The sequence below is a fragment of the Mesocricetus auratus genome, unplaced genomic scaffold, assembly GCF_017639785.1.
Source record: "Mesocricetus auratus isolate SY011 unplaced genomic scaffold, BCM_Maur_2.0 Super-Scaffold_100676, whole genome shotgun sequence".
In the NCBI taxonomy this organism is placed as follows: Eukaryota; Metazoa; Chordata; class Mammalia; order Rodentia; family Cricetidae; genus Mesocricetus; species Mesocricetus auratus.
Genome location: NW_024429266.1, coordinates 52122281 through 52266459, shown reverse-complemented (window position 1 = coordinate 52266459; position 144179 = coordinate 52122281). Strand labels below are relative to the sequence as shown.

Here is a 144179-nt window from a genome sequence, read left to right as displayed (position 1 = left end):
GTGCACATCAGGCAAATCTTAGAAGATAGGATATGTGTGAACATGCCCAGAACTAATATTTATTGCCAGTTGTTTTAAATTTAGCTATTCTAATGGGTGTGAAGTTTCTGTCAATGTTGTTTTAATTTGCTTTCCTTGTAACTAATATTGTAACAGCTACCAGACACTTAGCAACCTAGCAGTCTCTTTTTGTATGTTTCTAGATCTTTTGGCTCCTTATGGGATATTTATTTTTGGAATTAATCCCTTTGGAGATATTTTCATTATGTGTGTGTTTTATTTTTCTGATGATGAATTTAAGACCCTATTAAAATACGTCTTTGTTTTACATCTCTTTTTCAAATGTTTGAGAACCTTTTGGAATCAGAGCATGTAGCATCATACCTGGCCTCATTTTATTTTTAAAGATTTTTTCAGTTGAATATAGACTCTATCTTATAGACTATGAAGGTTTTATTTCTGTAAAATTAATACTTTGAAATTTAAGTCAAAGTGTGAAAGGGCTTAGGAAAGTATTTGGAGATCCGATCTTTAGGAGTAACCAGATGATGATAATGGAGCGCTTGTGAGATCAGCAGTCATATAATGGAAGGGTGGAGAACTGATTTACCCTCTCCTCTCCATGTGAGAACTCAAGGAGCAGTTGGCCTACAATATGGAGGAGACTTCACCATGCTTCAACCGTGCCAGCACCTTAATTGCTAATCTCCAGCTTCTAGAACTGGGGGAAACCAATGGCTAAGGTCATTTGGTCTATGGTGTTCGTTATAGTAGCCAAGTTTCTTTCTCACTTTCTTACCCCTTTTCCAGTCAGTTTTCCTTCCTTCTTTATCTTTATCCTTCTTTCTTGTAAGTGGATGTCTCATTGCTTTTATATCTTACATTTGTCTAATAAGATCTCAGAAGTCGTTTTATCAGGATTCATTTGAGTAGGCTACCCTTGTCTGAATTCTCCCAAGACTTACTTTATATGTATTACATTTAAAAACTTGATTGTAGTGTACCTAGATGAAACTTTTCTAATTTTGACAGTTTGGAGTTTATTGAATTTCCTGAATCAGTGCGTTTATTTTTAAACTGAATTTGGGAAATTTTTGACTAATTTTCTTCAAGTCCTTTAATTCATTCTCATGTCTCTATCCTCACCTTTTGAGATTACATTTGCATGTTTACTAGATGACTTGACATTTCATATACCATCTGTGTTCTTAGGATTTTTTAAAAATCTTTTCTTTCTCATGCTCTTTTAGTTTGAATTTTCAATTCAAGTATTCAAATGTCCTCATGATTTCTTCAAGTAACCAATCAGATTCTAAGACCATTCAATGACAGTTAGATTTCAAACCTTAGAATCGTACTGTTTTATCATTTGTGGCTCTCATATTTCTCTCTCTTCCCCTCTCTCTCTATATATATATCTGCAAATTGGATACATTGTATATTAGTCACTTATTTGCTGCTACCTTAATGGAGAAAAAGTTTATTCGTTTCAAATTTATAAGAATTCCAGTTCTTCTTGTCCTAATGTGGAACAGCAAACACAGAATAAAATCTCAACAAGAGGGAGTTACATATATTTTTCCAAGACCCACTCTTCATGACCAACACCTACCAGCCAGGTCTACCTCTTAAAGATTATTCAGATTTCCCAAAGTGCCTTCAACTGGGGAACAAGTATCAAACATGATCCTATGGTGGCCACTCCAGATTTCAGACACAATCCATGTTTATTATAGAAGTGCTAATTCTGTTAATCTAATTACCTGTTGATTTACTTGTAGCTATATTTTTCCTTGACTCTGGATCACATTGTTCTGAAATGTGCATGCTTGGTTATGAAATAAAGTAAAGATTTACACATTCACTTTGATATTTATTTCATAAGTATATGCAAGTCTCTGTCTCTGGCTGGGGTTCAAGATAAGGGTAGGATCTACTGTAAACTCTTAAAAGCCTGAACATAAGTTCCAGTTGCATTAGGCTCAATGACTGGCCCAGACTGCACTCTTTCAGTAGTTTTGAACAAGATAGTACTTGAGTTGTGCAACAGTTTTTGCTATTTCTCTTTTTATTCATTTCTAATTTCAACCTCAGTAGGTTTCTACAACCCAAGTATAGATAACAAGTTCAAACAGGGAAAGACTAGCCTGGAGACAGGGTGATTAACGGTTGGGCTATTATGTTGGTTAGGATAGCAGTAATGAGACACTGAACTAAGAGGCTGAGGAGCAAAATGGAGATGAGTCATACTCTGGAAGCCAGATTGCCTGCATTCATATTCATAACCACAGGCAGCATGCATGAAAGGGTACTATTGCCTCTCTGTGCTTTTAGGATAATAGTAGGGTTGCTTCTCGTAGGGTTATTAGGAGAATAGCATGAGGTAATATTTTTTTTTGGTCTTTGGTTTTTAGTTTTTCAAGACAGAGTTTTTCTGTGTGTGTAGCCCCAGCTGTTCTGGAACTCAATGTGTAGAACAGGCTGGCCTCAAACTCACAGAGTTCCATTTGCCTCTCCCTCTTGAGTACTGGGATTAAAGGTATGCACCACCACCATCTGGCTAGGTATTATTCTTTAAATAATTTCTGCTATGATATATTTGGTAAATCAGCTTAAGAATAATGAATCAATCAGAGTGAAGTATAGAGAGCCAACTCCCTAAGCCTGACGTCGCAACATGCCTTCTCCAGTGGTCCGTCCGTTAGCACAGTCTATGCACCAAAGACAGTTCTTTTCTCCCTTACAGAAAGAACACTGCGGAGCTTTCCCCAAGATCTGACCACATCCCTGTCTTTTAATATCCTGGGAAGTGCGCAGATACTGCACTTATAACTGAGGGAAGCATTCAAATCAACTTTAATACGGTCGAGGGAAGGAAGGGTGCAACTTCAAATCAAGTCCCACTCACACTTTAGAAAAGACAGAGCCATGAGACCTAAAGAGAAAGATGTTTCCAGTAAAATGCTCCAGACTAAAACAAGCAAAGGAGTAGACAGTGGAGGTATCTGGTGATTGACCAGTCTAATGACTGTGACAGAAGCCCAGCTCTGCCCCAGCCTGGATCTGCCCACTGGCGGCCCTGACCTCCCAAAGTCAGGTGGGACTCTGACACGAAAAACTAGTGTACCCTCGAGAGAGCAGCCCTTTTTACCAGTCACCCCACCAGCTCACCCAGGGTCTGCAGAGTGCTGTGAGGCTGTCCCCACGGCAATCTCTCCCCTCGCACACCGCCTGCCAAGTCACTTTCACACTGGTGGCAGCACCATTGACCTTGGCTTACATGAGCACAGCAAAGGGCATTTGCATGCGTGTCCTTCATTCATACAGGTACCTCCTAGTGAGCAGCACATACGTGTGAATTAATCACTGTCCTCCCTCACAAGACAAGCTGAATCTTCCAGAGTTTTGGTTGTGTTGAAAAAAATTACTTTGCACTAGGGATAATGTCAGAAGGGCAACAGAGGGCAGAAAAGATGAAGAATGAGCACTAATACACACTCCGTACATCTAAAAGAGCAGGCTTGAAGCAGTCTGTCTTCTTTCCAAAGGCCCTTGTCCTAGTCACTGAAAAGTAAATCAGTAAAACATTCTATAGCCAAGCTACATTGCCTTCAAGAACACAAGATACCTCAAATTCTTGGCTTCCAAATACCACTCTATCAAAAGAAGAAAGGAGGGACGACAAAGGATAACTCAACAATTGACCATGCCTAGCGATCAGTTTGCCCACTTCCTTCTCCTCGTGGGAACACGCCTTGGGCGAGTATCCAAGCCTGATAGTAAGAGCCCGTCTATGCTGTAGTTCTTACCTGTGATGCTGTTCATTACCAGAGCACAAGAACTGCCTGCTGCCTTTATCTCATAAGTTGGGGTTTTATTTGAAAACTGACAAGTGGAAGATGCTAGAGGAAAACTATTTTGACCTTAAACATTGTTTTGTGTTTTTGTTTTTTTTTCTTGTGTTTGGTTTAAGAATTAGAAAAGAAACTGATTTCTTTATCTAGGCAAAATTAAGTCACTCATCATTCTTTCCAAATTCCAAAGAAATGTTGACAAGGACATCTCCCAGCTGATACTGGAGTTTTCCATTGTATAATTTAAAGTATGGGAGCTGATTCTTAGGTGGGTCAGTTGTCCCAGAAAGAGTTGAATAGTATGTTGGGAATTACTGTGCTGGTTTACGTAAATTTCTGTTGCTTGATAAGGTGTTTCAGTGCTTATCATTAGTTGTGCAATGTCGTTGTAGTCTTTGAGTTTATGGAGTAACTTAAATGCAATTTCCTTTGTTTTGTTGTCTAAGATAGTTATTTATCTTACTCTTTATGGTATTCAAGGGAACTATTTTGTTGCTATGCATTGGTGATTTATGCCAATTTTATTATTTATTTAGAAAAATAGTACCTTTGTAATGACTTACTTGGTGGCAATATATTTTGCTGCTAAAAATAAAGAGAATATGACAGAAAAAAAGAATAATGAATCAATAGGTGGGAAAGGATGAAGTCAATTTAGAACTGATAGTGTTGACTCTTCAACTATGGTTGTGATTTTAAATTTTCTGGCTTACTGTGTGTCTTATGATGCTACGATGCAAAAAAGAAAACAGGGTATCTATCTTTAGGAGAAATAAATAGTGTCAGCAAATGTACTGTTTTGATCTTTTTGCTTCCATTGAAGTAAATTCTATAAACTAGGATTGTAGAAACTCGATGTGAAAATAATCGACATAACAAGATCCACAGGAGCTGGGTAGCAGAAAGCCCCATGTGGGCAGCGTCTTGGCTTGGTCTGTCTGAGTTAACAGAGGAGTGATGTTTATGCTGCACACAGCAGGATCTGGGCCACATGTTAAAGTGTACTGTTAAATTCTGGGCTCCACATGAAGTCGGGTATTTATGCTGTGGATTATAGCCAGGGAAAAGTGACAAAGATGGTGAAGAAATGATTACAGTGGTATGTGTTAAACACTGAAGTAGTCCTGGAAACAGCTCATCTATAGGTCATTTCATATAGTGCCTTGGCCATCCCATTTTCACCTTAGCACAGCTTGTATTGTAGTCTAGTTGATTGCTTTCACGTCTGCCTCTTGTAGTATACTATCGAATCCCTCTTACCAGCTAGGCATCACAATAGGCACTTTTGCACAAATTGTATTGTTCAGTTCCCACAGCAATTATGTGGAAAGAATAATGAATAAGTCATCATGCGAAGGACTTTTGTCTGAGTGTACAAATACAAGACATATGATACCATAGAACTGATGTTGGCAAAGCCACCTGAAAATAATAGGTCACATGGCCTTCATAAGTTACAAATCTAGAGACACAATTGCAGCAAAAGAAAGTTGCATCATTTCAGAGGCATTGGAAAAGGAAGTGGTGTACAGAGCTACCAGCATTACCTTCAGCTATTGTTGCACCATCTAACAAAGTCACCATTGTGATCTGATGGGGGTATCCTGTTTTTAGCCCAATGCTATACAATTTCCAGTTTTCTCAGTACATCATTTCCATATTTACTATACAGCCTTCTAATATCTTGTAAGTTTATATCCACATGAAAAGCACTAATAATGAACTTGCTACTTTTCTTGCCTGCTTGATAATAAATCTTTTCCTAGAACAATCAAGAAGATGGCTTCTGATTAAGTGGTGGCCTCCCTCTAGCTTGAAGACAGGAGAACATAGCATATGGTCATTATATGTCTTTGTGTGTGAAGGGATTCCTTACAGTGAATCAGCGAGCTAGCATTCTGATGTCTGGGCACATCTTTTGTATATGTTTTAGCACTCATGAATCAGTCTGTCAGGAGTTGAGTCCCTTTTAATACAGCAGGAATTAATTTGAGGGTATTTTAAGTAATAGTCCAACATGTGTCTTTAGAATGAGTGATTCCTTTAAAACTCTTTTTTTGGCTAAATATCAATTACTTGGCTATCTATCTATCTATCTATCATCTATGTATGTACGTATTCATATGCATATATGTATCTATAAATCATCTATCATGTATCAATCATCTATCACCTATCTATCTCTATATATCTATCAATCAATCATTTATCTTAGCTATTTATCTATATTTCTATCTACCAACCATCTGTCTGTGAAAAGTGTTTAATTAACTCTGATAGCAATAAAAAAGGTATTATAGATAAAATGGAAACCAAAGGTCAAATCTATGTTCTTTGGGAACAGTGACTAGATAGTAGGTCACAGTTGGCCAATAGGCTGCAGTTTTCCAATGCCTGGTTAAGACTATTACTGTCTGGAGAAAAGATAATGAGTAACTAAGGCATCATGGTTAAATCATTTATGTCGGCAACAGAAACATGGTGGAACAGGAGTCAATTACAGGCTTAAGAGTACTGTGGCAGGTTTGTATATGTAGATTGCAAGACAGTCATTCTATGGATCTTCTTTGGTGCAGTCATGTCAAGCCAGCACAGTTGTTTGACAAAGATCCAGCAAAGTTGAACTGCATGATTACCATTGTGCCAATTTGGGTTTTGATCTACACGTATTGCACATTTAGGAGACTTTAAATATTTGTACAACTTGGGGATATTGGATTTATGGAAATTTTCTAATGACTCATCTGTGTCTTCTCCCAGGACTACTAAGATTCTAAGCTTTCCCAGAAAAGTCCTGAGCATTCTACCTCTCCTGCTTTTAGGGAGATATCCTTATCTACCTGAAGTCTTCCTTATGCCTTGGGAGTTGTAACAGAGTTAAAGAAGTGACAAGTCTTCCCATGATGCTATGAGACATTCTTGAAACATCTGGCCTGTACTTACTCAGGAACAAGATAATCAAAACAAAATAAACTCAAAAGATCAAACAAGATTTGGTGGGAAGTTGGCAACAGATCAGATTACAAATTTCTGTTTTTTCATTTTTTTCGAGACAGGGTTTCTTTGTGTAGCTTTGGAGCCTGTTCTGGAACTCACTCTGTAGAACAGACTGTCCCTAACTCATAGAGATCCACCTGCCTCTGCCTAGTGATGGGATTAAAGGCATGTGTCACCACCACGGGGCTACCTACTATACACTCAATCGACTACACGGCATATACAGCAACAAAGTTAGATTAGTTGAAGTTACGTCTTTCCTATACAGGGACTTACATTGATGGACAAAGAATGATGTGGAAAGATGGTAAAAAGAATGAGGTGTCAGGACCTCCCTTTCTTAAAAATGTTATCTCTTGCAGAGCCACTATGGTGTCATATGACCAAGGGATAAAGAAAGGCCAGGATCAGACATATAAATAAATTCTATAATGATAAAATATATTGTATTATGCCAGAATTTGAATAATAACTACAGCAGCTTTGGCTTGAAGATTTCTCTTGGATACTTTGACCATTGAGAGTTAATAATACACTGTTTGGGACATGGCAATCTCCCTGAGTTGGCTTGGGGATTTTCTTTCTATCTAGTGTCCTTGAAGCCACAAGAACTACCAGCCTGAGAACAGACTGTCATATGCCTCTAGATTGTTAAAAACTGTGTTATGAGGTTGATGAGTAAAAATGATTATAAAAGATAACTCTGTTTATTAATTATGACTAAACTTGAGGGAAAATGATTGTAAAGGATAACTCTGCTCTGCCATAGTTCATCAATAATGACTAAACTTATGACCCCAGATATGCAAGAGAAAATGTTAAACACATGTCCAGAAACAAAAATTATATGGTTCATGTTTTTGAACATAAAGGGTATCTTGCATATGATCCAGTTTTTTCTTTTCCTGCTTTCCAGATATTAAAAGGGAACCAGCTTTGCTTTATCATGCCCCTTTATCATCATGGACCTACAATGAATGGCAGTAAGCCTACATGGACTGAAACTCCTGAAAAGATGGGCCCAAATAAACCTGTCTCCTTTTAAGTTGTTTCTCTCAGGTATTTTATTGCAGTGTCAAGAAGCTAAATTAAGCAGAGATCATGGGTTTCGGCAAGCCCAAGACTAATATAGCAATACTTAGTTACTTAGACATAGTGCTGCACTGACTACAAATTGAAAGAATGGACAGAAAGATGCTTGGAGTTTTGACCTTCAGAAGTTTTCATATTCAGAAGGTGATTACAGCTTGCCTTTTCTGTGATTATCTGTGAGCCTTTCCTCTTAGAATCACTGGTATTCACTGGGATTAAGCACAAATTAGTCTTTGTAGGAGTGATAAAGTTATGCATGTATTTAACAACAAAGACATCCTAACATGAGGCTGCTATGAATGCTGTCACTGCTAAAGGTGTGACCTGGCTATGATATAGATAGCATTCAACCCTTTCTATGGGTATTTTTTACAAGAAAAGCAAGACATCAAATGGATTGGGTACCCAGAACCATGCAAGAAACAGCATTTCCTTTTTGAAACAAGAATTTCTGGAGGCTTGTGAGAGGGCTCAGTTGGAAAAGTGTCTACTGTGCAAGTATGAGGATTAAGATCAGACATATAACACCCATGTGCACATCTGTAACCTTGGTGTGTGTGTGTGTGTGTGTGTGTGGCTGTTGGTAGAGATAGGCAGATCCATAAAGCTGGCTGGCCAGCAAAATTGATGCACCAGGTTCACTGAGATATCCAGTTTCACAAAATAAGGAGGGGACTGGAAAGATATCTCAGCAGGGGTAGAGGTAGTTGTGCTTAAGCTTGTCCTGAGTCAAATTTTTCCATCCCGTGTGGTGGCAGGAGAGACCTGGTTCCTTAGAATTATCCTTTTCACACACAAACACTGTAACATTCACGCCCCTGTACGCACACACACACACACACACACACACACACACACACACACGGGGGGGTGTGGAATGATCAAGGAAGATACCTGATGTTGACCTGTGGCTCCTTCATGCACACATGCACACACTCATAGTAACACATACATATATTCCCCATAAAGGTAACTGTCCCCTAAATCATTCTGAACATAGAAGTTATAGAAGTTTCCTTCCTTCCTTCCTCCCTCCCTCCCTCCCTCCCTCCCTCCCTCCCTCCCTCCCTCCCTCCCTCCCTCCCTCTCTCCCTCTCTCTCTCCTTCCCTTCCTTCCTCCCCCTTCCTCCTCTTTCTTCTTTTAGTGATGGTATACTTTATTAGGCATTTTGGAATTGTGATAAATTCCACAAGAAAGTTACCTAGAAGCTCTTGATATAGTTGAAAGATGATAAAAATAATTAAATGCTCATTTACAAAGGATGATCATTTTAAATTCTAAATATTTATTTTAAATTTCTTATGAATTAAATTATTTTTCATTTCTTCAGATAGTATACTCTATTATATACATACTATACTTATATATTTTGCATGTATGTTTTCCTTTTATTGAAAATGTTTTCTTTAATGATGTTTCCTGATTATAGTTTTCCCTCCGTCTACTCTTTCCAGTTTCTTCCCATCTCTCCTTTCCTCCAGATCCACTCCCTTTGTCTCTCATTAGATCAGAACAGGCTTATAAGAGATAACAACCAAACATGACAAATAAAACATAATTTGATGTAGACAGCTACCACATCAAAGTTGGACACAGCAACCCAACAGGAGGAAGAGTCCAGAGAACAGGCACAAGAGTCAGAGACCCACTCAGTCTCACACTCAGGAGCCCCATAAAAATATTAAGCAGACGATTTGGTGTAGACCTGTGTAGGCCCTGTGCATGCTACTTAAGTCTCTGTGAGCTCATATGCACCTTGTTTAGTTGACTCAAAGGACTGTGTTCTTCTGGTGTCCTCTATCCCCTCTGTCTCTTAAAGTCTTTCCACCTCTTCTGAGGGATTCCCTGAGCTCTGAGAGAAGGTATTTGAAGGACACCTCCAATTTAGATTCTCTTTCTCTGCTGCTGGAGAAAGTCTCTTTGATTATAACTGAACAAGGCACTTTTTATGAATATAGCAGAATATCATTAGGGATCACTTTGTTGGGTTTAACTTTGTTGTTGTTTTTTTTTTAGTCCAGAAGTGTTTAGTTTTACCCTATATTTCTGGGCTATGTAGTCTCTTGTTTTGGTTACCCAAACATTGCCAGGTGTGGTCTCCTTCTTGTTGAGTGGGCCTTAAATCATACATTGGTTGGTTACCCCCACACTTTCTGTGCCACTATTGCCATAACCTATTTTTCAGGCAGGGCAGATTGTAGATCACAGGTTTTGTGTCTGGGTTGGTATTCACGCTTCTCTTTCAGGAGCTTGCAGAGTACATTCTTGCACTAAAGATACTAGAACATGGGGGAGAAGGTTCTATGTAGGCACCAGCTCAACTTCTTTATGCCCAATGAATTGTGTTTGGGTAGTTCTCAGCAATAGAGTCCTACTGTCAGTTTTCAGAGAGCAGCCTTTTATCATATGGGTTGTCTAGGGGATTTCTATGGGACTCGCTTGGCCAACAACTCAACTGAATGCACCCTAATCCCACCACTGGAAGTCTCACCTGGCTACAAGAGATAGCCAGATGAGACTCTGTATCCCTCATTATTAGGAGTCCTCATTAAGATCACCATCATAGATTTCAGGAAGTTTCCATTGCCCAAGTTTCCAGATCACCCTCCAAATGCTCCCCAATTCTGCCAACTCTCCCCATACTCTCTCCCTCTACACTATCTCTCCCTACCTGTCCCCCCGATCTTGTCTCCACCCTCCTCTAGTTCACCCATAAAATCTATTCTACTTTCTCTTCCCAGAGAGATCCCTGAGTCCCCCTAGGATCCTCCTTTTATACTTAACATCCCTGGGCCTACAGATTATAGCTTGGTTATCATTTAATTAAAGTCTAATCTTCCCTTATAACTGAATACATATCACATTTATCTTTCTGGGTCTGGGTTACATACTCAGGGTAATTTTTTCTACTTCTATCCATTTGCCTGTAAATTTCATGATGCCATTTTTTAAAAAAAACTGTCATGTAATAACTCCATTGTATAAATGTACCACATTTTCTTTATCCATTTTTCCATTGAGGGACATCTACTTTTTTTCTAGTTTCTGACTATTATGAATATAGCTGCAGTGAACATGGTTCAGAAAGTGTCCTTGTGGTAGGATGGAGAGTCCTTTGAGCATATGTCAAGAGTGATATAGCTGGGCCTGGAGGTAGATTGATTCCCAGCTTTCTGAGGAACCACTATGATGTAGAATAATCCTTCTGTACACTGTGAAAGCGTGCTGCTTTCATTGTTAATAAAAAAGTGATTGGCTAGTAGCTAGGCAGGATTTTAGGGGCAGAGAAAATGCTGGGAATAAGAAGGGCAGAATCTGAGGAGTATTGAGCCAGATGTGGAAAAAGCAACACAGGAAGTTCATAGATGAGGTAAATGAGCTTTAGGGCAGCACGTGTAATAATAGAAATGGGTTAATTTAAATTGTAAGAGCAGGCTGGAGACAAGCCTAAACTGACAGCTGAGCATTTGTAATTAATAAGTCTCTGTACATTTATTATTGGGAGATGGTGGTCCTGAAAAAAAACTCTGCCTACACCACCACATTAATTTCCATAGTGGCTGCACAAGTTTGTGCTTCCACCAACAATGGAGGTAAGTTCCCCTTGCTCTATATCCTTGTCAGCATGAGCTGTCACTTGTGCTATGCAATCTCAAAGTAGTTTTGATTTGCATTTCCCTGATGGGTAAGGATGGTGGATACTTTCTAAGTGTTTCCCTCTATTTTAGATTCCTCTGTTGAAAATTCTGTTCAGACCTGTACCCCATTTTTAAATTGTATTTATTATTTTATTCCTGGGGTTGTCAGTGATTCCAATTCACAGAAATCACTTAGAAAAAAAGGTTTAAAAACTGGTCTGGAAAAGATAATTTGCAGAATTCCATTCCCAATATCAGATTGTGTTATAGTGAATTCCATGCCAGATTGCAATAGGTAGAAAACTAGAAAAAGCTGTGCTTGCAGCCACTCAGAATGCATATGCATTCTCCTGTATTTATTCAGATTGCTGAATGGCAACACCTTCCTTATGCATCTTCTTAATAAGACTTGAGAATCTATGAGGCAGTCTCTTCTAGAAATGACTGCATAAGCAACACCAGAACAATGGCACTATCCATGAACATATTAACATGGAAGTGGGAAAATTTTATGGGTTGAAGTCCTACCTCAGACAAAGAACTACAGACAAACTAATGACTGGTGAGAGGAGAAGTTATTGTTACACATTTATAACAACAATAATGAAAGGAGAAAGAGGCTATCAACTTGAGAGAAGTGGGGACATGGAGTGGTTAGAGAGCGAAAAGAAGGAGGGTGAGGTAATTCTATTTTAATTAAAAAAAAGAATTTCCTAAATGGCCAGGGAGATGGCTCAATTGCTAAAGTGTTGCAATATAATCATGTGGACCTGAGTTCTATTCCAACACTTACATAAAAAGCAAACATGAGAGAGTGTACTTGCAATATTAGCACTGGGGAAGGGAAACAAGAAAATCCACAGGGCTCACTGGTGAGCCAGCTGAGCTCAGTTGGTGACTACTAGGCCATTAAGAGACCCTATCTCAAAACGAGGTGGACAGTTTGTGAGAAATCACACCCAAGATGATAACTGATTTCACACACACACACACACACACACACACACACACACACACACACACACACACACACACACATACACACACCATATGCAATCTTCTGGAATTTGGGAGATGGCTCAATGAGTAAAGTTCTTGCTTCACAAGCATGAGGACCAGATCTTGGATCTTGGTTTGAAAATTTTTAAAATGTTACTTTCCCAACCATTATTCCTGCTTTATGCTATAAAATGCATTTTAAGATCAAGCCATTTGGTCCATAAATTCAAGAATAGCTAAGTTATTTTTTAGAATGTTTTCTTTTCTAAAAATCAAGTAGTTTACTGTATGTTTATGTGTTTTTGAAGTGCTGGAGTTAGGATCATTCCTGATTTTGACTTTTTATTTTGCTTTTGGCTTAGGTTAGGTTTTGTGTCTGATGGCTTTATGTGTGCAAAAACAAAGGAAGGAGCAAATATTTCTGCTAAAAAGAAGTTGTTATGGGAACATTCCTTGGCACCGATATCTTCAGAAGTCTGAATTTTCAGACTCTGAAAACAGTGTGGCATTTAAGTAGAAAAATGCATACAAGCTTTTACTGATCGTTAAAATTAGTAACAGAAAACACAGTTTTGGAATTGATCTCAAGGGGCTTAGCATGAACTTGAACTAGGAAAGATACCAGGGAATGTTGGTTTAGGCCCAAGCGACATCTTGTAGGTTAATAAATATTCCCTCTTCTTCAAATGTTTCCTCCCAAATTTAAGCACTCAACTACATAAAATTGCATTTGTGTATGCTGCTTGACATGAAACATGTGCAAACACACACCCCTATTTCATAATGCTCCTCCACATGCTTTAGGATTCACAAGCACCAATCTTAAGAAAGAAGCAAGAAGTCTCAAGTAATTTTCCCTTCGTGGCTTACACTGGAAACCCCTGCTTCTTTCTCCCATCACAGGGCCTTAGCAAATTCATGTGACAGGGTTTATTCTCGAGGGCACCTCTCCCTGCTTCTCCGTAGTGTGACAGACAATTAATATGAGGAAAATCAGCTTCAAGTGTAAAAAACCAATGGCTTGACCAAGGCCAGACTAGTCTGCAGTGAACTGGGTTAAAACTTTAAGAAAGAAGAGACAAAGCTGTGACTGTTCTGTACCCCCATGTCTTTTTCCTAGTTCTCCTGGATCACTGAGATCATATTCTGTGTCTCAGAGTATCTGTGGAAACACATGAGTTACATTTCCCTTTTAGTTCTTTAAAACAAAACAAAACAAATCCCTTCCCCTCAGTCCCCTTTTTTGAGATTGAAACCACATATATAATCCAGGCTGGCCTAGAATTCAACCTCTAGATTGTAGTTGTACATGTATGTATGTAAGTATGTATGTATGCATACATGCATTTATGTATGTCTGTATATATAATATATATGTCCCAATTCCTTTAATTTTATGATTGCTGTTAGATCTTTAAAATATTTCAAAAATATGTATTGAGTTTTTTCTCACTTAGACTTTAAAGGTATAATAGTGAATGAATTTGTCTACTTTTTTTACAGTTATATTAAAGTATCTAAGGCAGGATAACTTTATAAAGAATAAGATCTACTGCATTCACAGTTCTGGAGGTTCAAGCTATGGTACCATCACTGGCCCAGCTCTGGGGAGGGCCCCTTAGCAGATGTTCCTAATGTGTTGAGAAAGCATGTGGGACTAAGATACAACCATAGAGCAGGAATCCAGGGAGGATGATCTCCCACTCTCCCTCCTGAGGACATCCCTCTAACTGACCTAAGAATTTTCCAGCAGGCTCCTTTTTAAACAGACTCATGTTTCAATACTGTCATACTGGAAACGAGACTCTCTGCACATGAATCATTGGGGGACATACTCAAATCATTACAAACCAAAGCTATTAGTAAAATGCACTGAAGAGGGATGTCAGAGTCAGGGATGCAGACTGAGTCTTTTCCATGAGGCTACTTGGGATGCAGCACTGATTTTATTGTATTCAAGTGAAAACCCATGTAACCCATGCAATCACATATCTCTCTGCCGAAAGAGGAGTTCAAGGAGAGAGACAAACACATTCATGGCCATGTATTAGGAACATAGCTGGTCTGTTTAAGAAACAAAACAGAGTTCATTCTGTAAGAGGAGGGGTCAGAAATGCATCAGAGACAGACAACATAGGACAATGTAGGTTATGATAGATAACTTGCATTATACTCTGCATTAAATTAGAAGCCACTATAAGGCTGGGAGGTTCTGAACTGAAATTATTTGACTTATGTTTAAATACATCACAAGGTAAAAGCAAGGAGACCACTTAGGATAATATGAAATTATGTAAACAAGGAAAGGTGTGGTGTCCTAAGTCAAAGAATCTGTCAAATTTTGGAAATGATATCCACAGTTGGGGATTAAGTGACCCCCAACTTAATGACCTCTTGCATTTCAGGTAATCTCCCACCCAGTGAGATACACTCCCCAGTCTTCTTCTTTATGTTTTACTTTGAGACAGCATCTCACTTAGTTGCTCATACCAGACTCAAATTTTCTCTTTTACCCATGCTTAAATTAAACTTATGATCATCCTGCCTTTGTGTTTCCAGTGACTGGGATTGCAAGCCTGTGCCACCATATGTGGATATATTTTGAGAGTCACAAATCATTACTTGACACTGAATGATAGCAATGAGAATATGTCCAAGGATTTCTGCTTGAGAAACCAGCAGAGTCCAGATGCCCTTTCCTGGAATCAGAGGAGGGCAAGGTCTATAGCTAAGAGACTTGCTGTGAGGTGATGGGTCTCACACCCTTTCAAAATATTCTGCTCACAGGAATATTTTAACATGCAGCTACTACTAAGATCATTTTGCAAGGTTCATGCCATGGTGAATATACTCTGGGTTTGGGGCTTGTTTTTGACATGCACAGTAGTTTCCCTGACTGCAGCACCAGCCAGAATACTGGCACAGGCACAATAGAGAAGCACTGCAGCATCTTCACCTGGCATCATCAATCTCCAGGACATGGAAATTGCTGTTGAGTGTGCATGGCAGCTAATTCCAGCAAGAATTCCAAATGCAATAATTCAAGGGGGGATCATTTTATTTTCTCCACTTCAAATTAACAACAGTTATCTGAGTCTACATGATTGTCTAAAGAAAATAAATGAGTAATAAAGAAAGGTATAATGCTAGGAACAGGAGGCAGTATGATATGTGACGGTGTCATCAGCCTCCTGTCATCACAGAAACAGTTAACCTGTAAAGACAAAAGATGTGCCAGATGTGGTAGTGCATGCTTGGAAGGCTGAAGCAGGATGATCACAGATTTGGGGCTGCTCTCAATCATGTGTCAAGTGTAAGGTCTCTCTGGGGTGAATCAAAACAGAATAGAAACATAAAATGATAAATAAAGAGATTTCATTTTGAAACCAACAGTTGAGCAAACTGTTCACCCCAGGATTAGTCACTCTCCCATTGACCCAAAGACCTACCACCACTAGTTCACCTCCTAAAGGTCCCTCCATGAATCAATGGTGTCATCTTAGGGACCAAAGCTTTGACACATGGTCCTTTGAGGTATATTCATCAACTAAATTATAGCATTCTTTCCCTGGTCCCTCTTACAAAGAAGAATGGATTTATTCCATCTCTCATAACACTCTTTCTTAACTAATTCAACATTGCTCTAAGGTCCAAAGTCCCCTCTGAGACTCCAGGCAAACTCAGCTGTGGTCCCTATTAAAAAATTAAGGCTACATATTTATAAAATATAATGATGGGGCAGACAAGGGACAGGCATTCTTATTCATAAAGGGAGGGCTAGGCATCCAAAACCCAAATCCATCAAGATGAACTTTTACCCTGACTCTTCACATCTGTCATCAAGGGAGCAGTGTGGTAGCATGCAGGCTCCCAAGGGCTGCGGCTACCTTACTCCTGTGAATTGACTGACTGTAGCCATCATGGCCGCTCTCTGCCTGTGCCTTTCTCTGGTGAGTGCTTCCCGTTGTTGGCATGTATTTTCCATGGCTTTCATTGCAGCTTCTGCTTCACTCCTCTAGCTCCTTTGGGTAACTCCTCATGCTCCTTTGAAAGCCCAGTGGAAGCTTCTGTGACCCTATAATGCTTAAGTTCTGAATGTTAAACAAGAGCCACATAGCGCACACTGAGGCTGTGGCTGCCGGGGCTGTGCCTGGGCCTCTTGACCACAGCTTCAGTAGTGGGGTGCTTTGTCAATAGACAATGCGTGAATGGATACTGAGCCTGCTTTGCATGTTCACTGCCCTCTGCTTTTCTTCTCTGAAGTGTGTGACTTGGCAAGTCTTTAAATTTGAAGTTTGTATCTTTGCTCTGTGATAGCCATGGCCTTGCTGAGTTCAGAGAAGTCTCTCACATCTTTCCTAGTGTTCTGGTGTAAAGTGGTTGGCTTTTAAAACAGAACTAATGACTTCAACCTCCGTGGCTGAATCTTTATGCATATTTTTAAAAAAACTAAACTGCCAGAATTTCTCAGTGTGTGTGTTTGTACTTACATATGTGTGGATGTGTGTGTTTATATCAGTGTATGCAAATATTTGCATATGTCTCAGGAGTTCTGAATTAAGGTCCATGTCTTCCTGGATGAATCTCTAAATGTTAATTGATAGTTGGTTAAAACCAGACAGAAAAAAATTCTTATTTGCAACTAAAGAGGTTATGTAACAGTGAGATTAGTGTACTAACACAGATCAAAGCAGTCAGTATATTGTTACCTGACTTAGGAAAGTTAGTATTGGGCGAAGTAATTTGTTGCACTCTGCTGGGGCAGAAGGCTAAGGTATCAACATTCATGGAACAAGAGCTAGTGCTAAGCATCTGCTTGAAATAGAGAGGCAAAGACAATCATGACTCTTCAAATAGATCACTTGCCTCCTTTCCTTTATTCTTGCTGTGGGTCACAGATATGCTAAGTCTACAAGGCACCATATCATTGAGGAAAGGGAAGTTATTAGAAGGAGAAGACTCCTGGGAGGTGTGAGAACAGTGTTTCTGGGCTGCAGAGGATGGGAGGTGATGCCTCTCAGTGAGCATCTGTGCTTCCGCATCAAGGTGAGCATCTCGCTCTGCTCCTGCAGCTCAGTGAGCATCTGTGTTCTGGTACCAAGGTGATCATCTGGCCTGTCCTCCTAGGATCCTGGGATTCTTTACCAATACCCAGTGTCACAAACCGAGGGTGTGTTGAAAGTGAAATGAAAAGCAAGAATTCATTTGTCTTTGCATTCTCCCTTAAACTACAAAATCCAATATATATGTTTATGATGTATGTACCCAGTAGAAGAATAGTGTGGCATAGAGCTACTGACCTGTTTTCTGCTGTATTTTGGTATCATTTTGAATATTAATATTCAAATTTTATTCATATATACAGTCTTTGAATGAAAGATGTTTGATATCTGGGAACAAATGAATGAAATTCATACATGCTTTGAATCTGTGGAATCAAAAATCCTAACAGTAGAGAAATGATATTAATATAGATACATCTTATCTATTGAAATTTATGATAAAACCACTGATGTCAGTAAGTGAAATGGCAGCAGCCACAGCAGCATTTACTTAGCCAGTTTCAAGGCTACTTATGAAAATCTACCAGAAGGTCCTCTTGGTGAAAGTTTGTAAAGAAAATTATTCTTTACAAAAAGAATTCCTAATAAAAATGTATGCAAGGATGGGAGAAAGTTCATCCCATGAAGCCTAATTCCTACACAAAGAGCTACAGGCAACTACATAAGGGAGAGAGAGAGAGAGAGAGAGAGAGAGAGAGAGAGAGAGAGAGAGAGAGAGAGAGAGAGAGTGGTAAGAGCACAGCAATTGGTTATCCAAAATCAAATGATAAACACTAAAAACATAAATCCAATTAACATTGTACAAACTGACTAGGTTGTAGTTATATATTTAGGAATATATATTCATATATATAGTTATAAAATATTTAAAATCAATATATTATATGGATAAAATATATGAATGATATCAGATAAGTATATAAAGAATGAACCTGTTTCAAAAAACTAAAAATAACAAAAAATATAAAATAAAAGAAATAATTTAAAGTGTATGAGGAAAGTCAGCTTTGGCCATCGAAAGTCGAATGAACATGATTTAATGAGAAAAATTAGACTCGTTTTTTGAAAGTGGAGGAAAGAGTCATAAACAAAGCAATAGGGGCAATTTCTCAATCAAAAGTAAGCAATGTGCCTGAGACCAAGATGATGCCCTTAGCCTTTGCTGCTGCTCAGGGCTATGATGGTGTCCATGGCCCAGACAGTGGCAGAGCGCCTGTAAAATCTTTTTGCACACTGTGAAGATGTGTCTTTGCCAAGGTGCCTTTTGATTGATTTAAAAATGAGTTGCGTGGCCAGTAGCTAGGCAGGAAGAGGTTAGGTGGGCCTTTCCAGAGAGAGTGAGGAACTCAGATGAATCTAGGTATGGAAGAGATGCCGGAGTGAGACACTGAAGTCCAGTGTAATAGCATGGGCATTGCTTTATGTCCATACTTTTGTATGGATCCCAAAAGTTGGTAAGGTAAAGTCACTTAGATGTTCAGAAGTGAAGTTAGGGGTGCCAATCCACTGACAAATAAATGGAGAAAGGCTCATTTCTTCCTTGAATTTTAAGCACATTCTCTCTGGCTTCAGGATCTTGGATGAGTGTCTCCCAGCTACTGAAGTGTCAGAGGGAAACTGTGTGGTCGCTCATTTTTAGATATTCAGAATTTGCGGTAAAGATCTCTCCTGGAACTTAAAGCATGAAAGCCCCGGCCAGAAAGGAGTTCTATTTTCTTTAGTTTGGAAGGAATTTCAGGAGATTGAATTTCTAGAAATATTAGAAGTTAAGACATTTCAAAAGTGTCATGTGTTTTTTTTATGGGACTCCTTTATTCTTTTAATTACATAAAGCAATGCCCATGCTATTAGACTGGACTGTTCCCACCCACAAGGACCATAGTTTGGGTCACTTATTAGGTAGCCAATGGCTGTGAAAATACTCCTCTGACAGACCTGGCTAAAATAGTGATGGAATGATAGGAAGTTGCAATTTACAGGGAAAGTCTTTTCCAGCAAGCCCTCTGGGACAAGGCCACTCAGAACACTATCTGATAATCCATGAGACCAAATGAAAACAGTCCAACATGAAACATTGTAGTGCTCCTAATTTGAACTAAATGACAAAGGGCAGAGGGCAAACTGGATTTGTCTGAACTTGCCAACCTTTTAAGGAAGTAATCATTAAGGGAGAATGAGAGCTCAAGCTGGAAGATTAAATGAGACACAGTTGCCTCAAGTGAGTTCAAGCCTTCAGGCCCACTCAGGTCATAAGGCAGGGTCCTGGAGGAGAGTCCTAAGCCTACATCTGTCTCTGAGGAAATGCAGGCAGCTGCATACTTTCCTGAAGACAGGGAAAGGGCCAGTTATGTGCATCTTTCAAAAACACAGTAGGTTGAGGCTAAAAAATGACAAATCTGGGAAAGGTTAATGATTCTCAGACAATGACAAAATCAAATTCAGCAAAGCTTTGTGAGATCACAAAGCAAGAGCAAAGAGAAACCTCAGGGCTCAGTAAGCAGAGGTGGCACTGCAGGACCCAACTACTGCTCAGCCCGCCTCCTTACCCCCAGCCCCCACAGCCCTCCTCCCGCCTCTGCCCCTCATTCACCCTTCCGTGTTTTCCATCTTGAAGTGAACCCTGTCCTCCGACTCAAAATCTTGATTTTGACTTTGTCCTTCATTCTATGTAGCTACGTTCACTAACTAGAAAGACACTTAGAGGGGGGTAAGATCTAGGGTCATTTTGAAAATTGTGTTTTAAGACAACTTCCCATTCTATTGTTCCAGACTTCAAGGGAGGAGTTCTACATATTACAATTGAAAATGTTTTTAAGTCAAATGTAACTTGTCATTCCTCGTCATTCCCTCAACACTTCCCATGTTCCTACCTTCTTCCTCAAGTGTGATGCATCCCTTATTAAAAATTAATATTTTTATACACATGTCCTATATATGAAATATATTACAGACTGTAATACATTTTATATATTATATTCATATATGTGTTATATATATTATGTGTTTATAGTACATGAATAATTATGTACATATTATATGTAATGTATCTATTATATACATATATGTACATACATTATTATATATGTGCATGTATATTATGTAAAAAATATCACGAGTTGTAATATACTCTTTTACTAGTGCCTGTATGTATATGAATTCAGAGCTAACCACTTGGTATTTGATAACCAATTTAAGGGGCTGACCCCTAGGAAGATGGATTGCCCTCCTTCAGCAATCATTAGTTGCCTGTAGTCCTTTGTCTAGGGCAGGGTTCCTGTAAGAAATCCCTTTTCCATGTTAGCATGTCTTTGTTGTCATTGTCAGGTCTTGCTTAGACAGACATACTGTTAAGGTACCATGGGTGTAACTACTCTGTTATTTCTCATAGTAGACCTCCTGTTCCTCTGGCTCTTATAATCTGTCTGCCCCATGTTGAGCAGCCATGTTCCCTGAGCATTAGATGCAGGAGGCACGTTGTAAATGTATCCACTAGGTCCGGGGGGTAATATGATCTACATATTTACTACTTGTGCTTTTCCATAATGGCCTCTGTTTCCTGTAAAGAGAGGCTTCCTTGATTAAGGTTAAGAACTACACTTACCTGTGGGCATATTGGCAAGTATTTAGGATGCAGTTAGGAATTATTTTAAGCTAATACTTTGTTGTTGTTTGTTGAGATAGATTTGTGTTATATAACTCAGGCTTCCAAACCATACATGGTGGTTCTCCTGCCTCAGCCCCATTTGCTACCATGAGCCATCCTGTTCAGAAAAAAAGTTCTTTTTCAGACTATTTAAATCATTACAAGATAGTTAAAATTTTTTATTTTTTGTTTTTTCTTGAAATGAAAGGAGCAAATATCATCAACGTGTTTTTACAATAACTCTTCTAGCCTTTGAGGGCAAGAGTGATGTCTGTTTAGCCATTCTTGCCCACTTTTTTCTAAGTATTTGTAATCTTGCTTTTAATTCCCATTACTCTGATGAAAACTACTTTCTCAAAGGCCATTTAGACTTTATTGAGGAAATTTTGTGCTAGTCTCATCCTAAGTTTTGCCTTGACCTTTCTGTGACATGGCACAGTCTTTATAAAAATATTTTTGAATATTTTGCTTATTATTTTTATATGTATAAGATTAAAAGCATGCACCACCATCCCCAGCATGGAAACTTTCTTGAAATGTGATTGGTAGCAGCTGCTCATCCTACACTGTTATTTCAAGTTTTCATCTACAGAAGGGTGAGTGCTATGTCTGTGTTTTGGTTAATGGACATACATACCATAACTTGACAATTGCTGAATTTAACTCAGCCCTGATACTCACTTGTGCTCTAATTTTATACTTTGCCATGTGCTTGTTTTATGTATACACATGTGTTCTTATGTGTGCACATGTATATACAGATGCATGTGCCTGTATGTATATACATTTGGAAGCTAGAAGTAGATGTCAGATAGCTTCCACTATTGCTCTCGACTTGTATTATAGGTGTATGCCAGCATAACCAACATTTCCACATGAGTGCTGGAGATACAAACTTAGGTCCTCATGAGATTGAGACAAACACTGTACTAACTGAGCCACTTCCTGCCCCCAGCCTCTAATGTAATGACATTTAATTGGAAACTTCATATTTTTCCTTTAAGTTAACATGCTGAAATTTAATTTGTATCCATTTCTGTTTGTCCCTTATATTATTGTAAAAGAGGGTTCAAATTCATCAAGATTAGAGATGAAAAGGTAGACATTACAACAGACACAAATGAAATCTGGAGAATCACAAGGACATTAAAAATCTGCATTCCACCAAACTGAAAAAAAACAGGATGATATTTCTTAATATGTATGGCCTACCTAAGTTAAACTAATATGAAATAAAAATTTAAGTAATCCCATAACTCCTAGTGAAATAGAAAGTGTAATAAAGAATCTCCCAACTAAAATAAGTACAGGGTTCAATGCACTCAGAAGAGAATTCTACCAGGCTTTCCAAAAAGAGTTAGCATCAATACCCTCAAAGTATTCTGCAAAATAGAAACTGAAGGAACAGTTCCTAATCCTTTTATAAATTCACTTATTACTCCAACAGGAAAGCCACACAAAGACTCAACAAGGAAATTATATGGCAATTTCCCTTATGAACATAGATGCAAAATTTATCAGTAAACACTTGCAAACTGAGTCCAAGAACACAACACAAAGATTATCAACTTCTTCCCTAGAGATTCAGGAGTGGTACAACTTATGTTAAGCCAATAAGTATAACCTACCACATAATCATCTCATTAGATACAGAAAAGGCCTTTGATAAAATCCCTTCCTGATAAAAGTCCTAGAGGAACTAAGGATATGAGGTTCACATCTCAACTTAATAAAGGCCATACAGGAAACCTACATCCAACAGTATTCTAAACAGGGGGAACAAGACAAGAACATCCACTCTTTCCATACCTATCTAACACAGTGCTTAAAGTATTAGCTAGAGTGATAAAAATCTTTGAAGATGTCAAAAACATACAGTTAGGAAAAGAATAATTCAAAGTATATTTATTTTCAGATGATATGATTTTATGCATAAAACCTTTAAAGCCCCCAGAAGGGAACTTACAAGGTTGACAAATACTTCCAGTAAAGTAGCAGGATACAAAATCAACACACAAAATTAGTGACTTTCCTATATGCAAATAATGAGCATACACTGAGAAAGAAATTGGGGAAATGATACCTTTCACAATGGTTTTAAAAATGCTTCATACAGTAACCTTAACCAAACAAGTTGAAGACTTTACTTTAAGACATTGAAGAAAGAAACAGAAGATACCAGAAGATGGAAAGATAATCCATATTCTTGGATTAGGAATAATAATACTGAGAAAATGGCTATCCTACCAAAAAATTCACACAATTATTTATAGAAATTGAAAAAAATCTTAAATTTCATACAGAAACACAAAAAATGCAGATATGTAAAATAATCCTGAATAATAAAATAATGAACTTTGGGAGCTGTCACTGTACCAGATTTCAGGTTATACCACATACATGATATTTTGGCATTAAGAATAGACATGTTTATCAATGGAATAGAAAGGAAGACTAGGACATAACTCCACACACCTACAGATACCTGATTTTTGATAAAGAAGCCAAAAATACACACTGATGAAAATAATGCATTTTTACACAAAACTCAACTCTACATGGATAAAGACTCTGAATTTGACTAGAAGAGAAAGTAAGAAATACACTTGAACTCATTGGAACAGGAAAGGACTTTCTGAAAAGGACACTGATAGCAGAGAATAACACCAATAAATAATAAATGGAACATGATTCTAACAAACTCTGTAATGCAAAAGGCACCTTTATTCAGCTAAAGCAGCAGCCTATTTTTTTTACCACTTATATGTCTGATAGAGGATTAGTATCTAGGATATGGAAAGAATCTGAATCGTAAGAAAGCAAACTTTAAAAAAATAGGTATAGAATTAAACAGAGAATATTACAAATAATGCTGCTATGAACATAGTGGAACAGATGTCCTTGTTGTATGAATGGGCATCTTTTGGGTTATGCCAAAGAATGGAATTGCTGAGTCTTGTGGTGGTAAACTGATTTCTATTTTCCTGAGGAATCTCCATACTGATTTCCAAAGTGGCTGTATGAGTTGGCACTCCCACCATCAGTGAAGGAATGTTCCCATTTCTCCACATCCTCTCCAGCATAAAGTGTCATTGATGTTTTTGATTTTAGCCATTCTGACAGGTGTAAGATTGTACCCCAGAGTTGTTTTGATTTGCATTTCCCTGATGGCTAGAGATGTTGAGCACTTTCTTAAGTGTCTATTAACCATTTTAGATTTCTCTATTGAGAATTCTCTATTTAGTTCTGTACCCCACTTTTTAATTGGATCCTCTGGTGTTTTGGAGACTTGCTTCTTGAGTTCTTTGTAAATTTTGGAGATCACCCTCTGTCAGATGTGGAAATAGTGATATCTTTTCCCATTCTGTGGGCTGCCTTTTTGTCTTGTTGACTGTGTCTTTTGTCTTACAGAAGCTTCTCAGTTTCAAGGGTTCCATTTATTAATAGTCGATCTCAGTGTCTGTGCTAATGGTGTTATGTTCAGGAAGCAGTCTCCTGTACCAATTCATCCAAGGGTAACTCCCACTTTCTCTTTTAAGAGGTGAACACAAGAAAAAAATGATATCTAATGAAATAGTTAGTGTAAATCCTCACCAGACAAACTTCTTGAAGTAGACAGTAATTAACAAAATTTTCAGACAGTGAGAGACTTTGGATCACTCAGTCCCAAATAATATTTCTTTATAAAACCCCTCCTTGTGACACTCAGGTATCTATGCAGAAAAAGAGCCAGTGTTGGTAGATGACTCCAAGGAAACTGCATTTTCCAGCCACACCATAACTGATACTCCTATGAACACAGAGAGACTGTGACAGTATATACAATATCTACCCAAGTTCAAGTAAGGCAATAAATTTTGAAAACTTCACCTTTTTCCCATAAGCTGTATTTATCATTATGTCAGGAATGGGAAAAGAAACTAAGACAATTGCCCTAGACACTTTGGCTTTCTGCATTTACCATTTTACCCAATGATGATATCATAGTTCAACATTTAAGATCAATATTTAATTCTATCACACACAAAATTTGCTTTCATCTACATTTTTCTATACAAATCCCATTGCTTTCCTACTATGTTCTCACTATAAAATGGAGTCACCATATTCATGCATTGTATTTTATTCCTTTGTAAAATAGGGCTTTTAGGTGGTCATGAGAGTAGAACCTTCCTGAAAGTATCAGTGTCCTTGAAAGATACTCACTCAATACATCAACCACCTGATTACTCAGTGAGACAACACTTGTCTGAATCGGCTCACTGTGAAGCAAGACCTCATTTGTGACACTTTTGTCCCCCTAACTTGAATACTTTAAGTGCAGCTTAATGGGCTCTACTAGTATGATAATGGAAGACAGTGGGTGCTGAATATAATTTGATGAGCTGTGGAGGCCTGACTCACGGAGTTTCAGATGAGAAGAATTTTGTATGTTGCTTAGAAATTGTTCTTGTGATATTTTAGTGAAGAATGTGGCTGCTTTTTGCCCTTGTTCAAAAATCTACCTGAGGTAAAGTGAAGAGCTATGGATTAATTTCATTGGTAGAGGAAATCTCAAAACAGTCTAGTATTGACTTTGTCACGTGGTTATTAATGTTTGCTCCAGTGAAAATGTATTTTGAAGAGGAGCAAGCTGAGAAAGGAAAAATACAAAATGTACAATTTGAGGAGATAGGGAGCACCAAGAAATAGAGTAGAACTAAGTCATGTGTTCAAAAAGATAAACAGATTAACAAATGGAATAAAGGGAGAGGTGACCTCCTCAGGGTATGATTCTACTAAGCTATGTTTCTACTTTGTGAAAATGAATTAAAGAAAAGGTTAAAACCAGGTGGCGGTGGCACAAGCTAACCCCACCATGAGGGAGGCAGAGGCAAATGGATCACTATGAATTTAAGGCCAGCCTGGTCTACATATAAGTTCCAGAACAGCCAAGCTTAGGCAGTGAAGGAAGCAATCAAAAGCAGAAAGATGGTGAAGATGTAATTGAATGATGGGAGGCATAATCCAGCCCCAATTAATAGCGAAATTTGGCAGCTGTGACCACATGGTCCTGGCTTTAAGAATAGAAGAAAGGGGTTATTAAATATACCAACATGACTTAGGAAAGATGTTGAATCTAGGTATGGATTAGGAGTGTCTCTGAATGGAGGCCAGAGAGGCCATTGGTGATGCTTTGGAGATTAAGCCTAGATTGCCTTGGAGACCACAAGATTTTGGAGATGCCAGAGCTGTGGGATAACTTTTGAAGAAAGCTGCTAACATGGGATGGAACTACTCAACTAGAGAGAAGTGAGTTGCAGTCAACAAAGGTGAAAGAAGTTGGGGATCTGAAGAATGTTTTGACATCAGACATAGAAATGCAGAGTTTGGAGTTTGTCTAGCTGGTTTTTGGTCTTTCTTTGATAAAGTATTTCTTCACTATGCTCCCTTCCCTACATTTTGGAAAGATAATGTATATCTTGTGCCATGATATGTTGGAAATATGTGATCTGCTTTTTTTAATTTTGATTTTATAGGGGATTACAGTTAAGAGATTATATGAATCTCAGAAGAGACTTTTAACTTTGAACTTTTAACATTGCTCAGACTGTGATAGACTATGGTGACTTTTGAAGCTGGACTAAATGCTTTTTATATTATAATATTACAAGTTTATGGGGATCAGTAAGTGAATATGATAGATTGGATGTAGTTGGCTCCTATAAACTCATATGGAGTGACACTATAAGGAGGTATGCCTTTGTTGGATTAAGTGTGGTCTTGTTGGAAGAATTATGTCACTGTAGGGGTGAGCTTTAAGGTCTCCTAAGATCAAGATATGCTTAATGTCAGTATAATTCTTGTTGCCTTTAGATTAAGAATGTAGAATTCTGTTTTCTTTCTCAAGTACCATGTCTGCCTGCATACCACCATGTCCCATCATGATGATAATGAACTAACCATCAGAACTGCAATATTTTCCTTTATAAGAGTTGCCATGGTCATGGTGTCTCTTCACAGCAACTGAAACCCTAACTGAGACACTTAAACACCTGTACATGCTATTTATAGTTAGCTATTTTGAAGAAAGTCACTAGAAGGGGGAATCAGACCCAGGACCTGAGCCATGCTAGCCAAGGGCTTTGCTTGAGCTACAGTGCTAGCTCCCTAATGACATTATTGTTGTTATTATTATTATTGTCGTTGTTATTGTTATTATTAGTGTGTGTGCGTGCATGCACATGTGTGTGCATGTGCCATGGTGTGCATGTGGAAATCAGAAGATGACTTATAGCTGTTTTGTTTTTCTTCCACTATGTGGGTCTCAGGACAAAAACACAGGCTATTAAGAATGGTTGAAAGTGCTTTACTATCTGTACTAGCTCACCCTCCCAAAGCAAGGTATTTTATTATGTTTCAACAGGATAGCTTGTACAATCTCAGGGAAATTGTATATAGTTTCTCTACATAAAAGGGATAATTCTTCAAATTAATATTAGTTTAGCTAATGTGGTATTATCATTATGTATTTCATTTCTGTGTAGATTAATAATTCTCTGGAAACATTTCTATGAGTCTAATGTACTGACTAGCAGGATGCATGATGGAAAAACATCTAATTTAAAAAATACACTTTTTAAAATTCTGTCCTTTAGAGGTAGTTGTCAGTTTCACTTATTTTTGAATCATGTGTCATGCTCCTTTTTGCCATAACAATAAATAATAGCAGTCTATTTTGCAGCCCTTTAACAAAGATTGACTACTGTGACTAGTAAGTAGGGAGTAATGTCATTATGACAGAGAATACACATTCATCACTTACAATGTTCCCCAGCAGGGAAGTGCATATGTTCTAGCAGGGCACAGCCTCTGAGACAAGGCTGTCGGGTAGTGGGGGCTCAGCATGGAGCGCAGATATGATGGTGGTGGGAGAGCCTCCATATGCTTCCTCATTGTTCAACTAGACCAGATACCTTTTCAGGTGCATTTGGTTCCCAGCTCTGAGGATTCAGGGTTTTATTTCTTCCCCACCAACCTCTCTCATGTGCTACATTTAATGACCATCTTAAGGTATTTAACATGCTTTTTTTGTGTTAGAGATTATATTTAGGACCTTGTATACACAACATACAACATTTTTAAAAAACTATTCTTATAGTTTTTATGTGCTGTCTCTTCCCCTCCTCCCTCGTGTGTGGTATCTATGGCCTTGTGAGCGTTAATAATTAATGAACTCTTAAGTTACAGTTCTATAGCCTGTGCTTACATGTTTTTGTAACACTTATGTCAGTGATCTGGATAAAATGTTTCAGAGGGCTCTGTTTAACCTTGTTCTCCCTTACACAGAGTGCTTTTGGATGTGAGCTATTTGCAGGGTGTGACTTTTTAGATAGTCTATAGATTACACTAGCAGGATCATATGTTCTATATATGTAGTAGAACCAGTTAGCCAACAATTGTTCTTGGAGGAAGCTGTGAAATAATCGTTTTTTAAGTGAAGCTTTCACAGATTGAGGTTCCAAGAGAGCTGCTGGCAATGGAACTTGGCATCTTTATTTAGATCAAGCCCTGAGATGGGGAAATGATTATCTTTAAATAGAGACATTGTAACTGGAATACGGGTATTCTCCACATGAAACTTCATGGTTTCCTGACTCAGATTTAATGGCACACCCTGTGAAGTGTTGTGATGTCATCATCTTTCTGATATGCTTTATCCCACACTTATTTTCCCTTTATTTCGTAGTAACGCAATTATTTTTCTGTAGACAGGAAACAAGATATCTTCAAAATAATTCAAGATTCACATTGCAGTAAGTGATACTATTGGTAAAACACTGCTTCCTGGTAAGATCTAGTGGTCTGTATTATTTTCTGCATCCATGTTTTGTGTTCTTTATCTCTAACATTTGTCACTACATGTCTGGTTTCTAACATTGTGTAGTAGAATATTTTCTAGTGGCATCTTTTGAACAGTGTTAAGTACTGACATATTATATAAAATCTTTTCTTTCTTATTACATGTATTCTATCACCCTTTTATTTCCCATCTCCCTAAGACCTACTTTCCTCTTATGATTCCCTTTCTAGTTTCATGACCCCACCATATAAATACAAAGCCTATATATATGTATATATATATTAATATATTATATATATGTATGCATATATATATCTATATAATGAATATGTTATTTTGGAAAACATGTGAACTATTAGAGTTTGTGATTCCCCTCTTAGTAAATATAAACATGCTATTTGTTAAACTATAACAAATAATCATTTTATGTTTACTATATTACATATACCAAATGCTACATACTTAGCATACTATATATACATTGGTACATACGTGTGTTTGTGTGTGTGTGTTTAATTTTCAACCTAGGTGACACATATGAGAGAATCAAAGAGTATTTCCCTGTATCTTCCTTTTTTCTTAACATAATATTTCCAGTTACATCTATCCTTTCTGAGAACATTATGATTTCATTTTTCTCCTTTTATCCATTTTATTTAAGATAGATTCTTTTTTATACAACATATCTTGATTATAGTTCCCCCTTCTACTCCCTCTCTACTGGGAATACATACATACATACATACATGCACACATACATACACATACATACACACACACACACACACACACACATATATATATATATACATATATAATGAAGACATGTGAAGGCCCTTGCTTACTGCCTCAATGCCTCAATCTCTGTGAGTTCATATGAACTTTGCCAAGCTGATTTAGATGGCATTGTCATGGTATCTTCCAAACCCTCTAACTATTACAGTCTTTCTGCTTCCTCCTCCATGGGGTTCCCTGAGCTCTATTTGGATGGATTTGATGGAGAGATCCCATTTAGAACTTAGTGTTTCAAGATTTATCTCTGTCTCTCTGTCTCTCTCTCTTCTCTCTCTCTCTCTCTCTCTGTGTGTGTGTGTGTGTGTGTGTGTGTGTGTATGTGTGTGTGTGTGTAATGTAATGTTTGGCTGTGTGTCTCTGTATTTGTTCCCATTCACTGCAGGAAGTTCCTCTGATGATGGTTGAATAAGGCACTGATCTATGGGTCTAGCATTATGAGTCATTTTGTCATTTTATCACTATTTCTTAGTGACTGGTAGTATTTGGGTTTACCTAGATCTCTGGGATATCTAGTCTCTGATTCTTGGTCACCCAAGCAGTGTCAGGTATGGGTTCCAACTCAAGGATTGAGCCTTAAGTCAAAACAAACATTGGTTGTTTACTCCCACAAGCTTTGTGCCACTATTGACCTAGCATACATTGAAGGCAGGACAGCATTCTAGATAAAAAGTTTTGTGGCTGCGTTGGTGCATGTGTTTCTTGTTTCATTTTTCTTTATGGATGGATAAACTTTCAGTGTGTGTGTGTTTGTGTGTGTGTGTGTATGTGTGTGTATGTGTGTGTGTTTGTGTGTGTGTGTGTGACTTCTTGATCATTTCTTCTGATTAGCCAATTTTTTGGGTTTTTTTTTTTGCTTTTTGTTTTTTGTTTTTTTTTTTTTGTACGAGACAGAGTTTCTCTGTATTGTTTCGGAGGCTATCGGTCCAGCCTGGCCTCGAACGCACAAAGATCCGCCTGCCTCTGCCTCCCGAGTGCTGGGATTAAAGGCGTGCGCCACCACCGCCCGGCTTGTGTGCCACCACTGCCCGGCTCTGATTAGCCAATTTTAAGGCACACTTTAGATATTGTTAAGAAAAATTTATAGCAGACTTTCCTTACAGTTAGATTATCTCCACTGAGTGTTCCATCTTGGCATCTCCACTGAACACACAGGAATTTGAATAAACACATATTACTTATGGCACTGAGAATTGCAGTTCTTTCCAGTTCTGCTTCATTTATGAGAGTCATGCAGCCACATTTCCATTTAGTCATTTCTTCACTGGTAGTTCTTAGTTCAGCATCACATAGTCTCTCCCTATGATGTTCAACCCAGCATTTTGCCAAGAATATAAGTATACAGTTATGTTCTTTCTTCCTCTCTTCCTCCCTCTGTCTCTGCTCTCCCCCTGTGTGTGTCTCTAACTTCAGGGTGTCTCATTTATTTTCAGCCACCTTGGCATCCTTAAGCTGATATCTGAATGAATGAATGCTCTGATCTGTTACAGTTACCTCCTTTTGTAGTTTGGAAAGTATGGGAAATATTTTGTAGTTTGGAAAGTATGGGAAATATTAGGGTTTGTATTTTCCTTCTCTCTTAGAACTATAGACTTATGCTATTCAATGGACAATCATTTTATATTTAGTTCTAATTTGTAATTATCTCCCAGAAGACAGATCTTTTTTTGTTTTTTATATATGTTTTTATTTAAATTAGAAACATGAATGTTTCACATGTCAGTCCCAGCTCCCTCTCCCACTCCTCCTCCCTTGTCCCTCCACCAGCCCCCCAGCCCCCCACCCAATCTCCACATCATTCCCCAGGGAGGGTGAGGCCCTCCTTGGGGGGATCTCTAAAGTCTGTCATTTCATCCTGGGCAGGACCTAGGCCCTTCCCTATGTGTCCAGGTTGAGATACCATCCCTCTATTTGGAATGGGCTCCCAAAGCTCATTCATAAACCATGATAAACACTTATCTACTACCCAAGGCCCCAGTGATTTCTGTGACCTCCTTCCTGGCACTACATTCATGGAGTCTGGATCAGTCTCCTGTTGGCCTCTCAGCCATCAGTCTGGGATTCAAGAGCTCACCTTTATCTGGTCAGCTGTCTTTGTGGGTTTCATCATCATGGTCTTGACCCCTTTGCTCATCACTCCTTCCTCTCTGTCACTAGATTCCAGGAGTTCAGTTCAGTGTTTAGCTGTGGGTATCTGTCTCTGCTTCCATCAATCCCTGGATGAAGGTCCTAGAATGGCATATAGGGTAGTCATCAACCCTATCATCAAGGAGGGGCAATTAATGTAGCCTCTCCACTATTGCTTAGTTTGCCAGTTTGTGTTATCCTTGTAGATCTCTGGATATCTCACTAGTGCCAGCTGTCTCCTCAAATCTATAATGACTCGATCTATTATGGTATCTCTCATCCTTTTCTCCTCTATTCTTGCCTTGACTCAACCTTCCTGCTCCCCCATGCCTTCTTCTCCCCTCCTCTTCTCCCCCTCTCTTTTTCTTGGTTTCCTCTCCCCTCCCATGATGTTCCCAAGATCTCTCTGCTCAGGAGATCTTGCCTCATTCCACCTTCTCTGGGGTATCATGTATCTCTCTTGGAAACCTCCTTGTTTCCCAGACTCATTGGCACTGGGATTTTAGGCTGACACTCCTCTGATCCATATCTATGAGTGAGTACATACCATGTTTGTCTTTTTGTGTCTGGGTTACCTCACTCAGAATGATTTCCTCTAGTGCCATCCATTTGCCTGCAAATTTCAAGATTCCATTGTTTTTCTCCGCTGAGTAGTACCCATTGTGTACATGTACAACATTTTCTCTATCCACTCTTCAGTTGTGGGGCATCTAGGTTGCTTCCAATATCTAGCTATTACATACAATGCTGCTATGAACATAGTGGAACAGACATCCTTGTTGTGTGAATGGGCATCTTTTTAGTATTTACCTAAGCATGGAATTTCTGGGTCTTGTGGTAAACTCAGACCAATTTTCCTGAGGAATCTCCATACTGATTTCCATAGTGGCTCTACTAGTTGGCATTCCAACCAGTAGTGAAGGAGTATTCCCCTTTCTCCACATCCTCTCTAGCACAAATTGTCATTGGTGTTTTTGATTTTTGCCCATTCTGACAGGAGTAAGATGATATCTCAGAGTTGTTTTGATTTGCATTTCCCTAATGGTTAGTGATGTTGAGCACTTTCTTAAGTGGAAGACAGATCTTAAAACAGTTACTCAATCACAGCCAGAAGATGAAAGTTGAAGTTGTCTTTCCTGAAATATACACTTTTAATGACTTTTGGAATGCACAATATCCAATTAGGGAGTAACAAAGGCTATAGAACTATTCTAATGGATAACAATTTGTTAATACATATTTATAAGAAATAGAACAGTGGGAAAAATTATGCAAGAGTTTGGTGGTGAGATTTTTGTCTTCATTATCTTTGTTTTATAGATATTCAATAACCAATATTTATTTAATTTTCAATTCTAGGGTTAGTTGAAGATATTTGAAAAGTTGTGCTTAATATATAGTATAGTAGGGATTATCTCTCAGTCTTTGTATACAACTTACTTTTAATAAGTCTTGCTGAAATAGACTCAAATAAATTCTTCTTAACTTTAATTATGAGTCTAGGGCAGCTTTATCTATATGGCACATGTTAGCAGTATGATAACTGCTAATTTAAAACAATAATATTTAAAGTACTTGGAATTGAAAGTAACTTCATAAGATTGTCTGTGTCGATGTAGCTGTTTAATGAGATAAAGTAACTTGATAGAGTTCTGGTAGGTAACTAATGACTGAATGATGACTTTTCTTTCCCAAATAGTCAATACAGAGACTCAATAGTAATTATAAATGCTTGGCCATCAGCTCAGGCTTATTACTAACTAGCACTTTCAACTTAAATAACCAATAGTTCTTATCTAAGTTCTGCCACAAGGATCATGGCTTGGTACCCCATGATGTACACATCCTACTGCCTCTGAATCTGGCTTGAGACTCTTCTAAGTCTGCCCTCCTTCTTACCAGTCTCCTCCTTGTCTGGCTCCCCCACACAATCTCTTCCTGCCCAACTATAGGCCAGTCAACTCTTTATTGACTAATGGGAGTAATACATATTTACAGTGTACAAAAATTATTCCACAGTGGAGGACTGACTTCCTTAGTAGGGTTTTTTGATAATGCACCATGCTGTGTTTTGTTTGTGAGGTATACAACTGTCTTTAAGGTAACAATTCATTATCAAGTTCAACATTTAGGTATTCAATAGAATCAAGTCAATAGTGAAAACAAGAATAGATGCTAAAGATTATATAACTGGGAGCAAAATTAAGTTTTCTATTGAAGAGTGCAAACTGAGAAAACATTTGCGACTAAAACAAGCAGGGCACCTATTTATTTATAGAGTGCACTGTCTTTGCATGGAGTGTGGACAGAGTCTTACTGTATGGAAATTCTCATCTGTCATATTTGTAACAAATTAAATGACTCATTCCAGGATCAATTTAACATATTTACGGGAAAATGTCACCCATAGAATTTTCCAAAGTAAGTTAAACACCCGCAATATTATTTGCACTAATAACATGCTGAGTGAGTCTGGCCCTCAAATCTCACAAACTGTAAGCCATAGCTTGGCTCTGATGCAAATAAGACTTATTCCAAATAAACTAGGTCTTATTAAAAGCATCTGTATTTGCATATCTTGACAAACGTTTGGTACTTGTTGCAAGTCACTCATGAAGCTTCCTCATTCACCATGGCAAGGCTGGCCAGGTGTGGTTTTCCTCTGTTGGCCATGTTTCCCCTCCGCTATTCCTTCTTTTTCATTCAGAATGCCGGAAGATGTAGTCCTTAGAAGTAGGCTTTAATTAGACTTTATTTCTTCAAGGTACAATCAGAATTAGTTCCTTATCTTCATCTCAAATAATCTCAGTCTCCACAGAAAGCACAAGAGTCCTATTTTTCTGACCCAGAGTCTCACTTCCCAAGGCTCTATGAGTCAACTGATAGATGGACACAGTTGATAGGTTCATAGATTTAAGGAGGTTAAAACCTTGTCAGACTGGCGGGAATATAGAGCCTTTAATTTGGATACATAATAACTTGTATCATTGCAGTGGGACATTCTATTGTTGCTGCATTCTAAGTAGATCCAGGATAATTCTACTTCCGCCGGACTAGGCCTCCACCATGCCTCACTTGCAGCATTGCACTAACCTCCTTGGCATTCTTGTTTTCCCCCTGGATGCTATGCAGGATTTTCCACTGTAACACTTGGAATGACAGTTTAACAACTTAAGTCAGATCACATCAATCTAGGTTCTAAAACTTTTTGACGAATTCCCATCCCACTCAGTAAGTTCCAAAAATTCACAATTTCAGAAAGTCACAGTTTCAAAGCGCTTGCTGAAGCAATTGATCATTCCTCCTCTCTCCCCATCCTTCTTTGATCTGTGCTGCCTCATCCTGTTCTTCTACCATGTGCAGAGCCCTGCATTCACTGCTTCCCCTGCTTAGAATGCCCTTTATTACCTGAATTCCTGGTACCAGCATAATTTACTCCCTACTTCTTTGGGTCTCGGCTCAAATGTAACCTTAGCTGACGTATTCAATTCTTCTGGAAAAACTTGAATAAAAGAGAAGCCTCCTAGTCTGGGGGGGTCACTTTCTCTACTTTTGCCATATTTTTTTAGGCTACTAACATTCTAGATATTTATTGGTTTGGTCCTGATTTCATTCTCTTTTATATACTTTGCTCATTGTATGAAACAAAATGCCTAGAATATGACTTGGCATATAGTACATGCTCAGTAATGATTTTTGGATGATTTGATTTGTTCTTTATTATACTGGATTATACAAGGCCATTTCATGTAAGCGTAACCTCCATGCTCTCCTAGTCACATCTTTCTCACCCTTCCTTCTTCCCACCTCTTTCTTTGCTCCCTTAGACAGTTTTGCTTCTGCTTTCACATCATCTTAGGCTGAGAAAAGAAGTATTTAAAATGGCCAAATAGCTAATATTTGAAGGATAAGCAAGAGTTGGTGAAGCTGAATATTGCATATAGAGACACCAGAACAAGTAATAGAATGCAATAAAGCATCTCACTGGCTTTATTATGATAGGAACTTATAATACAGTCATCAGAATGGGCTAGACAAAAATGGCGATCTCATTGTGATAATGAAACTGAAACATTAATGTCATAGTACAGTATTGCAGTGGGTATGTCCCTAGATAATAGACAACTGTGTGGCTTGTTTATGTCTTTACAGCATGCTAATTGTTGCTACTTTAGAATGTACCTCTTCCACTTAAAAGACAGTTTACTGAAAAGCATTCTTCTGGGTTAAATTGGTGGTAGCCTCAGACAACCTAATATTTACTGAGCCTCTTGAGTGCATCAAGGACCCACAGTGAATGACTGGCATGTTATGTAGGTTTGTGTAGGTCTACTCTGTAATGTTCTCATAATGAGAAGATTGCCTTGAGTCACAATTCTCAAAATACTTTACTGTCATTATGTAACATGACTATAATTAGAAACATAAAACAAAATCAATACTGATGATCAAGTGGCCAATGTAGCTTGGTTTCTGGCCAGTTTATGTCTCCTCATTCTTGACTTCATCATCCTTTCGCTTCTTAGTTGCTGAGTTGGGTTTTTCAAGACTAGAGATTTAGGATAACTGATAGTCTAGAGTCATAAAATTTCCAGGGCTTTCAGAATACTGATCTAGGAGATATTCAGGATCCCCCTTACTTGCATACATCAAAATGTTGATGACATGCAGGGAATAGGCTCGCCTATGAATAGGTTAAAGAGCTGTCTTGAGATTTTGTTAACACTTTGACACACACTTGAAGCATGCCAATATTTTGAATTACAAACCAAGGCTTTCATTCTATTTTTTCTTCATGCTGTGTAACCATTTTGCAGTTCAAACACTAAGATGTTTAAGCTTATAATGCAACAAAAAGGAGTTTCACACAAAAGCAGCAGAAGACAAGAGTATTCCTACCTTTTGATTTCCTATAGCACAGCCCAGAAAGGAATTCAGAGCCCAAGTAACAGATTCAAAAAGCTTATAAAGAACTCAGCAGGGCTTCCTCAATAGAGAAACATTGTCCTTTCCTCGAATTTGAGTGAGGATTTCTTTGAAAGTAATCTAGTACTTTTTACACAGCGAAAGATATCATTTTACCCAGTCTGGAGTGCGGCAATTCTTAGGTGAGAAGCTGGAGTGCTGAAACCCTGTTGGCCTATGAGAAGAGGTCCCGAGCACTACCCTCCACCCTGATATAAATTCCAGGTGTAGCAAGAAACATAGCAAGCCTAAATGGATTAGCAAAGCCAGCTGTTCTAGAAAGTTGTTCCCACAGAAAGCGATGAGACAGAACAAGGTCAGACCTGTATATGCTCATGGATGATTTAGAGGTCAGAAAGGTCTTAATTTCATATAACTTCCATGGCTGGTGTTGGTTAGGGGCTTCCTTAAAATATTCATGTGCTTCAAATCTCATGATGAAACTCGATGGCTTGGGTGTTACTATTGGCCAGTGAGAAGTGGGAAGTCATTAGGCTCTACCTCATGAATGTGTCCATGCACTTTCTGTCAATGAGGCTGTACCTCATGAGTGTGTCCATGCACTTACTGTTAACGAGGCTTCACCCCATGAGTGTGTCAGTGCAGCAGATGAGTGTTACTGTGGAAATCAGTTCCTTAGGAAATGATGAGTTTTATTGCCTTTGTTTCCCTTTGCTATTTGGCACTGCGATCCCCTGTGATATTCATAACACAGCAAGAAGGCCTATTCCAAAATCAGCAATCTTAATAGTGAGTTTTCCAGTTCCAAAACTGTGAGCCAATGTACTTCTGTGCATTCTAAATGACCCCTCTTAGTGATTGTTACAGCAGCATGGCATGGACTAATACTGATACCTGGACGAACCTGAAAGGTCTAGGGTTAGAAATAGGCAATTCAGACTCCCAAGGATGTGCCAAAGGGTGTGAGAATGTCACCTGGATAAACATTCTTGAAAGTGAGGGTCATATCAGACCTCCTACCCTTAGAAGTGCTGATCTTGTGTGCAAGAACTTGGACTAAAATGGAAACAGGAGGCAAAATAAGAAGCAAGTTCTTAAATTCTGGGTTGATGGGCTCAAAATGCTACTTGCTGGATTCCCTAGTATGTACATGCACATCGCTACAAGTGAACATCTGAAAATTTATATAATCAGTCTGTGTGTTATAAGCCCAGAGGTGCTGTTGTCTCTTTTACTTCAGGATCGAATACAGCATAGCAGTAGATTTCCTAATCTTGACTGATTCAGTATACTATTAAACCTTCATTTTATGATCATAGTGATACTTAAGAAATGGTAATCCCAGCACTCGGGAGGCAGAGGCAGGCAGATCTCTGTGAGTTTGAGACCAGCCTGGTCTACAAGTGCTAGTTCTGGGACAGCCTCCAAAGCCACAGAGAAACCCTGTCTTGAACCCCACCAAAAATAGTATTACTTCTACAGGAGAAAGAAGTCTTAATTTGATGTAATTACAAAAACTGAAGAAAAATCTCTGCATCTAAGATAGAAGTTAAAGTGCTGAGTCAGAGCCTTGTCTGAGGTTTGAGAAGGATGTTTGAATAAATGAAGGTCATCAGAACACAGGCTTAGGCATGCTATCATTACTAACAATACTGCAGTTGAGCATTGATCTCAGGAAGCCAGCAGTGCCCATTCCCAGAACAGTTTTGATGAATGTCAGTCCCTGATGAGGCTGATTAATTTACCATGAAAAGGTCATTAAAGTAGCAATATGTAACGTCTCAGCAATCAAAGATGCTGTGGAACCCCAAATATGCAAGAGCAGCAGCTGAAACACAGTTGCTTCTTGCTGCAGGAAAAAGAATCGCCAGGCACAAAATACAGTTTGGGAAAAGTAAATGAGCAGGCTAGAGCCAGGGTCTCAGAGTCACTTGCTCAGAGTCTAATTCTGGGAACTCACTTGCTATGTTAAATATCTCCCATGAGAAGACCTGTGATAGGCCACTGGAGAGATTTGGAAGGGGTTTTCTAAGTATTTATGCAAAACAGTATGGAAATGCAGAAAAAAACTCAAATGAGTTTTATATGCTTTCTTGTGTGTTCTCAAGATGCCTTAATTTAAAGTAGCATTTATTCCCCAGGAGGTAACTTATTAACCAGCTGGAAACTCTGGCCCCTGTAATTGAGGGAAAGGAGACAGCCACATGAAAACTAGAAGGAATAAGAAGCTAGTGTGATGCTAATTCATGACCCGGCTACCTGGGAGCACTTTCTCAGAGTAGCTTGTTGAGTTGTCAGCATGTAAGAAGGCAGAGCACAAAGATCCAGAGTCTCAGGCCCCTTCTGTGTTTTCTCAGGCGGAGGATACAGTTTGGTGCTGAGATTCATTACACCTCTCACTCTTTCACTTGAAAAAAATGGAATTTAAAGTAGGCCATATGCTTAAATTCTCCAATTTATTGTTATGGGATAACAGAAAACAAAATTCTATGAGCATAGTTGAACAGATGTCCTTGTGGCATGAGTGTGCATCCTTTGGGTATATGCCTAAGAGTGGAACTGCTGGATCTTGAGGTAGATTGATTCCCATTTTCCTGAGAAACCGCCATACTGATTTCCAAAGTGGCTGTACAAGTTTGCACTCCCAGCAGCAATGGAGGAGTGTTCCCCTTTCTCCACATCCTCTCCAGCATAAATTGCCATTGGTGTTTTTGAATTTAGCCATTCTGCTAGGTGTATGATGGTATCTCAGAGTTGTTTGATTTGCATTTCCCTGATGGATAAGGATGTTGATTAATTTCTTAAGTGCCTTTCGGCCATTTGAGATTCCTTCATTGAGAATTCTCTATTTATATCTGTGCCCTGGGCCCCATTTTTAAATTGGACTATTTGGTGTTTTGGTGACTAGCTTCTTAAGTTCTTTGTATATATTAGAGATGAGCCCTGTGTCAGATATGGGATTGGATAAGATCTTTTCCCATTTTTATGCTACCATTTTGTCTTGTTGACAGTATCCTTTGCCTTACAGAGGCTTCTCAGTTTCAGGAGATCCCATTTATTGTCAATCTCAGTGTATGTGATACTGGTATTATGTTCAGGAAATAGTCTTCTGTGCCAATGATGCTCTTCTAAGAGGTTCAGTGTGGCAAGATTTATGTTGAAGTCTTTGATTCACTTGAACTTTAGTTTCATGCAGAGGCTACCTTAAATGCCCTTCCCCTGTAATGAGATTGACGACTACCTTAAATGCTATCATAGAGCCTTCATCCAGTAGCTGATAGAAGCAGAAGCAGAGATTCACAGTTAACACTGAGCTGAACTCCTGGAATTCAGTTGTAGAAAGAGAGGAGTGATGAGCAAAGGGGTCAAGATCATGCTGGGGAAACCCACAGAAACAGCTGACCTGAGCAAGTGGGAACTCACAGACCCCAGTCTGACAGCTGGGAAACCAGAATAAGAATGAAACAGGTCCCCTGAACATAGGTGTCAGTTGTGGGGCTTGAGCAGTCTATGGGGACCTTGGAAATAGAACCAGTGTTTAGCCGGGCGGTGGTGGCACATGCCTTTAATCCCAGCACTCGGGAGGCAGAGGCAGACGGATCTCTGTGAGTTCGAGGCCGGGCTGGACCAACAGCCTCCAAAACAATACAGAGAAACCCTGTCTCGTAAAACAAAACAAAAATAAAAAAATAAAAAAAGAACCAGTGTTTAGCTCTATTACATGAATGGGCTTTGGGAGCCCATTCCCTATGGAAGGATTCTCTCTCAGTTTAGATACATGGGGCAGGGCCCAGGTCCTGCCCTAATTGATGTGACAGATGTTGATGATACCCCATGGGAGACCTCACCCTTGAAGAGGGTGATAGGGTTTTGGTGGGAGTAATAGTGTTTTGGTGGGGGATAGGGTTTTGGTGAGAGTAATGGGAGAATGGGAGGGAGAGGGAACTGGGATTGGTATGTAAAACAATAAAAATTTTAAAATTTAAATAAAAATTAATAAAAAAACACAAAATTCTTGGAGAATGAGGGGATTTTGTTTATTAAGTGCACAGTGTCTGCGTGACCCTTTGCATGTTTTCACTTCCTAAGCACTGGAAGTAGGTTTCGCCCCCTGTGGATAAGACAGGCAGAGTTAAAAAATGTTCCTGGTCACACTGGAAAGTATCACATCCTGAGTCTCACAGGTAAGTCTTCAGAACTCCAGAGTCCTGCTTATATGGCTCCTCCATGATCTTCCTTTCTTAAACGCCAAGGAACGGTAAAGATTTATTCTCATGTTATGCATGGAGCCGCCAACGTTAGGAGAGAATATGGACCTTCAGGGTTTCTGTTAGAGGACATCTGGGTAGGGTGAGACAGATGCCCAGTCCCCAGAAGTGCTAATGCTAGGAGCATTCTCACTGCAGTGGACCTGTCTTGCCCGGATTGTTCAGTGTAGTTTCTATTGTCCTTTGAGATAGCCTCGAGTTATCATCTGAACAGAGAATGGAAACCAAATTCACTGTACATTTAAACACCAAACTGATAGAGGAATAGGCCTCTCTACTTTTTAAAACGGTGACATAAGCCTGACCAAGCAACACAAATCCTCCTGGTAGGTAAATAAAGGGGAACCAATGGCCACACTGACAAAAGACTTCAGTGTTTAAAACCCTGTCCCAGAGACAGGGATTGGTCAATAGAATCCAGTGATTTTTGTGACCTGTTTCATCATGCCTAGAGGACCAGCGCAAGGATAGGGAACTGGTGAAGGGGGAAAAAAAGGAATGCTTTATATAACGAAGGAACTTTCACTTCCAAGAGTTCACGAATGGAAAAAGTTTACTTTCAAGGCTTTATGCATGGACTTATGGAATAAATACACCACATTTACATGTAGCACCACATTATAATAGATTGCTAAGACAGTAAGAAGCTGGTAAATATCTCCAAGATCATCTAAATGGGCAGTGGGAGACAAAAACCAAATCCAGAGTGCTGAAGAAATACTTCAAAACTCAATAACTAATTGGAAACTGATAGATAGTTTTAATCTTTAGATATGGCACTGAGTAGAATCAGAAGACTCTGTCAAATTATTTGATCCCTTTTGTCTATAAGTACAGTGCTGTAATTGTCAAATATTTGATTACAATGAATGAAAGTTACTTCCATGTATATACAGTAAAGACACAAGAAGAACTGTAATAATACAAAGTCTAAGAAAAGATAAACAAAGAATTCTTTACTTAGGACAAGGCTTCTCTGCTTTGTCTACATTAGTGTTTTAAGTGCTTTGCCTACATTAGTGTTTTAGGTTGGGTAATGATTTCTTCTAGGTACTGCCCTATGCATGGCACTATTGTCTAGCAGCATACTGGCATGTCTCATTAGATGGCAGTAGCACCATCAAACGGTGTTCTCCATGTTGTTGCAGCCAAAACCAAAATATTCCCAGATGTTGCTAAGCACAAGGGGGGTGTTCAGCCTCCCCTCCATGAATCACCCACCCCTGCTTCCACAGGGGTCCCCTAGCTCAACCCTGATGGTGGTGGTTGTGGTAGGAGTTCAGACTAACACTGACTGTCTGAAGGAAGCCTTCTGGCCATGATGGATGGACACGGTCGTGAGGGCCCAGGGGACTGAGAGATTCTTAAAATAGAGTGTCATAAATGTATGCCCATTTGAAAAGACAATTTTTGCCTTAGGCTTCTCCTCTCTCCATTAGGGTTTTCATCCTTCTAGATTTCCTCTTTGTCTTCAACTGTTTTCATTCTGGTCTCGTTTGTTATGTTCTATTTTCAACATGTAGCACACACTGGGAACATAGCAGGAGGGTTACTTTGAGGAAATTTTAGTGGCTCCCAAGGACACCTATATTTACTCATCTAAATTGGTGGATTTCAGCAGTTTTGGAGTGAGACAGAGATTGGAAAATGATTGAGATTCCTTCTACCCTGGTTGTTGCCCCTCTGCATTTTCCTAGGTGAACATGCTGCCAGGGTCAAGTTTACTGTAGGAAGGTGGAGCTGGAATGAATGGAGACTTATGTCTCTAGTGTGAACAAAGGAAGACCCTAGTTCAACTTACCCAAGGCATTCTTCCTGGGCAGTTATCCTGATCCACAGCACCAGGTTTCCCCTGAACCAGGTGACTGATTTTTTTTGGCATATCTGCTCATGTCCATGGTACACAGGTGTTCATTGAAGTAAATGTATTCATTTACTGTCCAAATAGCCCATGCCCTCCCATAATTCCTTCCTCCAAGAAAATCCCAACTCATTATCTAGTTCAAAACATTGAGCAATTCCTCGTAGGTTCTTTTTTCCACCTTCTCTCCTTGAAATCACCCAAATGCTGGATGTTTTCCTAGGCATTTTGTGCCATTATATCCTCTTTTTACAAAAACTGATTAAAAGGTTAAAACAAACAAACAAACCCGGCTACCTTTCTTCTATTCTTTGCATTGCTGTCATTGAATAGTGGCATAAATTTGTTGTCAAATCTTTAACTTCTCCAGTAATCTCCTACAGTGCTAAAATAAGCTGGTCTTCCCTATGACACCTACCATACAGTTCTCTATTTTAATGATTATATTCATTTTTCTTTTGCCTAAGCCATCATTGCAAACCTGACCTAAATAGCTGACTTCTTGTCCCGCCTCCTGAAAAATCTTGTGATATCTCCATATGTGGACTTCTTACTTCCTTAGAATCTATCCTGACTATAATTATACAGTGATATAATTTATATACCACCCTTCTATAAAGCCCCTTGTGAGCCAAGAATGAATCCTATCTTTACTACACTCAGCAGACACTTCATGGCTCACCCCTCCCAGCTCAACTTACTTCACCCTCCTTTACCCTAGGGTGCTCCATCTACAATGGCTTTCTTTCACATGTTCAAATGGGCTTGGCTCCTCCCTTCCCCCCAGGGTCTTCCCACACACTGTTTTCTCTGCCTAAAATACCCTTTCCCTCCATGTTTTCCCTCACCCAGTTTTACTTATGCTTCGGCTATCTTCTTTCCAAATAGCCTGTGGTTTTATTTGAAAAATACCAGGCTATTTATGTCACCATTACATGCTATTTTTATGAAATAGTCCCTCTCCAAGCCCACATCTTATTGCTGTGTCCTGAAGAAGTTTGTGAGAAACTGTCCCACCTAGAAACTTTTCCAGGCTGACTTGGATAGCTCTCCTCTTGTTTCTGTGAATCGTGATCTAATTTTACCCTCCTTATTTCAATTAAAGCCTCATGAGATTTTTTTTCTGTATTAAATTTCTTCTTAGTAATGAAAATACTAACCTAGTGACATTGATTTAGTCAATAGTCCAGCAAGAATGCTGTTCTGGGTTCCCTGGACATTGAATTTCAAAATTCTAGGGCAACCTTAAGCTCAAAATTTCCTTTATTGCTTAACTTTAGTGATTGTCTCCAATGACCCAGCATACAAACATTTGTAGTAATTACTTGCTTAATTGAATGCACCCATCCCTCCCCTTGGAGTCAAATTATTTTGCTAGGTCCATACATTTTCTCTTGATGTTTCTGAGAGGAGTTACGGAGAAGGGGAAAAATGAAATAAATTTTGCTTATGTTTGTTATTTTTCACATAGTAATACCATGCATAATGAAATTCTACCTGGCAGCGTTTTTTTTTTTTTTGCAGAAACGTAGACTAGTTTTTGTTTTTACTGATGTTAAAGGATTTCATATGAAAATCTCCTGGAAACAACATTTTTTCTGGGGGATCCTGAGCATAGGCGTGTGTGTCATAGTTTCAAAATACTTCACCAAGTTTGATTCAGTCATTCACTTTAGTGTCTACAATGTTCAGGAGCAACTATTAGCACGTACTCCAGTGAGTAACAAGATTGGTAAATAATAGATTTGTACCTAGTAGTCATTGCAACTGCTTTATTTTTGCTGGTCAAGGAATTTTTTTTAAAAAGAGTCTTCTCAAAGCCTAAAGAAGAATCTGTTCCATTAGTGAAGATGAAGATGCCAGGTATGCATTTTGTGGGGGCTTACTTCCTTGGATCTAAGGGTTTTCATGAAACACTCCAAAGAATAGTACTATAAAATTCTTGTTGATACATGAATGATATCAGTGGTCCATTGATGTGTTTATGGGTGACACCAACAGCACTGAGAAGTCAGGTTCTAATCTTGCACTTCCATTGTTCATACCAACTTAGACCTCTGAGTTGCTGCCATTCTCTGAAGTAGCTGTTCTCAATTACAAACTTTCTTTCTTTTTCTTTTTTTTTTTTTGGATTATTTTTTTACTTAAATTAGAAACATGCATGCTTCAAAAGTCAATTCCAGCTCGCCTCCTTCTCCCTCCACCAGCCCCACCCCACCCCCATCCCCAGCCCAATCCCCACATCATTCCCCAGGGAGGGTGAGGCCTTCCTTTGGGGGATCTCCAGAGTCTGTCATTTCATCCAGGGCAGGACCTAGGCCCTTCCCCATGCGTCCAGGCTGAGAGAGCATCCCTCCATGTGGATTGGGCTCCCAAAGTTCATTTGTATGCCACACTAGTCTACTACCCAAAGCCCCAGAGATTTCTGAGGCCTCCTCACTGACACTACATTCATGGAGTCTGGACCAGTCCCCTGTTGGCCTCTCAGCCATCAGTCTGGGGTTCAAGAGCTCCCACCTTGTCCAATCAGCAGTCTTTATGGGTTTCAGCAGCATGGTCTTGACCTCTTTCCTCATCACACCTCCATTTCTGTCACTGGGTTCCAGGGGGTCAGTTCAGTGTTTAGCTGTGAGTATCTGTCTTTGCTTCCATCAGTCACTGGATGAAGGTTCTAGGATGTCATAAAAGGTAGTCATCAACCTTATCATCAGGTAGGGGCTATTAATGTAGTCTCTCTGCTATTACTTAGTTTTCCAGTTGGTGTTATCCTTGTACATCCCTGGAAATCTCATTAGTGTCAGCTCTCTCCTTAAAGCTATAATGACTCCAACTGTTATGGTATCTCTCATCCTGCTCTTCTCTATTCTTACCTCGACTCAACTTTCTTGCTCACTCATGTCTTCTTCTACTCTCCTCTTATCCCCCTCTCTTTTTCCTGGTTCCCTCTACCCTTCCCCCATGTTACCAATCAGCTCAGGAGAGCTTGCCTCATTCTACTTCTCTGGGGTATAATGCATATCTCTTGGGAACCTCCCTGTTTCCCAGACACACTGGCCCTGGGATTGTGCTGACACTCCTCTGATCCATGTCTAAAATCCATATATGAGTGAGTACATATCATGTTGTTATTTTTGTGACTAGGTTACCTCACTCAGGATGGTTTCTTCTAGTGCTGTCCATTTGCCCGCAAATTTCAAGATTCCATTATTTTTTTCAGCTGAGTAGTACTCCATTGTATAAATGTACCACATTTTCTCTATCCACTCTTCAGTTTTGGGGCATCTAGGTTGCTTCCAGGATCTAGCTATTACAAATAATGCTGATATGGACATAGTGGAACAGACATCCTTGTTGTATTAATGGACATCTTTTGAGTGGAATTGCTGGGTCTTGTGGTAGACTGATTCCCATTTCCCTGAGGAGTCTCCATACTGATTTCCAAAGTGTAAAAATTTGCACCCCCACCAGCAAAGGACAAGTATTCCCCATTCTCCATATCCTCTCCAGCATAAGCTGTCATTGGTTTTTCTCATTTTAGCCATTCTGACAGGAGTAAGATGATATCTCAGGGTTGTTTGATTTGCATTTCCCTAATGGCTAAGGATGTTGAGCACTTTCTCAAGTGTTTCTCAGCCATTTTAGAGTCCTCTATTGAGAATTCTCTATTTAGTTCAGTTCCCCACTTTTTAATTGGGTCATTTGGTGTTTCGGAGAGTAGCTTCTTGAGTTCTTTGTAAATTTTGGAGATCAGCCTTCTGTCAGATGTGGGGTTAGTGAATAGCTTTTCCCAATCTGTGGGTTGCCTTTTTGTCTTGCTGACTGTGTCCTTTGCCTTACAGAAGCTACTCAGTTTCAGGAGGTTCCATTTATTAATTGTCGATCTCAGTGTTTATGCTACTGGTGTTATGTTCAGGAAGCAGTCTCCTGTACCAATTTGTTCAAGGGTACTTCCTACTTCCTCTTTTAACAAGTTCAGTGTGGCTGGATTTATGTTGAGGTCTTTGATCCATTTGGACTGAAGTTTTGTGCATGGTAATAGACATGGATCTATCTGCAGTCTTCTACATGCCAATATCCAGTTATGCCAGCACCATTTGATGAAGATACTATCTTTTTCCATTGTCTAATCTTAGTTTCTTTGTCGAAAATTAGCTGTTCATAGGTTTGTGGATTAATTAATCTCAGAGTGTTCAATTCGATTCCATTGGTCTACCCGTCTATTTTTGTGCTATTACCATGCTGTTTTCAGGTCAATAGCTCTACAATAGAGCTTGATGTCAGGAATGGTGATGCCTCCAGATGTTGGTTTGTTAGACAGGGTTGTCTTGACTATTCTGTGTTTTTTTTTCATATAAAGTTGTGAATTGTTCTTTCAAAGTCTGTGAATAATTTTGCTGGAATTTTGATGGGGATTGTATTGAGTCTGTAGATTGCTTTTAGCAAGATTGCCATTTTTACTACATTGATCCTACCTATTCAAGGGCATGGGAGATCTTTCCATTTTCTGGTGTCGTCTTTAATTTCTTTCTTTAGAGACTCAAAGTTCTTGAGATAAATGTCTTTCACTTGTTTGGTTAGCGTTACCCCAAGGTATTTTATGTTGTGTGTGTCAATTATAAAGGGTGATGTTTCTCTGATTTCTTACTCAGCCCTCTTATTGTCTGTATATAGTAGGGCTATTGATTTTCTTGAGTTTATCTTGTATCCTGATAATTTTCTGAAGATGTTAATAAGCTGTAAGATTTCCCAGGTAAAGTTCTTTGGGTCAGTTATGTAAACTATCATATCATCTGCAAATAGGTAAAGCTTTACCTCTTCCTTTCCAATTTGTATCTCCTTGATCTCCTTTTGTTGTCTTATTGATCTAGCTAGAACTTTGAGTGCAATATTGAAGAGGTATGGGGAGAGGGGACAGCCTTGTTTTGTTCCTGATTTTAGAGGAATTGCCTTGAGTTTCACTACATTCAGTTTGATGTTGGCTGTTGGTTTGTTATATATAGCTTTTATTATGTTTAGGTATGTTCCTGTTATCCCAGATCACTCCAAGACCTTTATCATGAATGGGTAATGGATTTTGTCAAAGGCTCATTCAGCATCTAGTGAGATGATAATGTGATTTTTTGTTTCTCAGCTTGTTTATGTGGTGGATTACATTGATAGATTTTCATATGTTGAACCATCCCTGCGTCCCTGGAATGAAGCCTACACATAAGGTTTCTGATGTATTCTTGGATCTGATTTGCCAGTATTTTATTGAGTATGTTTACATCAATGTTCATGAGAGAAATTGGTCTGAATTTCTCTTTCTTAATTGTGTCTTTGTGTGGCTTGGGTATCAATGTTATTGAAGCCTCGTAGAAAGAGTTTGGCAAAGACCCTTCTGCTTCAATTGCATGGAATACTTTGAGGAGAATTGGTATAAGCTGTTCTTTGACTTTCTGGTAAAATTCTGTTGAAGCTATCTGGCCCTGTGATTTTTTTTTTTGGTTGGGAGACTTTTGATGACTGCTTCTATTTCTTTTGGTGTTATAAGTCTATTTAAATTGCTTGTCTGTTCTTGGTTTAATTTTGGCAGGTTATATCTATGCAGGAAATTGTCCATGTTCTTTAAAGTTTCGTATTTTGTTGAGTACAGGTTTTCAAAGTATGACTTGATGATTCTCTGTATTTCCTCAGTGTCTGTTGTTATGTCCCCCTTTTCATTTCTGATTTTGATAATTTGCATGTTCACATTCTGCCATTTGGTGAGTTTGGATAAAGGTTTGCCTATCTTGTTGATTTTCTCAAAGAACCAACTCTTTGTTACATAGATTCTTTGTATTGTTTTCCTAGTTTCTGCTTTATTGATTTCAACCCTTCATTTGATTATTTCTTGGCTTCTACTCCTCTTGGGTGAATTTGCTTCTTTGTGTTTTAGAGCTTTCAGCTGGGCTGTTAATTCTCTAGTGTAACTATTCTCCAGTTTCTTCATGTGGGCATTTAATGCTATGAACTTTCCTCTTAGCATTGCTTTCAAAGTGTCCCATAAATTTGGATATGTTATGTCTTCATTTTCATTGAATTCTAGTAAGTCTTTAATTTCTTTTTTATTTCTTCTTTGACCCAGGAGTGGTGCAATTGCTCATTATTTAATTTCCATGAGTTTATAGGGTTTCTGCAAATTGTGTTGTTCTTGAACTCTAACTGTAAAGCATGGTGGTCTGATAAGATACATGGAGTTATTCCATTTTTTTGTACCTGTTGAGGTTTGCTATGTTGCCAAGTATGTGGTCAATTTTTAAGAAGGTTCCCTGTGGCACGGAGAAGAATGTATATTCTTTTGTGGTTGGATGGAATGCTCTATAGATGTCTGTCAAACCCAGTTGGGTCATAACTTCTATTAGTTCCTTTGTTTCTTTGTTAAGTTTCTGTCTGGTAGTCCTGTCTAGTGGTGACTGTGGGGTGTTGAAGTCTCCCACTATAAGTGTGTGAGGTTTTATGTGTGATTTGAATTTTAGTAATGTTTCTTTTACGAGTGTGGATGCCTTTGTATTTGGGGCATAGATGTTCAGAATAGAGATTTCATCTTGGTGGATTTTTTCCTGTTATGAATATGAGATGACCTCCTTCATCTCTTTTGATTGATTTCAGTTTAAAGTCTACTTTGTTAGAAATTAGGATTGCTACCCATGCTTGTTTCTTGGGACCATTTGATTGGAAAATCTTTTCCCAACCCTTAGCTCTGAGGTAATGTCTGTCTTTGAGGCTGAGGTGTGTTTCTTGTATGCAGAAGAAGGATGGATTCTGTCTTCGAATCCATTCTGTTAGCCTGTGCCTTTTTATGGGCAAGTTAAGACCACTAATATTGAGGAATATTAATGACCTTTGATTGCTCGTATTGGTTTGTTTTTGAATGGCTGTTCTTGGTGTAATTGTGTGTGGATTTCCATCCCTTTCCTCTTTTGGGTGTTGGTAAAGTGGGATTATCTATTTCCTATGTTTTTCTGGTTGTAGTTAACTTCCTTGTACTGGAGATTTCCTTCCAGAACTTTCTGTAGGGCTGGGTTAGTGGATATGTATTGTTTGAATCTAGTTTTGTCATGGAATATCTTGTTTTCTCCATCTATAGTGATGAAAGCTTTGCTGGGTATAGTAGTCTGCGTGGCATCTGTGGTCTCTTAGCGTTGATAGAATATCTATCCAGCACCTTCTGGTTTTCAGAGTTTCCATGGAGAAGTCAGTTGTAATTCTTATAGGTTTGCCTTTATATGTTATTTGACCTTTTTCCATAACTTCTCTAAGTATTCTTTCTTTATTCTGTATGCTTTGGGTTGATTATTATGTGGCAAGGGGACGTTTTTTATGATCTACTCTATTTGGTGTTCTGTAAGCTTCTTGTATCTTCATTGGCATATCTTTCTTTAGCTTGGGAAAGTTTTCTTCTATGATTTTGCTGAATATGTTTTCTGTCCCTTTGAGTTGGGTTTCTTTTTTCTTTTTTTTATTTTTCAGTTTATATTTAGATAAGAAACAAGGTTGCTTCACAAGTCAGTTCCAGGTCCCTCTTCCTTTCCCTCCCCTAATCCTGTGCTCTCCCCCCAACCCCCCATTATCCCCTCATTTTCCCAGGGAGGGTGAGGCCCTCCATGGGGGTATCCATAGTCTGTCATTTCATACAGGGCAGGGCCTAGACCCTCTCCCAAGAGTTCAGGGTGAGAGTGCACCTAACATTGTTGGATGGGAGTCCAAAGTCTGTGTGTATACTCGGGATGGGTACTGATCTGCTGCCCAAGGCTCAATAGATTACCGAGGCCTCCTCACTGACACTCACTTTCAGGGGGTCTTGATCAGTACCATGCTGGATTCCCAGGCATCAGTCTGGGATTCTAGAGATAACCTTTGTCAGGTCAGCTGTTTCTGGGGGTTAAACCAGCCCAGTCTTAATCCCTGTGGTCATCAGTCCTCCCTCTCTGTTACTGGCTTTCTTGAGTTCAGCTCAGTACTTAACCGAGGGAGTCTGCCTCTTCTTCCATCAGCCACTGAATGAAGTTTCTGTTTCCCAGACTCTCTGGCCATGGGATTGTAGGCTGGCCCTCCCCAGATCTGTCTAAAATCCATATATGAGAGGGTGCATGCCATGTTTCTCTTTTTGTGACTGGGTTACCTCACTCAGGATGGTTTCTTCTAGTGTCATCCATTTGCCTGTGAATCTCACGATTCCATTGTTTTTTTCTGCTGAATAGTACTCCATTGTGTAAATGTACCACATTTTCTCTATCCACTCTACGGTTGAAGGACATCTAGGTTGCTCCCAAGTTCTGGCTATTACAAATAATGCTGCCATGAACATAGTGGAACAGACATCTTTGTTGTATGAATGGGCATCTTTTGGATATATGCCTAAGAATGGAGTTGCTGGGTCTTGTGGTATGTTTATTCCCATTTTTCTGAGGAATCTCCATACTGCTTTCCAAAGTGGCTGAACCAGTTGGCACTCCCACCAGCAATGGAGGAGTGTCCCCCTTTCACCACATCCTCTCCAGCATAAATTGTCGTTGGTGTTTTTGATTTTACCCATTCTGACAGGAATGAGATGGTATCTCAGAGTTGTTTTGATTTGCATTTCCCAGATGGCTAAGGATGTTGAGCACTTTCTCAAGTTCCTGTCAGCCATTTTAGACTCCTCTATTGAAAATTCTCTATTTACTTCTGCAGCCCACTATTTTTTAAATTTTTTTAAATTTTATTTTCCAGTTTAAATTTAGATAAGAAACAAGGTTGCTTCACAAGTCAGTTCCAGGTCCCTCTCCCATTCCCTCCCTTCCTCCCGTGCCCCCCCGTTATCCCCTCATTTCTCCAGGGAGGGTGAGGCCCTCCATGGGGGTGTGAATAGTCTGTCATTTCATATAGGGCAGGGCCTAGACCCTTCCCCAAGAGTTCAGGGTGAGAGTGCACCTCACATTGTTCTATGGGAGTCCAAAGTCCGTGTGTACACTTGGGATGAGAGAAACATGGCATGTACTCTCTCATATATGGATTTTAGACATAGATCTGGGGAGTGCCAGCCTACAATCCTATGGCCAGAGAGTCTGGGAAACAGAAACTTTATTTAGTGGCTGATCGAAGAAGAGGCAGACTCCCTTGGTTAAGTACTGAGCTGAACTCAAGAAAGCCAGTAACAGAGAGGGAGGACTGATGATCAAAGGGATTAAGACTGGGCTGGTTTAACCCCCAGAAACAGCTGACCTGACAAAGGTTAACTCTTGAATCCCAGGCATTAGCCTGGGAAGCCAGCATGGGACTGATCAAGACCCCCTGAATCTGGGTGTCAGTGCAGCCCACTTTTTAATTGGGACCTTTGGTGTTTTGGAGACTTGCTTCTTGAGTTTTTGTAAATTTTGGAGATCAACCCTCTGTCAGATGTGGGATTAGTGAATATTTTTTCCCATTCTGTGGGCTGCCTTTTTGTCTTGCTGACTGTGTCCTTTGCCTTACAGAAGCTTCTCAGTTTCAGGAGGTCCCATTTATTAATTGTTGATCTCACTGTCTGTGCTACTGGTGTTATGTTCAGGAAGCTGTCTCCTGTACCAATTCGTTCATGGGTACCACCCACTTTCTCTTCTAAGAGGTTCAGTGTGGCTGGATTTATGTTGAGGTCTTTGATCCATTTGGACTTAAGTTTTGTGCATGGCGATAAACATGGAATGATCCGCATTCTTCTACATGCCAGCCTCCAGTTATTCCAGCACCATTTGTTGAAGATGCTTTCTTTATTCCATTGTATATTTTTAGCTTCTCTGTCAAAGATCAGATGTTCATACGTGTGTGGGTTAATACCCGGGTTTTCAATTCGATTCCATTGGTCTACCTGTCTGTTTTTGTGTCAAAACCAAGCTGTTTTCAGGACTATAGCTCTATAATAGAGCTTGAGGTCAGGGATGGTGATGCCTCCAGACATTGCCTTGTTGAACAGGGTGGTTTTGGCTATCCTGGGTCTTTTGTTTCTCCATACAAAATTGATTATTGTTCTTTCAAGGTCTGTGAAGAATTGTCCTGGGATTTTACTGGGGATTGCATTGAATCTGTAGATTGCTTTTGGCAGGATTGCCATTTTTACTACATTGATCGTACCTATCCACCAACATGGGTGATCCTTCCATTTTCTGAGGGCTTCTTTAGTTTCTTTCTTAAAGATTCAAAGTTCTTATGATACAGGTCTTTCACTTGTTTGGTTAGCATTACCCCAAGGTACTTTATGTTGTTTGTGGCAATTGTAAAGGGTGATGTTTCTCTGATTTCGTTTTCAGCCCTTTTATCATCGGTATATAGTAGGGCTACTGATTTTCTTGAGTTGATCCTGTAGCCTGCCACTTTGCTGAAGGTGTTAATCAGCTGTAAGAATTCCCTGGTAGAGTTCTTTGGGTCATTGATGTAAACTATCATCATCTGCAAACAGTGAAAGTTTGACCTCTTCCTTCCCAATTTGTATCCCCTTGATCCCCCTTTGTTGTCGTATGGCAATAGCTAGAACTTCAAGTACCATGTTGAAAAGGGATGGAGAGAGTGGACAGCCTTGTTTTGTTCCTGATTTTAGAGGAATTGCTTTGAGTTTCTGTCCATTTAGTTTGATGTTGGCTGTTGGTTTACTGTATATAGCTTTTATTATGTTTAAGTATGTCCCTGTTATCCCAGATCTCTCCAAGACCTTTATCATGAAGGGGTGTTGGATTTTGTCAAAGGCTTTTTCAGCATCTAGTGAGATGATCATGTGATTTTTGTTTTTTAGCTTGTTTATATGGTGGGTTACATTGATGGATTTTTGTATGTTGAACCATCCCTGCATCCCTGGGATGAAAACTACTTGATCGTGGTGAATGATTGTTTTGATGTGTTCTTGGATCCAATTTGCCAGTATTTTATTGAGTATTTTTGCATCAATGTTCATGAGGGATATTGGTCTGAAGTTCTCTTTCTTAATTGTGTCTTTGTGTGGCTTGGGGATCAAGGTTATTGAAGCCTCATAGAAAGAGTTTGGCAAAGACCCTTCTGCTTCTATTGTGTGGAATTCTTTGAGAAGAATTGGTATAAGCTGTTCTTTGAATTTCTGGTAGAATTCTGCACTGAAGCCATCTGGACCTGCACTTTTTTTGGTTCGGAGACTTTTGATGACAGCTTCTATTTCCATAGGGGTTATAGGTCTATTTAAATTGCTTATCTGTCCTTTATTTAGTTTTGGCAAGTGATAGCTATCCAGGAAGTCGTCCATTTCCTTTAAATTTTCGAATTTTGTGGAGTACAGGTTTTCAAAGTATGACCTGATGATTCTCTGGATTTCCTCATTGTCCGTTATGTCCCCCTTTTCATTTCTGATTTTTTTAATTTGCATGTTCACTCTCTGCTGTTTGGACAAAGGTTTGTTTATCTTGTTGATTTTCTCAAATATCCAACTCTTCGTTGCATTGATTCTTTGTATTGTTTTCCTAGTTTCTACTTTGTTGATTTCAGCCCTCAAATTGATTATTTCCTGGTGTATACTCCTCCTGGGGGAGTTTGCTTCTTTGTGTTCTAGAGCTTTCCATTGGGCTGTTAATTCTCTAACATAACTGTTGTCCAGTTTCTTCATGTGGGCACTTAGAGCTATGAACTTCCCCTGTAGCACTGCTTTCAAAATGTCCCATAGGTTTGGGTATGTTGTGTCTTCATTCTCATTGAATTCAAGGAAGTCTTTAATTTCTTTTTTATTTCTTCTTTGACCCAGGAATGGTGCAGTTGAGCATTATTCAATTACTATGAGTTTGTAGGTTTTCTGCAATTTGTGTTGTTATTGAATTCTAATTTTAAAGCATGGTGGTCTGATAAGATACAAGGAGTTATTCCAATTTTTTGTTGCTACTGAGGTTTGATATGTTGCCAAGTATGTGGTCGATTTTTGAGAAGGTTCCATGTGGTGGTGAGAAGAAGGTATATTCTTTTTTATGTGGATGAAATGTTCTATAGATGTCTGTTAATCCCAGTTGGGTCATTACTTCTATTAGACCCTTTGCTTCTTTGTTGAGTTTCTGTCTGGTATTCCTGTCTAGAGGTGAGAGTGGTGTGTTGAAATCTCCCACTATAACTGTGTGGGGCTTTAGATGAGATTTAAGTTCTAATAATGTTTCTTTTACGAATGTGGATGCCTTTGTATTTGGGGCATAGATGTTCAGGTTAGACACTTCATCTTGGTGGATTTCACCTGTGATGAGTATGTAATGACCTCCTTCATCTCTTTTGATTGATTTTATTTTAAATTCTAGCTTGTTAGATATTAGGATTGCTACCCCTGCTTGTTTCTTGAGTCCATTTGATTGAAAATTTTTTCCCAACCTTTAACTCTCAGGTAATGTCTGTCTTTGAGGGTGAGGTGTGTTTCTTGTATGCAGCAGAAGGAAGGGTTCTGTCTTCGAATCCATTCTGCTAGCCTGTGTCTTTTTATGGGTGAGTTAAGGCCATTGATGTTGAGGGATATTAATGTCCATTCATTGCTCATCCTTCTTCGATTTGCAATAGTTGATGTTGGTGGAATTATTTGTGGAATTTCACCCCTTTGTTCTTTTGTCTGTTGGTATAGAGGGATTCTCTAATGCCTATGTTTTTCTGGTTGTAGTTAGCTTCCTTGGGTTGGAGTTTTCCTTCCAAAATTTTCTGTGGGGCTGGGTTTGTGGATACATGTTGCTTGAATCTAGTTTTGTCATGGAATATCTTGTTTTCTCCATCTATAGTGATTGAGAGCTTTGCTGGGTATAGTAGTCTGGGCTGGCATCCATGGTCTCTTAGTGTTGGTAGAATATCTATCCAGGACCTTCTGGCTTTCAGAGTTTCCATGGAGAAGTCAGGTGTAATTCTGGTAGGTCTGCCTTTATATGTTACTTGACCTTTTTCCTTAGCTGCTTTTAATATTCTTTCTTTATTCTGTATATTTGGGGTCTTGATTATTATGTGGCGAGGGGACTTTTTTGTCGTCCACTCTATTTGGGATTCTGTAAGCTTCTTGTACCTTCATTGGTATATCTTTCTTAAGGTTGGGAAAGTTTTCTTCTATGATTTTGTTGAATATGTTTTCTGCCCCTTTGAGGTGGTTTTCTTCTCCTTCTTCTATACCTATTACTCTTAGGTTTGGTATTTTCACGGTGTCCCATATTTCCTGGATGTTTTGTGTTAAAGATTTGTTGGACTTAAGGTTTTCTTTGGTTGATAAATCCATTTCTCCTAGTGTATCTTCAACACTTGAGATTCTCTCTTCCATTTCTTCCATTCGGTTGGTAATGCTTGTATCGGTAGTACCTGACTGTTTGCCCAGCTTTTCTATTTCCTGCCTTTCTTCAGATTGTGTTTTTTTATTGTTTCTATTTCAGTTTTCAACCCTTGCAGTGTTTGCATTGCTTCTTGCAATTTTCGGTTTATCTTTTCATCCATTTGTTGCCTTTTATGGATTTTTTTGGTTTGTTCTTTCTTCCATTTCTTGTATTTTTTGGTTTGCTTTTTCTTCCAGTTCTTGAATTTTTTGCTTTGTTTCTTCTTCCATTTCCTGCCTTTTTTCGGTTTGTTTTTTCTTCCAATTCTCCTATTTTTGGTGTGTTTTTTCTTCCATTTCCTGCCTTTTTTCGGTTTGTTTTTTCTTCCAATTCTCCTTTTTTTGGTGTGTTTTTTCTTCCAATTCTTGCATTTTTTGGTTTGTTTTTTCTTCCATTTCTTGCACTTTTTGGTTTGTTTTTTCTTCCATTACTTTGAAGGATTTTCCTTTATCCTCTTTTAGGGCCTCTATCATTTTCATGAAAGTGGTTTTAAGGTCATTCTCTTCTGCTTCATTCGCATTGGAATGTTGGAGTCATGCTGGTGTGGAGTCTCTAGAATCTGGTGGTGTCATTATTTGTTTTTCTGTTGCTGAGTGTGTTTTTGTATTGTCTCTTTCCCGTCTCTCCTTCTAGTGGGTACAGAAAGAGCCCCTTCCTGGTCTGGTGGTTAGGGGACCAGAGTTCCCTTTTGGTGGGTGCTAGCAAGTCCAATAATCTGGTGGTTCTTCTATTCCTTGTCCTCGTTCTGGTCCCGTGGGTGGAGAAGAAGAACAGGAATCTGGGGCGCTTAGCCTCCCACCTTGTCCCCTGGACCCTTTGCTGGATTCTGTTGTACCTGATCCTGCAGCTGGAATAGCTGCTTCCCTGGACTCCCTGGCTCCTCTGGTTTCCTGGTCTTGTTGGTGGGAGAGAAGTCGTGGAGTCGGGAGTGCTTGGCTCCCGCTGGGATTAGAAGCTCTGTGCCATTCCCAGGTGATCCCCAGGCACTGGAACACAGGTCCAGAAGCAGGCCTGTTGTGCCTGATGAAGCCGCTGGAACAGCTGCTTCCCTGAACTCCCTGGCTCTTCTGGTTTCCTGGTCTCATTAGTGGGAGAGAAGACCCGGAGTCTGGGGTGCTTGGCTCCCACTGGGATTGGAAACTCTATGCAGTTCCCAGGCAATCCCCAGGCACTGGAACACAAGCCCAGAAGCCGGCCTCTTGTACCTGATGAAGCCGCTGGAACTGCTGCTTCCCTGGACTCCCTGGCTCCTCTCGAGTTGGGTTTCTTTACCTTCTTCTATACATATTATTCTTAGGTTTGGTCTTTTCATGGTGTCCCATATTTTCTGGATATTTTGTGTTAGGGATTTGTTGAACTTCAGATTTTCTTTGATTGATGAATCTATTTCTCCTAGTGTGTCTTCAACACCTGAGATTCTCTCTTCTATCTCTTGTATTCTGTTGGTTATGGTTGCATCTGTAGTACCTGACCATTTCCCCAGTTTTTCTATTTCCAGCATTCCTTCAGACTGTGGGTTTTTATTGTCTCCATGTCAGCTTTCAAGCCGTGCACTGTCTGAATTGTTTCTTGTATATTTTGCTTCATGTTTTCCTCCCTTTCTTGCATTTGTTGAATTTTTTTCTTCTTCTATTTCTTACATTTTTTGGTTTGTTTTTTCTTCCATTTCTTTAAGGGATTTTTTCACATCCTCTTTGAGGGCCTCTATCATTTTCATGAAGGTGTTTTTAAGGTCATTCCCTTCTGCTTCATCTGTATTTGGGTGTTCAGGTCTTACTGGTGTAGAATCTCTAGATTCTGGTGGTGTCATATTTGTTTTTCTGTTGCTGAGTGTGTTCTTCTTAAAGAATGGAAAGGGCAGTGAACAAGCTCTCCCTCCCTTCCTACTTCCCTTCCTCCTTCCATCCCTCCCTCCCTTTTTTCCCTCTCTCTTCTCCTCCTTCCTTCTCTTCTTCCCTCCTCTTCCCTCATCCTCTCTGCTTCTCTTCCTCCTTTCCTTCTTCCTCCTTCCTTCTTTTCCTCCCTCTGTTTCTCCCTTTTCCTTCTCTTCCTTTATTCCTTTTTTTACCTTCTCTTTTTCCTTCCTTTGTAGTCTATCAAGTTTATTACATGTATTCAAGGTCTATTTTCAGTTTCTTCCTTTTTTACCTTCCCTTTTTTCTTCCTTTCTCTTTGTAGTCTATCAAGTTTATTACATGTATTCAAGGTCTATTTTCAGTTTCCTCTCAATGTTTTTCTATTTCAAAAGTGTTTTGTTCCTCCCAATAGCTATGTCATAAACATTGAATCTACTTAATCTGTATGCTACATATATTATTATCTACACTCCATTTATATGCATCTGCAACATTTTACTTGAAAAATGAAACTTTTCATCCATTGCTGTGTTTTGACAACCTATCTCTCTCTCTTTCTCTGGTTTTTCTCTTTTTTATGATTTAGTTGCATGATTTTCCTTCCTGTGATTCTTTTTGTTTTCTCAAAGCACAAAAGAAAAATACATATAATCATGAAGTTTTTTCTCTGAGCTCTGAGTATTTACCTTAGCAGAGGAGTCTTCATTCGGCTTCTCTCAGCCCTTCACTTGGGTTTTGCAAACATATGTGTCTCATGACATACACACTTAATTAATGAAGATTTATATTTGTGTCACAATATAGTTCCTGCTGTCAGTGAATTCAGCCAAGTAAATATTTCTGAAATACCTGAAACAATTGTAAATTATAAGTATATATTTTCTGTCTCCCAGATTTTGTATAAAATCCCTCAAACAATGGCTAATACATTTTCATGTATAATGCTCAAACAATCTAAGTGCTTAACAAATAAAAGCAAGTTAAACAAGAAAATAAATTAAGCTAGAGGGAGTGATTAATACTGTGAGAAGGAAATAGAGAAGGTAATATTCAAAGAAAAGGAAACATCTAAATCTGGATTTTAAGACTTGGGCATTTTCCTCTACAGCAAGGCAGGGGAGGCATTTGCTAAGCTAAGAGCTATTATAAAGCACTGTGCACTCCTCACATTCCCAGACCAAGCTCTGGCTGTTTATTCTGTACAACAAGCCAGCCTGGTGCATTCCCTAGAACAGTTACCATTCTATCTTCACACTAAGAGGCTTATACATGCTCACTCTGGTGAGTGCCCTGGGCCTCTATATGCACTGTCCTCATACTTCCTGACTCAGGTTGTATGTGTGAGGGCAGCCCAGGAGACTCAGTCAGTAGTTACATTTCCATGCTTTCTTGGATAACACCAAATTGGAAACACCTCCATTCCTTTGTTCAAAAACTGACCCACCAACTCTTCACACCTAATCTGAAATAAACCAAGTTTTGGCAAAAGCAAAAACAGAACCAAACTCCACTCACCACAGGGAGTCTAGAATCTTGTATTAGATATGCAGCCAATGAAAGATGTTCACATACCCAAGTCACATTGCAAAAATACAAACAATATGAAAGACAGAGACAAGATGCTCTCCACAAAATCCACCAGTCTCCATGAAATGTTCTCCATTGAGAATCATATAGATGAAGCACAGGGAACAGAATTTAGGAAAACAATAGTGAACATGATCAAAAGATTCAAGGATTTTTAAAGAGTACATGAGCAGACACCTCATTGAAATTAAGGAGGATAGGGATAAATTCTTTTTTTCAGATTTTAAAAATTTAAATTAGAAACAAGATTGTTTTACATGTCAGTCCCAGTTCTCTCTTCCTCCTCTCCTCCCCTGTCCCCCACTGAATCCCTACCCCATCCACTTTCTGCTCCCCAGCGAGGGTGAGGCCTTCCATGGGGATCTTCAAGGTCTGTCATATCTTTTGGAGCAGTACCTAGGCCCTCCCCCATGTATCTAGGCTGAGAGAGTATCCCTCTGTGTGGAATGGGATCCCAAGGTGGATAAATACTGATCCACTACCAGAGGCCCCATAGACTGCAGAGGACACCTCACTGACACCCATGGCTTATATTATTAGTTTGTGTCATCCTTGTAGATCTTTGGACATTTCCCTAGTTACATGTTTCCTCTTTAAACCTATAATGACTCCCTCTATTATGGTATCTCTTTTCTTGCTCTGCTCTATTCTTCCCCTGACTCAACCTTCCTGCTCCCTCATGTCCTTCTCTATCCTCCTCTTCTCCCCTTCTCTTTTTCCCAACTCCCTCCCTTTTCCCTCCTCCCATGCTTCCAATTTTCTCAGGAGATCTTGTTCCTTTCCCCTTCTCCAAGGGACCATATATGTCTCTCCTAGGGTCCTCTTGGTTTCCTAGCTTCTCTGGCAGTGTGGGTTTTAGGCTGGCAATACTTTGCTGTATGTCTAAAATCCATATATGAGTGAGTACATACCATGTTTGTCTTTTTGTGACTGGGTTACCTTGCTTAGGATGGTTTCTTCTAATTCCATCCATTTGGCTTCGAATTTCAAAGTTCCATTGCTTTTTTTCTGCTGAGTAGTACTCCATTGTGTAAATGTACCACATTTTCTCTACATACAACAAGGGTATCTGTTAAACTATGCTCATAGCATTATTTGTAATAGCCAAATCCTGGAAAGAATAAATTCTTAAGTTAAAGAAAACACAAATATATGGTTTAGTGAAATAACAGAGGCAGTGAAGGAAAACAGAATTCAATAAAGAAATACTATATTGAAGAAAATTCTGACAGAGAAGATGGAATTGAAAAATCAATGACTCAATTAGAAAAATCTGGGGGAGAGGAGGGGAATCCTTGCTAGAAGAATGCATCAAGCAGAAAACAAAATATAAGTACTCCAGAGGTTTACAACTAGTCAATGTCCAGAAAATAAGTGACTATATTGTATCTAGTTCTGATAAGTGTGCTTAGGATGAGGGGATGTAATGGGAGGAGTTAGGGGAGAAGATTGTCAGACAGAAGACTGTGATGACAGCAACAAGTTACTGTCTTCAAGATACAACATGGAGTCTCAACAATGTGGTTGAGACAAGACTCATGTATTGATAACAGTAGTTGAAATACTAACATGATGGGAAAATTTCAAAATGTCATACCCCATATGAAGAACTACAGACAACCAATGCTGGCAAGAGAGGAAAATCTATTTTTTTCCTCTTGATACAGAGACTAAAAGGTTAACCAATACCAGGTGGACTTTCTAAACGTATGTGCACATCATCAACATTACATGAACCCCTCCCTAGGTTGTATGCACAACCACAATAAAGAAAAGGGTCTTTGAATTCTAGTGGGAGTGGAGAAGTACTGAGAGAGCTAGCAGGGTGGAAATGATGTAAACACAGTACTCATGTGTGAAATTCTCAAATATTACAAAAAGGAAAATATAAAATATTTGATTTCATAATAAATGAGTGATTTGAGAATAGAAGCTTCCATGGCAAGAAAATAATGCTTGCCTGACATGATTTGACTCCTGGATCTTTGTTAATTATATAAGTTTAAGTTATTCTTTCAATATTAAGAACTCCAAAACATTTTAATATACTTTTATGCAATTATCCAGTATGGCTCTTTCCCAAAACACACTTTACATTTCTGTGTTCTTCAGTTTAAGCTCTTTTAGTAGAATTACACAAAAACATTAATAAAATGACAATCATGGATATGAAACTTCTGAAGTTTGTCAGACTCCAGGTTCATTGATACTGTGGTTTTTGTTTTCATAGATGACAGCTTAGTTAGTTCCCTTCTGGCCTTGCCCAGGAGATTCCAATGTCATCTCAAGCCTGAGACATCTCATAGCTCCAAAGTCCTTATGACATAGACAATCCCACATTTTAGAATCTATCATGTATAACAATAGTTTCTGTATTGCTTTGATACTTTAAAAGCCATGAACAGCAGAAATTCTACACAAACAGTCTTATACCAGAAGACTTTGGTCTGAACATAGCTGTTAATGAAGAATTTTCTCTCTTCTCCGTCTATTTAGCCAACTTGTCTGTGATGACTTTGCTCTTTGGCAAAGTCTCCAGTAAACGGGGCGTAGTACCCTGGTTTGCAAGATCAACAGCCCCAGCGATAATTCAGTTCTCTGTCCCATCACTTCTGACATTTCCTAACCTCATTTAGTTTCTCATGTTTCTTGTAACAATTTATCATGTATTTGTGGGTATCTTAATACAACAGAGATTCAGTATCCTCCACACTAGGAGGCTAGAAGTGCAATATGAAAAGTTGTCTCCGCCCTGACTATCAGTTGGTTCCAGAAGAAATCCTCCCTTGCTTTTCTTGCTGTTGTGACTCCTTTTCAGTGGCAGCAGAATTTCATCTCTGACTGTTGTCAAATGTCTTTCTTCCCTGTGTGTCAGTGTTCTCATTTCCCTACTCTTAGCATCTGTTCTATTCCAGAATGACTTCATTACAATTTTATAATATGTACAAATATTTTATCTAGAAATAAAGTCACATTCCATGGTTCTGAATAGAAAAGGAATTTTAGGCGAATGCGGTTCTCAGAACATTATGCATCACTACTTCTCAAAATAGCTAAAATTCTCCAATTCAGTTTTCAGGTTATATTTCACCTGCTCAGAAAGCTCTTCCCATCTTGGGGGAGGTCTCTCTTCTTAGTCACTATAGTAGTGGGCTGCCTTCTGTGTAGATAGCATAACACATAATTATTTACTTTCTTTCCTTTAGAAGAACACAATCTCCCTGTGCTTATTGGTTTATTTATGGGTTTACCCTCATTGTGCAACATTTTTTTTCAATGCGTGGTAGAATCTTGGTACAACTCATGTAGGACTAAATGAATGGATGAACGAATGAATGAAAGTAGAGTATAAAGAAAGGATCTCCTAAAATCCCAATTTTATTACATTTTCATTTTATTCGAAAAACTAACACTGTTTTGTATATCTTTTTGCTGGTATCTGTGTTGATATTTGTAAAAAGATATTGATATGCTTTTATGTGTGAGTTATAGGTAACAAAAATAAAAGTGAAAACAAGTGGAATTCATTAACTTCCTTCTATAAGCTTACAATTTAATGCAGAAGAAGCAGTCTCCATGGGAGGAAATACAATCACCCTTCACTTTTAGCCTAATGGTGATACTACTCCTCAGCTTCTACATATTCAAAGCAGCGCAAAGATTTCCCTCACATGTTGTTTGCTTCCTGCAGAATCCACACCGGTTTGAAGTAACAGAGATGTCTCAAAGGGTATATGGTGTATTTGACAAATATTAGTTGAATAAATAAGTGGAGCATTTGTAGGTGCCTGTAATAAAAATTACAGCCATGGAAAAATCATTATCTTTAAGAAGAGGCACAGTGTTTTCTTGTGGTGTTTAAACCAGTAAGAACCATTAATGCCCATCGTGTGTGAGGTGTGATACTCTGGAAACCCAGTCAGACTGGTTGGCATGAGGCAAAATCTGCCGTGTTTAAATGTGTGCTTAAAAGAAGAAAGAAGAGAAAACAGTCTGGGCTCTTCTGTTTTGACTGTGGGACATCCCATATTTGCCTTCAAAGAGGGAAGGATAAGTAACTTTCGTTTTCTTCATTTACTAAATTCTTCATTTTGATGAGATAGAAAGGACTTGAAAGTATGCTAGGGAAAACACTGTATGAAAATAGTAGGTTTCACATGATCCTATAGATGAGATTGCATTCGGGTATTTTAAATACACATCTTTTTGTCTTCTACTAGATAAGGGAAGTGAATTTGACTTTTTGACATACTGTTAAATACGCCTCATGACATTTTGAGGCATGATGTAGGAGATTTTTTGGCAAGGAGCCTGAGGCTCTATTACTAATTTATCAGTGTCACAATGCACACCCCACTTGCTTCCTGTAATTCTCTTGCTCTTCTCATCTTGGACCTTTACATTTAAGCACCTGTCTTGAGATGAATAATTTCAGTCATCACTGTCCAGGAACCCCTTGAAAATTCCTTTGTTGGTCACCACACGCTGTCTTCTGATTATGTGACCACATTAGTAACAGGCTTCCATTGTGTCCCAGAAAGCCTCCTCCCCTCTCTGCTTGTGTGTTTCCTGTGAATCGTTTCTTCTTGAGTTTTGACATGATCCTCAACAGTCACATAGCCAATGTTTTTCTTCTCACAATTGGAAGAGGAGGAGGGATTGGGTTTTTCCTCCCTGCCCTTTCTGATTTGCTCAAATCTGTTAGCTTGTTCTGAGAGGAATCGTCCCGATGCTTGTCACAAGCACTGTCAATTAGGTTAATAGACAGGCAGGCAGGGCCCTGGCACGGAACTGTGTCATTTGCCAGTGCCTGCAGAACGAAAGCTGGAGAGGCAGGATCTGTCTGACTCAGGGCTTATCCTTTGTGATATTCTGCATTGTGATTTTTGACAAAGGAAGGAAGGAATTACGACAAAACAAAGGAAGGGAGAATTTATTTTTCTTCCACAAGCCAATACCTGGTTCCTATTGCCAAGATGGCAACTGGCTTATAAGACAAATATAATTCAAGTAATGTATCATTTTAAATTCGATTTGGAAGATAATATATCTTGGGAGTATATTTTTCTTTGATATAAAAATATGAACATGAGAAAAATAGAAATAGTGAGATAGGAGTCTCCCAATGCAAACAATTCCCATTACTTGTTTGGGTTCACACAATTAAATGTCAGTATTTACTACACTGGGCTTACTGAAATTTATGCATTTTGAAAGTAGGTATGCTGAATACAAATTACTGGTTATAATAAGGAACATGTGAGGTGATTTCCTGTAAAACATGATATACACAAGATCTGTGAATATAAATTGGGCCCCCTAATTATTACATGGCAAAGGTAGTGCTTAGGGCCACCTTGCCTTTTGTCATCATCAAACAAGCTGAAGGCACAAAATATCAAATTATCACAACACACACACACACACTTCAATGTGAAGATGCTTTATCAACAGAGCCCAGCACATAACACATAGCACAGCATGCAGAAATGTCTACAAGGAACATGCTTCAACTGAGCTGCTCCTTACATTATTAATATTGTGAAAACATTGAGCATGAAAATGTCTGAAAATTACCTTCAAGGACAAACAATAAATGTATGTTCAAGTTATTCAATACACAACCTCAATCAACACCTCTCCTGAAGGTAAAACATCTTCTTGGGGAATGAGACTTGCAAGACACTGTAGATTTTCCAACTGCTGACCCCAGGAAGTACTGGGACTTCACACACTCCTGCCCATAAGGTACCTTGTATATGTGAGCAGAGTAGATCTTCAGCACAGGGGTTCTGTACTCTGTGAACATATTTGGAAAACTCAAAGGTTAGGATCATTTTATGCAGAGTTAATCTGAGCAGACTATTTGCTGCTTCTTGGTTCAGAAGTTATCACAGTGAGAGAACTCTAAGAATGCATCTGGTATGTTGGACGTGACAGAATTAACATCATATCAAAAGGAAAAGAGAACTTAGTGGAGACAGAAAACCTCAGCAGACTTAAATGTTGTATTATGTATTTTGCTGTTTGATTTAAAACACGAGTTAAAGCTGCATTTTGTATTTTAATAGTGATATTCGCTGTTTATGTTGTTATAGACATAATAATGCTTAGGTATTTTTTAAATGAAGAACCCTATTTTGCTGTGATTTAACTAAAAATGCCAACTTCCTCTGTAGTTATATTTATTTGTTCTAATAACAAGAGAAAACTCTCAGTGTGTTCTTTTGTGTTAGAAACACCGACTTCTGAAGGCACACTGTATTTCTCCACTTGGTAGCTCAGCAGCTCTCTCCTTCATTCTCCCTGTATCCTATCATGTTTACGTCATGGCAGACACACCATTCATACCTGGAAGACAGTTAAGACTTCAGCCTCACGGGACAGCAGGAAAAATCCATAGGCTAAAATTCAGACAACTGTCAAAGTGTTTATAAGTTGTGGTATGTGTGTGTTTGGGATTTCAAGATTGAATCAACAGCTTCAGACATCTTAGGGACATGTGACTACAGAGATATGTAAGCAGAAGAATTCTTTCCAGTGGGAAAAATAGCCATCACCTGAGATCATCATACTCTCTAGCAATAGTATGACATTCCCGCTGCTGTTCTCTTTTTCACTCTCACTCAGCTCTATAATTCCCTTTTCAATGAATTGGAATATACTCTCATAAAATATTCTATTAACAGAAAATCCCTTGATCTTCCATTCCTGTCAAGATTCTGCTTAATTTTTCTCTTCTCCTTTATATTATGATGATTCCAAACTAATCTCTGTATTTGTACCATTTAGTTCTCTTGATCTGTAGCTTGTTACTCACTCCCAACATGCTTAAGCTTTCTTGAAGCAAGAGAAAACAGTATTTGTCTAAGGATAAGGCTGTTTTTGTTTCTGTTAAATTGTAGGCATTCCTTATATATTTTTGGACATTAACTTTGTGTCAACTGATATTTTACACGCATTTTCTTCCATTCCTTAGGTTGCTTTCTCATCCTGTTAATCCCTTTCACGGAAGATGGTTATTAGTTTGATGCAGTCTCACTTGTCTGTTTTCACTTTTGTTTTTTAGCATTTGGGGCCATATCCAAATCAACCATGAGCAAGGCCAATGTCAAGAAACCTTTCTCCTATTTCCTTGTAGGAGTTTTGCTTTTTCTGACCTAATATTTAAATCTTTAATTCATTTTGTCTTGATTTTTATGCATAACGTGTCCAATTTCATTATTTTACATGTGGATATCCAGTTTCCCCAGAACTATTAACTGATGAGATTTCTCATTCTCCCTTGTGTATTCTTGGTGCTCTTGTTCAACATTTGTTGGTCACATACATTTGTTACACACAGCTGATTATAGATGAGTAAATGTGAGTTTATTTCTAGACTTTCTGCATGGTTTGTCTGTCTTTACTCTGGTAACAAACTATTTGGATTACTGCAACTCTGTAGAGAATCAACTTGGCTCTTCTTTGACAAGAGTATGAAGCTACTCATTCTTTCTTGGTTCTGTGTGAATTTTTAAAGTGTCTTCCTTATCTCTGTACAAATGGCAATCAGATTTTATGTTTTAAAACTTAATTTATTTGCAGTGAGTGAACATAAAAGCTCCCCCATGCTGGACAGCTATTCTGCAACTGAGTGTCAGTCCTCAGTTTTCACAGGCACTGCATTAGCTCTGCACATCATCTGGAGTAATATGGGAATTTTAACAATATTAGTTCTTCATGAATACAGGATATTGTCTTCAATTTATAGATTATTTAAACTTAGGACCGTTTTATGTTTTTAGTTTGAAGATCTTTTACCTTTCCATTTAAATTTATTTGTAAATATTTGATGTATTTTTAATATCATAAGTGTGTTTGCTTTTCATCCCTTTCAGATAACATATATCATTAATATATGAGGCAACTAAATATTATATATATAGATTTTGTATATTGTAACTTTACTATTAGTTGCAAATGTTTATTCTAAAACAGATATTTTTTTAGTGTGGAGTCTTTAGAAATATAAATTCATGTTAATTCCAAACAAATAATTTTATTTTTCTTTCTGACTTTTGTGTCATTAATTTTTCTGTGTGATTCTTTGTGTGATTGCTAAAGCTTAGAGTACTGTGTTGAACAAATATGGTAAGAGTGGGCAACTCTGCTTTTACCATATCTTAAAGAGAAAGCTTTTGTTCTTTTCACATTGATTATCATATCAGCTTGGTATCTTCAGAAGTGGTCCTTAAATATGTCCAACAAATATCCTTCCATAATGAATACTGAGAATGTAATCATGAAAGGGTGCTGGAATCCATCAAAAACTTTTGCTCCATTTACTGAGATGTTGATATACTTTCTATTTTTACTCTGTTAGTGTGGTGTATCATATTGACTAATTTGTGTATGTTAAGCCTACGTGTTTCTAGGGATTAAGTCCATTTTGTCAGGACAGGTAATCCATTTGATATGTTGCTGAATTTGGCTTGCTACTATCTTACTGAGAAAGCTTGCATTTATTTTTGGGTTACTGGATTCCAGCTTTCCTGTGGTGTCTTTATATGGCTTCAGTAGCAGAGTGATTTGAGTCTCATGAAACGAGGTTAGAAATATTTGTGTTACTTTGGGAGTAGAGTAACAAAACTTCCAGAAGATAGAAAATTGATTATTTTTAAAAATATTTAGTAGAGTATTCCCATGAAATTATTGGGTTACAGCTTTTTTCCTTCCCTTCCTTTTTTCCTTTCTTTTTCCTTCCTTTCCCCTTCCTTTTTCCTCCCTCTTTTTCCTCCCTTTTTCCTCCCTTTTCCCCTCCCTTTTCCCTCCCTTCCCTCTCTTCCCTCCCTTCCCTCCCTCCCTCTGTCCCTTCCTTCATTCTTGTTTTTCTTCTCACTATTACTGATTTCATATCTCTTTTTATGAATTTGTTCAGGTTTTCTATTTCTTTATGATCCGAAAATCCTGGTTTGTTGCTGTGGTAGACCTGACCATGATGTGTTACAAAAACTCTTCCCACCAGCTTGGTCCCCATGCTGTATCAGTCCCAAAGAACACACTGACTCTATTAGTTATGATGCTGTTGACCAGTATCTAGGGCTTCTTATTGGCCAGCGCTGTCTTAAGTATTAACCTATAACAACTAATATCCATATTTCTGCAAGGTTTTATCTTACTGAGAACGCCAGTCTCATTCACCCTCTCCTCCTGGGATCACATGGTGACTAATAAGAGAAACATATGTATAGAATACTTCCACCATCATTCCCTCTTTTCTGTCTAAATAAAAAGAAAGGCTTTAACTTTATCTTAGTTAAATTATATATAACAAAACAGTTATTAAGTAAGAACTATAGTTACAATATTTAGTACATCAACATTTAGCAAGATTTAAAGAAAATATTCTATTATCTATCATATCTTTGTGAGTCTAAAGTCTTATATGTAACTTATCTTTTATCATAACTAAGGAAAGCTATAACCATGACTATCTGTCTTCAGCTCCATCAAAGACCACAGAAGGATAATATATAAACTCTATAACAGACAGAGACAGCTCTCTGCTTGGTCAGTCACCAGAAGTTCTTTTGTAATGTCCCATCTTGTTCCAGCAGTCACTTTCCTGTGGGTCCTGCATGTCCATTTTATTCAGCATTTCTTGCCCAAATGGCTAGTCTTGCCATGTTGGAAGAATACGAGTTTCTACTACGTTCATCTTCCCTTCTGACACAGTTGCTGTGTCAGGGGCAGTTGTCTCATTTCCAAGAAAAACCCTAAACCATTTTAAATGCCATATTCTTTAGGTCTTTGAAAGGTTTGAAGAATGCCTATTGAAATATATCTCTGTATATCTAGAAAACCTAACTATAAGTTTGGACTATTGTAGGTAACTATCTATAATCTGTATTTAATTATACATTACATTATAAAATGCGCTATACAAACACAATTCCTTAACAAGAGGAGAAATATTCATATCAAAAAATTGACCTTAAATTTGTATCAATAAATGGAAAGCCATTCCAATACAAAATATTCATTTCTTTATGATCCCAAAATCCTGGTGTGTTGCTGTGATAGACCTGGCCATCATGTTTTATGGGAGAATGAAAGTGACATTTGAACTTTGGGCTGGAAAACTTAAGTGCTTAGAGCTTCATGAGCTGAGGGCAATGTAGATGGTGGAAGTCTAGTCGTAGTTTCAGAAAAACATTTGCAAGACTTTTAAAGGCTCTATCAGAGATATTTAAGAGATGTTCTTAATTAAGTGTCTGTGTTTTTTGCTTAACTGGGTCTGAAGAATCAGCTATGAGTAACAAGAGACCGGAACCATTGAAGGGAAAACTTCTGTTTTCTGGGACAGTCAGTGGTGGCTACCTAGGGCTGAAAAGTTAACTGTGATTATTAAAAAGCAGCATTGGTGAGGGCAACTCTTCTGCAAAATATTTCCCCAGATCAGCTGCAGTTTTTGTTTCTGTGTAGTCTCCCGGATTGAAATGGCCATGGAGAGAAGGTAGGGTGCTAAGGCTTGGTGCTGTGGGAGGCCAGGAAAAGTCACCAGTAAGGTATGGCCTTAGGTACAGTAAAGACCCAGGGTATTGGGGTGCCAGGTCCGTGGGATATACAAAAGGATGGGGAAGGTATAGAATGAAGGTAGCCCACACCAGTGAGATGAGCTGTGGTCTGAGGATAGCAGAGATAAAGAAGTAAAGTTACCTAAGCCCTCAGAGCCCAGAAGGTGAGGGGTCCCAGACAGCCTACACAGAACTGTTTATACCGTTGGAGTTTGGTTTTGCTTAAATATGATTGCTTTTGTGATCTGACCATTCCATTTGTAGTAAGAAAGTATACAGCTTGCATTTGATTTTTACAGGAGCTTCAGTTAAAAGACTGGATATTTAAGGACATATTGGTCTTCAAAAGTGTTGAAAAATTTAAAAACAACAGGACTTTTAATATTATGATATTTAACAGAAGATCTTGGGGACAAACAAGAAAGGGAAGGTTATGGAGTAAATTGATAAGCTGATGTATCAAAGCTGACAAAATATCATAGTAGATGGCCAACACAAAATGAACTTGATGTCTTACAGTACTTTGTTTTTTCCCTTAAAGGCATATTATAGTTTCTGATTTTGTGTTATTATGGAACTTCTGTGTGTGTATGAATGTGTTTATATCTGTGTCTATTTTTGGATGCCAGATTTCTAATGAGGGAAAAAAGAAAAGGTGGCTGTGTGAGTGGGGAGATCTGGGAAAAGTTGAGGGAGGGGACCCATTTCATACACTGTATGAAAAAACAGTCTATTTGAATACAAAGAGGAAATACCATAGTTAGCTTAAGTTTCAGCTTGACAGCTGGAAAGAGGGAGTCTCAGCTGAGGTTTTGCCTCCATCCGGTTGACCTGTGGACATATCTATGGGGCATTTTCATGATGATGTGTGAGGGCTCAATTCACAGTGGGCAGTGCCATCCTGGGAAGGAGGGCATGTGCTATATAAGAAATGTGATTTTGACACTGATTGTATTAAATAAATACAGCAAAAGGAGGAAAACTGACATCTTAAAAAGTTTGAATCTTTTAATTCATGACCATGATAATATGTTATCATTCAATAACTAATGTTTCAGAATTTTCAATGTATTGCCAATTTTGCAAATTATTGGTTATATATATACATATGTGTGTGTGTGTGTGTGTGTGTATGTGTGTGTGATTGTGATGGTTTTGGTGTTATTGTAAGTGATAATTGGTGTAAAATTCATTTCTACCAATTTATGAACACTTTATTTTTGTATGTTAACCATAAACTCTGAGATCCTGTGCAATGGAATTATTACATACAGAGCAGATTTTCATATTTTGATATTTTTTAAAACTTAAGTGAAATGTTAGCCATGAAAAATATAAAAAATATAGTTTTCTTCTTTTTCTTTTTTTTCAAGATGGGTTACTCTGTGTAGCTTTGGAGCCTGTCCTAGTACACAATCTGTCAAACAGGTTGGCTTCAAAATCACATAGATCTGCCTGTCTCTGCCTCCCAAGTTCTGGGATTAAAGGCATAAGCCACCAAGGCTCAGCTAGTTTTATTTTCAAAGGAAACTTTTATTGTGCTTTATTTTAATGGTTTAGTTGTCCTATATGATACTAAAAAGAGACATTAAAACAGATTGCCTGTTATCAGGGAGAAAACTACATTTTTTCAATATTTAATAAGGTGTTATTGCAGGTTTTTCACAGATGCTTTTTTAACATCAAGTAAATTTAACTATGCTGGATTTCTTAGTGTGAGTCTCTCTGCGTGTTTTGATTGTGAATATATGCAAAATTTTGTCAAATGATTTTGTTTACATCATTTAAGTAATTGTACTGATCTCATTTTTATTCTGTTGAAATAATGAATTCTGTATTTTTAAATGTCAAATGAAACTCCTGTATTAAATTTCATTTAGTCATTATGTTAGGATTTTTAAAAGAAGAAGAACCAACAGGAGATATGTGCAGAGATTCATAGTAAGATTATACAGTCTGAGAAGTCTTTCACTTGTTTATGACCTAAAGCAATGATGGTGTAACTCTAAAAGGTAGAGGGTTAATGGCATAAGAGCAGGAGAGACTAACCTATCAGTTCAATAAGTCATTCTAAGAGAATGTGTTACAGCCCACTCTGGTGTTACCCACCTATGGTGGGGGAAGGGCCATCTGTTCCTTACCTCACACTTCAAATGCCCTTCTGGGACTCTTCTCTAACTCCCATCACACGCTGGATCATTGAACCAGATACTGGTGGTAACTCAGCCTAGTCAAACAAGACATAAAATTACACATCATAGTCATTAACTGTTCAAGTTTTAGATAAAGTTGGAGTTCTGTTGTTAGAATGTAGTTAAAGGTTACATCTGTAGTCGTCATGGAAACTTTCATCTGTAACTTCTCTCCTTGGAATATTTATCATCTAGTGTATGTGCTTATGGATTGCTGGCCTTTGTGAATTTCTCAGAAGCATTTATATAAAAATGATGGGCATGGCCTGGTGGTGCAAGTCTTTAATCCCAGCACTCAGGAGACAGAGGCAGGCAGATCTCTGTGAGTTCGAGGCCAGGCTGGTCTACAGAGCGAGTTCCAGGACAGCCTCCAAAACAATACAGAGAAACTCTGTCGAAAAACAAAAACAAACAAACAAAATTGATGGGCATGAGAGTGGGATAGCTGGCCATGCCCCCTTGTTTGTCATGTGCTGAGGTGGGTAAGGGAAAGATACTCCCCTTGCCCCTGCCACCTGTAGCAGGTGAGGGAGCTGACACCCCCCCCCCTTTACCAGCTGCAGCACCTGGAAAAGCAGACCTTTGACTAGCATAGTAGAATTGGCCCTGTTTTCAGGAGTGCGGGTGAACTGGCACCTAGAACATGAACTTGGAATATTTGGCCTTGCCTCTCATCGGCCATAAGATGGTGTGGGTGAGGGAGAGAAATCCCTTGTACCACCTTCCCCTTGCCGTTTTGACGGTTGAAAGAGCTGGCCCTGAGGTAGTAAGAATGGAAGAACTGTCCTTGTCCCTCACCAGCTGCAGCACCCTGGAGTGACCCTCGCTCCTCACCTGGATAATGAAATAGAGCATGCCCTGTTGATCTAGATGGGGATGAGCTGACCCTGAGGGTATGAAAGCAGGAGAACTGGCCCTCTATCTTGTTCTTTGTTGCAAAGGGTGAACTAATCAGGGAAACGCTGGAGAGCTCACCCTGGTGGCGAGGATGGGGAAAAGCTGGCAAGTGGACCACCCCTACAACTTCCCAGGCCCAGAACCAGGGTTGAGTTGGCTCATCCCAACATACACTCCATCCATGCTCTGCTGGAGCACATAAAGGGGCCTCATCCTGAAGACCCAAAGTTCTCAGTGACACACAAGTCAACAAAAGAATATCAAAGAGGAGTCCCTGTGAGTGCCCAGTATCAATGGTGTAGCAGAGGTCTAGAAACTAACCAATGACTCTTTGCAATAAACACTCATAAGTAAAGATAAAAAGATATACTATATGACTCACTGTGTTCACACTATAGTTTCCATGATACTTTCTTTCTTTTTTTTTTTTCTTTTCTTGAATTTCATTTCGTATTGTTTTGGTAGGAAGGGTACAAGGGCAGAAGGTGGTTACAAAGGGACAGGGAAATGAAAGGGATAAAGATGCATGCTGTGAAAGATACAAAGAATAAATAAAAGGAAAGTTTAAAAAGAAAAAAGAAAATGGTGTTATTCTATCTTTAAACGCTTGGCAAAATTCACCAGTGAAGTCCCACTTTTCTTTCTAAGAAGGTTTGACATTGACTTTGACTTCTCTAATACATTATCAAGTTTTTTTTGCTGAATATTGAAGTTTTACTTTGTCAAAGAAATTTCTTCAGTCCCCATGTTGTTGAAATTATTGGTATGAACTTTTGACAATAGTAGCTTACTGTCTTTCTTCGCACTCTTGGTACAGTTGTTTTTTCTTCTCAACAACCTTCCATGCTTCCCTTCCAGTTCCTATGATTAGCCATGATCCAGAATTTTCATATTTTTCTTGACTTGTTTCAGAGAGACCTCCTTCCTGTAACGTTTATTAGGACATATTATTATATTCTATTTTATCATTATTGTTAATTTAACACCCTACCTACTTTAGAAATGAATCTTTTGTATATAAGTATAAGTGCTGGCTAATTTTCTATCAACTTGACATAAGTTGGAGTCAACTGAAACAAAGGGATCTCAATTGAGAAAATGCCTCCTTAAGATTAGGCTGCAGTCACTCATATATGGATTTTAGACATATATGACATATGGGGAGTGCCAGCCTAAAAACCACTGCCAGATAGTCTGGGAAACAGGGAGGATCATAAGAGAGATATGCATGGTACCCCAGAGAAGGGGAATGGGGCAAGATCTCCTGAGCTGATTGGGAGCATGGGGGGAGGGGAGAGGGAGATGAGAAAAACAGAGGGGGAAAAGAGGAGGGGAGAGGAGGACATGGGGGAGCAGGAATGTTGAGTCAGGGGAAGAATAAAGGAGAGCAGGATGAGAGATACCATAATAGAGGGAGTGATTATAGGTTTGAGGAGAGACCTGGCACTAGTGAGATTTCCAGTGATCTACAAGGATGATACCAAATGGCAATCTAAGCAATAGTAGAGAGGCTATGTTAAATGTCCTTTCCCGATATTGAGATTGATGACTACCTTATATGCCATCCTAGAACCTCTATCCAGTGGTTGATGGAAGCAGAGGCAGACAACCACAGCTAAACACTGAACTGAACTCCTTGAACCCAGTGACCGAGAGGGAGGAGTTATGAGCAAAGGGGTCAAGACCAGGTTGGTGAAACCTACAGAGACAGTTGACCTAAACAAGGGGGAGCTAATAGACCCCAGACTGATGGCTGAGAGGTCAGGATGGGACTGATTCAGACCCCTGAATGTGGGTGTGAGTGAGGAGGCATAGGAAATCTATGGGGTCTTGGGTAGTAGATCAGTATTTATCCCTGGCATACAAATGGACTTTGGGTGCCCATCCCACATTGATGGGTGCTCTCTCAGCATGAATACATGGGGGAGGACTTAGGCTCTGCCCTGGATGAAATGACAAACTGTGAAGATTCCCCCATGGAGGGCCTCACTCTCCCTAGGGAGCAGAGTGGGCATTGGGGGGCTGGGGAAATTAGTGGGGGTGCAGGAGACCAGGGAGGGAGCTGGACTTAACATGTGAAGCAAGCTTGTTTCTAGTTTTAAAAAAAGATAAGAAAAAGAAAAGAAAAGAAAAAAACGAAAAAAAAAAAAAAAGATTAGGCTGCAGGCAAGTGCATAGAGATTTTTGTGGGACAGGCCCAGGCCATTGTGGGTGACGCCACCCCTGGGCTGGTGGTCCTGGCTTCTACACGAAAGCAACCTGAACAAGGAGTTACCATATTGATTGGTTGTATCTTTGCTCTTATTACTGGACCTCTTGACTAGAAATTTATCAGCTTTGTTAATCTCAAAGAACTAGACTATGGTTTCATTCATTATTTCCCATTTTCTCTTTCATGAAATTGTTCTTTGTGTTTTTCTTTCTTCACATGACACTGAATTTTATTTCACCTTATTAATCTCATTCCTCAAGTCAAAAGTTTAGATAATCAATTTTTGAATATTTATTGTTTTATGTATATGGAACTTTGGTTTTTGACAATTTCATATATGTATAACATGTCTTCTGGTTACTGTAACATGCCCTCCCCTTTAATCTCCCCTCAACTCATGTGACTCTCTCCTTACCTATAATTCCTTTTCTCACAACCATGTCTTTCTTTTTACCTTTTATATTGTGAGGCCCAATGAATTGTGCATTGGAGACTGGTAAGCTACTCAACGTGTACATAACTGATAATAATAACTATCCCTTCCTCAGCAATCATCAGTAGCCTGTAGGGCCTCCCTGGTCTATTAGTGACTTCTGTTACTCCCAGTTTTCTGTAGGCATGGCAGGCATCCACAGCTGCTCTGAGGTCCTGATGGCATTGGCTGTGCCATGCTCAGGCGAAAGCATCACACATTCCTTCTCCTTGTCTTCTAAGTCTTATATTCTTTTTTTACTTCTTCTGAAGTGATTACTGAGTCTTAGATAGGATGGAAGGAAAAATCTTTGTGTGAAGTACACTTTGTCAGGTATTATTATAGTCATCAAGATATATTCTCTTTCATTACTGAAACATATTACATAGTGAAAATCACCCATATTCAGTTGTTTCTATTTTTGTGGTACACATTAATAGTTGTCAGCTTCCACTACAATGAAGATGTAAAACCATTTTATCTCTCCAATGAAATCTCTGGAGGTTTTATCTAATTTTATTATGAGTAACCTCTTTATTTTATTTATTTATTTATTTATTTTTCAGTTTAAATTTAGATAAGAAACAAGGTTGCTTCACAAGTCAGTTCCAGGTCCCTCTCCCTTTCCCTCCCCTCCTCCCATGCCCCCCAACCCCGTATTATCCCCTCATTCCCCCAGGGAGGGTGAGGCCCTCCATGGGGGTGTCCATAGTCTGTCATTTCATATAGGGCAGGGCCTAGACCCTTCCCCAAGAGTTCAGGGTGAGAGTGCACCTCACATTGTTCGATGGGAGTCCAAAGTCCGTGTGTATACTCGGGATGGGTATTGATCTGCTGCCCAAGGCTCAATAGATTACCTAGGCCTCCTCACTGACACTCACATTCAGGGGGTCTTCATCAGTCCCATGCTGGATTCCCAGGCTGATGCCTGGGATTCAAGAGTTAACCTTTGTCAGGTCAGCTGTTTCTGGGGGTTAAACCAGTCCAGTCTTAATCCCTTTGGTCATCAGTCCTCCTTCTCTGTTACTGGCTTTCTTGAGTTCAGCTCAGTACTTACCCGAGGGAGTCTGCCTCTTCTTCGATTAACCTCTTCTGTACATCAACTAGACTGTAGTAACAATTGGTCAAGTATTTTGCCCCTACAGCTTGTCTTTTCTATGTGGTTCTCCAAATGAAATTGTTCATATGTCACCCTTTCATGCTACCTAAACTTCTTACCATGCTGTTGCTTGATTAGTAGCTTATTTTTTACCGAGAATTACACTGTTACATAGTTACTTGAAACACCACTAATCCCCAGCTTTCCAATAGTGCTGTTTCTACACCCTTGACCATTTGACCACACTGCTAGCCTCTGGATAGATCTGCACCTCTACCTAGGTCTTATTGAAAACAAATGATTAAATAGCTACACTCCCTGACATTCTGATCAATGCAAACTTTTCTCAACCTCAAGTATTGTTTCTGAATGACTGCACTACTACAGCTGTTTATTTTAGAGGTCTGCTGATTATCATGGAGAAGTATCTGAAACTGATTCTGACAACTTTACTCTTTAGTCAACTGGTTATAACAAATTTCCCATGAGGTCACAGTCATGGGCTGAGAGTCAAGAGACTAAGAGTCTAACAAGAACAGCAGCCATGAAATTCTGGGCTACTTTCTCATGTAAAATATTTGTGCCTTCAAATCTGTGCATGCCTCATTTCATGCGAACCACACTGTTGATGAAGTACAGTGCCTATGGTTTGGTGGATCAGATAACATTCACATTATTACAGGCAATTCACATTTGCATGAAAACTTGGTCCCTTGTCATCAACTTCTTTAGTTTTTTTCTTAATAGGACCAAGTACCAAGTTAGAAATTATTCTTGAAAAATAGTGAAGTCTCCAAAGGGCTATGTTAAGCTTGATTTTCAAAGTGACTGGAATAAGAAATAACTAGGGCATGAGAAGGCCCATCTTGGGGTGTGTTTATGACAGCACTCTTATGAGCTGGGATCTAGGAAGAAAGACAGCCAGAAGAATAACAGCATTCCTCTTTCTTCACTTCTCCATGGGTTCATATGTGGGAAGCCTGCAGCTGTTCCAGCTGTGAAGGACTCCTAGACTCAGGTCTTCCCCACCAAGGTGGGCTGGCTCTTGTCTTAGTTTAGGTATCTATTGGTGTGAAAAAACATCATGACAGGATAACTCTTATAAAGGAAAACCTTTAATTGGGCCTGGCTTACAGGCTTCAAAGGCTTAGTTCATTATCATCAAGCATGGTGGCTTGAAGGCAGACATGGTGCTGGAGAAGGGGGTAAGAGTTCTGTAACTGGATCAGCAGGCATCAGGGAGAAAGACTGTCACTGAGCCTGGTTTGAGCACTTGAAACCTCAAAGCACACTCCTCAGTGACACACTTCATTCACAATGCTGCACCTGATGCAACGAGGCCACACCTCCTAATAATGTCACTGCCTGTGAGCCTCTGGGGCCATTTTCATTCAGACCACCACAGTATTCAAACCATGAACCACAGTAAATCCTTTCTCCCATATCTTGTACTTTTTAAGAATATGGTTGCACATAGAAGTAATTAATGCGATAGCTTTGCTCCAAAACTGTAAATGTCGCCATGGTGTTCAGCTATGCCCATCCTTCTCTATGTTTCTTCAGAGAAAATACTGAGTGCTGTACCTCCATTAAATGAGCCCCATTTCTGGGAGACACACGAGTCCTCTGACAGCTCACTGTAGCTTGAAGTCTCTTCGATGGCCTTCCTGAACATTCCTTTGACTGCCTGGCAGTCCAGGCCACTTCTACCATCCCCACCCATTGATCAGAATGGCCTCAAACACTGACTGACTATTTTCCCTGGTCCCTCCTGTTTCCCTTCACATAACATCTAAGAAATCCTCAGCTATTTAGTTCTGTCATTGAATCTGCTCTCAACTGCCCCCTCTTAGTTCAAGTAACTGTTTTCCTTGTCTGAAAAACGGTTAGCTGTTAGCCTCCTAACTACTTCACTTCCTATGTTTCTGCTGTCATTCTTGAAATATCTTCATTGATATTTGTGATCTATAATACTGAGGACTTTAGGTTGAAAACTTGTTGCATAGTCATGAAATGAGAGATCTTCTCCAGATGTATAAATTTATATGCAATTATTAGGAGAATTCTGAGGGTTTTGTTAATAAGTAAGTTACTTCTGGAAAATACACAAAAATTAAATAAAAGATGGAGTGCATTTCTTTCAGAGTCTTACAATTTATACGGCGAAAATCCATTAAACAATTAATAAAATATAGTCTTTTCAAGGCTAAAGCTTCTGTCTTCTGATCATTACACTAACCCAGCTTCCAGTATTTCATAAATATCTGTGAAATAAGTTGAAATAAAAATATAGTACAAGCCGGACATTCGTGGCGCACACCTTTAACCTCAGCACTCTGGAGGCAGAGGCAGGCAGATCTCTGTGAGTTTGAGGCCAACCTGGTCTACAGAGCTAGTTCCAGGACAGCCTCCAAAACAATACAGAGAAACCCTGTCTCGAAAAAACAAACAAACAAACAAACAAAAAACCCCAAAAAACAAAAACCCAAAAAACAAAACAAAACAAAACAAAAAAACCCAAAATACAGTACAGCTATGTGGCAAGTAGCCATTCTAAGAGTGAGAAAAAATGACATAAAATAAACCAAAATATCTATAAAACTCATGTTTATAGACATGTGAGTGTGAGACACAAATGACAAATAAATCAATCATTAAAAGAATTGTATGTAAACTAAACTACAAAATAAAACAAGGATGGGGCCTGGGGAGAGTGGAGGGTGTGGATACTGTCCTCAGATGACACCAAATCAGAGCAAGATGGGGAGGCCGTGAGAGAGCAGCTGAGGAGAAATCTGAGGATGCTAATTGTGAAGAAGGACAACTTAGATATGTTCTAAGGCAAGAGCTTGCTTTGAGCCTTCAGAGGCTATGGTAAGGAAGTCACAGTGAATAAAACAGGAAGGCTGTGCAAGCTAAAGTCTGGGTCACTCAGGCATAGAAGAACCTCAGATTCATGGGTTCAGTAGTATTTTAATATGTTCAGAAAGGAGAAAGGTAGATCACCAGCAAACAGGGATTCAGATTCGTATGTTTATTACACAAACATTCACCCAGCTACTGCCATCTGAATGAGATACAGCAGACCCAGGCTAAGTGGCATCTCCTGATGTGGACAATTCAACAGGGCAAGTGATTGATGTTAATAAAGACACAGAATGAGTGTTAGCTGGGAGCACAGAGTTCTGCAAGGCATAAAGAGGTTAAGTCCTGTGCTGATCTGGAGACACGCTCTCCCACTGTGAATCTGGAGACAGATGCAGAAGTCAACAGTGGAGGGAGAGCCTGCCTAATGACATTACTTTCCCTGGGAAGCAGGAGTGGAGGCCTCTGCAGAGTGAGCTGATAATTTATTCATGTGTTCAGTGATTGGAAAATCTCTGAGCATGAGTCTTTGTGTGGCCATCACTGTTAGTTTTATCTTTCTAACAAGACAACAAAAATCAGACCTTGAGGTTTCCTTTGTTTGTTTTAATAATGCTTGATGAAGCTACAATTAAACTAACAAAGCATTATAAGATAGATAATATGTAGGCAGATATATAGATGGATGAATAGATGCGTGTGTGTGTATGTATATATGTATTCATGTGCATATGTATGTATGCATGCATGTATGTATGTATGTATGTATGTATGTATGTCTGGTTAGAGAAACAGACTTAGATTCCTTAGGGTGCTTCAGGGTTTTGCCAGAAGTGCATATTTGATGATCTTAAGTCTCTTATCAGCTCACTTTAGGAGGGAAGGCACTGAAATGGTGTTTCTAGACTTCATCACTGGAGAACCAAGAATATTGGAAAAGTTTTCTTTACTGCCAAGACTATTGAACTGCCACTCAGTTAATGTTCCTAGAAAACAAGTTCTAGGCTGGCAAATGTTAAGTAGTAAAGACAATGCAGTCCACAGGGAGCAAGGAAGAAAACAAAAACACTAGGGACGTTGGCATAGCCTGCCATTCCAGTTATAGGAAGATTGCTGCAGTAGCCTGGTCTCCGCAGTGAGAGCCCTGTCTCAAGAAAAAAAAAGGTACATGTTGGAGCACACAGTTTGTAGAAAGGGTTGAAGTGCTTTCAGGGAGAGGTGAATTCTCTTAAGGAAAAATAAGATGACTCAATTATATGGTTCTTACTTTCTGAAGAAGAAATCGAAGTACCTTGACTCTAAATGTCAATATCCTGAACAGACTAGTATGTCATTGACTTATGGTAAGTCATGGCTACCATAGTAATTAACTGCTGACTGCCTGGAAAGACTGAAACACAGGAGATAGGCACCCGAGACTTAGGGCAGTCTTCCAGATAAGATGTGGGAGCAGAGGACATTTGGACAATTGCTGGCAAGTAATTAAGACTGAGGAGTAGAATCCAAGTAAGAAGTGGAGAAAAGCAAGTGATGGGCCGGGGCTGAGTTCACAGGGTATCTCTATGCCCTGTAACATTTGGAGCATTTTCGAGGCATTGATTCTTAAACTATAGCCGACTCTATCAACACACCTGCAGAGACATTACATTTTAATGTAAAGGCAGAGCTACCAAAGGTGAAGTATTGAGAAGAGGCTTAGTCGGGTTTGTGTTTTCAAGCCCAAGGAACTCCAGGCACCTGACACAGAGACAGGGCAATACTCAGCACATTTGATGAGTAGTGAAGGTGTAGACTCATCCCAGAAATGGGGGCAGAGGGGGAATGATATTGGGGAGAGTACTCCAGAGGGTCTCAATGCTAGTCAGAGCATGTTGTTGTAGGATGACAGATTAAAAGCTGTATCTCAGTAATCTCAGGAAACAATGAAGCAGGTCCCGGAATGATGAGGGAGGCTGTGTGGCGGGGATGAGGCAGCAGGAGGTAGATGTTCCATCCAGGGTCTTGATGTGAGGAATAAAGTGCATTAGCTTTTGAAAGAAATAAGCACGTGGTGATCAACATTGACTATAATTTGTTAACTGATATTCTGTATTATTCTATGAAGAATTTAAATAGGACATGACACAAATGGTAAATAAAAGGAAGGTACAGGGTTTCAATCACTTGAGAAAAAAGTGTATTGTGTAGAATAGAAATTTACATATGAATCATGAAGTGATACAATTAATATGCACATGATAATTATATAAAAAGGGGTAGAAAATATTTATCAGGCCCAAGTGATGAGAGTCATTCTGCTGTGCTATACAAGTATGACACTTTACTTTTCTTGTTGTTGGGACAAAATCCCTGAGAAATAAAACTTAAGGGGGGAAGGAATTACTCAGGTGTACAGTGAGAGAAAGTGCAGCACAGCAGGAAGTCGTGAAACAGGAAGTGAGCATCTGCTCACATTGTAGATACAGTCAGGAAGCAGGGAGAGATGAAGACTTTTCCTCAACGGCCTTCTCCTTCTTATTTAGTCCAGGACCACAGACCATGAGATGGCATTGCCTGAATTTAGGCTGGGCCCTCCCATCTCAGTCAACACAGTCTTGGAAACTAGCTCACAGACATCCGAGGCTTAGGCTAGATGAGCAGAACCTGTCAAACTGGCAATATTAACCTCCACGCACAGCCCTTCTACATTGGTATGAGCTCTGTTGCTTGTCTCATTTTACAGGGACAGTATCTGGATCTCAAAGGGTGTTCAAGATGTTCAAAGTCACAAAAATGAAAAAATGGTAGAACTGGGACTCAAATAATGCTGGAAAACCAGAAAGTCACCCCTCACACACCATTGTTTTTAGATTTATTTTATGTATATGAATGTCTTGCTGGCATGTAGGTCTGTGCACCACATCTATGCCTGGTACCTGGAGAGGTCAGAAGTGGACATCAAATCTACTGGAACTGGAGTTACATATGGTATATACACATGAGTGCTGGGAATAGAGCCTGGGTCCTCTGCAAGATCAACAAGTGCAGAGTGCCCGGCTAGCTCAGTCGGTAGAGCATGAGACCCTTAATCTAAGGGTCGTCGGTTCTAGCTCCACGTTGGGCGGCTTGCCATTTTTTGCCGGGCGTTGGTGGCGCACGCCTTTAATCCCAGCACTCGGGAGGCAGAGGCAGGCGGATCTCTGTGAGTTCGAGGCCAGCCTGGTCTACAAAGTGAGTTCCAGGACAGCCTCCAAAGCTACAGAGAAACCCTGTCTCGAAAAACCAAAAAAACAAAACAAAACAAAAAGATCAACAAGTGCTCTTAATCACTGAGCTACCTATCTCTCCAGCTCCTGAAGCCACACATTGAATCTGAATGGTGCCCTTTATTTCTCTGTTCATTGTTTAGTAGCTGGGCATCCAAGTGAAGATGTTTTGAAAGAAGTAGAAATATGGAAGCAGAGCCCAGCTAAGGAGCTTTGCCAGGCTATTTCACTTCGGCATTAGTCACACATTGGTGATGCTTGATGTTAAAGTATGAACTCTATTTTTAAATACTTGCCTCAGCAAAATGGTAGAAATAGGATTTGTAAAGAATTAAGAACTTAAGACATTCTAGGGCATGCACGTGGTAACTGCATTTTCATGTGGAAGATATGCTCTGTCTTCCTTTGGGAAAGGTCATGTATTGTCATTTTCAATAAACTGTATGAAAGTTAGGGATTTTGTGGACATATTCTTAGGACAATGGAGAAAAGAAAAGGGACCAACTTTGAGTTCTACTCTCAGCTCCAACCTTACAAAAATTACTTTATCCTCTCTGCACATGCAATATAAAACAATGGTATTTGCCTGATAGGGTAACACTTATGCAAAACTCTTAAAACAGTACCCAGAACAGGATATGAATTCTGCAAATGCCAAGGATAACCTATTGATAATGATGGCAAACACTGCACTTGGTCCTTCATGTGATCTGAGTCATTCAACTTCTCTAATTATCCTCTGAAGCAGGTGGTGTAATCGTGCTCATCTTAGTTGGGAAGAAGCTAATTGCAGGGGTCTCTCTGTAGTTAGATATTTAACAGGTGATAGACTTGGGGTCTGGTCCATGCTAGCTGGGTGGATGCCACAGCAAGTGAAGATGGCAAGAGGTAAGTACAGCAAGCTAATACTCTGAGAAGGGAGGAGGCAGTAACAACACAGGGGAAAAGCTTTCATTTTCAGACTGGGAATTAAATAAACCAGGAAAGACCCAGCAAATATAATAGTCAAATACGATTTAAATGCCAATCATAGCCACAGTAGTTTTAATGGCTTAGGCATACTTTGGTTGCATCTGCTGTCACGCTAAAGGAATGTCCACCACTTCCAATGTCAGCCAGTATCAGTAAAAGGAGGCATGAGGGACCATCTAGTTTGGAAAGTAGGTACTCTAAGACTTGTGTCACATCTCTTCCACACACAGCTCTCAGGTCAAATCCTGGCTCAATTTGAATCTCAAGGAGATATGACCAAATACAGACAAGTGGAAATAACGACTCTTAGAGGATGAGATTGGAAGGGAGGTGGAATGATATCCAAGAGTGCCTTCCTGAAAGGGAAAGCTTAGTTATAGATACCTGTGTGCATAGAATATTATACACATGTAAATCATAAACACACACACACACGCATGCATGCGTGAACATGTGGAAAAAGAAGGAAAAAAGTAGTTAAGCAAGCGTTTTAACACCCAGATACACAACAAACTCTTTTAATCATGCTGAGAATCACTGGTAAGGAATAAACTGAAGGATGAACAAATCCTCAGAGGTGTGTGTGTGTGTGTGTGTGTGTGTGTGTGTGTGTGTATAATTCAGAGAGAGTTGTGGTGTAATGAGGAAATCTACCATAGTCACTGTGAGAAATGGACCAGAGAGGCCCAGTTATGCCTCATAAATCCATCCAGTGCCATTTTGAACAAATGAAGATGAAAACTGAACTCAAAATGACAAAGAAAATCATACGTCTACGTGGCATCTGAAAAAGTGTTTTACTCTCTTTCTTCTCTTAGAGAAAAATAAATTTCATGGTTTCCTTCATATATGGGTGAAAACACAATCCTGCTATACATGTTCTTGCTGTTCACAAGTATAACTGTTTCCAAATGAACAATTTCTGGATGGGGGTGCTTTCACCATCCATGACTCCATCCATTTCATCACACTGCCTTCTTGTGGGAGGCTGGAAAAGCCATCCATGTCTTGGTGTACTTAGAAGAAAAAGAATTTTGACTCATATTTCTGAGCAAATGAATACTATTCCAGAAGTTGAGTATAAAATTACCATAGAGATGCTTCATTAATGCCTGGGAGTACATTATTGCTTTTTTCCACAATCTGGGCTAGAATAAATTATATATATGTACATATATATATATATAATTTACAATACATATTTTAAAAATTGTAATAGCAAAGACCTAGCTCATAGCAACTTAAACCAATAGGGATATATTGTTGTATATAATAACAACAGTAACAACAACAAAATCTTGAGTATAGAATAAGATACTTGTAGCAATCAAGAGATGCCCAAACACAATTCTCCCTCACCCACCTCACCCATTTTCTTTTCCCACTTCTAAGATTTTCCACCCCTACCTTCATCCTCAAGAAACCTCTTCAGTGTAACAAGATGCCCATCAGCATCTCTATCTTCATACGCTCTAAGGAAAAAGGACACTTATCCTTAAGACTTTCAGTAAGAATGTCACAATTATGTTTCACTGGCTTTGACTGACTGGGCTTAGTAGGACATGTGAACACTGATATACAAACCTGTGAGGTATTGGTATTGGACAAGGCCATATCACACGACTCTGCCCGCTAGAAATGCACATGGGGTTTAGGATATCACTCCAAGGAAAATAAGACTATTAATTACAGATGTTGTTTGGGTCAAACTACTGAAATTTTTAGATATAATTTCTACTGTTCATATATCCTCTAAAGTTTTGGACTCACCTTGATAATATCCATAAAGAAAGTAACTAGTGCTGCCTTTGGCTCTTTTGTTTTATCTGCTTCTCATTAGGTGGCACTCTGATTTAGCAAGACATGAAAACAAAGGGGTGATACTAGGGAAAAAAGGCATTCTAACATGAGCTGAAGTCAGAAATATTTTCATTGATGGCTAACTAGAATTTGTCTATAATTACTCCACCACAGCCCTGGAAATGAGTCACCAAGACTGAATATTTATAAGCTCCCTGACCTCAAAAACTTCAAAATCTTACATGGGGTCACCTAAGGAGACTGTGGAAAACTTCCATGCGACTTATTGGCAGATGATTTCAGTTCTTATTTCAACAAGCTTGGTATGCATGCCATCTGGTTCCTGGGAAAATTCTAGAGCATATTAACTGCTTGTGTGAGAGACAGTCCTGCCATTTAGTTGTAAATGATTGCACCTGCAAACGAAAAATAAGAAAGGGAACATGTCTTATCGTTTGCTCCCGGGCTCAGAGATTTGATGACACAATACTGCTGCTTCATTTGCTTTCAGACTCTGTGCCTGAACAGTCCAGCTGTTCTCCTGCGACTATTTTCAACATGCTGTGTGGTATACTAGTAAAGAGGCCTTTTAAGGGAAGATCTCAACAGTACTCAAGTGAAGACTGTACTGGTCTCTTTCCATTTCTTCAAGGCATTTCTGATGGTTTCACGATAAAATGAAAGTGTTTCTGATTTTTATTGTAACTCTTTAAAGAAGGATGCTTCAGGTAGGAGTGGTTTGGTGTGAATGGCCTGAGACATGGGCAGTAATCTAGCTTAAGATAAGGCAATGCACCCACCAGCAAGATCTCCCCATCGATTATCCCTTTTCACCTTCCCAGAGAGACAATGGTGACTCACTTGAGTTATCTAACCTCGAGTCTTTTACTGGGAGACTGATGTGCTTTAACAATTGAAAACGTTGTTACAAAGATGCCTTTTTATTACTGCAAGGCGATTGTGAATTCAACCTTTATTTTACTTGTAATATGCTGTGCATTGCCCTCAGTATTGCAAAGCAAGGTAAAGTTGATACAACAAACAGATGATGGGATTTAGTGTAGAGAGTTTATTTATATCCTAACTCCCCCAACTGGGTGGTCCTAGAAAAATTGTTTGCATTCCATAGCAGTTAGCTTTTCGAAGGGGATTAAGAGCAATTACCGCAGAGAAGATGGGAAGTTTCAATGAAATACTACACATGCAAGTGCTTAAACTAAACAAATGCTACTTGAATGTGTTGCCGCCATCTCAAGCACTGTGCAAGAACTCTGTTTTTCTACTCTTCTCACACTAATTGCACTGACCTACTGAATTCACAGCATGCACAAATGACTCCCAAGTGAGTAAATATTATTTTCACAATCAGGTTGCAAGCGCCCTGTGGGGAAGAAAGGGGCTTTCTTCACTTGTGAGTGCCAGACATTGAGAAAGAACCAATGGAAATAACTGTCAGCAGAATCCTACCCAATCACTGCATTTGATTCTTCCAAAACACAAGAGCACTTGCTAGGTAGTGAACTAAAGGTGTCTGTGTGCTGTGCTGCAACTGTTGGGACTGCCAGAGGAACTCTTTTCATTCAAAGAAGAATTCAGCTACACATGAGACACTGCTTCAGAAAACATGGAAATCAGAGACCCAGTAGATTGAATCAAGTCCAGGCAAGCTTTCTTTTTCTTTCTCTTTCTTTCTTTCTTTCTTTCTTTCTTTCTTTCTTTCTTTCTTTCTTTCTTTCTTTCTTTCTTTCTTTCTTTCTCTCTCTCTCTCTCTCTCTCTCTCTCTCTCTCTCTGTCCATCTTTCATTTAGAAACATGCTTGCTTCACATGTCAGTCCCAGCTCCCTCTCAGCCCACTACTCCCCCACTGCCAGTTCCCCCAGCCCCAGACCCAATCCCCACTCCATTCCCCAGGGAGGGTGAGGCCCTCCATGGGGGATCTCCAAAGTCTGTCATTTTTGTTCAGGGCAGGGCCTAGTCCCTCTCCCAAGAATCCAGGATGAGAGAGCATCACATATTGTGGAATGGGCACCCAAAGTCCATTCCTATGCCAGGGATAAATACTGATCTACTACCCAAGGCCCCATAGATTGCATAGGCCTCCTCACTGAAACCCACATTCAGGGTGTCTGGATTAGTCTCATGCTGACCTCCCAGCCATCAGTCTGGGGTCCAAGAGGTCCCCCTTGTTCAGGTCAAGTGTTTCTGTGGCTTAACCCAGTCCAGTCTTGACCTCTTTGCTTATCAGTCTTCCCTCTCTGTCACTGGATTCCAGGAGTTCAGTTCAGTGTTTAGCTGTGGGTGTCTGCCTCTGCCTCCATCAGTCACTAGATTAAGTTTCTGTTTTCTAGACTCTTTGGCAGTGAGATTGCAGGTTGGCACTCCACTGATCCATGTCTAAAATCCATATATGAGTGAGTACATTTTCTGGATAGATATCACTTGCCAAAATTAAATCAAGAACAGATATGCAATTTACATAGATCTATAACCCCTAAGGAAATAGAAGCAGTCATAAAAAGTCTCACAACCAAAAAAAAAAAAAAAAAAAAAAGAAGTCCAGGTCCAGATGGCCTCAGTGCAGAATTCTACCAGAAATTCAAAGAAGGATCTTTGCCAAACTCTTTCTATGAGGCTTCAATAACCTTGATACTGAAGCCACACAAAGACACAACTAAGAAAGAGAACTTTAGACTAATATCCCCCATGAACATTGATGCAAAAATACTCAATCAAATACTGGCAAATCGGATCTAAGAACACATCAGAAAACTCATCCACCATGATCAAGTAGGCTTCATCCCAGGCATGCAGGGATGGTTAAACTTATGAAAATCCATCAATGTAACCCACCATATAAACAAGCTGAGAAACAAAAATCACATGATCATCTCACTAGATGCTGAAAAAACTTTTAACAAAATCTGACACCCCTTCATGATAAAGGTTCTGGAGCGATCAGGAATAACAGGGACATAACTAAACATAATAAAAGCTATATACAGCAAACCAACAGCCAATATCAACTAAATGAGCAGAAACTCAACGCGACTCCTCTACAATCAGTTACAAGACAAGGCTGTCCACTCTCTTCCTACTTCTTCAATATTGTGCTTTAAGTTCTGGCTAGAGCAGTGAGACAACAAAAGGAGATCAAGGGAATAAATATTGAAAAGGAAGAGGTCAAACTTACACTATTTGCAGGTGATATGATAGTTTACATAAGTGATCCAAATAAAAAAAGAACCGTACCAGGGAACACCTACGGCTGATAAATACCTTCAGCAAAGTGTCAGGATACAAGATCAACTCAAGACAATCAGTAGCCCTACTATATGCAGATGACAAAAGGGCTGAGAAAGAAATCAGAGAAACATCGCCCTTTACAATAGCCACAAACAACATAAAATACCTTGGAGTGATGCTAACCAAACAAATGAAAGACATGTATCACAAGAACTTTGAGTCTTTACAGAAAAAAATTAAAGAAGACACCAGAAAAATGCTCTTGGATAGGTAGGATCAACATAGTAAAATTGGCAGTCTTGCCAAAAACAATCTACAGATCCAATGCAATCCCCATTAAAATCCCAGAACAGACCTTGAAAGAACAATTCTCAAATTTATATGGAAAAAACAAAAGACCCAGGATAACCAAAACAATCCTGTTCAACAAGGCAACATTCTGAGGCATCACCATATAACTTAAAGCTGTATTACAGAGTTATAGTCCTGAAAACAGCTTGGTATTGGTACACAAATAGACAGATAGACCAAAGGAATAGAATTGAACACTCTCCCCCCCCCCGACATTAACCCATGCACATATGAACACCTGACTTTTGACAAAGAAGCTAAAATTATGCAATGGAAAAAAGAAAGCATCTTCAACAAATGGTACTGGCATAACTGGATGCTGGCATGTAGAAGAATGCAGATAGATTCATAACTACCACAATGCACAAAACTTAAATTCAAATGGATCATAGGCCTTAACTTAAATGGAGCCACACTGAACCTCTTAGAAGAGAAAGTGGGAGGTACCCTTGAACGAATTGGTACAGGAGACCACTTCCTGAACATAACTCCAGTAACACAGACAGTGAGGACAACAATTAATACATGAGAGCTCCTGAAACAGAGAAGCATCTGTAAGGCAAAGAACACAGTCAGCAAAACAAAAAGGCAGTCCACAGAATGAGAAAAGATATTCACTAACCCCACATCTGACAGAGGGCTGATCTCCAAAATTTACAAAGAACTCAAGAAGCTACTCTCCAAGACACCAAGGACCCAATTAAAAAGTGGGGTACAGAACTAAACAGAGAGTTCTCAGTAGAGGTGTCTAAAATGGCTGAGAGACACTTAAGAAAGTGCTCAACATCCCCAGCCATAAGGGAAATGCAAATCAAAATAACTCTGAGATACCATCTTACTCCTGTCAGAATGGCTAAAATCAAAAACTCCAATGACAGTTTATGCTGGAGAGGATGTGGAGAAAGGGGAACACTCCTCCAATCCTGGTGGAAGTGCAAACTCATACAGCCACTTTGAAAATCAGTATGGAGATTCCTCAGAAAAATGGGAATCAGCCTACCACAAGACTCAGCAATTCAACAGGCATACACCAAAAAGATGCACATTCATACAAGGATGTCTGTTCCACTATATTCATAGCAGCATTATTCCTAATAGCCAGAACCTGGAAGCAACCTAGATGCCCTCAACTGAAGAGTGGATAGGGAACATGTGTTACATTTACACAATGGAGTACTATTCAGCGGAAAAAAAAATGAAATTTGCAGGCAAATGGATGACACTAGAAGATACCATCCTGAGTGAGGTAACCCGGTCACAAAAAGAGAAACATGGTATGTATTAACTCATATATGGATTTTAGATATGTATCAGGGGAGTGCCAGCATACAATCCCACTTCCAGTGTCTGGGAAACAGAACCTTTACCCAGTGACTGATGGAAGCAGAGGCAGACACCCACACCTAAACACTGAACTGCACTCCTGGAATCCAGTGACCGAGAGAGAGGACAGATGAGCAAAGGGTTCAAGACTGGGTTGGTTTAACAAACAGAAACGGTTGACCTCAACAAGGGGGAGATGTTGGACCTCAGATGAGTGGAAAGCATGAGACTGATCCAGATCCTTTGAATGTGGGTGTCAGTGAGGAGGCCTAGGCAATCTATGGGGCTTTGGGTTGTTTTTATCCCTGGCATACAAATGGACTTTGGCTGCCCATCCCACAATGAGGGATGCTCTCTCAACCTAGACCCTTGGGTGAAGGCCTAGACCCTGCCCTGAATGAAATGGCAGACTCTGGAGATCCTCCATGGAGGACCTCACCCTCCCGTGGATCAGAGTGGCAATAGGGTGGGGGCCTGGTTGGGGTGGAGGAGGGGAGGGAGAGGGAGCTGGGATTGACATGTGAAGCAAGCTTGTTTCTAACTTAATAAAAAAAGGAAGAAAAAAAAACCCCACCACTTGATAGCTTACACTTAGGATCAATTATATATTTTTTCAATGTTTTACCCTCAAAATGTTTCATATTAATTACTAAAATGTGTCTTATTAAAATATATTGTAGAGAGATTATCCTCCCCTGGGAAGAATTAGTTAATTTGCACTAATGATGTTTTGATTAAGCGAATTTCTTTCTTACTGAATTCATGTGGTTTTCGTAAAATTGTTTAATATTTGAACATCGAATTGCATCTTATTCATCAGAGCTGGGGTCAGACTTTGTGATGTAAATGTGGTTGCTCTTGGAAACATTATTTAAATAAGTTTTAGGTTATTTCCCAGGTTTGTGAAGGTTAAGGAACTAAAACTCAGCCCTGACTCCTGAGAGAAGAGACATACCTATGTGGATTTGCAATGTTCTACTAGCATGAAGTCCTGTCAGGGGACATAATCACTTTGCTACTCTGAGGTCTTTAATATTTTATGCATTGTTCTTTTCTCCGGTAAGAAAATATTTTTCTCCACTTCAAAAAAAACAAAACAAAAGAAAAAACATTTCTTTTAAGAACATGTAGCCAAAAATAATCACTTATGTTCCAGTTAGTAAGAGTTGACCAAAAGTACAAAAGAGTTTTTATAAGGAAAATAATTTACCATAATTTATAAACAACTCATTTTCTTGAGTTTTATGTTTATATTGGGGTTCGTTTTAAATAATAGTGATTTGGAATTTAGAAGTTTTCAAATAATTCTTTATATAAAAACTCTCATCTATTTAATATTGATTTTAGTCCTTTATCTGTTTCTGCTTAAGAGTATGATTCTCTTATTTTATTTTTATATATTATTATGATTCCTTAAGAGCCTGTTTTTTGTGTGTGTACACATGCGCACGTGTGTGTGTGTGTGTGTGTGTGTGCTGGTACGTTTATTTTTTTATTTAGAAACAATCATTTTACATATCAATTCCCCCATTTCCTCTCCCTCCCACACCCCACTTGCTCCCCAAGGATGGTGAGGCTTTCCATGGAGGATCATCAAAGTCTGTCACATCATTTGGGGGAGGGTTTAGGCCCTCCTCCATGTATCTGGGCTGAAATAGTATCCCTCCATAGGGATTGGGCACCCTAAATCCGTGTGTGCACTAGGGATAAATACTGGTTCCACTGTTAGAGGAGGCCCCATAGACTGCCCAGGCTTCCTAACTGGCACCCACACTCAGAGGATTTGGATCAGTCCAAAGCTGGTTCCCCAGCTTTATGAGTGGTGTCTGTGTGCTCTCACTAGGTCAGGTCAGCTGGTTCTGTAGGTTTCTCCAGCATGGTTTTTGACTCCTTTGCTTATCACTCTACTTTCTTTACACCTGGGTTCTAGGAGTATGGCTCAGTACTAAGCTGTGGGTGCATGCTTCTGCTTTGATCAGCTACTGGATAAGGCTCTAGGATGGCAATTAAGGTAGTTATCAATCTCATTATAGGGAAAGGGCATCAGAGGCAGCCTCTCCACTTCTGCCTAAATTCTTAGTTGGGGTCATCTTTGTGGATCTCTGAACATATCCTTACTGCCAGATTTCTCTTTAAACCTATACTGGCTCCCTCTATTATGGAATCTCTTTTCTTGCTCTGCTCTATTCCTCCCCTGTCTCAGCCTTCCTGCCTGTTTGTTTTTAATGAGAGACAGAAAAGGAGTGGATCCAGATGGGAGGTAAGGTGAAGAGGACCTGGGGGGATTAGAGGGAGCAGAAACTGTAATCAGGATACATTATTTGAGAAAAAACTCTATTGTCAATAAATGCAGCAATATAAAGTTCTGGACCCTATCCTTGAAGGCGAGTGTAATTATATCACTAGACCCAAGACAAATGATAAATGGGTGTTTATGGGGAACAATTATACAGAAAAATACAAAGAACTGCCGGAGCATTTCCCTGCTCTTCCTACTGGATCTGCTGACCCACCAGAAAGAGTATGCCAAGGAAAGCCAAGCCTCAAACTCCTATCTTTCTCTTTGTCTGCCTGAAGTCACACCCAAAGGGGTGTGTCCACCCTTTCAGTTCCCCAGACCAGATGCCTACATATCCTCCCTCCCCAGCAAAAGGAATAGGATTGTCTAATTTTCCACTCCATAGACATGCTATCCTGAACTTTCATTTTGCCTGCTATAGGAATGCAATCCCAGTTTCTGATTTTGTCCCCAGATGAGGACTGGGGCAGTGGACTGGATAAAAGGAAAGGAGTGACCGAGGAATGGGTGATGGTGGAGTGCCCTTCTGTATATATGTTTCCAGGCAGGAAGTATGGGTGGAGCTACAAGATGAGGAGAATTCTGGGGAGAGGATTCAGAGAGTTTCTGCCCTGACTTCCTTCAGTGATGAAACAGCAATGTGGTAGTATAAACCAAAGAAACCCTTAGTCATGGCAATAGAAACCCTAAGACAGAACCCAATAGCCACATGACTTCCTCTTTTCGTTATAACTTTTAGAGCAGGACAGTGTGGATCTTCTCTGACTTAGACTGTCAGCTTTCTCCTATTAATTCCTTGAGGCCTGAATAGCAATCTAACACTAACTGAACATTTAGGATGCACACTCAGAAGTCCAGATGATGCCTGGCTACTGGGGTTATTGATGTAGGCTTGAGTGGGAAATGGTAGATTTTCAGGAGCACATGAGGAGGAAGATGCCCAGAGAAGCACTCAGAGAAGCACACAGAAAGCATATCCTATGTACTTGGGTGTGATTTATGCTTCTTTCTTTCATGTCTTTGGTCTCTCTTCCTTCCTATCTGCACTGACTATGTCCTACCTTAAGCCAGAGACATCCTGTGGTCCAAGATACTCCTCACAGGCTATAACTATCATTGTGAGAATTCATCATCAGCAGACAAGAACAAAGTCCCTTCTGGTTTTGAATGGAATGTATATTGATGCCATCTGTGGTGGTTTGAATGAAAATGATCCCCACAGACTCATAGGGAGTGGCATTACTGGTGGGGTGGCCTTTGTGGAGGAAGTGTATCACTAGGGTGGGCTTTGAGATTTCAGAAACTCAATCCAGGCCCAGTGTCCTCTCTGTTGCTACCTGCTGATCTAGACATGGACCTCTCAGCTACCTCCCAGCATCATGTCTGCCTGAGTGCCACCGTGCTTCCCTTCATGATGATAATGGACAGAATCTTTGAATCTATTAGCCAGCCCCAATTAAATATTCTCCTTTAAAAGTGTTGCTGTGGTCATGGTATCTCTTCATAGCCATAGAAACCCAACTAAGATATTATCTTACCTGGGATAGATCCCAGTACTTCTCTTTAATTAAACTTCTCTGAAAGAAGCCCATATCTTACTTCCAGGGACACACTTTGATTTGAGTTCCCACATGGCCTTATTTATTACTATCTTACTCATCATTTGTTGACTCACACAGTACCAGTCCTGTTTCAGCACCATTGATGTCAGTGACATGAACAGTTGAATTTAACTATGAAGACCCAGAGACACATCTTAACACAAAGACAGTAAGAGCATCCTTTGCTGGTAATCTGAACCTTTTATCTTATTACAATCTTACAGGTTATTAGCTACAGATAAGAAAAAGGAACCATTTAGCATGGCTTCAATGGCGTTTTACAATCTTTGGACTTTCATCTCTCTGCTCTTAACTTGAAAAATTTGGACACTGTTGAACATTTCTTTCTCCTTTTTCTGGCCCTTTGTACATATAGTTGCCTTTGCTTCTAGGCTTTTCGGTCATATATGTCCTGGTTAAGTCTTCCCCTGTAGAGCAACTTAGATTTATTTCCTTTGACAAGTGGACGATTGGTTTTCACAGGAAGATAAGCACCACACTGCAGTGCCCCTGGCAGAAGAGCTTGTTATGATGTATCACCTCACAATCTCACCACCTACTTTCTCTTCCTCTCTTGATTATGCATCCTTTTATGGGAGGTGATGTTGTACCTGTGGCTTTTAGCTATTTGCTTGTGCAGTTGAAACTGGCGGTCTCTAAGTCTCCCTGGGTTAAAAAAAGTGCAGCTTTATCAGTGAGTCCCAGTGAAATGAATGGTCTTAAGACTGAAAAAGGAACTTTAGGGGAGTTTTACTCTAAATTGTAATTCTCAGCTGTAGAGAACTATTAACTATTGACTAAATCATCAATAATTTGCTAAGGCTCCCCTCCTTTGATGCATAGCCTTTGGAAAAATAATTTGCTAATGAAAGATGCCCAAGAAAAGAAGAAAGGATGGCCAGTGAGCACGGATTAAACTTGACTACTGTTACTGATTTATTCATTATTTGAAGCAGTCGAACAGTGGGTGATGTTAAACTGAATGTAAAGCTAAAACCACCAAATAGCTTAAGGAGAATGACTTGAGTAGTGATAGTGATGGTCACGAGCAATAAACAGTAAGATTTATTAATTGCTTTGGGAGAAGTCTCATCCTTCAAGCTTCATTTTATAAATATAGACTCCCATTCTATATTTCTCCAAGGGATAAATCCAAGGCATGAAATAATACATTAATTTGGTCACTTTCATACTAAATGACTAACCTGAAATTTTTGGGGCACAATGACTGTATTAATCCTATCCAATATCTTATTCATTCATTATTTGAGTTTTCTATAATCTATGCTTCCAATGTACTGTTTTCTGATCTGGCTGTTTCTTGTTTGGGGGGAAAGGCAACTATTTTATTTATTTTAAATATGTATTTATTGGGACTGTAGGGGCATCTCTATAGTTAAGAGCAATTACTTCTTGACCATAAGTATAAGAGTTCAGATCCCAATACCCACATTGGCTGACTCATAAAATGCTCCTAACTCCAACTCCAACTCCCTTTATGGCCTCCATCATCACCTATGCATATGTGCATATTTTTACACAGACACACATGCACATGGATAAAATGAAAATAAAATCTTAAAAATATGTGTATGTTAGGACTGAGCATGATGGCAAACCCCTTTAGCCCCAGCACTAAGGAGACAGAAGCAGTGAATCTCTGTGAGTTTGAGGCTAGCCTGGTCAACACAGTGAGTTCTAGGCTAGTCAGGGCTACAGATTGAGACCCTGTCTCAGGATACAAGTGTTTCTTTTATGCTGATCATCAGTGACAGGTCTACTCCTTGATATTCCATAAACAGATCAATGTATCTTTACTTATGATATTTCACTTATTTGTCACAGCTGTCATTATTATGGTTGAGCATAGTTATTATTGGGATTAGTGTTCTACATTTTATACTTCTCTTTGAACTGGTGCACATAAGTAACATATCAACAACACACTATAATTCTTCACAGCCTGTTTCTCCTAATTCATAGTAACAAATCACATTATCATTATATCACCATCATCACTCTGTTAGTATCTGCATCCCACTGTTAGCTCAGATGGGACTCCCTCTAAATCAAACCACTTAAGTTTCCATATGGTGATGCTGAGCTACATGATGTCATCCTACATTTTAGGCTCTGAGGCAAAGCTGTCTTCCAGAAGGCATGAATTCAACAGAAATGCTGATCATGGTTTGTATGAATTGTTCACAAGTTCCATGAAAAACCTGTGTTTTGTCTTTCTTACAATTGATGATCAACTTCTGTAGGGGTTGTGAGTTTTGTGCTTCCTTATTTCAACTTGATGGATTTTAGAAAGTAAATCCAATATCTGACCAAACCATTTTCTACTTCATCACTGCCAAAGTTTGGTTTCCTAACAGTCTACATCATCTCGTCCTATCCTCTCACACAGCAGTTACTATTTTCATCTTTGCTCTTAGCCTTTCATCACTCACATTTTATAATGACTGTGTCACTTGGTAACAGGAAATAAAAAAAGAAGTGTGCTTTCTCTATCTTGTACAGTTACATTTGGAGGGCTACAAGCAAGGGTTTTTACATTTATTGTTATCATATTTCTTCTTGTTACATTTGACTCATTGCTGGTCTACACTGATGGTACTTAGTCTGATTTGTAACACAGCCCATCCCATATATAATGCATTTCAGACAATTAAATGAGGAAATCAAAATGCAGATTTATTTAGCATCTTACCCAACATGGATTTATATTCATTCTATCAAGGTTGGCTCATTCTTTGTCATATGAAAGTCACTGAGGTTGACAGAAAAGTGAGAAGCAAAATATTAAACATGTAAGTGTTTCTTTGTGTGGTTCCTTATCAGTGATGAACAGCCAGCTGCATTTTACATGAATATCTTTTTGTTACTGTCTCACTATTCCTTTATTTTCTTCCCTGAAGTTAACAATTAACTATGCTTTCCTTATTTGTTTACTTGTTTATTGCCTTTATTTTCCACTGAAATGAAATTCATGAAGGAATCTTAAAAATATTCTTTTCTGGTTTTCCCCCAAAGGAGCATCAGTTCATTATTATTTAAAATGTATTAGCCCTAAGCTGTACTTCCTTTCCTCATAAATTCTTGTAGAATACATTCACACTGGGATTGGTGGGTCTCATCATTGTCTCTTTCTTAGCAGTGGTAAGGTTTCACTTACCATGAGCTCCTGTCCATCATTTGACATGTAAAACAATCTTGTTTCTAATTTAAATAAATTAATAAAAAAGAATAGCAAGTACTGTTAACCACTGAGCCTTATGCAACTTTTTGAAAAAAATTCATTTAGGGTCTGTTGTGAGTATTATGTCATTTTCCTTTTTCCCTTTTGGTAAAAATTTGATGGAAGAAGGCAAAATACTAATATTGGCAAAATGTTCAGTGTTGTGTCATTATAGTGTTTTCTGGTCGCTGTATCTGGTTATTATAGACAAAGCCCGAACAGTCCAATGCTTCCTCATTATTGTCATCCTTCCACCCGCTCTACGGGAATCTGTTACTAGGTATGCCACTGGACCTCTGTACCTGGCTCTGCTGATGCTAGTAGCACCATTAAGGTTGCTCTTTGCTTGAGGAGATTCGGGCACTGTTAATGCTGTACTTACTGATGTTTCATTGAAGTGAGTCAAGTCCTTACGATCCAGCTAAGGTATCCTTTCTTTCATAGTGACCATCTTGCTGCTGTATCTTTTGCTGGTGTGTTAGAAAGTTTACAGTTGGTATGGCCATCAGCTGGGTCCTAAATCTGACATTTTGTTTTAGTTTTTCCCATTTCTCACATTCTTTTTGCTTCTCAATTTTAATCTTTTCTCCCTTTATATCTTTTAAATTTTTATTATAATAAAAAGGTCTTCATATTTCCTTCACATACAGTGAGAAATACTATAATTGTGCTCACATCAAATGGAATGGAGAACGCTGGGAGGAGAGATCAAGCTTATTTATTTGACCCACATGCCCACTCCTTTTGTTGCAAATTTATCTTGTTTTAATTTTAAAAATCAGTCCATTTCTATTCTCTAATGTCTTTTAGTCTTTGTAAACTACAGAATTACTGGGTACATTGTTCCTACTTGTCAGTGATCTAACAGTGTCTGAAAGCCTCTTTCATTTCTCAGTCTTAGGTGGCTTCACTGGTATTTTCTGCAAACATTTAAAGAGTTAACAGCAATCCTTCCTTAACCCCTCAGAAAAACAAAAAGAAGGAGTACTCAATGACTCATGCTATGAGGACAGAATATTTTTATGTGAAAACCAGGAAATAGCATACCAATGAATGATAAGCACATAGCTATAATTTTTGTAACTATAGACAGAAAAATTCCTAATCAAATACTTGTAAACCAAATACAGCAGTGTAAAAAAGAAAACCATCCTTCATGGTCCAATGAGATTTATTCTGTGCTGATTTAGCATGGAAATTCTACCACTGCAATTAGGCTAATATTAGAAGCAAAAGACTCAGTTGGAAATGAAAAAAGGAAAAGAAATAATCTCTACTGGTAATGACATGATCTAGTTGATAGCAGATCCTAAGAAATCCATTTAATAAACTATTAGATTTAACAAGAAAGTCATGCAGTATTTCAGGGCACAAGACTTAGTCCTAAAAATAAATTGTATTTCTATAGACAGACTATTAGTGAACAACCTGAAAACAATAGTAAGAAAGCCATTCAATTTCACATATCATCATGATGAATAAGGCACTTAGGAAAACATTTTATGAAAGAAGTACAGTATTTGCACTTAGAAACTACAGATCACTGTGGGTTGGAATGGTAGCAGATGTACGGGAATGGAAAAATCTTTATTCCTAGATTAGAAGATGTAGTCATTACCCTGTATCCGGCTGAGAGTCAATGTAATCCCAAACAACATTGCAGTTTCTTTTTGTCTTTAAGCTTTAAAACTGTTCCTAAAATTCATACGGAAATGGAAATGTCCCAGAATATTCTAAAGAATCTTAAAAGAACAGGATTATAGAACTCACACTTTGTAATTTCAAAATGTTCTACATAGGGAAAATAAGTCAAAATGCTACTAGATCCAAAATAGACTTTGAAAAGTTGATGGAGAATCTTGTTTGTTAACTTGATCACATATGAAATCAACTAAAATCCATATATATATGTATGTTTTGGCCTAGATTATTAAAAATGGGAACTGTAAATTACAAGACCCACCATACAATCCAAACACACTAGTCAAACATCCCTACAAGAGCAATAGTCCCTAGAGATACAAGCAGCACCTGCACCAATTATAAGAATAGATGGGTAGATGGCAGTGTAAGAATATATTAAATAACATCAAGAGCAATATGGCATCATCAGAACTTTGTGATTCTATAACAGTACGACCTAAACATTCCAACACAGAAGTAGCAGAAGAAAATGACCTTAAAATAGCTTCACGAAAATTATAGGGGTCCTTAAAGATGAAATGAAAAAAAATCCCTTGTAGAAATTGAAGAAAAGACAAACAAAAATTTGGAAGAAATCAATAAATTCCATAAAGAAAGCAAGAAAATAAAACCAGTCAATCGGATGAAGGAAACAGTGCAAGATTTGAAAACTGAAATAGAGACAATAAACAAGGCATACATGGAGGCAATTTTGAAAATATAAAATCTTGGTGAATGAACAGGAACTACAGATGCAAGAATCACCAACAGAATATAAGAGACAGAAGTGAGAATCTCAAATGTTTAAGATATGATAGAGGAAATAGATTCATCACTCAAAGAAAATGTTAAATCCAACAAATTCTTAATACAAAATATCCAGGAAATCTGGGACACCATGAAAGACCAAATCTAAGAATAATAGGAATAGAAGGAGATTTCCAGCTCACAGGCATAGAATATGTATTCAACAAAATCATAGCAGAAAACTTTTCTAACCTAAATAAGGAAATGCTTATGAAAATACAAGAAGCTTAAAGAATACCAAATAGACTAGACAAAAATAGGCCCCTTGCCTTACAATAATCAAAACACTAAACACACAGAATAAAGAAAGAATACTAAGAGCTGCAAAGGAAAAAGGCCAAGAAACATATAAAGGCAGACTTATCAGAATTACACCTGACTTCTCAGTGGAGACCATGAAACACAAAAGGTCCTGAACAGGCATTTTGCAGACACTGAGAGACCATGGATGCCAACCCAGACTACTATACCCAGCAAAACTTTCAATCACTTTAGATGGCAAAAAGACGATATTCCATGACAAAAACCTGATATAAACAATACCTCTCCACAAATCCAGTTCTTAAGAAACTACCAGAAGGAAAGCTCCAACACAAAGAAGTTAGCTATACCCACAAAAACACAGGCAATAAATAATCTAATACCAGAAAATCCCAAAGAAGAGAAACACACACACAAATATACAACACTACTACTACTACCATCAAACAAACAAACAAAAAATAACAGAAACTAACAGTCGCTGGTCATTAAAGTCTCTTAATATCAATGGACTCAGTTTTCCTATAAAAAGATACAGGTTAACAGAATGGATATGAAAACAGGATCCTCCCTCTGCTGAATATATGAAACACACCTCAACTTCAAAGACAGAGTACAGAGTTGGGAAAAGCCTTTCCAATGAAATGGATCTAAGAAGCTATCCTAATATAAAACAAAACAGACTTCAGACTAAAGGTAACCAAAAGATATGAAGAAGGACATTAAAATCTATCAAGATGAAGTCTCAATTCTGAACATTTATGTCCCAAATACAAGGGGCACATCTTGAAATAAATTTTTATTTAAATTAAAAACAGTCTTATTTTACATACCAATCTCAGTTTCCTCTCCCTCCTGTTCTCCCATGCCGCATCCAATCTCCTTATCCCATCCCCCATTCACTCCCCAGGGAAGGCGAGGCTTCCCATAAGGGATCATCAAAGCCTGTCAAATCATTTGGGGCAAGACCTAGGTCCTCCAAGGTACACATTTGTAAAAGAAACATTACTAAAGCTTAAATCACACATCAACCCTCACACTCTAATAATGGGAGGCTTCAGCACCCCATTTTCCAATGGATATGACTGCTAGACAGAAAATTAACAGGGAAATAAGGGAACTAACAGGTGTTATGACTCACATGAGCTTAACAAACATCTATAGAACATTTCACTCCAACAGAATAGAATATACATTCTCCTCAGTACCTCATGGAACCTTCTCCAAAACTGACCACATACTTGGTCACAAAGAAAATCTCAACAGAAAAAAATTGGAATAAACCCCTTTATATTATTGGGACATCATGGGTTAAAGTTATAATTCTACAAGAACACAAACTACAGAAAGTCTAAAAACACATGGAAACCAAACAGATCCCCAATGAATGACTACTGGGTCAAGGAAGAAATAAGGGAAGAAATTAAAGACTTCCTAGATTTTGATGGCAATGAATGCATAACATATCCAAACTCATGGGAAACTATGAAAGCCACGTGAATAAGAAAGTTCATAGCACTATGTGCCCACATAAAGAACATGAAGAAATCTCACACTAGTGACTTCATAGTACACCTGAAAGCTGTAGGATGAAAAACAGACTTACTGAAGAGGAGTAGACAACAGGAAATAATCAAACTCAGGGCTGAAATCAATAAAATAGAAACAAAAAGAACAATAGAGATAATCAATGAAACACAGAATTGATTCTTTGAGAAAATCAACAAGATTGACAAACCCTTATTCCAAACTAACCAAAAGGCAGAGAGAGACAGCTATACAATAAATAAAAGACCAGAGAAAGATATTGGGGTTCAGGCTTCAAGCTGACCAGCAGAGAAGAAAAGCAGCAAAGTCAGTAGATCTTATTCAAATAGCAATCCTATTTCCACAAATCCTCAGAGGCAAAAGGTTCTGAATTTGTCTCCTATTCCTTATATTCCTTTCTCTTGCCAACCAAATCCTCCTGCCTCCACCTGCCTAGTGCTGGGACTAAAGACCAGTGATCCCAGGTGTTGACAACACCTTTGCGTGAGCTGTTTCTTTTAGGACGGGATCAATTTTGTGTAGTCTGTGTGGTCTTGAACTAACAGATATCTGTCTACTTCTTAATCCTGAGTCCTGAGACTGAAGGTGTGTGCCACCATCACCTAGCTAAATGGCTGCTGGGATTAACGCTGTATGTCACCACTACCTGATCTCTATAGCTTGAGGCTGAATTTGCTTTCTGAATCTTCAGGTAAACTTTAATAAATCATAAATAATGCATCACCATAAAAGAATAACCAAATTGACAAGATCAGAAATGAAAAGGGGGACATAGCAACGGACACTGAGGAAATTCAGAGAATCATCTGGTCACTCTTCAAAAACCAATACTACACAAAATTGGAAAATCTAAAAGAAATGGACAATTTTCTGGATAGGTACCACATATTGAAATTAAACCAAGATCAGATTAACTATTTAAATAGTCTTATTACTCCTAAGGAAACAGAAGCAGTCATTTAAAGATTCCCAACAAAAACAAACAAACAAAACAAAACAAACAAACAAAAAAAGCCACCAGGACCAGAAGGCGTCACCAAAGAATTTCAAAGAAGAGAGAATGTCAATACTCCTCAAATTGTTCCACACAACAGAAACAGAAGGAATATTACCAAACTCTTTTTATGAGGCTACAGTTACTCTGATACTCAGACTACACAAAGATGCAACAAAGAAAGAGATTTACAGAAAAATCTCCCCTATGAACACTGATGCAAAAATATTCAATAAAATCCTGGCAAATGTTCCACCCTCCCTCTGCTTGAGGTGAGTACTGGCTCTGCTCTGGCCCCAACTCCCTCCAGACAGGCTTCCTTGAATATTCCTGGGCCTGCTCCTTGTGTAGAGAGGACCCACCCAGATAGGAAGGACCACAACTAACCCTTGGCCCCCCCTCTACTCTCTGCCCTGTGCTAGAGTGAGAAGAATACCAGGAGAGTCCAGACAATCTAGAGTTTCAGACACTGAAGTCTTGGCCCACATATATGACTGGGAGACCAGAAGAGACAGAGACACCACTTGTACCCACTTGAGGGATGGGAAGACAACAGTTTAAGAACACACCTCCATCAACAAACCTAAAATGAACAAGAATCAACAGTCAATGGTCATCGATATCCCTCAATGTCAATGGTCTTAACTTGCCTATAAAAAGACACAAGCTAACACAGAATCCTTTGTTCTGCTGCATAGAAGAAACACATCTCAACATCAAAGACAGACATTACCTCAGAGTAAAGGAATGGGAAAGATTTTCCAATCAAATGGACCCGAGGAACAAGCTGGTTAGAAATCCTACTATGTAACAAATTAGACTTCAAACTAAAATCAATGAAAAGAGATGAAGAAGGGCACTTCATATTCATCACAGGAAAAGTCCATCAAGATGAAGTCTCAATTCTGAACATGTATGCCCCAAATATGAAGGCACACACATTAGTAAAAAACATTACTAAACCTCAAATCACACATAATCTCTCACACACTTATAGTTGGACACTTCACCACTCCACTCTCACCACTAGGCAGGACCACCAGACAGAAATTAAACAAAGAAACAAAGGAATTAACAGAAGTTATCTTCCAATTGGGATTAACAGACATCTATAGAACTTTCCATTTAAACACAAAAGAATATAGCTCTTCTAACCTCTAAAATCTGACCACATACTCAGCAACATAGCACACCTCCACAGATACAAAATAATTGGAAAAACTCCAAGTATCTTATCAGACCACCATGTTTTAAAGATAGAATTTAACAACAACACAAATTGCAGAAACCCTACAAACTCATGGAAATTGAACAATGTGCAATTGAACCATTTCTGGGTCAAGGAACAAATACAAAAAGAAATTAAAGACTTCCTAGAATTTATTTAATGAGAATGAAGACACAACATACCCAAACTTATGGGACACTTTGAAAGCAGGGTGAAGAGGATAGTTCATAGCACCAAGTGCCCACATGAAGAAACTGAAGAATAGTCACACTAGGAAGCTCTAGAACCAAAAGAAGCAAACTCACCCAGGAAGAGTGGACAGCAGGAAATAATAAAATTCAGGGCTGAAATCAATAAAGTAGAAACTAGGAAAACATTACAAAAAATCAATGAAACAAAGACTTGGTTCTTTGAAAAACTCAGTGAGATAGACAAACCTTTATCCAAGCTAAGCAAAAGGCAGAGAGGATATGCAAATTAACAAAATCAGAAATGAAAAGGGGGACATAACAATGGACACTGAGGAAATACGGAGAATCATTAGGTCACACTTTGAATACCTTTACTCAACAAAAATCCAAAGGAAATGGACAATTATCTGGATAGGTATCACTTACCAAAATTAAATCAAGAACAGATGAGCAATTTAAATAAATCTATAATCCCTAATGAAATAGAAGCAGTCATCAAATGTCTGCCAACCAAGAAAAAAAAGCCCAACGCCAGATGGTTTCCATGCAGAATTCTACAAGAAATTCAAAGAAGATCTAATACCAGTACACCTCAAAATGTTCCAAACAATAGAAACAAAAGGGGCATTGCCAAACTCTTTTATGAGGCCAAAATTACCTTGGTACCCAAGCCCCACAAAGACACAACTAAGAAAGAGAACTATAGAACAATATCCCTCATGAACATTGATGCAAAAATACTTAATAAAATACTGGCAAATTAAAACACATCATAACAATCATCCACCATGATCAAGTAGGCTTCATCCCAAGGATGCAGGGATGATTCAACATAATGAAAATCCATCAATGTAGTCCACTGTATAAACAAACTGAGAAAGAAAAACCACATGATCATCTCACTAGATGCTGAAAAAGCTTTTGACAAAATCTGACACCCCTTCATGATAAAGGTCCTGGAGAATTCAGGCATAACAGGGACATACTTAAACATGATAAAAGCAATATACAGCGAACCAACAGCCAACATCAAACTAAATGGAGAGAAACTCAATTCCTCTACAATCAGGAACAAGACAAGGCTGTCCACTATCTCCATATCTCTTCAATACTGTACTTGATGTTCTAGCAAGAGCAATAAGACAACAAAAGGAGATCAAGGGGATACAAATTGAAAAACAGGAAGTCAGACGTTCACTATTTTCAGATGATATGATAGTTTACATAAGTGACCCAAAAAACTCTACCAGGAAACTCCTAGAGCTGATAAACACCTTCAGCAAAGTGCCAGGATAGAAAATTAACTCAAAAAATCAGTAGTCCTACTTTATGCAGATGTTAAACATGCTGAGAAAGAAATCAGAGAAAAATCATCCTTTACAATAGCTACAAACAACATAAAATATCTTGGGGTAATGCTAACCAAACAAGTGAAAGACCTGTATAGTAAGAACTTTGAGTCTTTAAAGAAAGAAATTAAAGAAGTCCTCAGAAAATGGAAAGATCTCCCATGCTCTTGGATAGGTAGGATCAACACATTAAAAATGGCAGTCTTGCCAAAATCAATCTATCCCCATATAAATCCCAGCATAACTCTTCACAGACTTTGAAAGAACAATACTCAACTTTATATTGAAGAGCAAAAACCCAGGACAGTCAAAACAACCCTGTACAATAAAGGAACTTCCAAAGGCATCACCATCCCTGACTTCAAGGTATTGGCACAAAAATAGACAGATAGACCAAATCGAATTTAACATCCTGACATTAACCCAAAAACCTATGAACACCTGATTTTAGACAAAGAAGCTAAAGAATGGAAAAAAAGTATCTTCAACAAATGGTGCTGCAATAACTGGATGCAGAGATGTAGAAGATTGCAGATAATTCATATATATTGGCATGCACAAAACTTAAATCCAAATGGATCAAAGACCTCAACATAAATCCAGTGACACTGATCCTCTTAGAAGAGAAAGTGGGAGGTACCCTTGAATGAATTGGTACAGTAGAATGCTTCCTGAACATAACACCAGTATCACAGACCTTGAAATAGACAATTTGCAAATGGGACCTCTTGAAACTGAAAAGCTTTTGTAAGACAAATGACACAGTCAGCCAGACAAAACGGCAGCCCACAGAATGGGAAAAGATCTTCACTAACCCCATATCTAACAGAAGGCTGATTTCTAAAATATACAATGAACTCAAGAAGCTAGCCACCAAAACACCAAACAATCCAATAAAAATGTGGGTTGCAGAACTAAATAGAGAATTCTTAATAGAGGAATCTAAAATGGCTGAAAGACACATAAGTAAGTGCCCAACATCCTTAGCCCTAAGGGAAATACAATTCAAAACAACTTCAAGATACCATCTTATACCGGCCAGAATGACTAAAGTCAAAAACACAAATGACAATCTATGCTGGAGAGTATGTGAAGAAAGGAAAACACTCCTCCATTGCTGGTTGGAGTGAAAACTTGTAAGACCACTTTGGAAATCAGTGTGGCGATTTCTCAGGAAAATGGGAATTAGTCTACCTCAAGATCCAGCAATTCCACTCTGGGGCATATACCCAAAGACTGTACATTCATATAACAAGGGCATATGTTGAACTATGTTCATAGCAGCATTATTCATAGTAGCCAGAACCTGGAAGCCTAGATGCCCCTCAACTGAAGACTGGATAGAGAAAATGTGGTACATTTACACAATGGTGTACTACTCAGTAGGATAAAAAACAATGGAATCTAGATATTTGCATGCAAATGGATGGCACTAGAAGAAACCATCATGAGTGAGGTTACCCAGTCACAAAAAGACAAACATGGTATGTACTTACGCATATATGGGTTTTAGACATAGAGCAAAGTATTAACAGCCTACAATCCATAACACCAGAGGAGCTAGGAAACAAGGAGGACCACAAGAGAAGAACGAATGGTTCTCCAAGAAGGAGAGGGGGAAAAGAACCCTTGAGCAAATTGGGAGTATGGGTGGATAGAGGAGGGATTGGGAAGTGGAGAGGGGGAGAAGAGGAGGGGGACAGGGAGCTGGGAGGAGAACAGGAGGACTGAGATAGGGGAGGAATACAGAAGGGCAAGAAAGGAGTTGCCTTGATAGAAGGAGCCAGTGAAGGTTTAGAGAGAGGTCTGGCACAGGGTCAATGTTACAGAATCCACAGGGATGATTCCAACTAAGAATCCAGGCAATGGTGGAGAGGCTGCCTGTGTTGCCCTTCCCCTATAATGAGATTGATGATTACCTTAGTTACTATTCCTAGAGCCTTCACTCAGTAGCTGATGGAAGCAGAAACAGGCACCCACAGCTAACCACTGAGCAATATCCAGTTGTGCAAAGGAGCCAAGACAGTGCTGGAGAACTCACAGAAACAGTTGACCTGACCTAATGAGAGCATGGAGACCCTAGTCGTATTGCAGCCCAGATACAGGAAGGAGACACTGTGTCCTCCCCCAAATGATGTGACAGACTTTGATGATCTCCCATGGAGGGCCTCACTATCCCTGGGCAGGTCAGTGGGAAGCATGGGAGGATGGGAGGGTGAGGGAATGGGGGGATGTATATGCAAATAAGAGTGCTTCAAAAATAAAAAACAAATCTAAGAACATATAAAAAATCATCCACCATGAACAAGTAGACTTGCAGGAACAAGACAAGGCTGTCCACTCTCTCCATAATCTATACAATATAGTACTGGAAGTTCTAGCTAGAGTAACAACACAAAAAAAGGAGATCAAGGGGATACAAATTGGAAAGGAAGAAGTCAAATGATCACTATTCACAAATGATGTGATAGTATACTCAAGTGACTCCCAAAATTCTGCCAGATAACTCCTACAGCTGACAAACACTTCAGTTATGTGGCAGGATACAAGATTTAAAAAATCAGTAGCCTTCCTATATACAAATGATAAAAGGACTGAGAAAGAAATCAGAGAAACATCACCTTTCACAATAGCCACAAATAATGGTATTCTTACCAAAAACAATCTACATATTCAAGGCAATCCCCCCCATCAAAATCTGAACACAATTCTTCATAGACCTTGGGAGAACAATACTGAACTTCATATAGAAAAATAAAAAACCTCAGGATAGCTAAAACAATCCTGTATAATAAGGGAACTTCTGAAGACATCACTATCCCTGACTTCAAGCTCTATTATAGAGCTATAGTAGTTTTGGCATAAAACCAGACACACTGATCATTGGAATCAAATCAAAGATCTTGACATAAATCCACACACCTATGAACATATGATTTTTGACAAAGAAGTCAAAATTATATAATGGATAAAAGAAATCATCTTCAACAAATGGTGCTGGCATAACTGGATGTCCACATGTAGAAGAATGCATGTTAGATACGTATCTATTACCCTGCACAGAACTCAAGTCTAAGTGGATCAAAGACCTCAACATAAATCCAGTTATACTGTATCTGGTAGTAGAGAAAGTGGGAAGTAGCTTTGAATGCATTGTCACAGGATACTACTTCCTGAATATAACACCAGTAGTACATACACCAAGATTGACAGAAAATGTGACCTCCTGAAAGTTAAAAGCTTCTATAAGGCATAAGACATTGTCAATAAGACAAAAAGAGCAGCTTACAGAGCGGGAAAAGATCTTCACCAACCCCATATCTGACAGGGCTGATCTTCAAAATATATAAAGAACTCAAGATGCTAAACATCAAAACACCAAATAATCCAATTAAAAAGGGATACAGACATAAAATTCTCTACAGAGGAATTTCAAATGCCTTAAAGACATATAAATAATTGCTCAACATCTTTAGTAATCAGGGAAATGCAAATCAAAATGACTCTGAGATACCATCTTACACCTGTCGAAATGGGAAAGATCAAAAACACTGATAACAGCTTATGTTGGAGAGGATGTGGAGTAAGCGGAACACTCCTCCACTGCTCGTGGGACTGCAAACTTGCACAGTCACTTTTGGAAAACAGTATGGCTATTTCTTAGAAAACTGGGAATCAATCTACCTCAAGACCCAGCTATACCAGTTTTAGACACATACCCATACCCAAAGAATGTTCCATCACACCACAAGGACATTTGCTCAATTATGTTCACAACAGCATTATTCATAATAACTATTACCTGGAAACAATCTAGGTGCTCCTCAACTGAAGAATGGATAAGGAAAATGTGGTCTCTTTACATTTAGCTGTATGAAATGATGACCTCATGAAATTTGCAGGCAAATGGATGGAACTAGAAAAAGTCTCTCTGAGTGATCAGACCCAGAAAGACAAACATAGTATGAACTCACTCATAGGTGGGTATTAGGAATAAAAGACAGAATAACCAACCTACAACCCACAGCCCCAGAGAGGCTAGATAAGAAGGATGCATGGCTTTCTCTAAGAAGGGGAAGTAGAAAAGATCTCCTGGGAATACTGAGGGCAGGGGTTGAGGGAATTGAGGGGTGGGAATTGGAGAGTGGGTTGGGCAGGGTGAGTGCTGGAGGCAGGATTCAGATGTCTTGATATGGGGAATATCTTGGGGTTAGGGAGAAACCTGGTGCCAGGGAACACCCCCACCCAGGAACCCACAAAGATGACCACAGCTAAATTCCTAGAAATGATGGAGAGGGTGTCTCAACTGGCTATCTACTGTAAGCAGATTGGTGACTTCCCTAATTGCCATCAAAGATACTCTATCCAGTAATTGATGGAAGTAGAGGCAGAGATCCACATACAAACACTGGGCTGAGCTCCCTGAGTCTTGTGGAAGAAAGGGAGGAAGGATTGTAGCAGTTTGGGTAGAGTCATGATGGGTGAACCCACAGACAGCTGACCTGAGCTCAAGGGTGCTCATGGACTCTGGGACAATAGTCAGGAAGCCTGAATGGGACTGACCTAGGTCCTCTGTATGTGTGTGACAGTTGTGTAGCTTGGTCTCCTAGTAAGGCTTATTTTTTGTTGTTGTTGTTGTTTGACATAAGGTTTTATGTAGTTCAGACTGATCTCAAGAGGCAAGGATCACCTTGAGCTACTAATCCTCCAATCTCCGTCTTCCAAAAACTGGGGTTATAGGTGTGAACCACCATATTTGTTTTATGTGGGGCTGGTGACCCAGTCTAAGACTTCATGAATGTCAGATAAACATTCTACCAATTGAGTTACTTCCCTAGCTCTGAACTTTAATCCACTTTTAATGGATAAATTGTATATTATTTCAATTCTGTCTTGTTAAAATTATTAAAAGATGATAGTGTGATATTCCAACTGATTTGATTTGGAATAATTTCTAGCAAAATCATGAGAACAAATTAAATTAAATGTTGAAGAGTTATTGCTGAGCAGAAGCACTAGCAGTTTGTATTTGGTTCATGCCTCTGAAGATAGAATTGTGCTTTAAACTTTTTGCAAATTAACCTCTGTGGCTATAAGTACTAGTGAAAAGTGTGGCAAGAATAAAAAAAATCACATTTACTCATTGGTATTATTTCAAGAATGTCAATGCTGTCCAAACAAACAAACAAGCAAGCAAACAAACAAAAACCCACTATGCTTGTTCTCATTATGTAAGAACCAAAGAAGGAAGTCAAGACAATGTCAATGTTCTTGAGGTAATGTCTCTTTATGCATCATTACATAGGATGGGCAAGTGTTAGTGCAGTTGACAATAGTCCACAAGAAAAATAAGTAAGAAATTCTATGAAATGTGTGAATAATATAACCACCAAGTGAGTTGCTTTGAGTTGACTCCTTTTTGTCTTTTAATAAAACATTCACTTCAAAATATTACAGTATTAGCCAAATATATTTTAGATCCAAACAAGTTAATTGCTCTGCTGTTACCGATTTCAGTTTTATGTATTACTATAATTTGTACTCTTCAGGAAAAACAACCCTTATCTGATCATAGTTCTCCTTTTGAAGTGGACTACAGAGTGGTTAATTGGAATTCAAGATAAAACAATTTGGGAGGACAAGATGGGTGTAGAAATACATCTTGAAATGTGATTAATAGCAATGAAGGAAATAGTAAATAACATGTCTTTTTAGAAATGGGCTACAAGCAACCAATACCTGAATGAAACTGTGCATTTTCAATTCAAATCCCTGCCACATAAAATTCACAGCTGCTATATGCCTTCTCTGGTTAGAAAAGAAAAATAAAAAGGCATGTTCACTGTCCTTTGTTTCTTGATGGTTCTTTTATGCCTCTCTCCCAATTTGCTAAGATTCTACATTGACCAATACATAGCTTTTCTTGTTTAGAGACGTGTCAGTGGTACACTTGAGAGAAGGAAGTAAATAAAGTGGGATATATCCAGAATTCCTTGTAAGGCTTTATTGCTCTTTCCTGAGCTCTCTGAGATAGATTTTATCTTCTCTTTGTTTTTCAAGCTTATGTTTATTGATTAGTTTATCCTTTCCTACTTAATAATTATGAATAACTTTAGGCTTAAACCGGTAAAAGAATATTCTGGAATTCATATGGAGATGCATACGGAGAAGGTGTTTGATTGGAACCTCCAGCTCACTCCTGCATGATCTGGAGAACCCCATTCCTGTTTCTCTCTCCAAACCCTACCCTATCAGAGAGTCTCTGAAAAAATAAAAGTCACCAAAAGCCCAGTTCTGCATTCTTGGTTGGTACTGCAGCTTCCTCCCCTGAAGTTGTCGCCACCAGAGTCCCTGCCTAAGTGATCAGTTTTTCACTGTACTTGAGCATAAACCCAGTTTGTGGTGGACACATCATCATCCTTTACCTACAAGCTATAAAGTCTCCCTGATTTAGTTTGGGGGTAGGGCTTCTTTGGTCTCAGTCTCTGGGGGCTGGAGAACTTGGCCAGGGATTGTTTTGCTCTGATAAGCCTATTGTTATACATTTCAATTTGGCTTGATCTAGCTTACTGCATCAGTGAAGAAACCTATTACTGGGGACCAGAAAACCTATTAGATCTAATTCCTATTAGAAGAAATTAAGGAAAGGCTCTCCCATCCCCATCACTAACTGATGAGCTTGAACAGTCTCAGAACACCAATTTTCAGGTAATTTAGTATTAACTGAACTTCCATAAATCGTTTTAGTTCTGAAATTCTGGATTTCCTTTCTCTCATAAATATTTGTGAATTGAGTATAAGAGTACCACTATTGATTTCTCTCTCTGCTTCCTGGTTTCACACACAATGTAACCAGCTGACTCGTACCCAGTGTCATGCTCTCTCTGAGACCATGGGCTACATTCATCAGCTGTGACCCAAACCCAAAACATACCTTTTCTTTCTTAAGTTGTATTCATGGCAGGTATGTGGGAACAATGGGTAAAGTAACAAAAGCAGGAATTCATACTGATAACTGAGGCACTCGCTGTGACAGCTTGATCACCTGTTTTGTACAATCTTGAAATTGATTTGTAGCAGGAAGTTGATAATGCTTGGACTGATGGGCTAGAGAACTGGCAGAATGTTGTAATGAGGGTTTAACTGAACATTCTAGTGGGAGTTGGGAAGATTTGAATGCTAAGAGAAATGTGGCCAGTGGTGGCACAGGTCATGGAGTTTCAGAGGTAAGAACAGTTATGGGAACTTGGAAAGGGACCATTCATGTGATGCTCTGGCAAAGAATATGGCTGCATTTTGACAAATGTCTTTAAAACTTCAGTGTGACTGAATTAAAAAATAGTAGATTATTTGGAGGAGGGAATCTTAAGAGAGTCTGACATTCAGGAGGCTATGGCATGGTTAATTATCACTGCATTTGGTGAAGTTTATAAGGAGAATTGGAAGCCCAAAAAGATATCTTTTAAAAATGCAATTTGAGAAAGTAATGAGCATACATTAGTTTAAGGTTGTAGTTAATGGAAGTGCAGACATAAATATTGAAGAGATTATTTAAATGAAGTTATACCTTATACTTTATCCTGGGACAATAGGAGGGACAAATTTGGGGTAAAAATCTACCCACAGAAAGCTAAAGCTTTAGAAAGTGATAATTTAGTTGATAGAAGAGAGATTAAACTGAAAATTCATAAGGCATCCTTTCTGTATAACAACCACTCTGGGATGTGCATTTCCAGATTTAGTGGCCATGGCCCACAGCTGTTGTAGGAGGCAGCAGAACTCAGCAGTATCCTGTTTGTGATAAGGATTTTTGTGGGCATGACAAATGCACAAGGAGGTGGCAAGAAGTTTTACATTAAGGTCTCCAAATGTTACTCAGAGTCATGTTTCCTGCAAAGAGGATCCAAAGTATCATTGCATAGAACTATGAGTGAGTCTTAAGTTGCAACGTAGACTGGAGAATGTTGGAAAAGGCCAAGAAGCTCGAGGCATATGGAGGAGCTGGTCCCAGAGAGAGAATTCCTGTGTTACAAGCTACAGAGCTGGAAGATGGGGCTTCCAAGGCTGCTGGAGTCCAGATGATGCCCACTCAAGTCTCAGATATGTGACATGGATTGATGTTTAACCTGGTGGGTTTCAGTCTTACTTTGGTCCAAGTTTTCTCTGCTATTCTTCCTTTTTCCTCTTTTAGAACAGGAATGCATAGGCTTTGCCACTGTATATTAGAGGCATGTACCTTACTTTTATAAAGACTTAGAGTTAATAGTTTGATATGTGTTCATGTCCAGCTAAATTTGTTGTTTGTAAGGCTGTGAGGACTGTCATGAGCCAAAACCTTTGTCTTTGAAAATCTGAACTACATTTTAAAGTAGTTATTTACTAAAAAAGAAAAGGACTAGAAAAGCTATCAACTTTGTAGTTTTGTAGTTATTGGAGAGTAAATGCTCTGAAGACCCAGGAGAGTCCATTAGTGTTTCTTCAGGCACTGGCTTCTTTAATGGTGAAGACCTGAGTACCACGTTAACTTTCTTGAAATCTGTAGCAGTGTCTGTTTCCTACAGTGGTTGTGAAAATTAAATTTTAAAAATTCCCCTAATAATGTTAATTATAGCTAAATTTTATGCTCCAAGAAGTCAATTAAAGATACATTAAATGCATAGTAGATTTCTATCATTTCAGTAATGATATGCAAACAGTCTTAAAGTAAAGTTATCAAAATAGTTTAAATGCTTGATATTTAAGCTAAAGATAGTTTACAATAATTGACTTCATTTGAGTACATCTAGTAAACATTTATTTATGAATTCACTTGCAGGTTGAGGTGTTATTTAAACTGAATTAAAGTGGGTTGAAACATAGCTTCTCTGTTTTCAAATACTTAAGAATGCATTAACATTAGGGCTAGGGATCATTTTAAAATTATAAAATCATCACAGAAAGAAAAGAGGTAGAAAGAAAATAGAACAATAGACGATGCTTGTGTTTTTTAAAGAATGTAATCCATGTATTGAAACATCATAATCAAACTCATTACTTTGTAGGTCAACATAAATTGATATAAAGGAAATAAAGATAATGTTTTCCTAATGATTTCATTTTTTTAGGTCTCAGGAAGTACATATGTTCAGAAATGCCAGGCTTGGCCAAACTTAAATTGATTTCTGATGATTAAAGTCGGCATTATTAGTACAAGGGGAGGTGCTTAGACTTAGTGTAACTTGACATGCCCTGGCATGCTGATATCCATGGGAGACCTGCCCTATTCTGAACAGGAAAGGAGGAGGAGTGGATTGTCAGGGAGGGCACAGGGGAGGTGGCAGGGTGACAGGACTGCACTCAGCATGTAAAATAAATAATTTATAAATAAAACAATGAAAACAAAATAGAAACAAACAAAACTGCCCCCCAAACAAAATACAAACAAACAAGCAAACAAACAAAACAAAAGTCAGCATTAGTGAAAAACTTGTTAAAGAGTTCATGTCTGGCAAAGGAAATCATTTCCCTTGCCTTTGATGAAGGAACATAAGGCTCTCTCCATTGGCATACCTGTGGCACCATTCTGGCTTCCAGGCTCCCTTATTCTCTAGTCACATGTATTTGTTATACATCTCCAAACCCCCATCGAGTCTCTTGCTCCTTCTCACCTTCCCAGTCTTCTCCTGCACTACACTAGGCCCCAGGATGTTCCAAAACCAATTTCTCCTTATGAAAGCAAAGAATTTCTCCCCCTGCTCCCACTAACTCCACTAATCTCTCCTGCTACTTCAAATTCTCTTATAAACGATATTCGTGTACATGTCCAGTCTGTATCATGTTTTCTCTGCTCTGAACTCTTTCAGATGTCTCTGGATGTTTTCTTTCTCATTGCCAAGAAAACCATCCCTTTAATCATGGCACTACCATTTCAGTAGTTTCTTTATGGTGCTCTGTGCATACAATATGTACATTTCCTTAAATGAATATCACTCTGCCCAAGACAGATGCTACATTTTAAAAGAATATGCATAGAGACACCCTCACTTTTACTTAGCAAGCACTTAAGATCCACGTGAATTCAAGAGGCAAAAAGAGACAGCGGCCGGTGGTTGTGCTCATACACGTCAAGCAATGAGGTAAAGAAAAGTTAACTAGAGTACCCATCTAGTTTCATGTAAGTAAATGAGGATGTTTGGGAAGTCACACCCATCTAATCTGAAGCTATGTTAATTATTGGAAAATAGACTTTAAAAGCATAATACATGGTTGAACATTTAACAATTTGCTGAAAAACCATAAATTCCTTAGCTTTGGGTTGAAGTCTAACATATTTCCAACAAAATTTTGTGGCCATAGTGATAAAACAATTAGATGGAGTGGAGAATAAACCTCTTGTAACTTGGACATTTTCATAGACTTAGACATCATTCTCCCTTGTAGCCCACAATACATCTCCCCTGACATTATAACCCCATCTCTTTAGAGTATTGACAATCAATACTGTTAACACTGAGTAGTTCTTCATGAGCCATTGCTGAGTTAACGTGGTCTGGAGGAATCAAGAGAGAACACTTCCTGATACTCTTAGACTATGAAAGTAGTTATTAAAACATACCTTTATAATAGAGACTGGAAAAGAAAGTCTTTCAACAACATGAATTTCTCTTTTCCTTCCTTGGCACTATCCACCAAAGATGGCTGCAGTAGTTGGTACAGCAACTGTTGAAGTCTGAGGATTCCGTAGTCAGGGTGACAGATCACTGTGATGTCAACACTCTAAGAGTAATGCAATAACTGACAAAGTGACACATTTCTTAACAGTTTGGCTTTGAAAAATAATTTTTGAGAAATTTCAAAATCAAAAGTGATGATAAGGAATGACAGATATCCATATATACATATATATATGTGTGTATATGAAATAACAGATATTTAAATATATTGATCCATACCAACAGTAACATGCCTCTCCAAGTTCTAACAAACTAATATAACTAGACATAGTGGACTATTTTCTGTTGCTCACTGTTTCAAAAAGTCAAAAGACACTAGTGTCATCATTTTTCCTTTGATCATGTCAAACTGTTATTGTCACATCATAGCAAATGGCCTCATGAATGGGACACTTAGAAAACTCGTGGTGTGATAGGAAGCCACACAGAATGAAGAGAGTATAATCTTACTCTCCCACTATACTGAATAATTGATATTTACATTATGATTCATAACAGTTGCAGAATTAGTTATGAAATAGTAATGAAATAATTGTATGTTTGGGAGTCATCACAACATGAGGAACTGTATCAAAGGATCGCAGCATTAGGAAGGTTGAGAACTATTGCCTTGGAACATAGGTTTCAGACAGTTCTGAATCATCATCAGACTTGGGTGATAGGGACCCAACTCAGATCCTTTGCAAGAGTCCTATTAATACATGAGATATTTATCTAGACCCTGGCAAATTGTGTTCTCTGTCTGCCTGTCTGTCTGTCTCTGTCTCTGTTTCTGTCTCTCTCTCTCTCTCTCTCTCTCTCTCTCTACACACACACACACACACACACACACACACACACAGATAGCAGGGAGTTGCACACATGAACTTACAGCAGCTGTGACTCCAAGCACAAGACTTTCAGACACAAACTGAAACAAATTCCCAGAATAAAGGTTGTGTGTGAGTGTGGGTGATCATGAAGTCCAACTCCTGAGGAGCTATTGGCACTTGATGTCTTCTGGGAGTTAGTTCTTCAGAGATGTAGCCCCTGAGTTGTTACTCATGATCTATACCCATGTATATACTGGCAGTACTAAGTGGACTTAGTGTGTTAAAATAAAAAGAACATGAAATATTGGGAGGAAATAGTGCTGAGAAGGATAGGGGGAATTTGGAGATGAAGGAATAGGAGTTGGATCTGACCAAAACACATCCACACGTGAAATTACCAAACAATAAAAAGTACAGAAATTTACTTTTAAAAACTTTAAAGAGAGAGAGAAAAATTAATTGGGGGTTAATGCTGTACCTCAGTTGGTAATACACTTACTTGCTTAGCATGCACAAGCCCTCAATTTGATGGCCAGGTAAATTAGCCATAATGGCATATGAATATAATCACAGCATAGAGGCAGGAGGGTTAGATGTTCAAGCTCATCCTCAGATATACAGAAACTTTGAAGACAGCATGGAATACACAGGGCCAATTTATTGAATATATATTTAATCAATTGATTCTCCTGGGATTACATGCTAATGATGCTATTAGGTTAGGTGGCTGTGAACACTGTATATTCCCAAATTACTTGAACTTTTCTGACTTCATTTTGAGTGTTTTGTAGTACTTTTTACTCTATTTTATACAAAGTTTCTTACATTTGTTCATAAAATAATTATACAGTTATATAACTATTACAAATATCTTAATTTCATTTTATCTGACCATATTTTGCTGTACACAAATGAAACATACAGATTTCAAATCTAGTATTCATTCTAGGTATGTAGAAATATTGCTGCTTTTTGACATTTAACTTGGAAATTTGTTAAAATCTCTTTAATTCTCATAAATGTTTATATTTTTAAAAATCTATGACTAAACAATATTCCTTGGTCAAGAGACATCAATTCTGTCCTGCCTGTGTATATTGATTTGTTTGTCACCATACTGAATTGCTAGGACCTCTACTAGAATTCTGTACCAGTGATTAAAGAAATAATATCTTCCTGATATGTGGGAAAGAATCCAATCTTTCATCATTAAATGTGATATCATCGGATTGTAGCCAGCCTACAATCCTATGGCCAGAGAGTCTGGGAAACAGAAACTTTATTTAGTGGCTGATCAAAGAAGAGGCAGTCTCCCTTGGTTAAGTACTGAGCTGAACTCAAGAAAGCCAGTAACAGAGAGGGAGGACTGATGATCAAAGGGATTAAGACTGGGCTGGTTTAACCCCCAGAAACAGCTGACCAGACAAAGGTTAACTCTTGAATCCCAGGCATTAGCCTGGGAATCCAGCATGGGACTGATCAAGACCCCCTGAATCTGGGTGTCAGTGAAGAGGCCTAGGGAATCTATTGAGCCTTGGGCAGCAGATCAGTACCCATCCCAAGTATACACACGGACTTTGGACTCCAATAGAACAATGTGAGGTGCACTCTCACCCAGAACTCTTGGGAAAGGGTCTAGGCCCTGCCCTATATGAAATGACACACTATGGACACCCCCATGGAGGGCCTCACCCTCCCTGGAGAAATGAGAGGATAACGGGGGGGGGAGGGGAGGGCACGGGAGGAAGGGAGGGAATGGGAGAGGGACCTGGAACTGACTTGTGAAGCAACCTTGATTCTTATCTAAATTTAAACTGGAAAATAAAATTTAAAAAAATGTGATATCATCCACAAGTGTTTATGAATCCTCTTTATCAGGTTGAGGAAGACTCCATATTCTTGTTTGTGAACTTATTTTTAATGAACGATTTAGACTTTGTGAATAATTTTTTCTTCTTTTTGATAGTTTAGTGTTTATTTTTCAAAATTTGATGAGGTAAATTATATTTTTAAAAATGCTTTTATTGGAATTTAAAATTATTTTAATGCTATGTACACATCAGTATATCTTCAAACAACACAAAGTACTAGAAAGACATGTAAAATCAAAAAGCTAAGTAAAATCTCAAGTACAAGTATCAAATTAACATTGCTTGAATTGGACAGGATTTTCTTTCTTAGGTTAAGTCCTACGTGATTATGAATTCTTACCGTTTTCATGTATTTCTGGATAATTTGTGGAAAGCTTTCTTTTGGAATTTTGCATTTACTTTCTAAGAAAACAACAATCAGTAGTTATAATTTGGTGTTACCTCTGCCTCATCTTGGAATTGATCCAGTGTGTAGGTACAACTGCCTTAATATTATTTCTCTTTCATCCAGTGAAGGGTTCAAAGGCTGCAGCTGTAGTTGAAGAAGACTGACATACTGTTTCAGAAGTGGAAGATTTGATATATTAGTTTTGCAAGCATGAAAAATATATGCGTTAGGGAGTCACAACAGCTTCCACCAAAATGTCTGAAAAAACCTGGGTGGCAGGCAGTGTGCTAGCATATTGGAACTCCAGCAGTAAACGCAGGCTGTGTGGTGGGGAACAGATCTGTGGGGTTGAAGCTGAAGCAACAGTGGAGACTTTTGAAAGGTAGAGTTGACCAAACTGTGTAACGTGAATCAGGGAAAACAAGAGGCAGTATGCAAAGCCAGCTCAAGAGAGTGCTGGTACTCAAGAGGGCTGCTACTGGCAGGATGTCCCATTGGGGGAGGCCTGCTGGTGCCTTTGGGATACTCCTTCCACCACAGTCATAGAGCTGCATGGCTTAGTGCTTGCCTTGCTAGGCTTTTACGTTGCTTCGGGCTGGTCTTACTATTTCTTGATTCTTTCTCTTTGGAGCAAGAATTTGGCTCTATATTTATCCTATCACTACCCCTTGGAAAAACGTAGCTTTCTTTTTTATTTTCCCAGGGACTCACAGTTGAATTTGCCTTGAATTTCAGAGCATTTATTGAACTTTTGAGCTATGTGGAAATAAAGGTTTAGATGACAGTTGGGGAAGAAAACCTTTCGTTGTAGGAATATATGAACCTATGGGGGAAAGGAACAGAATTTGATTGATTTTGAATTTTTCCCAAAGGACCATATGTTAGAGGTATGCTTCCAAAGACGTTACTCATTGGGAGGTGATGGATGCTACCATGAGACCCTTTGGTAACTAAGAATATGCCTTGAATTGTGGGAGGCAGGTCTCTTTCTTTTACTGTTTCCTGGTACATGACCTAAGAAGTTTCACCAGCTGTGTATTTCCATCATGGCATGTTACGCTTGCCAGAGGCCAGGGGAAATGGAGTTGTTCAATCTTGGACCAAAACTTGCAAAGCCATGAGCCAGCCAAAATAAACTGTTTCTCTTTATAAGCTGATTGCCGGAAGTATTTTGGTATATTAATAGGAAACTGACAAATTCAGTTATCCAGTTAATTTTCTCCTTTGTGATTGATTTGAAAATATATTTGATTTTTGAAGGTTGTGGGAGTCTGTATGGGGTTAGTATTGCTACTTTTATAATTAGTGGTTTTGTGTGTGTGTGTGTGTGTGTGTGTGTGTGTATGTGTGTGTGGTATGTATTGTTCACAGGTCTATGCACCTATGTGTGTGCATGGTGTATGTCAACGGAGGACATTGGGCATCCTACTTTCTCACCCTCTCCCTTATCCCTGGAGATTAGGCCTCTAGACAAAATATAACTTGCCTCTTTGATTAGGAGACTGGTTAGCAAGCCCCAAGAATATCTTATTCTCCAAGCCCCTCACTTCTTGCCCCAGCCCTGGGGTCACAGGTATGTGTGGACATGACTGGTTTTTATATACACACTGAGGCTCTACACTCAAGTCTTTGTGCTAATGTGGAAGTGCTCTTACATAAGAGCCATTTCCCCAACCCATGGGAGAGTTTTGAAATACAACTTTATTGACTTTGGAAGTTAAAATTTGGGTTCTTCTTTTGATAGTTTATGTTTATAGCTTCTGTTTTCTGGCACCACTGACTTATCAATATTATTGATTTTAAAGAAACAATTTTAGAAATTCACTGATTTCCCCTATAAATAAAGAACATTATGTTTACTGTATCATTGTTTTATGCTGAATCTATAATTGCCAAGTATATATAATTAACTTAAGTATATTAAATTGATACAATTATGCTATATTATGATTGTATACTTACATGTGAAACATATAATTAAATTAATTATGCTGTGCATAATTATGTATAATTATACCATTTAATAAGTATCATGTAATTATTAAAAATTGTCTTAATTATTTCCTTATTTCTTCTTATTTTGGATTTGATTTGCATGTGTGTAAGTGGCCAGCTTATGTCATTGATTTTTAGTATTTTTTTATGTTCACTGCCACAAGTTTCCACCCAACTACTAATTTAGTCTCCTGAATTCATTGTACTTTGTTTTCCTTTATTCTTTGACTTGTTGATTATTTAGAATTGTTCTATCCTTCAAATATTTAGATACTAATAGATAGTTCTTTTTTGCTGACTTGTCACTTTATTTTTACAGCATTCATATAGTAAATTTGCTTTTTTTAGATTCTCCTGTATTTATTAAGTTTGTTTGGGACCAGAATATAGTCTTCCTCAGTAAATACTTTGTATAAAATGAAATCAGTCTGTATTAGAATTTTTTTGCTAAGTGCTTTGTAAATCTCAACTAGATAAGTCTAAATGTTACAAATGTTCAAGTATTCTATTCCTCAACTAACCTTCTGTCTCTTTACCCTACCAATTCTCAAAAAAGGGGCGTTGAATTTTTTAGTATAATTTTCTATCATAGATTCTATAAAATACAATTAGTTAAATAAGGATTAAAGCAATTGTGTCTTATGCTGCGATTAACCTCTTTATTGAAATGATATCATTTTTCTCTGGCAATATTCTCTGCCATGAGTTACCTTTCTTTTATATTAATGCAGACACTCCAGGTTTCCTTCATATAGTGTTAGCATGCTACATTGTCCATCATTTTCTCTTAATAGACTTGGATGTTTCCACTTTGAGTAGATTTTTATAGGCAGTATATAGTTCGATTTCTATTTTAAACATTTAACAATCCCTGTCCATAAATTTAAGAATTTAGATAATTGAAATTTAGCGTAATTATTGCTGTAGTTTGCTTAACCATTCCTTTCACTGTTGGTTTTCTGTATCTTCTGCTTCTTTGTTTCTTTTTGGCTTCCTGAAAGTTATCTATTTTTTAAGGTGTGCATTTATTTATTTGTGTGTGTGTGTGTGTGTGTGTGTGTGTTTGTTTGTGTCTGTGCCACAGACATTCAGTTGTCCACAGAGTCCAGGAGAGGGTATCAGATCCTGGAGCTGGCATTACAGAAGGTGGTGAACTACTCAATGTGGTTTCTGGGAAGTGAAGTTAAAATTTTAAGAGTGGAAAGTCCTTTAAACTGTTAAGCCATCTTTCCAGTTCCAGATCAACTACTTTTAAAAACAAATTTCAAACACACACACACACACACGCACGCACACACACACACACACACACACACACACACTTATCGTGCCACCTGGCCTATACACTTTATTATTTTAAATAATTTTTGTGAGTCCTTTGAGAATTTTGTACAATGTATTTATTTTGTTCATATTTACTCTCCTTCAAATTCTCCCAGATTCACCTCCATCACTCCCTACCCACTCAACTTTGTGTTCTCTTTTATTTTCAACCCCATGAAATAAGCCTCAGATGTCCTTGTATTCTTGGATGTCTGGCCTTACTGGAGACTATATCCTTAAAGCAAACTGATTCTCCCTCTCCAGCTCTATCTGCCTATATAGCACCTTAGCTAATGTTGGGACTTCATGTTCATGCCCACCTTCCATGCTGAGATTACATCTGGCATTCTCAGATTCTTTGCACTTTGATTGGTTGTAGTTCTCTTTGTTAATCACCATCTACTTTACAAAGAAGCTTCTCTGACATAGGTTGAAAGATGCACTAATCTATGAGTATGATGCTACACCATCAGGAGATGGCTTAATACTGTGCCCATTTAGCAGAATAGCATTTGTAGGAGTTCCCCTCAAGGCTATGACTTGTATAACCACATATGGCTATGATGACAGTACTAAGTATAAGTTTCAACTTGTGGAGCAGGTCTTTTTGTGATTGTGGATACACAGCTGGGTAACGTTGATTCTTTTCCTCCTCCAGCTTTTTCCAGCATGTGGAAGCTAGCCAGCAGGGATGAAACTTCTTCGGCAATATTCACTTGATTTCTCTATGTTATATGGTTCTATTACATGTTATTTCAACAATAGGGTCTTGATCATCAAGCCCTGGAGGTTAATCAAGGGTCCTGGCAATAGCCTGTCATATTTGACCTCACTGGTCAACAGCTCCAAAAGAGGTAACCCACTCTTGTAGGAGGAAGTCTGATGCCGCCATTAAACATGTGACTTACTAGAGGCGCATACAGATGAGGTAATAAAAGGGCGGTTTACCACACCGCTAACCACACCCACTTTAGGCAGGACTAAAGACGTATACAGCTGGACGTAAAGACGTATACGTACGTAGGCAGAACTACGTCACTAGCCAAGCCCACTTTTGGGCATGGCTAGGGGCGTTACGGGGGAAGGCATAAAAGACAGCGCACAGGAAGTCTCGCGCTCTTTTCCTGGAGTTCGGCTTCCGGTCCAATCGCTAGCTGAGATCTGCTGGGCTTCTCGGGGTTTGGTATCTTGTGAGTAATTTTCTATATAAAATACTTAGCCTTATTTTCAGTAATTGTGTGTCGCGTATCGTTACAGCGTCCGTAAAGCCAACAATTTGGTGTCGGAGCCGGATTGGAATCGGGACCCAGGGCTTCTCTCGGCCCGACCAGGCACACGTGGACTCTCCTTTCGCTAAGTTCCTCACTACTTCGCTCGGCAAGGCACGATTCCTGCCGCCAGGAACCAGCACCTTCTACCTGCCGGTAAGGTTAGGTATTCCAAGGTTTCTCTCGCGGCCACGTGCTGTTTTACTGGCGGCCAGCTGACTCCGGCCACGTGCTCTTTCGCTGGCAGCCTGTTGATTTCGGCCAGAATTACTCCATTGGTAACAAACGTAACTGCTTTATACAATGTCAACAGCTAACACTATGATGCAGGATGTTAAGAATTTTCTTGGTTTTTGTATGGATGGGATTTTAGAAAGGGTTGAGGACCTAACCCACGATGGTGATTATTAGCTTCATAATCAATATAATTTTGTTAATGAAATGGCTCAAAAATAGGAATAAACTTATACAGGTCATATAGTCATCGCAGGATAGTTTTGAAATCTTAATACAAAGGATTCAGGAAATGCAAAATTCATTGCAGGAGAGTAAGAAAGGGTTGGTAGAAAATATTCAGGATATTAAAAATGATAATGTAGGTCTGACGAACAGGTTTAAAGAGACGGAACACAAAATTGAATTATTTTCAGGAAAAATGTGTTCCATAGATAGAATTGAAAAATTGGAACGTAATGTGGAAACATTTAACGACAAACACGGTTCCATGTTTGATGATTTCACTAGCAAATTACAAAGACTGGAACATAAAATTGAAATGCTAGCAGAAAAGAATTGTTCCATGTCTGAGAGCAATGGTAAACTAACTGATAGAATATCATTTGTAGAAGGCAGTTTACATGCTATTGAGGTACTTGCTAAGAATGAGAATATTAGAAATTTGGAATCACATGTAAATGATGAATGTAAAAAAATGAAAGATTCCATGACGTCCTTAGAAAATCATTTGTCCCAAGAACTTCAAGAGCTCAGAGAAACAATGATGAATAGACTGCAGGATTTAGAAGACGCTCAATCTGATACTTCAGAATCAGAAATACAGGCAACAGGTCAGGACAGGAGTTTCCCAAAGCTTCTCAAATGCCGGAATGATTTCCCTAAGGTTGCTATGCGTTCCCCTATGGTTTTTCCAGTATCTGTATCAGAAAAACCAGCAACGAAAAAACAATCAAATGGTCCCATTGCTTATCACTGGGAGCCTATACAGATGAAGGATCTAAAAAATATTAAGGGGGCCATTGTCATGTATGGTCTTCATTCTCCCTTTGTCAGAGAGCTCCTAACCTCATGGGCTACTGTAAATAAAGTAACCCCAAAAGACTGGGCCCAATTAGCCTCTGCAGTACTCGAAAATTCTTGCCAAATTCAATGGAGAGCTTTATGGAGGCAAGAAGCAAAAGCAATAGAAATTCAGGAATTACAGAACGGTCAGGAAGTACCCCAAGACAAGATTCTTGGGGAGGGTCCTTACGCTGACACGCAGGTTCAATCTGCATATGACGAGCACATGTTGTCTTTGTGCCGTACAGCTGCTTTAAATGCCTTGGATAAGGTTTGTGAAACAGGAGAGATAATGCAACCCTACACCAAGGTATTACAGGGTCCAAGGGAAAGGTTCACTGAATTTTTAGAGAGATTATCCAGAGCAGTAGAGGTACAGGTAGCGAACCCAGAATCCAGGCGTCTCCTTATAGAATCTTTGGCGCATGAGAACGCGAATCCTCAATGCAGGCAGGTAATTTGGCCATTAAAAATAAGATCAGCGCCTTTGGAGGAATGGGTCCTGCATACAGCGAACCTGGAATGTAAAAGTCAGGATACAGGATCTTGGGTAGGTGAAGCTATTTCTACAGGTTTGAGGAGGCACCAGGATGCCAAATACCCTACCTGTGATGATATAGAGGCATGGGTAGGGAAGGCAATCTCAAAGAATTTAAATAGGCGTAAAGATGCAAAATGCTTTAACTGTGGTAGAATAGGACATCTTAGTAGGAACTGTAGACAACGCATTCCTAGAAATAATGCTTTTACCAGGAATGTATCAAACAGAAGGCCTAAGCCTCCTGGTCTATGCAGGAGGTGTGGGAAGGGGCGCCATTGGACTGATGAATGCTTTTCCACAATAGACAGACAAGGTAGATCTTTACAGCAGGGAAACGGGCTTCCGGGGCTCCATGGAGCCCCGAAGAGGAAGATTATCCGGTCATTCCCAGTGACAGTGGAGGACAGCCTCTCCCAGGACAATTAGAAGATCCACTGCCCATTGTAAATAATACGGCACTGGTAATACATTAGCTCCAGAGGATGAATCAATTACATCAGGAGGAGATACAAAACATATATTTTGGCAAACTTCTATACAATATCATAGACCCAAACTTCCGGTTAAGGTAAATAATAGGGTGATTTACGGATTACTGGACACCGGAAGTGATGTCACTATCCTTAATCAGCAGTCCTGGCCACAAAACTGGGCTTTAAAAGAGGTTAATGTTCAATTCTTGGGGATCGGAACCCTATCTGAAGTTAAACAGAGCGTTAGATGGATTGACTTTATTGGGCCAGAAGGACAGAGAGGAAGGTTAAAGCCATATGTTGCAGATATTGCTATAAACCTCCGGGGTCGTGATCTACTCCAGCAATGGAATACGCAGATTAAAATTCCTCCTGTATCAGCTAGGAATTATAGACAAGCTCTTAGTGGTAGTAAGAATATAGTAAGACAGTACAGAAAACAGATGCCAAATGTACAGGCTGTGCAGAAGCAAGATGCTAGTGCCAAACCTACAGAGCAACCAAAAGCTCTACCATTAAAATGGCTGACAGATGAACCCGTCTGGGTGGGTCAATGGCCTATGACATCTGAGAAGTTAGAGGCTTTGGAGAAGTTAGTTCAGGAACAGCTAGATGCTGGACACATTGAGGAATCAACTAGTGCGTGGAATTCGCCTGTTTTTGTTGTCAAGAAGAAGTCTGGTAAGTGGAGAATGGTTACTGATCTTAGAGCCATCAACAAGGTAATTCAGCCTATGGGGTCTCTACAACCCGGGATGCCGTTACCTTCTCTAATTCCTAAGGATTGGCCAATTATAGTTATAGACTTAAAAGATTGTTTCTTCACCATACCGTTACAAGAAAACGACAGAGAAAAGTTTGCCTTCACAGTACCTACCTATAATAATTCCCGTCCGGTACAGAGATTCCAGTGGAAGGTACTACCTCAAGGTATGTTAAACAGTCCAACTTTGTGTCAATATTTTGTGAATAAACCTCTAGAAATAATTCGTAAAAAATTTCCACATTCGTTAATATATCATTATATGGATGACATATTATTGGCTGATTCAAATAAGGATACTTTGGAAAAGATGTTTGAGGCAGTAAAGGAAATTTTGCCTCGCTGGGGATTACAAATTGCCCCAGAAAAAATACAAAGAGGAGATTCTATTAACTATTTAGGTTATAAAATAGATGCTCAGAAAATTAGACCACAGAAAGTACAGATCAGAAGAGATCGTTACCGGACTCTTAATGATCTTCAAAAACTATTAGGAGAAATCTCTCAATTACAGACGATTATTGGTGTAGAAGGGCATGATTTAAAACACCTGAAAATGGCTTTAAAAGGAGATAAAGACCTAAACAGCCCACGAGTACTATCAGCTGAGGCTGAAAAAGAATTAGAATGGGTAGAAAAGAGAATATTAGAAGCACATGTGGACCATGTGGATCCAAATCTGGACTGTATTCTGGTTATTTTACCATCTAGAGAATACCCCTCAGGACTATTAATGCAGAGGGACGACATCATTCTAGAATGGGTATTTCTGCCACATAAACAGAATAAAAAATTGAAAACCTATATAGAAAAGGTCTCAGATTTGATATTAAAAGGTAAATTAAGGCTTCGTCAACTGACTGGGAAAGACCCAGCTGAAATTATTGTACCTTTAACGAATGAGGAAATTTCCTCCTTATGGAAAGATAATGAGTATTGGCAAATAGCTTGCAGTGACTTTTTGGGAAGTATTAGTAATAACTATCCCAAAACAGAGAGAATCAAATTCATAAAGAAAACAATTTGGATTCTTCCACGTATCGTGAGGCAAACACCTATTTCTGGAGTTCTTACCTTCTACACGGATGCAAACAAATCAGGTAAAGCAGGGTATAACTCAGGAAATATAAGTAAAGTAGTTCAAAGCCCTTACAACTCCGTACAAAAGGCAGAGTTATATGCCATTCTCATGGTACTTAAAGACTTTACAGAGCCTCTCAATATAGTCACGGATTCTCAGTATGCAGAAAGAGTTGTCCTGCACATTGAGACTGCAGAATTTGTTCCTGATAATACAGAATTAACCTCATTGTTTTTACAATTGCAGGAAATCATCAGAAACAGGACTCATCCTATATATATAACACACATCAGATCCCATACAGGTCTGCCAGGTCCTCTGGCACAAGGCAATGATGAAATTGATCGTTTAATAGTAGGTAATGTGTTGGAAGCTTCAGAATTTCATAAGAAACACCATGTTAACAGCAAAGGTTTAAAGAAGGATTTTTCTATCACCTGGCAACAAGCCAAAGAAATAGTAAGAAATTGTCCCAGTTGCTCATTGTACACTCAAACTCCATTACCAGCAGGTTGTAATCCTAAAGGTGTTCACAGAAATGAACTTTTGCAAATGGATGTATTTCACTTCCCAGAATTTGGCAGTTTGAAATATGTACACCATACTATAGACAAGTACTCAGGCTTCCAATGGGCTACTGCCCTCAGCTCTGAAAAAGCTGACTCTGTTATTACACACCTCTTAGAGGTAATGGCTGTTATGGGTATACCTAAAACAATAAAAACTGACAATGGTCCAGCATATGTCTCCAGTAAATTGGAACAATTCTTCAAATATTATAATATAAAACATGTAACTGGTATACCTTACAATCCCACAGGACAAGCAATAATTGAAAGGTCTAACCGAACCTTAAAAGAGATGCTTCATAAACAGCCAGGGAAAACAAAGACACCTAAACACAGGTTACACAATGCTTTACTAACGTTGAATTTTCTTAATGCTGATGAAAAAGGGCAAACTGCAGCAGAAAGACACTGGGCTACAGAGAAGACTTCTGAACTGAACCAACCGGTGTATTTTAAGGATGTTATGACCTCAGTCTGGAAACCAGGATATGTGTTACGTTGGGGAAGGGGTTATGCTTTTGTTTCCACAGGAGAAGAAAAGGTTTGGGTTCCATCAAAATTAATTAAAATTCGATCAGAACAGAAAACATCTCAGGAGGAGGAAGATAACAGCCCATCTACAAATTCATAGTCCACAATGGGTAAAGTGACCTCCTAAAAGGAAAGAGAAGTGCTTTGCTTTTGTCTTCACAGGTAAACTCAGCAAGGAATACTGGACATATGGATTCCTGTAGAAGAATGAATAGCTACCCTGAGGACCATCAACAAACAGTATCTCACTGTGTGGTATCAAAGTCTAAATCTCTCTATATTGTTTTTCATAGTACCCTTTTATCTTTATTTCTTCACATACCTCAGTTCCCATTCATCAAACTGAAGCTGGCTTTGGAGTTGGATTTGCTCTCCTACTCTAAACCCAAGCATATTATTTAAATACAATTCAGAATTTCTGTATTATATCAAAGAGCCATTGATATAAGACAGAAGAAATAAAATGAGGGACTGTTATCTATGGATTTCTTTTTCTGAACAGTCTAATTTCCTCCAGGTTTTCCATCTTCCCTATTGTCACCTCTTTTGTATGCATACATATGAAAGTTAAAATATTTCTTTGTTAACATTAATGTTTGAGTTTTCCAGAGAACAAGGGATTTCCTGACAGCAATCTTGAACTGCTTCCGAAAGAGAATGAGGATCCACTTCCTTGACTTCACCTGATTCGACTGGAGGCATCTGAACTGCCCCACATCATTGACTCCACCTGACAAGCACTATCCTGAAACTGGCTTGAAACTACATCACTCGACACAACTCCAGACCAAGGAACGGAAATAGCACATCTTCTACAATCTGACCAGAGCTTCAAGATAAGAGCTTCAATCAACACTAGAACCCCAGTCAGGAACTTCAATCAAGCATCTCCTGCCATACTGAGACTGTCTGATCTACTCAGATTTTGCTATACTAACATTTTCTTTTCACAGGTCCCCATGAGATTATCATCGTCCCATCTCAGCAGGAAGTAGTTTTGAGAATTCCACGCCCCCTCTCCCTACTATTGATATTATAAGATTACACCTGTTAGTGTTAGGTTTCAATTATTTTAGAGTTGGGATTGGAAGGAGGTGTTCATATTTGGGTGTTTCTTTAAGATAAGTTAAGGTTTAGATAGAATAGATGTTTGATACATTTTGTTCATGGACACAAGTTAGTTGTCCTTTTTTAGACTAAAAGGGGAATTGTAGGAGGAAGTCTGATGCCGCCATTAAACATGTGACTTACTAGAGGTGCATACAGATGAGGTAATAAAAGGGCGGTTTACCACACCGCTAACCACACCCACTTTAGGCAGGATTAAAGACGTATACGGCTGGACGTAAAGACGTATACGTACGTAGGCGGAACTACGTCACTAGCCAAGCCCACTTTTGGGCATGGCTAGGGGCGTTACGGGGGAAGGCATAAAAGACAGCGCACAGGAAGTCTCGCTCTCTTTTCCTGGAGTTCGGCTTCCGGTCCAGTCGCTAGCTGAGATCTGCTGGGCTTCTCGGGGTTTGGTATCTTGTGAGTAATTTTCTATATAAAATACTTAGCCTTATTTTCAGTAATTGTGTGTCGCGTATCGTTACAGCGTCCGTAAAGCCAACACACTCTAGACAACGTTTTCTTGTTAGCCTATGGTGTCTAGTAAGGGCAATTTTGTCCTGTTATGGGATAACTCTATTTCTACTCTATTTTATATGTGCTTGTATGTATTTTAGGAAGCTTCTACAATAGTAGCTTTCTACATGATTTTCAAACAATTATTTAATAAATTTTTATGTATATGAGTGTTTTATCTGAATGTCATCTGTGTATCATGTCTGGTGCCCACAGAGGCCAGAAGAGGGCAATGGGTTCTCTGGAGCTGGAGCTACAGACTACCACAGAGTGCTGGGAATTGAACCTATGTCCTCAGAAAAGCAGCTAGTAATTTTAACTAAAGCAGCTAGTACTCTTAACTGCTGAGCCATCTCTCCAGCCCCACATATGACTTTTTTGGAAGGTTTTAGTATTAGGTATCTCTTCCAGTATTTTCTCTTCTGCCATGCCCTTCCATCCTTCATCCCATTTATTCCTGCCTGTTCCATTGTTCCCCATCAACGATTTATGCTACTATGGTCTACTTCCTCTCTTTTGAAACCTCCATCTGTAAAACCCCTTATTAATTTCCTGACATCAACGGGTGTTCCAAATGGACCTAATAAATCTGAAGATACAAAGACAACATCTACAGATGATCGGAAGCTGTTTCATGTTTGTTTCCTGATCTGGGCTACCTCTCTTGAAATGATTCTTTCTAACTCCATCTATTTATTGGCGAATTTCATAATTACATTTTCATTAACAGATGAATAATATCCTATCATTTAAATGTACCACATTTTATCTAATAATCTGCTGATGGAAATTTAGGTTGTTTTGATTTAAATAGTTCTAACATTTGTAAATAGAACATTAACAAACATGGGTGGACTGGTATCTCTATAAGATATAGAGTCCTTTGGGTATATTCCTGAGTGGCATAGCATAATTCTCTTTCTAGTTTTGTGGGGGAACTCTACACAGACTTTCATGTATCAGTTTTCATTTCCAAAAGCAGTGCATAAGAGTTCCTCACCCACACATTTGTCATCCCATTTTTTTCTTAGCTCTTCTATCTAGGATAAGACCAACTTTTAAAGTTTTTCCTACTCAAATTCCCTGATAGATAATGATAGCAAACATTTAAAAATATTTCTTGGCCACATGTGTTTTCTCTCTGGAGGATTTTCTGTTTAATTCTATGCCCTAGTTTTTGATTGGGTTACTTTCTTAATGCTAATTTTTTGAAATCTTTACATGTTCTAGACATTAACCTTTGTCAAATGTGTAGCTGGTAAAGATTTAATTTTCATTCTGTAGGTTGCCTCTTCACTTAAGGGTGGTATTCTTCTCTGTATTGAAGCTTTTGAATTTTGTGAGGTGCCATTTATTAATTGTTGGTATTAATGCTTGGACTATGGCTGTCCTGTTCAGAAAGAATTCTACTTCAGCCTTTATCAGATTCAGCATATCAGGCCGTTGTTGGTTGAGACCTTTGATCCATCTGGACTTGAGTTTTGTGTAGGGTCAGAGATAAGGATCTAGGTGCATTCTTCTCCATGTAGGTATCCAGCTGATGAGCATCATTTGTTTAAGATACCACCTTTTCTCAAGTGTGTATTGTTTACCTCTTTAGTAATCAAATTGCTACAACTGTCAAGATAAGTTTGTGTTGGGGACTGCTAGAACCTTGAACAAAATGGAGTCTGTCAACCGTTTCTTGGCCTTCCGCCTACGTGACTGTGAGCACACATGCCCTTGAGACAAAGGAAAAGGCTAACCATTAAAGTTAAATTTACACAGGGCAGCCCACCGGCCTAGCCAGAGGGAAGTACCCTTACAGAGTAATTGTCTTTGTTAAACAAAAGATTATAGCGTTCTGTTGTACACTCCCTACCCCTCCCTAATTCCTGCACCTGACTTATGCTGACAAGCATTTGTGGAATGCAACTAATGACTGATGGAAAATTACAGCTTTGTCTTTACCGTATTTGGTGTATATTTGAATTGAGACTTGATTGACATGCTTGTACCACCCCCTGAGGTCCTTCCTCTATAAGTTCCAGCGCGCCCCAAAAAATAAAGGCTCTTGATCAGCGAACGTTGTCTTGAGCCTGTTTCCATTAACCTCTTGAAGTTCACTTTCCAGATCGGATCTGCTCGTGAAGGCCCACTAAATTAGTAGCGACCCTCATCATCTCACCCCCGCGGGTCGGGGGTCCCTTTCCCGGGGGTCGCAAGTTTGAGGACATTTTATATTTTAATAATATCACGTGTGACAATTAAAATTAATTCCTTTTCAAACCAAAGCTATAGCTAATCCCTAAACTACTTTCCAGGTACATGAGTTTGCTATACAAATGTGTCACCATGTGAAGAAGACATGGCTACTTTGGGATCTGCAGATAGTTTTGTAAGAGTAAGACAGATTACAGAGAAGACAACAGTGTGTCTGTAACCCTCTTGTCTGTTACTTACCTTAGCTCAAAAACTATATTTTTTCCAAACTTCAAAAAATGCAAGTCAAACACATTCTTAAAAAACATCTCAAGAAGCTTTATAGTTAATACATTTTAAACTATATTTAAGACCACACTCATGTTTGGCTCAGTATTTGCTCATTAAACAATATTTCAGACTATGAATTGCAAGTGATAGAAAAAGCAGAAGTGTATCCTTGTTAGTATAGCGTGTGAGTCGACAGAAATCTGAGTGAAGTGGTAGCCAGGTGTCCTACAAAGCATCAATCACTAGCTCTACTCAGTGTCATGTTTCTATTGTCAGGATGACCCTTTGGCAATTGATGCTATGCTACCTCTTTGCTCTTATTTTATTTCAAAGTTTGGAGCCCTGCTAAATGATGAATTCAGCCTAAAAAAATTAATATGCTTCTCTAAGTTCATCTGCCTTTCTTTCTCCTGTCCTTCCCTTCCAGCATGCTGGAGTTTTTCCAGGTATGATATGCAATAAAGACAACAAATTTAAAATCAAAGGAGAAAGATGAATTTTTATTACTTCTTTTCAACTTGACTTTTAGTTTATTTTATAGCACCCTCAAATTCAAATAAAAGAGAGCAATAAAGTCACACCTTCCTCTCAAGACTATCATTTGGGAGTGATGTAGAGACCACATACCTGCCTGAGTCTCAGAAGTGATGGAGAGGCACAGGCCAGTCTGCCTGTCAGGCTTTATGTTTTCTCTGTGAATTTTTCCCGATGACTTTGAGATTGCTAATAAAGGAACTGGCATGATTCTCTGCATTAAATTATGAAATCTTTATGTTTATAGCCAAAAATTTAAAACACGTGGGCTGAGGAGCTGCTTGTGAGTGACATGGGAACCAGCCCTTCTTCCTTTGGCTTAAATTAGGCTTTTTCCCTGTCGTGACACACACTGTTGTGAGATCCCCTGCAGATGTCCGTCTCCATCCTCACATGACTCACAAAGGCAACTTCCATGGCATTGTTTTATGGACAAACTTTTTCTTCTGAAGTACACATATTTTCCTTTGAGGTATTCTTTTTCCACAGACAACATTGTCATGTTTCTCAATAATTAATGATTCTTCTAACATGTTACTCTTTCAATTCTTTGATTCTATTTTTCTTAATAAAACATATTCTACCTCTTCTACACACTTTCTACTATATCTTAAAATATCCCAGCTTAAGGCTCTCAGATTATTAATTTATCTCCTTCTGCTTGAAATTCCTGTTGTGTCATCTACAGCTATTTGCAGTAGTTCCACTTTTATCTATTTCCTGGGGCCAAAGGACAGTTACTCCTCAAGTGCCTTTGCCTAGCTGGGCTGCTGAGCCACAAGCTTTGCACTTTCTACTTTCAGTAAGACTTGCAGATTGTTCTCTAATACAGAAGCGACAACTATTCTTGCTGTCTAACGTTATTTGACTTCTTATTTTTTATCCAATATATGGTTACAAAACTATTTCACTGTCATTTTTGTCTTTTCATAGTTGAATGGGCCATTTGTTCTGTGGTACCATGCTTTTCTTTGTGACTTTCTTCTTTTGTAGATACATGTGCTTAAAAATGCTTTTTACATCCTGACCTGGAATTTAAAGGGGAGTATTGGTCTGTAGATGGAAAGGCATATAGACAATTTTGAAGCCATAAAACTGCAGTGATAAACAAGATGGAGAAAGCATCTGTAGATAAAAGGAAGCCGCCCGTTTACCACAGAGAAGGGAACAGATTTACACAGAAAACCAACTGTAAGTCTGCGTATGGGATTAAAACACAAATTGATGAATTAAATATTTTAGGAGGGAAAGAGGGGTTATTTGTGTCAGAAGTTTCATTAGGTCAATTAAAAATATGGTTGAAATTTGATTGCTAGACCCAGCCTAGAGAGCATGGAGGCAATAGAAGACTGTTTGCAATGTGTTTGAGAGAGAGATGCTGGGAAGAACTAAAGCAAAGCAGGGAGTTTTAGTACAAGCAGGAAAAGAGAACTGTCTCGGGAGCTGGCAGAGAAAGTTTGGTCAAAAGATTTCTTTGCAATCAAGAAGAGCATTGCTCTGTGTTACATGTGTTAATGGAGCTGATGGTGAAGATCAGGAAATTCTGGTGCATAAATAAAAGGGAAGTATCTGCTAGATTCGTCTCCTTGATGATTTTTGGGTGGCTATGAACCAAGTGGAGCTAAGAAATGCTCCCAAAGATTGTAATGACAATGCTCCAGAAAGTTTATGGGATCACAGACTCTGGTAAGGGTTAGAGAGTTGGAAGAAGAATTCTGCCATGCACAAACCAGTATGTTTGCCAGTGCAGATTAACACAATTACACAGTGGACTTACAGTGACTGGACAAATGTGCTCTTTCTCTGACTTAGCAAAGAGGATCAGATAGATAGAGCTAACACCCACACAGACAGTGGTGTAAATTATTCGTTCCTAACTTCCTATCTTATAGCCTCAGACATTTGAACCATCTGTATCTCCTAGAGAAAGTCTCCATTAAGGCAATGGTATCCTGGTGATATGGCAGGAAGAAAGGAAGACGTTGGAGATCTCGGTGTGTTACACATGCTCCATAGAGTACAAAGGAAACTAATGAACATCTTGGAGCTTGCCGCGACAGTCAATTTTAAAAATTCAGGAGTCATATCGTGGCATCACAGTGGGAATGGGGAGTTATTTATGCCTTGCATTTGTCACGAAGAAATGACTGCTGTATTGGGTAGGTAGGTCCTTTGAGCAGAGAATAGATGGAGGGTTTTTTTCATTCCACTAGGTAAGCCAGTGGGAATAGCTGAGGGGAAAGTGGAGAGGAACTGGAGATGGGAAGGATGATAGAAGAGGACCAGTTCTGCACCTGTGCTCAGTTGTACTGACTCCTTTTCCATGTCTGTCCTTTAAGATGGTAGCTAATGCACATTCTTAAAAACAGCCATCAGGAACTACCCACATTGAAGTTAGTCACTTGGTTTGTTCTAACATTTTAAGAATAAGCCAGGTGCAAACAGAAACATGTTCCAATTAAGTAATCCTGTCCCACTTACTTAAACTGCATATGTGTGGGCACTAAAGGTAACTGATAAAATTCTTAGTTAAAATTTTTTAAAAGCAGTCTATAAAGAAGTTCTCTCCTAGGACGTAGGAAAAGGGCTACTAAGTAGTTATTTATTCCTTTGGGGTCAAATGAGAACTCTCCAATAAACCATTCAGGTTTAGAACTGAACGCCCTGCCCTTGCAAACAGCCCTCTCTGCTTCTGGAGCTCTATGCTTAAGGATATTTCTGTGTGCTGCACATTGCTTTAAGTCCAAAGAAAGTAGGGTTTTCTCCTCTTCAGCCACCTGGGACCCTAGAACATCCCTGAAAAATAACTGTCTGTGATTACCTCTCTGTGTTCCTAACACTCATGTAGAAAGGTTGGCTGTGGATTGTGGGACGCAGAGCATTGCCTGGTTAGTGCTGTGTCTGAATTTTGCCTTCTGTTCATTCATTCCTTTTACTTAGTAGATGCTGCTGGTCAAGTTTTATATGCTTGCAACTCTGATTAGCATTTCTAAGGCTTAAAAATGAATAGACACATACCTGTTATATGCTTCTGTCCTGAGATTTCAAGTTTAGGTATATTTATGAAAAAGATCACAACAGAACAAAATTCCAGTAGCCAAAAATTGGAGAAGGGACTTAATGGGATCAATAGATCTGGGGTAGGTCCAAGACTATACATGCTTTAATCTTCCATCAAGAGATCCATGTGTTGCCCTTCAGCCTGGGAAACCCCTGTCTAACACATATGAAAGACCAATTGAGAGCAAGTTCTTGTGGGAAGAAAATCGGAAGGCAGTTGTTACCTTTTAAAACAGGTAGGTTATTGTTAAATGTGTTTTCCTGACCTTAGAACCAAAATGACAAGTCTGTATCCAAGATGGACGGGGCGTGTGTCCTGTCGGTCACCATGGCCTCAGTTTGGCTACTCTGGGGAGCACTTGCTGTTTTAGGGAACTCTCAGAAAATGATGTATTTGAATCCTTTACAAACCTCCGCTGGCACTCCCCACCCACTGTGGACAGCAAGATGGCTATCAACATTTTCTCCTTCCCTCTTTCAAGAGGCTCAAGAAAATTTATTTTTAAAATGTCACTTTTGGTTTGTTTTAGTTATTAATTATGGGGTCAAGTGTCTGAGAGATGCCTGCCTTGTATCCAAAACAGCAGCTGGCTCAGCAGGTGCCTTTTGTGTTTCCTCTCCTGAGGCCCGTTCCCATTGTCTCCATGTGCCAAGACTCTGCTATCTGCTTTCAGAAGGCTGCTCTCTATTCCCTGAAGGTCGCTGGAACCCTGTAGATGCACACTGCTTCTCACACCATCTCTATTCATTATGACAAACAAAAACCTAAAATATCTTTATCCAATTACAAGATACATATTTAAACAAAAATAACTGTCTACCTGTTCATGTCTTAGGGCTTAAAAATTATCCTTCTATTATTAGAGCTGCTCAAAACACAGCCCACACACTTTTTAAATTTACAGCAAGTTAACAAAACCTCTGCTTGTTTTTAGTGTTAATCCTGTGGTCAAAACATTTGTCACAGAGATAAACAACAACACAATTAGAATGACTTGAGTGAATTTGGGTCAATGTATCACTCAGAACCCATTTTGAATTTATCACAATTACAGCCTGGGGACAGTTTGCCTGTTTTGGCCTCCACTAGATTAAATCATTATTTTGAGATCAAGTTGTGCTCAACCCAGAGTTCAAGCACAGAGAATAATCAAATAAAAATCACTTAAAAATGGTTTGAGTGCATGGGAAAGATTGTTTTTATTTTTTCCAAATAATAATTTCAATTTTATGTCATTATACCCAATTGTGCTTTTTTAAAATTTGGCCTGTTGAACCAAATAATAATTATAGGCTATATTCCTTTGATCTGTGCTCCAGGCATCATATAAAGCACTTTATGCACTGTAGACCACCACATTAAAGTTTCATTTTGGATTAAGTCTTAGAGGGTTTAAGTACTTCCTCAAGGTTTCACATCGAGTAAGTGACAGAACTAGAAATAAAACTGAACATTGCCAGCAGTGTGGGTTCCTATCACACCCGCAGCAATCAGATTCCTCTAAAACCCATCATAGAACTACACAAGAATGAATGCCCACTGTTTCTGCTAGACCAGAGAAGGCTGGAGACTGACAAGACTATCCATGACACTAGAGCACTTGAGAAAAATGTGCTGAAGGCAAGAAGATAAAAAAAAAAAAGCCTACTGGCTGGATTAGTCAGCTTGGTCCCACAGTTGTTTCCAATTTCCGTAAACGAATGGGCTGAAAGGAAGCAAGGAACTTTGCACATTGAAAAAGTAACATGTCCATCATTACTCTAACAAAATGAACAACACGGAATACAGCACAGTATGGAGAGGAGAAGGAAATCAGGAGGTTTGTATGCAAATTTGTAGGCTATGGGAACTGCTGGATTCACCCCAAGAGCATGGGAATTATCTTTATGCAAACTAGGGTGAGCACATCATTAATACCCTCTGAGCATTATTCTGAGGGCTGTGGGTAAATGGGTCCCGGAGGAAGCAAAGGTGCCAGAGGGGACTTGACTATATTTATCTGCACTGATTGGCTCAACTAGAGAAATAAAAGACAGAAAGGACTCAATATGTTCCTGGGAGTTGAATGAGAATTACTGGGGAATGGTAGCAAGCATGATGGCTAGTTAATCAGCAAGCATGTCTCCTTGAAATGGTCCCAGAGGACTGGGAACCATCTTTATCCATGGAAAGGATCCCATTCAGAGGCAGTTTGGGGAAAATCAAATTTGTGTTGTGTAGAGTGAAGTCTTCTCCTTCCCTGCAACTTTGGTTCCCCCCTCTGCCCCGCTCCCTCCCACTTCTCCCCGCCCCCACCAGCCTGGTTCCAGAGCCACATCAGTCCCACATGAACACACAGGAGGCTATATTAATTATAAAGCTGTTGGCTGTTTGCTTGTTTCTTACTGGCTAGCTCTGACGTAAGTATTTAACTCATAATTGTTAATCTAAGTATTTCTCTTACCGGAGAAAGGGATCCAGACCTCTTACCCCTATGGCAGCTACATTGTGACTGCCTGTGCCTCTTTCCCAGAATCCTCATCAACTCCTAGTCCCACCTATCTTGCTTCCCTATTGGCCAACAGTGCTTTATTGACATATACACAGGACTTCCCCATCATCTCCTCTTTCCTGTCTAAATAAAAAGAAAGGTTTTAACTTTAACGTAGTCAAATTACAGTTATCAAGTAGGAACGTAGTTACAATATTTTGTCCATTAATATTTAGTAAGATTTAAAGAAAGTATTTTACTATCTGTCCTATCGGTGTGAGTCTAAAGTCTTATATGTAGCTTATCTTTTATCAAAAGTAAGGAAAACTATGATAACTATCTGCCTTCAACTCCATAAAAGACCACAGAAGTATAATATATAAACACCAGGATTGACAGAGACATCTAGCTACCTGGACAGTCACCCAAAGTTCCTCTGTAATGTTGGGGCATCCACCTTCAGCCCATAAGGCCACAATGTGTCCAGAACACTTCTCAGCAAAGCAGGAAATTTCAAACTGTCCATCTGCATTGGCAGTCTGTCATTTATTTTTCTGTGTCCTGCAGAAAGTCTCAAAGACACTTCCATGAATCAGGAACCCTGAAGGACTGTTTGAGTTCAGCAGTCATTTTCTTGTGGGTTCTGCATGTCCAGTTTATACAGCAACAGTCAAGCAGTCCAGGCAAGAGCAGTTTCTTCCCAAATGGCTAATCATGCTATGTTGAAAGCAAACTCCATAACAAGTTTCTTCAATGCCCATCTTCCTCTCAGACCTAATTGATGTGCTAGGAGCAGACATTTCTAATTATCAAGAAAAATGCTAAACAATTTTAATTGCCAACTTCTGAAGGTTTTTAAAAGGTTTGAAGACTATCTTAAATATATCTCTGTATATCTAGAAAACCTAACTAACCTAATTATAAGTTCTGACTATTATAAGTAATTATCTATAGTCTGTATTTAATTATGCATTGCATTTTAAAAGATCAGTATAAGCACAATACTTAATCAAGAGGAGAAATATACACATCACAAAATTGACCTTGAATTTGTATCAATAAATGAAAAACCATACCCATACCAAGTATTCATTTCCATACCATAATTCTGCTTTTACCATTAAAAAGAGATTGGTTGTGATCATTAACCAATTATAAGCAACCCCATTTAAATGAAAACAAAGATTTATAACCAATGGGAATTTGGATGTCGCTTATTCCAAACTGCTTCCTGCTGGATGGGGGCGCTGTTCATACCATGGGGATCATGACAAAACACAGAAACCTGTATAATTCCTTATTTTCAGGGTTTGTAAGGCTGCATCTTCTTAGCTGTCTTAATTGTTGGAACACCTGGTCCACTGCTTATGGGGGTCTTGGTTCATCAAATCACAGAAGCCTGGAAGGAATCCACTGCTTTCCATTTTCTGTAGAAACAGCAACAAAAACGTTTCCCAAGTAACTGGTCCTCATATTTCAAGTTAGAAGTCAAAGCATTTTTGAAATATATAAGTTGGATTAATTCAGCAGCATTTATAATAGAGTATACTTTAGCAGTTTTCCCTTCTTTAGCAATAAAAAAGCTGGAAAACACAATAGTGTACAGTATCCAGACTCTCTGTGTATTTTGCATCTTTACACGGCTTATTTGTTTATCTATTGTTATTACTCTATTTCTTTTACATTTATTTATTTATTTGTTTATTTATTTCTCTGAGACAGGATTTCTCTGGAAATCTGCTTGCCTCTGCCTCTGGAGCAAATCCTACTGGCGTGCGCCACCACAACTGGCTTCTCAATTTATTTACCACTATGCTGTTTCTTTCTCTCTCAATCCAACATATATTTTTAAACACACTGTAAACCTTTAGAGGTTTTTCTTCATCTGAATCTGACTTTACTGTAAATCTTTATGTTTTTCTGGCCACGTGTCTTATCTGCTAAAAACCATGGCTGTTTAAACTGCAGCTTTTCCAAGATGGCGGGTGTAAATTTGACTCCAGCTTACTGCCTCAGTCTATTCTGACATCCAGCAAAAGCTCCTGGCTTGGAGATGTGGTCACTGCCACTTCTAGCTGTATATATACACCTTTCAATCGTTAGCAGAGCCTCATAAAAGAACCTTGCTGTTTTTTTTCTTATGCTGAGTCAGGAAGACTCCCTTAAGGGAGCGGCATGAGTCTCTGCTTGTCTCTAGCAAAACAGAGCCCACCTGAGAAAAATGCTGCTACCAAGAAGCCATGCTTCTCTCTGTTCTTTTGTTCCTAAAATTCATTTTAAGGTTTTGTCATTCTACGTGGAAATTCACTTCCACTCCTGACAACCATATGTAGAGTGAAGTCTTCCCTTTGACTGCCACTTTGTTCCTCTCTCCCTCCCGCCCCCAGCCTGGTTCCAGAGCTGCATCAGTCCCAAATGAACACACAGGAGGCTATATTAAGTATAAAGCTGTTGGCCCTTTGCTTGTTTCTTACTGGCTAGCTCTGATGTAAGTATTTAACTCATAATTGTTAATCTAAGTATTTCTTTTACCGGAGAAAGGGGTCCAGAACACTTACCCCTATGGCAGCTACATCGTGGCTGTCTGTGTCTTTTTTTCCTAGTCCACCTATCTTGCTTCCCTATTGGCCAAAAGTGCTTTATTGACATATACACAGGACTTCCCCATCAGTGTTGGGTGTTCTGAGAAATTTTTTCAATATTTAAATGTTACAGGCTCAAAGATATAAGAATTCTTATTATTTATATTTACAAAAAATGAGTAAATTTTTACTTTACTGAACAAATTCAAAATTCAATTAAAACAAAAAGGAGAGTGGCTTTCTGTGTCTCCCTGAAAGAAGCTAGAGCAATTCTGAGTAGAGCATGACTGTCAGAAGGCAAAGCATATTGAGGCCTTCCCTAAGGCCCGGGGTTAGTCTTAGGGAGCAGGGCAGACTACAGCCCCATTCCTCTCATAGTCAGTGAACCCTTCCTGTCTTGCTTACCAAAGACTTTAGCAGAAAGCATTCCATCATTATGAGCTCCCTCATTTTGGGTCCAGCTCTTTTGGGGGAATTTTGCCCCAGAAGCAGTGACACCTGTTCCTCTGCTTCCACATACACACCTCCGAATGAGAGTGGTGCTGTGACTCACTGGGATCCCTTGCATTCCAAGTGGCATTTTGCTATTCTGGACAGATCTTATCATACGTTTACTCTTAGAACCAAAATTGCTTCTACTGACCAAAGGTAGACTTTCTTCCCAGGAAAGGCTGCCCTGTGGGACTCTCAAGTGTTTCATCACCACACTCTTTAAAATTAGTGTCTGCATGTGCATGTGTGAGGATATGTGCTGTGGAGCCTGTGTGTGTGTTAAAGGGCAACTAGTGAGTAACTAGTTGAGTCAGTTACTTCCTTCCACTTTTATGGGGTCACTGGTATTGAACTCTGATCTTCAGGCTTGTGCAGCAAGAACCTTTGTCTGCTGAGCCATTTTGCTGTCTCCTTTCCATTCACAATGACAACGTTGTCCTGCTGTTGGACATCTCCTATGTAGTAAAGTATGATAATATCGGTCCTTTGGTTGTACTCACTATTCTAGCAGCAACAGTGAGGTCTAGTTCTTCTTTCCATTGTGTACACAAGGGTTGGCATCACCTACTTGTGAATCCAGAACATTCTGCTTGAATGGTTCTCAAAGGCAGGTCATTCAGAGTCGTGTTAATGGAGAATTAAAGCTTCCACAAGACAAGGTATTCAGAATGTAAATAGCAGCAAGGGAAGGCATTTGAGAAACCCCAGAGCAACAGCTTTACCACTAAAGGGAAAAAATAGCCTCAGAAGAGGACACATGAGGACAACTCATCTGTTTTCAGCTTATTTTTGTTGGATTCATTTTGAGTTTTGTAAACTCAACTGCTGTAAGATCTTGAGGAAAAGAAAATCTGACACAATTCTCTGAGTCAAGAAAGTTGGTAATATAGAGGCTAAATACAGAACTTTGTAAATACCGCAGGGAGCAGGAATAGGCAAAATAAAATCTCACGTGTTCCTTGTTACTGCAAGAGCCAAAGTAATAACAACATTTATTCCTTGTTGTAGTAGCAGCTAAAATCAA

General features: G+C 38.9%; 1 long non-coding RNA gene across 1 annotated transcript; it reads right to left on the bottom strand.

Moving 5' to 3' along the window:
• Nucleotides 1-65324: 65324 nt before the first annotated feature.
• LOC121136675 lies at nucleotides 65325-116974 on the bottom strand. The gene is made up of 4 exons (XR_005873729.1): nucleotides 116884-116974; nucleotides 74297-74430; nucleotides 72558-72643; nucleotides 65325-65656 (listed from the first exon to the last, which is right to left on the bottom strand). It is a non-coding gene; the product is annotated as an uncharacterized LOC121136675 (long non-coding RNA).
• Between the last annotated feature and the right edge of the window lie 27205 nt (nucleotides 116975-144179).